Source organism: Cupressus sempervirens, chromosome 6 (genome assembly GCF_028749045.1).
Source record: "Cupressus sempervirens isolate cs-2001-9-10 chromosome 6, ASM2874904v1, whole genome shotgun sequence".
In the NCBI taxonomy this organism is placed as follows: Eukaryota; Viridiplantae; Streptophyta; class Pinopsida; order Cupressales; family Cupressaceae; genus Cupressus; species Cupressus sempervirens.
The window spans coordinates 590,710,345-590,854,523 of record NC_143123.1 but is presented as its reverse complement, the minus strand read 5'-3'; the positions used below and the strand labels follow the sequence as shown (position 1 = coordinate 590,854,523).

Here is a 144,179-nt window from a genome sequence, read left to right as displayed (position 1 = left end):
CCTTGGTTTCTTTTCTTCATATATAAAACTCAGAAAACATCTTTCATTTATACCACACTCTAAATAAATCCTTGAGTTGGCTTCACACTTCATTATTATGCATTAATTAAATGAAATACATATTTAATTATTATTTTTAGCTCACAGTTATACACAAACTTTCACATGTACAACTTCCATACATGCACACTTTCTAACATCATCAGTGGTCAGTATACTATCTCCAGTTAACTGTGCAACCCTTCATTTCAAATGCAATGAGCTATATCAATCATTCAATAGGAATTGCTTTCCTAATGCTCTATTTTCATGTAATTCTTTGTATATCAACAATATCTTTCATACACTATCGATTAAGGTTCTATGCACTTGCCCAAATAACAAATATATACTGTAGTATGTGCTGGTAACTATGCATAAGTATATAAGTAATATAATGTCCTCAATAGAGAAATCACAATCTACTACTCTATTAGTCTCATACAAACTTATTACTATATTGTCATCAATGACAAACATGATTATAAATACATCATAAAAAAGTTCTGCAGTGCTCCCCCATAGCATAAGCATTCATGCTAGCAATCTCCCCCTTTGGCATTGATGGCAACGTAGATGAAAAACATCTAGTTCAAAGAATATCAACAATTCTCTGTATCAATCAAATCTTGCTTCATGCAAATCCTTTATTGCAACACTTCTCCCCCATAGTACAATGTTTTTCATGCCATACTTCTCCCCCATTGACATCAGTGTCAAAGATACTACACAAATGGTTCAATTTTCTTAAACATTTAATCAACACAACTGCAAGTTGGTCTGTTGCTTTACAATTTTGTATATAAATCCAGAAACAACTCAAGTGTCTAAAGACATTGTTATAGACAAAATACCAATTATCAAGAGTCCTTTGCTGACTCTATTCTCTATAGACACTCCCCCATTGATGAAGCATCAACATTCAGTCTAGTCTAACAATGATGCTATGTACCCTAGACTGATGTACTTTTGCATCTTTTATTCTTAAATAGGCAAGGGCATAACCCCAAGCATACCTCTTAGGTACTCAAATGTATCCTTTGGTAAGGCTTTTGTGAAAATGTCTGCAATCTGTTCCTTAGTGTTAATGTAGTCTAGTCTGATTTCTTTCTTTACAACTTTCTCTTTCAAAACATGATACTTTATAAAGATGTGCTTAGTCTTAGAATGAAAAACAAGATTATTAGACATGTTAACTGTACTTGTATTACCACAGTAAATGATAACAAGTTCTTTGAATTTAATTCCAATAGCCTTCATCATCTACTTCATCCATATGAATTGATTATAGTTGTTTGTTGCTGCAACATATTTTGCATCTGTAGTGCTTTTTGAGGTGCAACCTTGCTTCTTGCTAAGCCAAGAGGCCAATCTTCCTCCAAGAAAGCTTGCTCCTCCACTGGTGGTTTTTTTGTCATCCCTATCTCTAGCCTAATCAACATCAGTATAAGTGCAAAGAGTAAATTCATTACTTAGGTCATACCAAATGCCATAATCAAATGTCCCTTTTAGATATTTGAATATCCTTTTTCTTGTTGCATAGTGATATTCTTTAGGATCATCCTAAAATCTTGCCACAATTTCAATCACATTTGCTATATCAGGTCTATTGTGAGTTAGATACTGCAATCCTCCAATCATAGATTTGTACTTCTTTTGTTCAACAGTAGGTGTCTCATCCTTCCTTGATAACTTATGACCAATTACCATAAGAGTTCCAACAGGTTTACAATTTTCTAGACCAAATCTTTTTAGCAAATCTTTTAAATACTTTGTCTGAGAAATGAAGATTCCTTCTTTGTTTTGAACAATTTACAATCCTAAGAAAAATTTCATTTCCCCTATCATGCTAATCTCAAACTCATTGTTCATTTCTTTTAAGAATTTGTTGCTAGCTTCATAATTTCCTCCAAAAATGATATCATCAAAAAATACAATAATTATTAGCAAACCATCTTCTATTTCTTTCAAGTATAAGTTAATATCTATTGTTCCTTTCGCAAATCCAAGCTTTGCTAAGTATTTTTCCAACCTTGCATACTAAGTTATAGGTGTTTGATTTAATCCATACAAGGCTTTCTTTAATCTACAAAACATATCCTTCTCTTTTGTCAAAGGAAAACCTTCTGGTTGCTCTATGCAAACTTCTTCTTCAAGTTCTCCATTCAAGAATGTTGATTTAACATCCATCTGATATACCTTGAAATTTTTATTTGCTCCATATACCAAGAACATTTTGAATACTTCCATTCTTGCTACAAGTGCATATGTTTCCTTATAGTCAATTCCTTCTTGCTGAGAGTAACCTTTTCATACCAATCTTGCTTTGTTTCTTATTACTTCTCCTTGTAATACCCATTCTGTGCCAATCACATTTTTATCCTTGGGTCTAGGGACCAATTCCCATGTGTCATTTCTTATTATCTATTTAATTTCTTCTTCCATTGATTTTATCCAATGATCATCCTTGATTGCTTCATCTGTGCTTTTTGGTTCTGCTTGAGATATTAGCCATAGTTCTTCATTGATTATGCTTCTTATCATTACTCCTTTTTCATTACTTCCTATTATCTGATCAATAGGATGATTTTGTATCATATTATTATTTGGGGTAGGAGTTTCTGCTTCAATTCTTATTTTAGGTATTGTGCTCTATTCCTCTCTTACTTTTTTAGTTTGCACATTAATCTGCAAGTCATTGTTAGTCTTCAGAAATAGTTCATTGCATTTGTTGGTCATCCTAGAATAATCATCTCCATCAGAGTTATAATCCATTATCTTTTCCTTCGTGCCAAAATTTTCATCTATTTTTACATTTGCGCACTCTACTATAGTTTTTGTTCTATAGTTGAAACATTTGTAAGCTTTACTTTTTAATGAATAGCCAAGAAACATACCTTCATCACTCCTTGGATCAAACTTACCAACATCATCATCTCTTTTGATGTAGCATTTGCTCCTAAATATCCTGAAGTGTTTAACTGATGGTGACTGACCAAACCATAACTCATAAGGTGTTTTCTCCATCACTTTTCTATTTTGTACTCTATTTAGTGTATATACTATTGTATTGACTACCTCTCTCTAAAATATTTTTGGTACATAATTCTCGAATAACATAACTCTTGTTGCTTCAGCAATTGATTTGTTTCTTCTTCCAACAATCCCATTTTGCTTAGGTGTATGGGGTGATGATAGCTGTCTCCTGATACCATGCTCTTCATAATAGACATTGAATTCTCTAGAAGTGAATTCTCCTCCTCTATCTGATCTTAAGCTTTTTATTTTAACTCTAGATTCATTCTCCACTTTTTTCTTGAATATCTTGAATTTCTCAAATTCTTCTAACTTTTCCTTAAGAAAAGTTGCCCACATCATTCTAGTAAAATCATCAACAAAAATCATAAAATACCTTTCTCCATAGAATCCTCTTGTTCTTGTAGGACCACTCAGATCTGTATGAGCCAATTCTACCTTTTGTGTAGTACTAAACTTCTTCATAGGAAATGAGATTTTCTTCTACTTAGCCAAGATACATTCCTTACCAATGATGTTAGTAGGCTTAGTGATCTTAGGAAAATATCTCACAGAAAGTGTATTACTGGCTTTCACAATGTTATCAAAATTAATGTGACAAAATCTTCTATGCCATAACCAATTGTTGTCAACTCTAGCTACCAAACATGTTGTTTCAATAGATTTTAACTAAAATACATTACCTCTAGTTCTTGTGCCAATACCAAGTAGTTTTCCTTCCTTGCTCTTGATAATGCATGTGTCATTGCCAAACTACAATTGGTAACCTTTGTCCATAAGCTGCCCAACACTTAACAAGTAGTGTTTCAGTCCATCAACAAAATAAACATCATTAATATTTGTTTTACCATCTAATGTGATATATCCAATTCCTATAATGTGGTAGGTTGCATAGTTCCCTACTCTAACAATTCCTCCACCATGGCTTCAAAATTTGACAAATTTTCTCATATCACCAATCATGTGATGTGAAAAACCACTATCAATGATCCAATATTTTCTTTCAACTTGTGAGATTAGTGCACTTTCTTCTCTAATTTCTCTATCAAGATCATCCTCCTTTATAGCTACAAATCCTAATTCATCTTCACTTTTGCTTTGATCAGATTCTTCTTCTTCTTCTTCATTAGCATATAAATAATTTCTAGGTCTTCTAGATTCAAATCTTTCCTTATACTTTTTTTTATCTTTTAGGAAACTTAGATTCATAGTGACCATATTCATTACATGTCCAACATTTAAAGATATTCTTACCATCTTTTTCTCTTTCCACAAGAAGAGCCACTCCTTCCTAGATCTTTTCCTCAATAGACTTGCTGCTACTAGCAATGTCTCCTTGCACCTTTGTGTTCCTTGCTAGACCAGGTTTAATGTTAAATGTACTAAATGTTGTCTCAACTTTTGCTAATTCTCCAGATTGTTTCAGATCAAATTCTTCAGCTTCCAATCTAACAAAAAATGTTTCTTTGGTGAAATTAGTGGTGCAAGGTAACATTACCTAAATCATTTGTGTTATTGTCTTAAAAGGAGGTGTTAGAATTTTTAAGATCTTCCATATTACTTCATCATTGGATTTCTTTCCACCACAACAATCTCAGACATTTTTCCAATATAGGTTCTCACAGATTCATCTTCCATCATCTTAGCATCTTGGAATGCAAAATATAGATTTTGTAATTAACCCTTTTTGCATGTGTATCACCCTCATATTTAGCTTCTAAGGTTTTCCAAATTTCATGAGAGGTTTTGAGTTGTTTTACCTAGTTGTACTCACTTTCGGGTAGAGCAGACAATATTGCTTCTCTTGCCCTTATGTTGCACATGAATACTTCTCTTTGTTCCTCAATATAGCTTTCAACATTGTCTTATTCTCCAATGCTTTTAGATGCTTTGGTTACAAGCCAATATCCTAGACCCATGCACAAGAGATGAGTCTTTATTTTATCCTTCTAGCTATCATAGTTTGTGTGATCAAATCTCAGACTTTCCTTTCTGAAAAAATTTCCCATGGATCTCCCAAAGTTGTTAAACTTTTTCTTCAAGGACCTGAAGCTTTGATACCAATTGTTAGAATTGATAGTCCACCAATATAACTAAGAGAGGTGGGGGGGAGGTGAATCAATTATTTGAAAATTAAAATAGTAACCCTTTTTAAACAATTTTGATCAAAAAACCAATGTAAATAATAACCATAAAGAGATGCTCATGCATAATTACACCATATATGTTGACTAGGGAAACCCTTGATCAAAAAGAAAACCCCGGTGGGAATGATGCCCACAAGATGATGTACTAATATGAATGCTCCTTGTTAGAGGATGGACCTTGTTAGGAGTCTATAACAACATTTAGTACAAGAGTCCCTATTAGGAGACTTTGAATCTCTATTAGGAGATTCCAACCCTATTAGGAGTTGTGGAAAGTAGTTGAACCCACTGTCCAAATGGCTTTAGGAATAGATCAACAAACCCACTATCCAATTAACCTCAGTACTATTTCTTTCAAAATAATAGATATCTAACAAGCTTTTGCTTCTTTCTTTGTCTAGTATGTTGGACTCCTTCACCTTCAGATCATGCAATCAGATCTGGAATTCTATGATCAGTAATAGTAACCCTTAAGGTCAATTGCATGCATTAGTAAATCACTCTACTATGTTGCTTAGTAATTTTCAAGTCTTCTCCTTGTTTTCTTTTCTTCATATATAAAACTTGAAAAAAATATTTCTTTTATACCACACTCAATAAATAAATCCTTGAGTCAGCTTCACACTTCATTATTATGTAGTTATTAAATGAAATACATATTTAATTAATGTTGTTGGATCACAGTTATACACAAAATTTCACACATGTGACTTCCATATATGTGCACTTTCTAATGTCATCAGTAGTTAGTATATTACCTCTAGTTAACTATGCAACCCTTCATTTCAAATGCAATGAGCTGTATCAATCATTTAATAGGAACTGCTTTCTTAATGCTCTATTTTCATGTGGTTCTTTGTATATCAACAATATCTTTTGTACACTATCAATTCAAGTTCTATACACTTGCCCAAGTAACAAATACATATTGTAGTATGCGTTGGTAACCGTACATAAGCAGATAAGTAATATAATGTCCTCAATATAGAAATCATAGTCTACTGCTCTGTGAATCTTTTACAAACTTATTACTATGTTGTCATCAATGACAAACATGATTATAAATACATCACAAGTTCTGCAATTCTCCCCCATAGCATTAGCATTCATGCTAACACTTATTTCTCATCGAAGACCGAGAATTCATGAGTGGCATCATGGAGATGTTTGGTCTAAATATTTGGATTCCTACTAGAGGAGGAGGTCCAATCTAGACATCATGTCCCTCTTTGTGGCCCTAGCACTATTAGTCGAAGAGATAAAAGAGGAAGTACATAGGGTTGTTGCTATGTGTATTGACCCATAATGGTTGCTAGGACTAGATGAGGTCATTAATAGAGCCGAGCTGGGTGTAGGGATGGAAATGGGTCAGGACAATGGAGGTTGATTAGAGGTGGTGACTCCTTGCTATAACCTTTGGTTGTGTGGTCATCTGCAACTCCCCAAGAGGAACACATGCTAAAAGTGATTGAAGGATGGAGGAAGGTGCTTAACTTTCTGTAGGCAAAGATCTGGGTGTTAGATGATGGGAAGAAGGGTTTTATGAAGACAACACCAAGGAAAAGTGTGCGACCACTTGAAGAATAGTTGAGATACCAACTAAGCAAGGAAAGATGTGATGTTGCTGGGGAGTCCACTCGAGCATGAATGTGGGTTGACATGTCTCTAGCAAGGGAGGTAGGAATGAGTGGATTTGGCAGGAATTAGCAATTAGTGGAGGATGACCTCTCCATCCCAAATTTCACTAAGCAGGAAGCTACAACCTAGTTCAAGAATTGAAGTGGGTCGGGTCTCTGGATGACTGGTTGCCTCCCCTATATTTGTGTTTACTTAATGTAATGGGATGGGATAATTTTGTAGGTATTAATGCCTTTTTTTTTTATAGTATGCATTAAGGTTTTTTTTAATGGGGGTTTTTTTGAGGACTTTTATAGTGTCCACTTAACACTATGACACATATTGTAAGAATCATCTTTATAATTAATACAAATAAATGTTACCTATAAAAAATATATATAATACAACAATATATTTTGTATATAGGCAAGAGCCTACAACACAATGGTAAATTGTGATCCTCTTACTTGGGAGGTCTTGGGTACAAATTTACTTGAACTTAATAAATAATAATAATTAATCATACTCGAATATTTAATAAGATTGAATGTAATATGTTGAAAACTAATTAGTAAGAAATATAGTAATTAAAGTGTTTGACTTTCTACTCAAAATCAATATACTATATATATGTAAATTTATGGGTAGTTTTATTAAAGATCTTTCTAGGTTATACAAACTTTTTAAACTTAAATTTGGTTTGTAGATTTTGTAATTGTCTTTTATCAATTGTCTTATGTCATTAGTATATGTAAAAAGTTGACAACAAAAACCTAAATTGTGACTATAGCAACAATCAACCAATAAAACTAGAGATAAATATTTTCTATTCGATTATGAAAAATCAATATATATTAAAACTATATAGTTACAAAAAGTTCTTGAAAAATTGAGTATTATGATTGGACAATTAAATTAAAAAGTTTCTTTCCAAGAATGCGATAGTTTCTACCTATGACAACCTCTTACCCATCACCACACACACACACACACACACACACACACACATACATACATATACATACATACATATACATACATACATATACACACACACATATATAAACACATATATAAATACACACACACACACACACACACACACACACACACACACACACACACACACACACACACACACACACACACACATGTATATATACACATATGCACATTCATATACATATACATATATGTATGTATGTATATATATACACACATAATTAAACTAAGATTAAGACATAATAGAAATAAAATTTAAAAGTAATGATTTAAATAATTATAATTTATAAATAATAATTATTTAAATAATTATAACTAAACAAATCTTTCTATTGCAATAACTATATTAAAATAGATAAATTATATACTTTATTTGTTAATTATATTATATTTAAATTATATTATTTATTCATTTTAATTTTTTTTAAATTAGAAAAGTTATTATTTTTATTGTTATTTCTATTATAACTAAAGGGAAGTACTTAGCCATATTATGTCATTTGTTAAATATTGATTCTTACTAGCATATAAGAAATTTTGAAATGTATGGAATTTCCAATTCAGTTTAGAAATTCATTTTGGTTAAGTATTTATTTTATTTTTTAAGGACTATTAGAATAATTTCAACTAGCCGAGTTTTCTTAAGAACATTAAAAAATTTAAGATTTTTTTTTCCTATTATTATTAGTTAATCTATAAATATTAGTTTAGGGAATAGAAGGAAATTATTTTTATGATATTTTTTACTACTTAGTAATGATTTAAGAGTTCATTTATACATGTTTGAAAAGTATAGTATTAAAAATTGTAAGGTTTTGTATTATGTCAAAGCTTTGACTATCTATTAGAGATAAGCTAGAAACTTGATACAAATACTATTATAAATCTATATGTATAGTTGGATTATTTGAGGATGGCTATCTAAAGGTTATATTATTGTTTTAATTTTAGAGATATAGTGAGTAATAATTATTGATTACATTAATTTCTTGTAGAGAAGCTAGAATCTAGCATTAGGGAAGAATTTCAATAGTATTCATTTACTTAGTCTATAATTTGATCATAGTATGGTAAGTAATGGAGTTGCAATTATTATTTAAGGTTGTATGTTGAGTTAGTGATCATGTAAAGATGTAATGTGATGAGATAACTTATTAAGGTTTCTGATAACAAATGTGCTCTTTAATAGTTCAATACACAAGTTAGAAAGTTGGGAATGAATAAATGATATAAATGGATTATTCATAAGTTAGTGATGCAGGAGCATCCAGAGGTATAAGGGAAATCTTGTGTCGCCCAAAAAAATGTACTTAGACTTAGTTTTTGTTTCATGTGTTTTCATTTTTGGATACCCATTTGGGCCAAATAAAGGTTCCAACTCTCACAGTTCCACTATCAGTTTGCTAGAAAATCTCGAAAAAATAGGAGCATGTAATTGGGCCATCATTTTGGTGAACTAGAAGGTGTGAATTGTCCAGATGAATGTAATTGTAATTTAGAGCATTCCATAAAAAGAATCAAGTCAAAAGGCCCCACGGTTTGAAAGTTATTGCAGTTTTTTAGGTTTTGGAGACCTCCTAAGAATGCTTCAAAGTCAAGTTAGGGGCATTAAATAACCTCGAAAAGGGCCAAAAAATGGGGGATGAGTGGAGCTGGTATATAAGGCTATAGAGCGATTTGAGAGCTTTCCAGATTTGTAAACGGTTCATTAATCAGAGCTACGGTTCAAAAGTTATGCCTCCCAGAAGTTTGGTACTGTTTCTGGATTCTTCTAGATTTGCACCGACTTCTAACACAGCTTTTGGAACCTTCTATTTGGTTGGTGGATGCCTACTAGAACTTTCTAGAATTTACTCCTAGTCCTTAACCCTTTGGGGTCTATTTAAGGAGATTTTTGGCATTGTAAAAGGCAGTTCGGAGTGGAGTTTGAGAGGAGGTACTGAAACGAGAAATTATCTCCACATTTATGCTATTGTAAGCCCTTAGGGCATGTTTTGAAGTTTATTTTCTCTATACTGAATGTACTAGCTTATTTTTAGTTAATACAATCTCCCTTTTCTATTGTGTCCATTCTATTTTTGGGTTGTGTTCCCATCAAGTGGTATCAGAGAGGGTTTTCCTGAGTGTGTAGACAGAGCGCCGATTGTGAGGCAGTTTGCACCAAGACTGTGTGGTTGTGGGTTTGAGTTAAGAAGTGCCTCCATGAAGAGAGCATGGCAGAAGGGTAAGAGCTATTAATCCTGAGGAGGTTAGAGCCCTCCAAAGGCAGGTACAAGCATTGTAGGAGGAGCTTCGTAAAGGAGCAACTGTGTCCGTAGGTGATGAAAGTGAAGATGACAACGAAGAAGATGAAATTGGACCAGAAAGGGAATTTGATGTGAAAGTTTTGAATCCTATAGAGGAAAGGCTTTTTAGGGCCATTACTAAGTTTGGGAAAAGACCCATAATTGAAGTGGGTGTATTTTCAGGAAATCTGAAACCAGATGAGTTGATTGATTGGATCAATGAACTGGAAGAATACTTTGAGTATGAGGATATCAGGGACCTAGATAGGGTTAAGTTTACAAAGGCCAAACTGAAAGGCCATGCCAAAATATGGTGGCAAGAGGTTCAATTGGAAAGAAATAGAAGAGGAAAGGAGAATATCACAAGATGGGATCGCATGGTGGACAAATTGAAGAAGCAGTTCATTCCTGTGGACTACGAGCTTGATTTGTTTAAGAAGATGCATGCATTAAAGCAAACAGGAAGATCAGTCCAAGAATATATAGAGGAGTTTTACCGACTCTTGATTAGAGTAGGGCATGCAAAAGAAAATAAGGAGAAGGTTGCTCGTTATATCAGTGGGTTGTGACCTAGCATCCAGGAGGAATTAAGTCTGGTAAGAATGACCAACATTGAAGAGGCATACTAGTTTTCCCTATGAGTTGAAGAGAAGCTGAATAAAAGGTTTGAAGGAAGACAAAGAGGGCACGGTCAAGGAGGAAGGGGAAGTGGTAGATAATCTGGAGGCCACAATGAAACCCAAAAGAAAAATGAAGATGTGGGTACTAGCAGGAACCAAAGGAATGAGGGTTTCAACCGCTCCCATGATCAAGACTTTGGAAATCAGAGAGGAAGAGGTAGAGGATGTGGACAAGGAAGAGGAGGCTTTTGTGGTACCTATTTCTATTGCAATGAAGAAGGTCATCATGCCTTTGAATGCCCTCAATGACAAGGAAGGACAGATAGGAGAGCTGAGGGCCAAGCTAGGGTTGCTCATGTGGATGAGGATGCACAATCATCACATTCAGAGGATGCAGAAAGAGGAGAGACCTTGGTAAATGAAAGAGTCCTACTAAGTGGTGAGATTGAACTAGGACAACGGAGGAGTTTGTTCTGTACTAGATGCAAGTGTGAGGATAAATGTTGTGATGTGATCATTGATGGTGGTAGCACTGATAACTTGGTATCAGAAGAGATGGTCTTTAAGCTAAAGCTCAAGAGGGAGAAAAATCCCTAGCCCCATCAGATTGCTTGGGTAAAAGATGATCATAAGGTCCTAGTAAGTGAACAATGTTTAGTGAAATTTAAAATTGGGAGTTACCATGATGAAGTTCTCTGTGATGTTATTTCGATGGATTTTTGCCATCTATTGTTGGGTAGACCATGGTAGTTTGATAGACATGCAGTACATGATGGACATGCAAACACATACTCTCTGACAAAGGATAGAATTCGCCACAAATTGAAGCCCATGAAAAAGGAAGGTGAAAAGGTATGTAGCAGTGCGAGGATTTGTCTTGTTGATGGAAGGAAGTTTTTAGATGGCATGAAACATCAGCATATGTGCTATGCTTTGATTCCTAGGAAAGATAAAGAAGGTAGTAGTGAAATACCACTTGAAGTCTCAGATTTACTAGGGGAGTTTGGAGATATTATCTCTAATAATGTTCCAGATGGATTGCCACCAGTAAGGCAAATTAGTCATCAGATAGATCTGATTCTAGGAGCTAGTTTTCCTAACAAGGCTTCTCATAGGATGAATCCTACTGAAACAGAGGAGCTAAATAGATGGGTTCAGGAGCTGTTGAGGAAGGGCTTGATTTGAAAGAGCCTAAGTCCATATGCAGTACCTACAGTACTTGCACCAAAGAAGGATGGAGAGTGGAGGATGTGTACAGATTCTTGAGCTATAAATAGGATAACCATCAAGTACCAATTTCCTTTGCCAAGGATGGATGATCTTATGGACTTCTTGAGTGGAGCTCAGTACTTCACAAAGATAGATCTCAAGAGTGGCTATCATCAGATATAGATTTGAGAAGGGGATGAGTGGAAAATAGCCTTCAAGACCAAGGAGGGTCTTTATGAGTGGTTAGTCATGCCCTTTGGATTGACGAACGCCCCAAGCACCTTCATGCAGCTCATGAATGAGGTACTTAAGAAGTTCTTGGGAAAATTTGTTATTGTTTATTTGGATGATACTTTAATTTTTAGCAAGACTTTGGAAGAACATTTACTGCATATTCGTAGTGTCCTTGAAAGGCTAAGGGAAGAGAAACTGTTAATTAATCTGAAGAAGTGTATCTTTGCAAAAAGGGAGTTAGTCTATTTGGGGTTTGTTATATCACCCAAAGGTCTCAAAATGGATCCAGAGAAGGTAAAAGCCATCTTGGAATGGCCTACTCCAAGGTTTGCTACTGAGGTAAGATCATTTCATGGTCTGGTTAGTTTTTACGGGAAGTTTATTAAGAATTTTAGTGGCATATGTGCACCCCTAACTGATACAATAAGAAGGGATGGAAAAGAGTTCAAATGGACTACAGCAGCTGCGAGAAATTTTGAATTGTTGAAGAAGAAGGTAACAGAATAGCCTATGTTGGCACTTCCAGATTTTAGAAAAGTGTTCCAAGTGGATTGTGATGATAGTGGCAGCGCTATTGGGGCTGTATTAAGCCAAGAAGGTAAGCCTATTGCATATTTTAGTGAAAAATTGAATGATGCAAAGAAGAAGTATTCTGTTTATGATCAAGAGTTCTATGCAATAGTTTAGGCCTTACAGAAATAGAGGCATTATTTATTGCCAAAGGAATTTGTTTTGTATACTGATCATCAGGCATTACAGTACCTAAATAGCCAAGGTAAATTAAATCAGAGGCATATGAAGTGGGTAGAATTCTTGCAGAGTTATACATTTGTGTTGAAGCATAGAAGTGGAAAATCTAATAGGGTTGCAGATGCACTAAGTAGGAGACAGTTGTTGCTTACAATAATGTAGGTTGAAGTAATTGGGTTTGATGAACTCAAGAATTTGTACCCTGAGGATCCTGATTTTGCTGAAGCATGGAAAGCTTGTAAAGAACCTATTGCTGTAGATAGAACCAAGTGGCTAGACTATTTGATTCAGGATGCCATGTTGTTCAAGGGTAGTCAATTGTGCATTCCAAGGAGTTCCATGAGAGAAAATTTGATTAAGGAGAAACACAGTGGAGGGATGGCAGGACATTTTGGTTGAGATAAGACCATTGTCATTCTTAGAGAACATTATTTTTGGCCTCAAATTTCACAGGATGTGAAGAAGTTTGTACAGAGTTGCCAGGTTTGTCAAGTTGCCAAGGGGTTTAGTCACAATACTGGCCTATATCAGCCATTGCCTGTTCCATCAAGGCCATGGGAGGACATAAGTATGGATTTTGTTCTTGGATTGCCAAGGAAAAAAAGGGGTAATGACTCAGTATTCGTGGTGGTTGATAGGTTCTCCAAAATGGCACATTTCATTCCATGTCACAAAACTCATGATGTTGTCCATATTACAGACTTGTTTTTCAAAGAGGTGGTAAGACTACATGGTCTTCCAAGGAGCATAGTTTCTGACAGAGATACTAAATTTGTGGGGTATTTTTGGAGGAAATTATGGAAAAAGTTAAGACCCGACTTGAAATTCAGTTCCATGCATCACACACAAACTGATGGCCAAACAGAAGTGGTAAATAGAAGTCTGGGCAATTTGCTGAGATGTTTAGTTGGGGATAAGCCCAAGGGATGGGATTTGATTCTACCACAAGCAGAGTTTTCTTACAATAACTCTATAAATACGAGTACTAGAAAATCACCATTCCAAATTGTATATGGGAATAGCCCAAGGACTGCACCAGAATTGAGGAAGATAGAGCAAGGGGAGAGGACAAGTGCTAAAGTGGAAGAATTTGCTGAACATATCAAGCATCTACATGAGGAGGTTCAGGCACACATTACCAAGATGAATCAAGAGTATAAAGCTAGGGCTGATGAAAGGCGAAGACATAAGGAATTCCAAGTAGGGGATCTAGTCATGGTGCACTTACGAAAAGAAAGATTTCTAGCCGGTACTTACAACAAGCTGAAAATGAAGAAATTTGGCCCCTGCAAAATTTTGAAGAAACATGACTCAGGAAATGCATATGAGGTGGAGCTGCTAGATGGTATTCACATTTCTCCTATTTTCAACATTGCAGATTTAACAGAGTATCATGATGATGGTGCAGATGACGAGCCAGTGTTAGAGCCATGTCCAATTCCTGCTTCTAAGAAGGAGGAGATAGAAGACATTCTAGATCATCGTGTGGGTAGGAGTACCAGAAATAGGTAGTATGAAGAGTATTTGGTCAAATGGAAAGGATGACCGATCGAGGACTCAACTTGGATTTCAGCAGCTGAGGTTTCCCATTTTGGATTTCCTCTAACATTCATAAAGTGACAAGGTCACTTTTCAATCTACCCTGGGTGTCTGATGCAGGAGCATCCAGAGGTATAAGGGCAATCCTGTGTCGCCCAAAAAAATGTACTTAGACTTAGTTTCTGTTTCATGTGTTTTCATTTTTGGATACCCATTTGGGCCAAATAAAGGTTCCAACTCTCACAATTCCACTATCAGTGTGCTAGAAAATCCCAAAAAAAATAGGAGCATGTAATTGGGCCATCATTTTGGTGAACTAGAAGGTGTGAATTGTCCAGATGAATGTAATTTTAATTTAGAGCATTCCAAAAAAAGAATCAGGTCAAAAGGCCCCACGGTTTGAAAGTTATTGTAGTTTTTCGGGTTTTGGAGACCTCCTAAGAATGCTTCAAAGTTAGGTTAGGGGCATTAAATGACCTCGAAAAGGGCCAAAAAATGGGGACAAGTGGAGCTGGTCCATAGGGCTATAGAGCACTTTGAGAGCTTTCCATAAATGTAAACAGTTCGTTAATCGGAGCTACAGTTCAAAAGTTATGCCTCCCAAAAGTTTGGTTACCATTTCTGGATTCTTCTAGATTTGCACCGACTTCTAACGCAGCTTTTGGAACCTTCTATTTGGTCGGTGGGTGCCTACTAGCACTTTCTAGAATGTACTCCTAGTCCTTAACCCTCCGGGGTCTATTTAAGGAGATTTCTGGCATTGTAAAAGGCAGTTCAGAGTGGAGTTTGAGAGGAGGTACTGAAAGGAGAAATTATCTCCACATTTATGCTATTGTAAGCCCTTAGGGCATGTTTTGAAGTTTATTTTCCCTGTACTGAATGCACTAGCTTATTTTCAGTTAATACAATCTCCCTTTTCTGTTGTGTCCATTCTGTTTTTGGGTTGTGTTCCCATCAGTTAGGTTGCTTGGTAAATAACCAAGGGAAATAGGTGACACATGTTTCATCTGGTGCAATAGTGGGAGAGATTGATGGAGCTATTGCATTATCTTATGTTTTCTGATTTAGATTATATTAAGTGATTAGATTAATGACAATAATGGTGATTATGTAACATTGTTTAATTGTGAAGTATGTACTTTTCAATTCAAATAAAAATAAATAAACTAGAGATAGATATTTTTTAAGATTAAATCTCTTTTATCAAGATGTGTTGGCATATTTTTTATTCTCTTAACCTTGGTTTCATATTTGTTTCACCTAAGTAGGTGGCAATTGATTATAAATCATTTGGGGACTCTACCCTAAAAAGGGTTCTGTTATGGTTAATGTAAATTTTATTGAACATAAATTATTAATCACGTGATGCAAGTTGGTTCCTTTTTCTTATCTTTTTACTAATTGGATATGACTCCTTATAAAATGGAACTACGAAGTTTCTAAGCCTGAATGTAGGCAAGGCCATTGATGATGAACCCTTAAGGCTTAGGTTTGATCCTTTAGATTTTTTAATATATTTTAATACACTTATTCTAATTTTTAATGCAATTTATTATTCACATAGCTAAGGATTTAATTAAACATTTATCTATGATCATGTATCTGACGAGTTGCACCTAGTTGGTTAGAATGTGTGTAGTTACCGGTATTGGACATGGTAGCTAGTATGAAATAAAGAGTTAGCAATATTCAGGTATGTAATGTTGGTTGGTTGAGCATTACACTCTTAACCCTATCAAGTTTGATTATATAAATGTGATGTGATTTTAACAAGTTAACTTATTTAGTGTTCTAAAGTTTATTTTAGATTTTATTATGAATGTGGTCTAGTCTAGTAGTGTAGTTACTATTGTATGAAATAATTGTGTCTTGGGAACCTTTGAGAAATTTAGATGAATTAATGTAATTATGTTTAATGTTTGATTATGTGTTAAAATTATTCTTTATATATAAGTTAAATCTCGCTTCCTCATTCAAGTTGCATTATGTGCATCTAATGTATGAAAATAAAATATAATGTATCAATTTAATGCTTGACCATGGTGCTTTCTCATGGGTTCTAGGTTGGAGAATTAAATGAACATGTTCCCAAAGAACATAAAGAAAGTGTTAAAGTATTAGACTGTAAGTAAATACTTTTGAATCATTTTCAATATAATATTAAATAATACTAAAATGTTATTACTAAATGCAAAGAGAATGATATAATACTGAATTCGTTGAATATCACTGAAGACATATTATTTTTGTGTTTGTTGTTTTATCCAACAAAGTTCAACATTATATAAATGTAAAGGAGGTCAAATAGTGAGTCACGACCGATAGGCGTGACTCACATTGGAGTCATGTCTATTGGGCATGACTCAAAGTCACCCCCAATATATGATTATGACTGAACATTAACATTAACTTGTCATTTTGCAAGTTCATTATGCCATCAATTAGTTAAGTTGGAAATTTTATCGATTCAATATATATTAAATATGTTTATAATTAGATCAACATATATATGTATGTATGTATGTATGATTCTATTTCATATCTAAACATATGTAACAATAATAACATAAATAATTATAGATACATTAAAATTATGTTTTTACTAATCTATACATTAACACTCCCTCTTAGATTAGTAAGAAGAAAATACACAGAAGAAGTCTTTGATTAGAAGACTTCTTAATATCAGATATGGTTGATTCATTAATAAGATGATATCATCAACTTATAGTTGACATCATATGAGAGTTGGTCTATCAGAATATCTATAATAAGATATTTGCCAAGCTCTCAAGAGTAATGGCCTATCAGAAACATTAATTTAATGATGATCACCAAGTACTCAGAAATGGTATTGGCCTATCAGAATATTAGGGAAAGATATACGCCAAGTACTGAAAATATATCTATACAAGAAACTTGTAGATAATCAAATTAATGATATCAACTGCCTAGTTGTTGATTTATAAGATAAAGCCTTTGCATGAAACAATTTCACAAAAATGAATCATGCTACAAGTTATTGTAAGGACGTCACTTTACAACAACTTCTCCTGATACAAGTGAAATCATTTTAAAGTTGTCACTTCTTAATGATTAACACAGGTTATAAATTTATAATACATGAAATGTGCAATAATCAATTTCTCTGAGACATTTCCTTAGACTTTACAATGATACCAAGTTCTTTACGAAAATGCTCCACTTTTGTTTTAGCAAGTGGTTTGGTATGAGTGTCTACAATTTGATCCTTTGTACTAATATATTCCAACTTGATTACATCCTTCTCAACCATGTCTCAAACATAGTGGTATGATATCTCAATATGTTTTGATTTGTTATGAAACACTAGATTAAGAAATAACTTAATACAACTCTGGTAATCACAATAAATAGTAGTAGGTGGAAGTGGCTTCCTAAATAATCCAAATAGAAGTTTCCTCAACCATACAACTTCTGTTACTCCCATAGATGCAACTATGTACTCGGCTTCTATAGAACTCTGTGCTACTGAAGATTGCTTTCGACTAAACTAGGGTATCATTGTTGAACCCAAGGTAAAACAACATCCTAAAGTGCTCTTACAATTCTCTGAATTTCCTACCCAATCAAAAAATATATATATATATCCTCTTAAATTTAGTTTAGTTTTAGTGTATTTGAGACCATATCCAATTGTACCACTAAGATACTTGAGAATGTGTTTTGCTGCTATGAAATGAGTTTGTTTTGGTTTGCACATAAATAGACTCAAAACATTTACAACATAATAGATGTCAAGTCTTGTGTTTACCAAATACAATAAAGAACCAATTATTTGTCGCTATAGAGTAGGATCAACACTTTTAGAATCTTCGGTTGCTTCTTTTAGTTTCTAGAGGTGTTTCCATAGGAGTTTTCATTGCCTTGTAGTCCAACATGCCAAATCTATTTAGAAGATCTAGAGTATACTTCCCTTGATTTAAGAAGATTTATTTAGAATGTTGCCATACTTCTAGTCCCAAGAAGTAGTATAGTATTCTTAGATCTTTCATTTCAAATTTAGATATAAGATCTTGTTTACATTTTTTGATTAAATGATCTTCTCCTGTAATCAAAAGATCATCAACATATAGAACCATGATTAACATATCCCCTTGTATTACCTTGTAATATAGATTTGGATCTGAAATCTTTTTAAAGAAATCAAGTTTAGTTAGATGTTGATCTATCTATTCATACCAAGCTCGGGGAGCTTGTTTCAATCCATATAATGCCTTTTTAAATTTGAATAAATGATTTTGTTTATTGTGTACTTCAAATCCTTTTGGTTGTTCAAGAAAAAATTCCTCTTCTATAACACCATTTAGAAATGCAATCTTTACATCCATTTGATGAATTTTCCATCCCTTGGATGTAGCAATGGCTAAAATAGTTCTAACTGAGGTATATCTGGCTACTGGAGCAAAAGTTTAATCATAGTCTATTCCTTCCCTTTGGGAAAATCCTCTTGCTACAAACCTTTCTTTGTACTTTTCAATACTTCCATTTACAGCATGTTTAATTTTAAATAGCCATTTTGAGGAGACAACTAATTTATTTTTGGGTCTAGGAACAATATCCCAAACATCATTTTTAAGTATGGAGTTATATTCTAGAACTTCTTTGGATTTGGTTTGACTATTTTGGAATGTAGTTTTAATATTCTTCTCTCGAGCACAACCTTTACATGTTTCTTCATGGTAAGGATTAAGTTTAGGTATACCTGTTACCATTTTTCCTATGGAAGGTAATCCTTGAAAATGAAGATGACCTAGTCTCCTATGCCAGGTTTCATTTTCTTTGAAAGAATCATGAATTAGATTTGAATGAGAGAGAGAGAGAGAGAGAGAGAGAGAGAGAGTTAATTTGATAAAGACATCCATGTCTAGAGCCAATTTTGTATGCATTTTTTATGTTAGAATTCTTAGGCCAGGCTAAGACTTTTCCTTCCATAAATGTAATTTTTAGTCCATCTTCAAGAGCAGAGATAGAAAGAAAGTTTCTTTTTATGCCAGGTACATATAGTACCTTATTAAGTTCAATTGTTTTCCCTAATTTTAGATGAATAGTACATGTTCTTATTCCCATTAAGCGGTAGCTTGTATCATCTCCAATGGTTACTTCATCAACAAAGTCTTCTTGTAGAGAGTCTAACTATACTTTAAAACCTATGATATGTCGAGAGGCTCTACTATCCATTACCCAAGTACTTGATCTAGATGATGCTTCACTGGAGAGTGTTGAATAGAAAGCATTGTGTTCAAATCTTCCATTAGAGTTTTGAGTGGTTGCAAATGAAGCTTATGGCTTAATTATATTAGGACATCTAGATGCTAGATGTCCAAATTTATCACACCTATAACATTGCATTTTGGAGAAATTAGTGTGCTTTTTCCTTCCTTTGAATTTTATTTTCTTCTTATTTACTTGAGTGGAGAGAACTTGTAACTCTTCTTTTAAGGAGGCAACATTTTGACCTCGAGCTACTTGTATACACTCTTCTTGTATACAGTCAGCTTTAAGTCTTTCAAATTTAGGTAATTTTGACTAAGAGCATACCTCTTGTCTGAAGGTATCCCATGATGATGGAAGACCTTTTAGAGCCATTGTTGTTAACTCCTTTCCATCATAGATGTTTCCTATGGAAGAAATTTATTTCAAAGATCGGTTATTCCTATAAAGTAAGAGGAAATTTTCTTTCCTTTATACATTTTAATATTTGAGATTCTATCCTTTAATGTGATGATCCAAACAATATTATTTATCTCAAACATATTTCCAAGAGCATTGTATATCTCATGTGCAATGTCCAGTTTTGAAATTACAGATAGAAGATGAGTTTAACACCATTCACAATAAGTTCATAGATTTATTGTTGTCATTCTCCCATTTCTCCAATTCATTAATTCCTTTAGGTGGTGGATCAAAATTTTCAATAAACCTATTTAGACCATGTTCTTTCAATGTAAGCTTCTATCGTAATTTCTAGCTTGCAAAATCTAAATCACCTTCTAATTTGTCTTCCAGCCTCATACCATTCACCATTTTTATTTTATGTTTAAAAAAATTTAAAATATTTAAATCTGATTTTAGTTTGATATCAGGATCACTTCTTTAAACCTGCTATGATACCATGTTAAAGTATTAGATTGTAAGTAAATACTTTTGAATTAGTTTCAATATAATACTAAATAATATTGAAATGTTATTACTGAATGCAGAGAGAATGATATAATAGTAAATTTGTTGAATATCACTAAAGACATATTATTTCTATGTTCATTGTTTTATCCAAGAAAGTTCAATGTTATATAAATATAAAGGAGGGTAGATAGTGAGTCACAACTGATAGGTGTGACTCACATTGGAGTCATGTCTATTGGGCGTGACTCAAAGTCACCCCCAATATATGATTATGGCTAAACATTAACATTAACCTGTCATTTTGAAATTTCATTATGCCATCAATTAGTTAAGTCGACAAGTGTATCGATTCAATATATATTAAATATGTTTATAATTAAATCAACATATATATATATATATATATATATATATATATATATATATATATATATATATGATTCCATTTAATATATAAACATATGTAACAGTAATAACATAAATAATTACAGATGCATTAAAATTATATTTTTACTAATCTATACATTAACAGAAAGCCAACCTTAACTTTTACTGAAGCCTTTGGTTGATAGTTTTTGGATCTAAATTCATAATTTTGATGACCTACTCAAGCACAAAATAAAATTTGATTTTTGTTGGGGGTAGGGGATTTCCTAGTTTAAGCCTCTATTTAGGAATTACCTTGGAAAGAGATTGTTGGTGCTCAAAATTGCGTTCTCATTTTGAGCATCCATTTGAAATTTTGAGAAATCAAGCCCCATAAATGCTTTTTGATGAGGTTGTACCTAGTTGTACTTTTGAGGCCTTGGAGGTGTTCAATGCTTCTAACACCTTCCTTTTAGCCTACTTAAGCATTCCATGAAGTCAAATCATCATTCTAAGTCATTCAGCAATGTCTCGTTTTGAGCAAATGTCAAATCTGCATTTTATCCCAATTGTCAAAAGGTGTCAGGAGACTATGTTTGCGATTGAATATCTCACACCCAGAAATGTTTCATGATGTGCCACTTTGAGAATATCTAGTATCCATACCTGAGAACCTATGTTTCAAATTTTGAGTCATTTTGAGTTTGTTTGACTAGGTTTTGAATCCCTCAAAGTTGGTCAGTTATTGTTTTCATGCTTTTGCAATTAATTCTAAAATCTGGGAAGCCCTATTTGATGTGCTTTAACTTTTGACCAGTTGACCAAAATGATGAAATTCCTTTTGCATTATATTGTAGGTGTCAGAGAGTTTTTATGTTTCAAGTTTCAGCTCATGACGAATCTGTTTGATGAGTTTTCAAATGTGATTCCAAACGCAATTTCTATCTTTTTACTAGTGTCAACAAATGCAGATTGATTGGAACCCCTGTTCATGATGTTATATCTCCTAATCTATGATAGGTGAGACCAAATGGTTTGTACCACTATGTTTTTCTCTAAAAATACTCCAAGTCTGTCAATTTTTAGGTCTTGATGAATCCATATGCACACTTGTCCAAGTCAATTCCATTTGCAAAAATTGTTATCCTGTCAATGTTTTCAGTTAGAAAATCCAAGTACCTCACTTTGACAGCTTTCCAAATGTGTCCTTTTATTCATCATGAGCCCAAATTATAGATCCATAATGTCCTCATGACAAAAAATCAATGCCCCAAGTTTTGTTTTCCCATGTGCTCATTTGCCCAGTTTTCAAGGTCAAATCCGAACCTAGTTTATGGTTTTCTGACATATTTCTGCAGGTGATTCTGAGAGGTCAACTTTAATAGCAAATATCTTTTGACCTCAAATTTGTCATGAGATGAGATTTGACAAGGTGCAAGAGTGCAGAAAAGAGATTCAATGTGCCCGTTTTCAGAGCCTGGTTAGAGGTTTGGATCAGTTTTTAAGGCCAATCAATGGAACCCCTGGCTCAAAATTGATAGGTTGCAAATTAATGGAAAATGAGTTTTTAAGGATCAATCAGTGCTTGAATTGCAATCCTATCAGTCTGAGATGGTCAATGGTTCAATTTTGCAATTCAATCATTCAAAAATAAACAAAAATTAGCCAGACTCACCTTGGGGCCCGACTAAATTCCATTTGATTGATAAAGCATTATGAAATTTCTGCTTGCACTCAATCAAGGATAAGGAAGCCAAGTATAAACTTTGCAAAGTTTGTGGAGTTCAGTCTAGAGATAAGGGTATCCATTATCCAAGCACTTATGATGGGCAGTCAAATGAAGAGGAAGACTACACATTAAGAATAAAAATGTCTTCAAAACAAGTGCCTATGGCATACAGGATAAAGGGAAGTGTTGAGAAGCACATTGCATATAGAGAAGTAGTCAACATCTAATAAGGGAGACACTGTAGCAAAGGAGAGATCATGGCAATATAAAGCAAAGAACTCCCAAAAAAGACAGAGGAAGCTGCTAGTTAGAAGTAGGGTAAGGCCAAGGCATATGAGTAGAGGTTCATGTCTGAAGAAAAGGGGCATAACATAATCAAAATAGTCAACATAATGTAGCATCCAAGATGAAGCTGGCATAAGTTTAAGGAGGTCACACCTTTTAAAGGCAACCACATCAGAAAAAAAAGGAGCAACCAGTGTTAAAGGTAAAAAGGTTATGTACACATGTCTACAGCAAGGAAAAAGTGGGGCAAAGCATCTCATGCCTCATATTTTTAAAAGAGCTCTCACACAGTAATAGGAGAGGGCAGACATGTTCGAAGAGAGCCACATAGGCATGTGAGAGAGGCTGTTGGCTTAAAGGAGTCCTTCCATGCATAAAGCCCATAGCATAACAAAGAGTTCCCACTCATAAGAATTAATGCCAAGAGAGCAAGATGTCGATCAACGAGGGAAAATGTGTTTGAATAGAGAACCCATGCACTGGACAAAGTAAAGACAGCCACCAAGCATAAAGGATGCACCCTGAGTTTGAATCAGACTCAAGTTGGAAAAAACAAAGGGGCAATCCGCAAGCTCAGAGCCTTAGCACATAAAAATAAGGAGCTCGTCCATCAAGCAACTTGGCTAGACAAAAGACACAAGCTGCAATCATAAAGGGAAGAATGAGCAAAGCCTTTTTTCCCACATTCACGGTGGGCAAGATTTTTAAAGTCTTTAAATACTATCTCATTAGAAAGCGTAATGTGTATTAAAACAAAGGCTTTTGAAGCCTTAGCCACAGGTGTCCCTAGTCATTCGACCAATGTGGATGTAGTCAAATACAAATTTTGAACAAACATGCATAAGAAACTGGTGACATCAGCAAATATGAGGTTGCCAGAAAATTCAAAAATCCAGTGCCTCACTACTTCGCTAGCTTGGAAATTTCAAAAATATGGCTAGCGACATAGCAAGTCTCTAGAAAAACCCAAAAATCCAGTGAAGACAAATGAGTTCAGATGGAAGGAGATGTTGACAAGTGTCCTCATTATGTGTTCATCGCTACATTGCCAAACAAAAGATGCACGAGAATTACCATAGTGACATGGCAAGGGTTGATGTGGTGATGACATGTGGCAGTAGTGCCGATGTGGCAGATGTGAGTTTCAACCAATAACAAAGTGCCATGTGGTGATGAGGTGGTAGTGACAAGGTAAGTATTGACTAGGAAGTGACTAGGTGATGACAAAGCAATCAGACAGCCAATTAAGGGTTGCCACGTGGTAGCCCGGGTGGCGCCCAGTGGGCCTAAAAGGAAGAGGAAAGAATTGAAGAGTAAAAATTAATAATTTTTAATTATTTTTTCAAAAAAATCTGCACATTCATAAATAAAAATGCAAAAGTGGGCATATTTTCTAAAGTATAAACTTTAGAGATTGTTAATTTTTTGAATTTCAAAATTGCAAGCCAGAGTTTCATACCATGGGGACATTTTTCAAATTGAGATTCTGAAGGTTTCTGGTAGGCAAAATGGGTGCTTCAATATACCACCGAAACTAGAACGAGATGAACTTTCTAAATTTGAGGTTAGCCAATTTGTGAATTTTGGGTCATTCTCAATGAAATGAGAAAATTTCAACATTGGTCATTAGAATTGGTTAGAGGGCAATTATGAAGACTATTTGAAGCCAAAATATGGAAAAAATAACTTTGAGAAGATTGTATTGCATTTTGGAGGCCTTTTAACTGATTTTTGGCTTAACCATGATTTAAAATCCCAGCATCAAAAGCGGTTATGATGATGAACCAAATATCTGAGATTCTTTATGCCTTGTAGAGCCAGAATGATGGGATTTGATTTTTAGTTACAGAGAGAAGGTAGAGAGAGGCTTTTTCTGCTTCTTGGGAAGGAATTCTGAAGGGACACTTGTCATCTCACGATCAGATCCAAGATTTTCTTCTTCCTATATCTATCTTTTTCTTTCTCTTTGTACAGGTTCAAATTTTGAGAAGAAAATCACTCACTACTGAGACACCACACCCAGCATTCTCTCTTGTATTGAACAGCAACTTGAGTTTTATGCAGATAGTTCTAGTTTGTTAGGTGATTTGTGAATTGTTTCTGTGCGTCTTTTCATGTATTTGGTTTCAAGGAAAACAAATAAAGTGTAGCAAAGGGTTTTAAATTCAGTCTGAATCTTTTCTCTTGTTCATGGATGTGTAATTTCTTCTAATTTGTGAACCAAGAGCATGAATTAGGTTGCATTTCATTTTGGAATGTATGTGGTTAAAATGTCTTGCATATGGAACAAAGAGCCATGTAATTGCTTGGTGTTTATCATAGGGTTTGCAAATTTCATGATGGGATAATTTGAGTATGAGATTCAAATCTAAAGCAGATGTATGTTCACAAGGTGAAGGATAGATCAAGGATCTTGATGTAGAGATATGTCTAAGATTTCCAGAGGATGTATGGTTGTAATTCATTTAATTGCCCAATAAATAAGGCACTGATCAGAGATAGGATCATTAGGTTTTGTTGCTCATACCTGGGTCTTGTTGATATCAACATATTAAATCAATTTTCCCTTTATGTTGAAATTTATTCAATGTTTAACCCGCACTTAGCTTGCCAGTTTCATGAGTCATGTTATTAGTTGTTTCATGCTTGTGATTTCTTGGTTAAGTATAGAAGATTTAGGGGTTTTATTAGCTATTCTGGATTTTGATTATGCTCATTGTGTAAGGAAACTCAGGTGCTGAAACAACTTCCTACACTAATATCTTAAGAGAAGTATGGTGCAAATCCTATTAAAATCTTTTCACTTATAGATTCAATATCATGTAAACAACAATATTTGAGCCAAGCAAGTATAAAGAAAATAGACAGAGAAAGACACAAATAACACAAAGATTTGCCAATGGGGAAAAACCTTTAGTTAAAACAACCCCACCCCTCCAGAACCTGCACAATGTATTATCTTCAACACAAGGTTACAATACACTTGCAATACAAGTTCAATAGCAACAACAGAAGACTCCAGTAGCAAACTCACAGTACCAACAATACACTTTCTCACATCCACCTCTTCACAACCCTAAAAATGCTTATAACATGCGCTTCACTTTTAGGGCTACTCCCAAAGGTAACCATATTAGGGTTTTACTATTGGGGTAGAGTGTACAGTACTCAAATTTATCAGTTGCCACATGTCTTCACCTGTCATTGAATCTTCCTAACATAGCTCTTACATGTCATAGGAATCTGTCATAACTGTTTTAGCTATGATCTCCTTATACACAATTCAAGATGCCAACACATCAACATTATTTGCAAGAAATACATTTTACAAAACAAATAATAAGAATAGGAATTATCCAAGGTTGAGACACCTTATGCCTAACACATTGCACTGGTCACATAATTGGATCCTAAGAGGTTCACCCACCTAGGTTTTGTAGAGCCTAAAGTGTAGAAGGAGTGTAGCCTTATAGTTGGCCCAAGTTCTTGGTGAATTGTGTCCATTATTGGAGATAGCTACCCATAGACGCATTTTTTCCTTGCATACATGGTTGTTTAAACACTATTAAATCAGGAGCCAACACAAGGGAATGGAGAGATATTTTTGTTAATAAGTATATTAGAAGACCTACTATTTATTTCTTGCTCAATAATGAAGACATCTCGAATGGGTTTGTCATTTGGAATGGAATCCTTAAGGCAAGGGATTTGGCCAAAGCTAAGACTTTGGAAAGTGGGTAATGGTGAGGATATTCTATTCTGGCATGATAATTGGTTGATTCAAGGCCCCCTTATAAATAATCCTATCTTTGAAAATTGGTCAAATATTTGTACTAGGCAATTTGGTTTGAATGTAAGTGATTATAGAACTGACCAAGGTTGGAGAGACCTATCTTTCATTTTAGATGACCTCAAGCCAGTTATGATTATGCTAAACTCTATGATGCTTAATAGAAAGAGGGATGAGTTACTATGGGGAGACAACCCAAATGGTTGTTACTCAGTTGCATTGGGTTATAACTCTCTTTGGAGCTTGAATGAGAAGCCCCCTTGGGCTAAAGCCTAGGTAACTGGTCTAACCCCAAAGATTAATATATATTTTTGGATGGCTTTACAAGACAAAATTCTAACCCAGGATAATTTAATTAAAAGAGGACATTATATGCCTAATAGGTGCATACTGTGTAAAATCAAGTAGAATCAGCTAATCATATGTTTATCCATTGTCTTTGTTCAAGGGAGGTTTGGGATAGCTTAATCAAGAATCTTGGGGTAAGTTGGTGCAAGCTAGGTAATGTACTAGATTTCTTTTGTTAATGGAATAGTATGTTTAAAGGTAAAAATTTGCAAGATTTAAGTACTTGGTCTTTGTCTCATTTCTGTTAGGGATTCTAGAAGGAAAGAAATAAAAAAATCTTTAGATATAGAGAGGAACCTACTTTTTTTTTGGCAGATAAGATGAAGCATGAAGGAAAATGACCAAGTTAGAAACAGGGGAGATATTGAAAATGGTGGTAATAAGAAGGAGAAATATAAGAACAAGAGGACTAAAAGAGAGGACGTGGAATGGTTGCTACCTCCTAAGGGATGACATAAAGAAAATTTTTATGGTGTGGCTAAAGGAAACCCAGGACCTTTGAGTTGTGGAGGTATCATTAGAAATAGCTATGGTGGAGGGGTGGTGACTTTTTCCCATCCTTTGGGTTATCTGACTAACCATTATGCAGAAGCCAGTGCTGCATACCATACGATGAAATTAGCTTTGGACATGGGTGTTAAAAAATTATGGTTGGAGGGGGATTCAAATAACATCATAAGGTGTATCAAAGGGGTCACTCAACCATCATTGTCTATAGCAAATATTATTGAAGAGACCCACTCCTTTCTTGGCAATTTTGAAAGTGTCCATGTCACCCATGAATATAGGGAGGTAAATTTTTGGCAAATAAATTTTTGGCAAACTAGTTTGCCAATGAAGCAGTTAGGCAAGAAAAAGGGATGATTTGGAATTTTGGCAGAAATATCCCAGAAGAAGTGAAAAGCCTAATTGAGCTAGACAAAATCCAGGGAGGGACGATGGATATCTAATTTTTATAATGATATTTAATGAGAACTAGGGCTTGAGTAATTATAATTATAGAATTTACAAAAAATGCAATTAGATGAGGTTATCAGTGTCAAATCGACACATTTCTTGGGTTAATTTTTTTCTCTTTCTTTACCATTTTTGGGAAAAAGAACAATATATAGATGATTATTAGAGAGGTGGCCACCAGGGTTTTCAAAGGTTTGAGAAGGGATACTAGAGGTCAGAGTTTATGAGAATAGTTAGTGTTGAGAATTCACAAATGGTGGGGGAAAGAAGTAAGAAGGAACCTATTGGTGAAGCAGAAAAATGGAAGCAAAGGTCTAAAGTTTGGGATAAGCTAGAGAAGGGTGGGATAGCCAACTTTATTACCAAACTTTATGGCTTTGACCTTGTGATCACTAACAATATGGTTGATTCATGGAGGAATATGAGGGTTAAAGTGGATGGGGTTCCATTTTAGGTCACCAAGGAAGTCATCGCTCTTGTTACAAAAATTCTAGCAAAGGGGCTAAAATTTTATAGGGATAAGAAGATGTCAGTGAACGCTGTGAAGGAATTTGCAAAGAATATAGAGGAGAGAAATGAACTAGTAGAGTGTGAAACTTACTACAAAATAGATTCTATCAAGAAGTTATGGAGGTATGTTTTACATGCCATTATAGAGTATATTTCTTTGGATACTAAATTTGATGGAGTAAGAACACACCATTTTGTTTTACTCAATCACTTTCTCTATGGTATCAAGATTTAATTCCCTTTTTATTTATATACTTCAATGTGTAAGAGTATTTCTAGGCACAAGAAGAAACCCTCTACAAATCTGGCCCTACATGAGGGGTTATTACTTCTAATTTGTGAGCATTTCAAGGCTTAGACCATAAGAAAAACCCCCTGTAGGGCATGGACGCTTCTGTGGATATGGGAAGCTCTAGCTTCTCATTTAATTCAAAGGATGTCCAAAGTATTAGTTTGAAGGGTGAAGAGAACATTATTCTTGGAAAGAAGCCAAGGATTTAGACAAGAAATTTCCCTCATTAATCAAAACCTCAAGTAGGAAGAGCCCTAGAGGACACGAGTTTAAATCATCAGGCTAGGGAGATGAAGAGTTTAATGAGGAAGGGGATGATATGAAAACTGATGAAGAGGTTAAAGAGGAGGTAGAAACTAAGACAATAGAGCCAGTGCCTAAAAAATAGTGGAGGTCTAAAGAGAAGGATGTAGAGGCAATTTTGGATTCTGGGCCAGAGCTCTCTACCATTCCTCTTTCCCCTATTCATCCTCAAGAACATGACAAGGAGAAGAAAGATGGTGAGGGAGGAGAGGTGGTATTTAAGGATAAGCACATGGCTTGGAGAAACTTTAATGTTAGAACTTCCAAAATTGGTATAGTAAGAGAGGCTATGAACCCACAAATTTTTAGAAGAAAAATAGGGTCATCTCCTATTGGAGGATCTCATTGATCCAAAAATGGTGGTCATAATGGATAATGCAAGGGAGATTGGCATGAATTTTCTTAATAATGCTAGGAAGAACATGATTGACAATTTTAGGTCAATCATATGGCTTTACCATGAGTTGGAGGAGTCCAGAGAAAAAATAGGCCAGCTAGAAAAGAAAAGGAAGATACCAGCTCAGAGTGTGGTAATTTCAACAAACAGGGGGATTGACTTAGTTTGGCTAAGAAGAGAATCTAGAATTTAGAAAAATACAATCATAATCTAGCAAATCAAATGATATCCATTCTAACTTCTATCAATGATAATATCTCATCCCTTACTAGAATGCTAAAAACCAAAGGTCTTCTAGATGAAAATGAGGAAAAGGACAGAGAAAGAGCTAGAATGGAAGAGGATGTGATGACTAACATTACCTTTAGTAGCATGGAGTGGGATGGTTAGAAGAAGTAGGAATAGATGGCTAAGGAGATTAATAAAGCCTATGAAGTAGTGAAAATGATGCAGGAGCTTGAGAGAAAGATAAAGGAATAACTTTGGTTTTTCTTTTCATGTCTTTTGGACTGTTAGCTTCCTCTAGTTTTTTGGCTAGTTGGTTTGTCAGTCTGTTGTATTGGCCTTTTGGTTGGCCTTCATTTTCTGGCTAGGCTTTAACTACTTATTATCAGCCTTTGGCTTTTTATCTGTCTATTGAATTGGTCCTTTGGTTGGCCTTCTTTTTTTGACTGGGCTTTAATTGCTTATTATTAGCCTTATGATATGTTTTAACTCTTAGGTTTTAGGATCCCTATAAAACCTATTTTTCTTATCAAAAAAACTATTTCAAATGGAATAGAAAATGATTGATACAAAAATACCATTCAATTGACTCTGAAAAATCAAGTCTTTCATACCAAAAATTTCTTGACCTTTTATTAATTTTTCATTAGCATACATATAGTATTCCAAGATGATTGTTACAAAGGAAGTTTAACCGGTTCATCTTCTCAAAACTGAAAAATGGAAAAGAGCCAGTTTGTCTATTACAATTATTACAAAATAGAAATGAAAAGGGTAGAATATGAATCACTTTGCCTTCTTCCCTTTCTCTGCTCTTGCCTTATAAGCGTTGGCGGAAACAATAATTGGAATCATCTCTTCATGTCTTTGTACATGCACATTTGTATATCTCAAGAGCCATTTGGAATGTTCCCTAGCCAAATCTTTGACTACATTCAATCTATCTTGCAATTCCTCCATGGCCACATGTATGCATCCCCCAAGTTTTTGAAGCTCAAAAACTTTATTTTGGTACACTAAAGATATGCTTTTCAGGCTATGTACAAAATTGGAGAAATTATTTTGCATGATAGTGATTCCAATGACTCCTTTTCCTTGCCCACTAGTCTATGAATCTATGTACAGTCCTTTTAGAAGTTCATAATCTCTGTCTTGATCTTTATTACCTTATCTTCAGTCTCCTTTACACCTTTCTCTACCTCCAAGATCATTTCTGACTTGAACTACATGCTTTGTAACCATTCAAACAAAGGCTCATATCCTTTGGGCAAAATCTTAGCTTTGATAGCTTCCTTTAGTTTCATTTGAATAATCATCTTCAACAGTTATACACAATCATCACTCCTAGTTCTCTCCACAGCTAGGGTATTTCTATTAGATAAAATGTTATTTTTCTCTATTTCTAGTCTTAAGATAACATTTTGGATTTTCTCTATAATGGAGAGCCCTTCTGATTTAAGCTTGTCACTCTATTCTTTAGCAGTCTGGCCAAAATACTTATCTTCTTGAAGCTAGGAGATAAGTTCTTGAACATCTGTACTAGTAGGATTACTAGTCATGGGCATTCTAAAGATAGTTGCCAAAGAAGTGACCAATTATATGATAAAATCATTCAACTCTTGTATCTCCACCTTCATTCTAACCTTTGACAATTTGAGGCTCTCCAATTGTCCTTCAATTACCTCATGTGTTGACTTCCATAAGCCAACCTTGGTATCATGTCTGGCTTCCTCAAGATCTACCAAATGCAAAGTAGAATCATTGGCAATCATATCTTCAATTCTCCCATCTTTGGTGGGTTTCACAATCTCCATTGTTAGGTGTCCTATTTCTAGGTCTTATCCAAGAATAAACAAGGTCTTCTATTTCTTGACCTTACTCAATGTAGATCTAGAGCAAACTGCAAGAGATAAGCTATCCTTACTGGGAGCCCCTTCATCCTTTCTCCTTCTCTTTCTCTCTAGAGTGTCCTCCAACCAAGAATCAGTGCCTATCACCTTAGACATCGTCCCGAGTAAATCTATGCTAAACATTTTCCTCTTGACCAGAGTAATTATTTTCACGGTCAAAGAGAAAGGATTCCTTTGGGCTTGAGAGACAAGCTTTTAAGACTCTTGGCCTTTCTCCATTTCTATAGTCTTCTTTGTTATTTTATCTAATTCAGTGGACTCACTATCACTGCTTCCCCCATCTTCTAAATCTACTACTTGCACTCTAGGGATACTTGGCAAGAGAAGTGTAGCATTCATAGTTGGTGTTGGTGTTTTAAAACTACTGAGCAACAAAATGCTCAATACCAAAATAAAAATACTCATATAACCTAAGGATGAGCCAATTCCTATTAACAATTACATGTGCAAATCATTTGGACCCAACTTCAACAAAACCAAGGATGGTTTTCTACTCTTCATGGTTTGCCAAACTAAGGTGGGTATACCTGGGGGGATGATTCAAACTGAATGTTGTTATATGAGAATCATATTAGTTTCATTCTAATTCTCATCTTCTATCTTTAGACACATACATGATTTTGACATTTTAGATAAAATACATCCCATATAGTAGATTTGGTCACAATTCTTCTACAGGTTTGCAAGTATCTCCAGTAATAGTGGCTAACTAAGGTTAAAACATTCCATGTAAACAAGTGTTGACCACCTTTGAAAATCTTCAAGAAAAGTAAAATAAAGTTTATTGTGATTTTAAATTTGATGCTTATTTATGATCTACCTATCTATAGACTAAATTAATTTGATTAGTGCCTATTCCATTCGGATTCAGAGTCTACTCCAACTTTTAGATCTGATTTATTGCCTTTACAACAAATATTAACAACAATTCTTACTGGAATTCATTCTTACAGACATCCTTTCTATTATCATAGCAATCCCATCAAGTTCATCAAAGCCTTTACTTAATTCATTGAATTAATAGCAGTAATGAATTGGCATACAACCTAAATGAATTGCATTCAATTGAACAAGCTTTACTCACACAATCTCAAAATAACTAGGTAACAGTGAAGGAGACAAAATTCAACAAGAACTGATATGGGGATAGCTCAAAATTTGTATTAATTTTCCTTGAAAATTTTATACAATTGTAGTAAACTCAGAATGACTTTAGAAAGAAACACAAAGATCACTCAATGTTAATGTATTCTCAGAAAATTTGTAAAGAAGATACATCATAAAGTTTTCTCCAAGACCGAACGGAAAACATCCTAAGTATAAAACTAAAATGCATTAGAAATTGGACCCTTCTCTAGCCCTAGAATCTCACTTATATAATGTGAGATGCAACAAGCTTCAGACATAGAGAACTGATAGGTGTCCCTTTACAAAAGATATTTATATTTTTCTCCCACAAAAAGACAAAATTGTGTGTAATAGAAAAACTTATACATCATTACATTCTTTTGGTAGGCCCTTTTTTTGTTACATCTCTTTGAACAATAAAACTCTATGATTTGATTCTCTTATTATTTTAAATCTTCAAAATAAGTGGCTATCAAGCTTGAAAGTGATGTGTCCTCTTTAGTTACCTGCAAGCTTACATCAACTTGGGGATTCTCCTTGTCTTCATCATTAACTATTAAGGTAACAATTAAATTTGCATCTTCTTTTGCCTCATCACCTTCTACCATTAGTTATGTGGACAAAAATTGTTCCTTCCATTCATTGTAAATAGTGTCATCAAGCCAATCAAAATTTAAGATCTCCCTTTTTATAGTTATTAAAGAATTTCCAATTGCTTTTATTTCAACAAAGTCTTTTCTATTGGCACTATAGAATAAATACACTTTAATAAACTCCTCATTGGTCATTACCCATAATAAATGCCCAATTTCATTTATAACATTATTCATTCTTTGACAAAATATTTCAACCAATTCCTTTTTCCACTATTCCTTTTCCTTTATTTTATCAACAGTTTTTAGAGCACTAGAAAATAGATCAAACTTTTCAAGCTATATATTTGGAGAAACAAATTGTCACTCTTTTCTAAAAATAATCCTATTTGTCATAAAAAATTTCCAACTTATCTAACAAATCAAAAATCTTCTCTATCTGATGACATGACAACTAAATGACAGATATGTACATAATAGCAATATCATTATTTCTTTCGATCCACTTCTATACAATGGGTTTTATTTTATCCTCATTTCCCTTTAATTCATCTCTAATTGTTGTAATCCTTGCCAAATAGTTAAAAAATGTTGGCCATTCAATTCTATCTATCAAATACATTATTCCCTACCTTATTTTTTCTTCATATTGATTGTTCAACTCCACATCCAGTGCATACAATTTATTATTTTCTTCTTCAAATTCCTCTATAGTGTAGAATTGAGGCCTCTCTAGGGTGTCTAGTATCTCAATAATGGAAGTTGATTTAAATGGTTCAATAGGTGGTCAGGGGTATACAATTTTGGGCCTACTAGATTCTCCCACCTTTCTCTTCCCAAGTTGCTTTTCCATTTGAGATACTTGGTTTTCCAATGATTGTATCTACTTACCCCTTTCCTCATATGCCTTCAAAACCTCTTCAAATCTAGCATTAAGTTCCAAAAACTTATCCTCTTCCTGTCTAGACACCACATTGCTAAATTTATTTATTTTTGAAGTCATTCCAAAAAATTCTTGCTACTAACCTCACCAGCCCTATATACTATAAGTGCACCAGTATGCTCTACACTAGAGATTTCTTGCATTCTGGTTTTGTTTCTCTTCTTAATTGACTAGATTACTAAGGCTTGGTGGTCATCACTGAATTTGACTCCCCTATGGGCCTACAATATTTCTTCCTCTATTTTTTATTGTATATCTTTCTCTTTTCTAATTGAATCAAAAATCATAGCATTAGCTATGTCCCATTCTGGCAAAATTAGGACCCTTGACTCCTCGACCAATTGCCTCTTGGCCTCAAGTGTGAACTAGGAAAATTCATTCAAAATTTTGGCTTTTACTTCTTCCTAAATAAGAGAGTCTGGTTTTCTAGGTTGATCTATTTTTATTTTCTCGCATGTTTTCTCAAAATTTCCTCTATTTTTTCTCCACAAAAAGTGTGCAAAAGCCCTAGATTTAACAAAATTTTCATCATTGATAAACTTCTCAAAAGCTTGAGCAATAATTGGGTCTATCTCCTTACCTTGATAATTAGCAATTGTAAGGTCCAAGGAGGGTACTAGAGGCTCTTGAGGTACTCCACTTTCCAAGTCTATAGTGTTAACAATGACATCCCCTTCTCCACCACTCTATCTCAGTTGCTCCCTTAAGGATGCTTCATCATCTATTCGGATTTGGGTTTGGCTTGGGGACTACTCTTCTACATAAGAAGAGGATCCTTGTTCCAACTTTTGCCTCTTTGGGGCATTAGTTGTAGATGGGCTCTCTGGCCTTGGTCTTTCAAGAGGGGGAGCCTATTGTATATGATGCACCATCACATATCCTACCCTCTTTTGCAATGTATATTGACCAGGAGCTACTATGTTTCTATTGTTTATTCTTCTTTGTACCTCTGCAGCCCTGTCTAGATAGGTTTTGGCATATGTAGCCTTTGTCTCATTCATTGTTTGCATTATTGCAGAAAAATTGTTCATCAACACATGCATTTTGGCTCCCCAATATTTTTTATCCTTCAAAGGATCATAGGCAAAGTCAAAAGCATTGATGAACTCCAACACTTTGCTAAACACTATCCATTTTTCTTTCCTAACTTCCTACTCTTATAAAGAGAAAATATTCCTTATAACATCCTCAAGAAAATACACCTACTGTGTCATGTGGGTAGCTTTTGTCCTTTCTCTTAAAAGATTATAAAATCCTTCTGGATCAATAAATCTTACATGGGACTCTGTCATGTTGTACCTATCCAAAAATAAACTGAGATGTTTCCATCCCTTTCTCACAAAAACAAAATCATATTCCACAATAACAACCAAGAAGAAAGTACCTTTCTTAGGAAAATCTCTTTCATCAATAGTCCCAATTTGCCATAACAATTCTGCTATCCCTATATTGAGAGGCACATGGAAAGGTAGCACATGAGGCTTCCCTAGAAAGCCATATACTCTGATCACTATAGAAACATTGTATGGGATTATATAACCCCAGTTATGACTAACCAAAAGCCCCTTTGCATGATCTTTGGGTCTAACCAATTCTAACAACGATTGTGGAATCCTAGGGCTATCTCCTTCTAAAAGTAGTCTAAGCCTAGATGCAAAATATCTGTCAAATCTCACAAAACTATCATCTTTGGCTTCTGAAGTCATCTCAACACTCCACAATTGGACTAGATTTTTTTCTCCATCCCTTGTTACTTCCAACTCCATACCCTTAGAGAAAAAAGTAACTCCCTTAAATAGACATATATGCATGAGCAATGAATACCAACAAAAGGGTATGTTTACCTTTTCTTGTGATATTCTCACCAAACCATTATGAATTTCTTGTGCAAGAAAAGTGGCAAAATCAAGAATACTACTCATTCCAAATTGTAATGTCTAAGCCATGATAAGAACAATAGAGCCTTTAATATGATCCTCCTTGTCCATCCCAAAAATTTTGCACAGGGTCAAATATAATGCTTGAGCCCTAGGATTGAAATGTTTCCTCATTAATGGTTCTAGTGTATGGGTTGTAACCAAAGGCAATGTACCAATCCTAGCAAAATGTGTTGAGATAATGGGTGTTGCACACATTGCATAATATTTTTATATTGTATTATTTTATTTTATTATGTAATGTTGCACCTAGATGGACATGCAACATGTAAAGATTCCTATGGAATATTCTTGATGAGTTGTATTGTAACATTGTGATAATATTTGATGTAATTATTTAATATTGGGGAAAAGAATTGAATGCCCAATATGAAATGTGGGGTTAGTGGGTTAGGTAGCACATGGTTTTAGCATATGGTTTATGTAATACCACTTAGTGGTTTTGTGGGACTTGCTGCTATATAAGCAGCCATAAGGGTAGTTGTTGTAGAGTGACAAGGAGAAGGGAAAAAGGAAAAAATTGAGCAAGAAAAGGCTTGAAAAGTTAGCCAAGGGAGCATTTGTGAAGGTTGGAAGCATGGCATGGGATGTGTGGATTCATGCTTGTTTACATGGATTTCTTAATGGTAGCTATGGCTTTGAAGGATTCCATGGTTGTATTACAATGGTATTTTTGCTAAATAATACATGGTGATGTATGCTTTTGGAGGCTAGGTTTTTCCCTCAATGAGGGTTTCCCAGGGTATATCTTGTGTCACAATTTTGTGGGTATGTTGTCTATTCTCTTGCATGTAGATTTTAATTTCATGTTTATTTTAGATCTATTATGGGTTATGTGGAAATGGTTATATTCTTTTTTGCAAGTTTCCTTAGGTATATTCTCTATGCATCATACCTTGCCTAAAGGTCATCCATGTCAATGGTCTTATGGATAGCACAGTTGGGGTTAAGATTGAAAACTTCCCTAATCAGTTCAGGAGAAACCTTAAAAAGATTGTCTCCAGCATAATTCTTCACAAATCCAATAATATGATCATACTTCCTAGCTAAATTAGTATGCAGATCACTATCAAAGAAAACCCCAGGTACTGCTAGTTTCCCAATGTCAAATTCCCAAACATTGCTCAAAGGGGTGTCAAGGTTTCTCTCAGCAAACCATTTTTTAAACAATTCTAGACCTACCATAGAAACCTTCACGTCTCTTACCCATTTTTCTCTATCATAGAAGCCTTTTGCTACAGCTACCCTAGGGTTCTTTGGAATAAGCTCTCTCCCCTTAGTTATTTCATTTACAGATAGTGGGAGTTGTTAAAGTAAATCATCATGCACAACCCTCTTAAGGCAATTAGTCTGTCCAAAGAATTCCTTTCATGGAGGCATTTTTTAAGATTTTAAACTTTCACAACACCAAATACTTAATTTTATGAGTTGCAGACCTCTTACCCTTTAAATTTGTACTTCTCTTCTGTGGAATTTCACTGCAATTCACTAAATCACCTAGTAAAATTTCTATGCCCTAGCTCCGAAAGTTCTTTGTGATCTGATATGATCTAGTGGTTCAATAATGGTGGCTTCATGAATTTTATTCATGCATCAAGATGACATGAATTTTATTCATGCATCAAGATGACATGAATGAGCTTTGAGCACATTAACTTTCATTAGCCATTATTTCCATGTTGTTGTCAAATTTGAATCTTATTTGTTTATTTTAGTAGATCGGACAGCTCCAATTCAAAAAGTAGAATTGCTTTCTTGCTTTAAAAAATTTGGCCACATGCCAAACAGGTGCTTCCCTGCATTACTTAAACTTCTTGTTCTTTGAAATTGCAGGCAAGCGTCGGTTGTTAATCTTCCTCCAGATCAATGGCCAATAAAAGTAAAACATTTTTACAGCAATAGGTAAAAAGTTTAATACAAGTGGCTTAATAAATATTCCAACCTGGCACACATCATCCTACTTTGGTTGCAACTGGTCCCACTTTGCCACATGTCACATTAGCACTTCCCCACATTGTTTAAATTTCTTGCACCTTGAAATTGCGAGCAAGCGCTAACCCTTAATCTTAGTTGAATCGATAATCAGGGATTATTGTACTTTAATAACACCTAGTTAGTTGCATTGACCAATAGAAAATCTCCATGTGAATTAGTGCCTTCTGAAAAGTCTGACTACTACATTAATTGTTAGAGTTTTTGCACCCATGACATCATCACTCCTAGCTAGGCACACATGTCATATTTGACTAATGAATGTGCTTGAATCATTACAGTTTTATAACATGGCATGACTCAGCAGTCTTCTCAAAACTCGATCCCACTCTGTGACATGGTGCAAGGGCACTTGCCCACATTATTTAAAATTTGAGCAGTTTCTTATTGTGAGTAAGCATTGGCCACTTATCTTTAAAAGATCTATGGTCATGAGGATTCAAACCTCTTTGATAGACAACCCTTTTGACTGGTCTAGATAGCATTACACATCAGCAACCTTTTACAGCTTGGCACAATAGAGCACATACCCTACGTAGTTGGTCCCACCTTGCCACATGTCAAATTACCACTTGCTCATGTTCTTTAAAATTCATGCAACTTCATATAGCAAGTAAACACTGACCATGGATCTTACATAGATCAACGATTATGAAATCTTTCACCCTTACAACATTGAGTCAGTAGGAATGACCAATGAGACACTTCACTTTAATCCAACTCATCTGACAATTGCCATGGAAGATATGTCATTATTACCCTTTGCAAAGTTGGGCCCATGATGTCACATTGTGCCACGTGTCTTGTTGGTACTTGCCCACATTATTTAATTCTCATGTAGTTTCTTATTGTGGGCAAGCACTAGCCTTTGATCTAAACAAGATCAATGGTGAATAAAAATTGAACATAAAAAAATACCTTCATTAAAAGACCAACCAATGACATCATAGGAATTTTAGAACGTACATTAAAGGTACTGAAATTTCTACAAAAGTTCCAGCCAAATCTGTCAAACCATAGATTTTGTGGCATACTAAAGTTCCATCATAACCAAGGGCTACATGGCACAAAAGGCACTAGCCCACTTTAGTTAAAAACCTTGCATTTCAATACTGTGGGGGTATGCCATCTGTTGATCTGATCAAGATTGATGGTTGATAAAAAGGTACTACAGCTAATATTTTCAATAAATTATTCGCAGTAACTATAATAAAACACAAGGATATAAAAGGTTTAACAAAAATTTATTAAGTCATCCTTGCATAAGTTAAACCTTAAGGTAAAAATGTCTCACCTAAAAATAGTTTGAAATAGTATTTTCAAAAGTTTTCAAAAGCTAGGGTAAAACAAGATAAAACATTAAGGTTTTTTGATGAATTTTACCCAGGGTCTTGACCTAATTTCAAAATTTTCAAGGCACATAGTCAAGTTTTTTCACTGCTAAATGCACAAAATAGGAATGGTGAAAAACTAGGCCAATGGTAAGAATAGGACTACTATGAGGTGAGGGGACTATAGTAACAACACTATCTTTTTGTTCATCCACTTTCTTCTCTATTTTTGACTGAGCACCAATCACTAGGAGGGAGTCATCTTGTTAAGTCTTAGCCATGGAGATTTTTTTGTCTGGAGTTTGATCACCTCCATCTGATGGTTGAGCTAGTCCTTGAGTTATGGCCAAGATCATGCCTAATGTACCACCTTGAGAGGAGGTGGGGGCAGATGCCAGAGAAGCTTGAGAGGGTGTGCTCTTACTTTGGCTTCTTTGTGCTATGGTCCATTCGACCCACTTCCCAATTCTTTTTTATGATTCTAGCCATCATGACATCTAGCTCTTCTCCAGTATCCTCATAAGGCTTAGAGTTGATATGAGTGCCTCTTAACTTCATCAGATATGTATTACTATACATATTCTTCTTATCATCCTCCACTCCTTCAATGTTAATGTTAATTTGGTACAATTTCACTTGATCCACTGTGAATCTAGAAAAAGCACAGTCCCAACTCAAATTCATCTTTACAATCCACCCAGTAGTCTTTGGCCATGGTGATGTGTTTGATCACACTCCCAATCTGCAACACTTCCAGTGCATACCCATTCGGGTCAAACATAGGCTTTAAGACCTCATACATTTCAAACCTATATTTCATCTTGAAGGTTTTTAGCATGTTCTTTGCATCAAAATGAGACTCATAGCTAAAAGCTCCAACCTTCATAGGGAACTCATATCTGTTCTTCTTCAAACACTCGCTCAGCACATTCACTTGGATTGCTTCCCTCACTATCTCAATCAACACAATCATCTCACTCGAATACCTTGGCAGCTTGAAGGGGAATCCATCAAAAAATTGCAAGATGCAAATATAGGAAAGATGAGAACTAGATAAAGTAGCTTCCAAACTAACTAATAGCCATCATTGCTTCTGGACTGAATCTCCTCTTTGAGCATCCTTGGAGCTCCCTGCAAATTCTCATTGTAAATGCATCATTAACTCTTATATATTCAACATAACTATTTTCCAATTACAAACATGGGTAGAATTCATAAGACTTCATGTCATCAGGGAAATTTTCTACCCTTGGGAGGCCCAGCCATAATTGTAGAGAATCTAGCACATAAATCAGAAAAGAGGACATATAGAAGGTGTTGCAGAACTTCGCAACATTGAGAGCATTGGATAGAGTCTCACTTACCTTGTAAGCCAAGTCAATATAGTGGGTATCTAAATAGATAACTTGTACCAAAAAGAAATATTGCTCAATAAAATTGAAATCTTCTACCTCACCTTTCAATATGTGTAGAAGAACTAGAAAGTCTACAATCTTAGGTTTGTGATTAGTACCAAAAAGGGTCTTAGGGGCCTTACTCTTGGTGCTTCGTAGCTTTTGAAACCATGTCTGTATAATCTCCTTTCTCTAGACCATTTTCTTTCTGGAAAACTCAGAGACAACTCCACCAATTGTCAAATCTAAAAAAAATTGTCATTTTAGAATTCGTAGACAATTCACCACTATTTGTCTATAGATGGAAATCAATATTGTATCATCTGGCAATACAATATGCTTGGTATCTAGGTTGTAGTGATTCATGCATTCATAGATTAATTCTGGGGCTTGGACTACCATTGGGAAACTAACTGCTTCGACTAGTCCATGTCCTATGAGCTTCTTAGTTATGCGATGAATAGGCTCCTATTTTACTCTCTTCTGAATGTCTTGCATATCATAGAAATAGAGAGAAGTGTCCATGAAATTTTGTAGTGCGGACTTGATTCCATTTAGCTCGTCAAAGCTCAAAAATCTAGTTGCCATTCTATCTGAGAATGAATTTAATTTTGAATATAGAAGAAGAAAAGAATAGTGAATGCACAAACATAGGCTATTTAAAAAAGTTGTGCAAATTAATAGAATAACAGTTCAAGAAAGAGTGGTAATTTGAATAACTATTTATGTTTCCATCTATATAGGAGTTTCAATTCACCTTTTGATCTTCAGGATTCATGGCACATGAATGAATTAAAGGATAAATCCATTGAAATAGTAAATATGGGGGTCTTAATAGATAACTTGGTGTCTTTTCACTATTCTGTTGGCCCAACAGTAACTTTCTATCCTTTCACACCTACTTTCCCTTTTCCCACTAAGTTTTGGGATGTTATGAATAGAGTACTCTGTAAGAAAATATTTTCCAAATCAAATTCTACTTAATAGAACTTTCCTACAATGGTTAGATTATTTCCATTATCATCTTAAGATATTTTTCACTTATAAACTTGATTTTCTCTTAAATGTGGAAAATTGTCCTCATGGGTTGGAACCCACAGAGGAGAAGACAATTTTCATTTCTTTTCCTAAGCCTTCTTTTAACTTTACCTTTTGACTTATTGCTTCCTTTGGGTTTGGAGATGTTCATAAGGAGTGCAAATCATAGTTAGGGACCCAGCTCCCATTTCATTTCTTCTATAATTGCCTTTTGAGAAAAATAGACTTCATGGGTGGAAAACCCATCGAGGAGAAGTTGATTTTCAATTTTTTGCCTAAGATGATTTTGAGAACTGTGATGAATATTTAATACCTCCTAAGGTAGGTAATCATAAAAGAAACATGAATTTATCATAAGGTACTTTATCATCTTCTAATTGTGGCTCATATGCATCGTCTGGTGCTCTTTGCAGGAAATCACCATCATGGGTTGTAAACCCACCAAGGAGAAGGCAAAGTCCAAATTTTTGCAAGCTTCTTCTTTTTGTGGAGAATATGATAGGTCACAAGTGGATGAAACTTTTGTGAATGATCTTTGCATGTTATGGGAATCTCCATCTGATTAGGTACTAAGCTACCCACAAAACTCACAACATAAAGGAAAACCACCCGGTTATGAAATGTGGGGAAGGGGGAGATGGAAAATATGATGAAGACTCCTTCCTCCTAGGGGGCTTGAACTTAGACTCTAACATACCTAGGACTTTACTAGGAAACAATATTTTCCACTTTGCAAAATGATTATGGGTGAAAAGTGGGGCAAGAACTTAGACAATTACACCAAATATGTTAACTAGAGAAACCCTTGATCAGAGGGAAAACCCTAATGGAAATGATGGCCACAAGATGATGTACTAATATAAATATTCATTTTTAAAGGATTGACCTTGTTAGGAGTGTATTAAAAAATTTAGTACATATTAGTCCCTATAAAGAGACTTTGAATCCTTGTTAGGAGATTCCAACCCTACTAGGAGTTGTAACTTACAATGTATGCAAGAAGATCCCACTTGCCAAACATGCAATTTCAATTACAAGAAGAGCTCATTGTTCAAACAAATAATTTACTACTAAGTTCCTCTTTCCTCTATTTTGTCAACCAAACCAATCACTATCAAACCTTTTAGACTAGGTCACGAACCTCAAATCCAAGCATCCAACTTCAAATCACACGATAAAACCTTGACAATGAAGTTTCCTTCACTTTAGCTTAGCTCTGCTCAACTTTGCATTTTTCTCTTTGTGCTACTTACAATAACTTCACATCCCTACTCATGATAAAGGAAAATTTCCTTCCTTTATATCAAATCCATAAAAAAATTCCCTAAGTTAGCTGTTAAACCTTCTTAATTAATTATTATAGGACCACATTAAGAACATGTTACACTTAGCGATAACATTAATCTTCCACCTTGCAACTTGAATAACTTTCTATACACATGTCATTATGATGAGGGAACTTAGCCACATCATCACCAACATGTCTTCTTCACATTTCTAACTTTAGCTTCTTAGAATAACAAATCTGCTAGGAGATACAACAAGTTTACCAAAACATGCCTCTATAAACTCTATCGCAGAACAATCATCACCAAAACTTTCATAACTTCTTCTAGACTTAATATCTTGTGATTGTGAGGTTAGCTACATATACTAGACACTTATTAGTATCTCCCTTTAACCTCACTAATGAATCTACTCAATGATCTATCCATACCAACTTGGATTTTATGTTGTTCTTCTGTCAGATAACACAAAAATTTGCTATGTTGACATCAATGACAAATACAATCATGAATGTACAATATGACTAGTTCTAGATATTATGTATAGATTAGTGTGGTTTCACCTAGGGTGGAATGTATAATGGAAAATCAAGCACATAGAGAGAGAAGTTTCATTAGGGGGCACCAAAATGTAAACCTTCCTGAACACTGGTAATGAGATTCTCTACTTGTATGTATGACCCCATCATGATAATGATCTAATCATGTTTCCACAATACTCCCCCATAGGAATATCATCAGAATTCATGCTTCCAATAAGGGTCAAGGTTGACCTTGAATCATCAGGTCATTAATGACCCTAAAAGTCAGAGTGTTCAGTTTCTTAGAGAAAGTTGTCAAAAAGAGGCTAGAAATAGGGGGAGAGAAGAAGAATAGGGGGGAAATAGCTAGATCCATGCAAAGACCTAATCAAGGCACTTGACATGACCCAAACCACTTACTCAAAGGGCTAAATTCTCTTAACATGGAAGTTCTTCCATTTTAAGATGATACACTAATGCACCAAATTTTGAGAAATTGGATTGGAATAATCAATAATCTATTGAAAATGCAATCAAATACATTGATAATTATATATGTGCATGGAACCCATGAACCTTTGAAAGTAGGAATCAATTAATTCATCCTTTACCAATAGATGATCCTTGCTTACAATAAACAAGAGAGATTTTGACAAGAAACCCTCTTAATGATTACACTAAACTAGTTAATCATGTGCAATGACATACAAAACACACATCACAACTTTGTCTTTGAAGGAAGAAAACAAGTATGGTTTGTCGATACAAAGCCCCTTGGCCAATCCAAGAAAAATATAACATCTCTTTAGTATAAAATGGTCAACCAAAATACAATGCTACCAAAAATGATGACCGTCTCAACCTACACAACTCATCAATTCTTTCCATTTGGAGAGCCAATATAGATTGTCAGCCAGTTCTATCAATAACTAAAATTCTCAAATATATAGAAAAGTATGCCTCAAGAAGAACACAAATTTGAAAGATATCATTCAATGTTATCTTGTATATCTACCAATTGTGCATCAGATAGACAAACAATAATTGCATTTAGGAAAATGCTAACTGACTCACTTGTTGAAAGAGACATTGGAGCCCAAGAAATATCCCACCTCCTACTCAAATTTCCCCTATCCATTTGTAGTAGGAAATTTGTCTCTTTTTGTACATAAAAAAATTGCAGACCATATTTCCATTTCCTCCACATCCACGACAATATCTCCAAGTCATGTTGACATACACATGTCTAGACCTCCACACCTAGAAACACTGTCACTTCTTGACACAACTTTAAAATGGTCTTATAGAGCCACTTTCCAAAATAATTACTGGAAATAATGATCTAAAAAGACAATAGTTTGAGTTTCTCCAAGATTCACCACTATTCCTGCAAGGAATGACACATCATTCAATAGATTATTTTAGATGGAAATAATGTTGTACTACCCATTCTGAAACATTCAATAAGATTTAGGAAATATATAAGAAGACATCATACAACATTGGGAAATATTCAAGACCATGTATAGTCCATCACGTGTACATAGATCAAATGAAATAACAAAAGAAGAAGATCTTCTAGAAAGCCCATATATTGAGTCACAACTTATGGAAGAAGTTACTTGTGATGAATGGTAGGTCCTTTCCGAATAACAACTAGGAGAGCCTGTTCACATTGATAAACTAAACATGTTTGGTCAATATAGCATAGATATCAACCATGATTAGGGACAATCTCATAGCAATACCTTTGAAGTTATAGAAACTTCCTTCATTGACTCAAATTGGAAATCATTTCTTGTAGCCCATGATACTTACAAAAATTTCGAAAACACTCTATCACTAGAGCAAAAAATGACTAATGATATAGTTTCTTCCCATGCACAAGCAACCATGATGCAATCTCCACTAAAAATGATTGTGCAAGGGACAATACTTTTCTTGATTAAATGCATCAAAAACATAGTAATCAAATCAACACCAAATGAGACATCGCCACTTCTTCTCCTTGCACCAACAGGGGTAGCAACATTCAATGTTCAAGCATGTATAATTCATTTAGCACTTTGGATTGCAACTAGAAAAATGGCATCTTTCCAACAAGATATGCACTTCATTCGATACATTCTAATTGATGAAATGAGTTTCATAAGGCCAAAGCTAATGGGAAAAATTGATAGACAATTGTGTGAAGCATTTCCATGCCAAAACAACATCCCATTTAAAGGGATTTCAATGATTCTACTTGGTGATTTGGACCAATTACCACCAGTGAAAGACATTCCAATGTACGCCTCAACATCTTATGGGGGAACACTATAGTGCAACTTCAGCATAGTTATTACTTTGCAAAAAAAAAAATCCAAAATGGGGAAGACAGTGCTCAAGTAAGCTTTCAATTGCTTTTGTCAAACTTACGAAACATAAAACCAATGATTGTTGACTAGAATTTTCTAATGACAAGGTCAAGCTCCTCACTACCTTCTAAACAACAATCCATTTTCCTAAAATCTACACATTTATTTGTCATAAATGAAATGGTATTGTTACATAATAAACAAATGTTAATATCTTCAACAATGCCAGTTGCCCTCTACATTGCAAATCAACTTAGAGGTTCTACAATTTTAGATGAGGCTAATAAACAACTAGAGTCAAAGATACTTCTATGTATTTGGCAAGAAGTCATGTTAGCCTCCAATTTTCGGGTAGAAACAAGCCTTGTTAATGGTGTTCTTGGACAAGTACAAAAAAATGTTGTAGCCACTAAGAAACCACCACATGTCACACTCTTTGTTGTTGTTCACTTCAAAAATTACACAAGCCCACCATGGAACTGAAAGCACCTAATGGATGTGCAAATAACACCATTGAGTTGGGGAATTCATCAACAAATTCCTCTTAAAATGGCATGGGCATTGGCCATACACAAAGCACAAGGACTTACATTGCAACATACCACAATTAACATTGGCAACATCGATCACCAAGGACTAACTTTTACAATAATTTTAAGAGTCAAAGAGCTTTCTTCCTTGTGGATACAACCAAATTTCACATTTGACAAGTATGCATATTTGCAAACAAATCCATTTGTTGCTCGTCGAATAAATGAGGAGGCACATTTACTTCAGCTCTCCACAAAGGCATCATATGAATCAGAATTATAATAAATTAGGTATTTACATTCATATTACCTTCATCCACTTCTGTATATGAACATTAGCTTCTATATTTGACAAGTTATTATGATTTTTCTTCAACATGTTTTATATTGCACACTATCACCTAATTCTATTTCCTTCTTCAAAATGTTATGTACAAGTTAAAATAAATTATTCAAATAGTTCACATTGGAACCAATATAGAAAAATTTAAGATTCACACTATATCTGTACATTTTAGTATTACATATTCCTAATTTGTCCTTTTCATTTATCAAGTAAATTAGGCTTCCTCATATTATTCTATTCATTGTATTTTCTATTCAAATTTCAACTAAAGTAATGTTTATTGATTTCGATGTTTCCTCTAATTGGGTATTGTTTGTAAATTTTGATGTTTCAAACTATTCTATTTAGTGATGATTATGGGTTTTCTTATTGATTATTTCCCCATTGAACTTTTGAATCAGGTTTATTTATTTAAATAATATATATATTTAGTGGCTTGTCCACTTTTGCTGAAAAAAATGTTTATTGATTTCTCAAAAAAAAATTCAGCATTTGAGATATCTTATTTAAGTTCATTAAATTTATTAGTGTACAACTTTTAATGGAACCATTAAAAGTTGTCTGTATGCTACATAAACTTTTGTACTTATATTTGTTTTAATATATGGAATCAATTTTTTTTAAATGTTATTTCTTACCAAAAATTAAAACATAACATATTTATCTTCTATGTCCTTAATACAACCTTAGGTGCAATCGTTAGTTTAGATTTTATATCTATTAATATTTATTTAGTCATCCTCTACCCCGCTTCTAGAGAGGAGAAGATGAGTAACACATGAGAGCCAATGTCATCCTTCCATTTGGCAGAGATGATTTCTGTCAAATTTAGGGGTTAATCATCCCTCTGGCAATAATGTTCTAGAAAATTCCAAAGCATGGAATTTCTCTAATTTTTGCACCAAAATTTTGATTTCACCCAGGGAGAAATTCTAATTGCCAATCATAAATTAATTTTTTTAATTAAAAATTAATTTAAAAATAAAATCAATTTTGAACTTTAGAAGTACTATGAGTTTAGTTGCAAAAATGAATTATATCGGCAACTCGAAACATTAGTAGGTAATATAGGCAAGATTGACTCAGTAGTTGTACCCAAAAATATATCATTTTTTAGTTGTTTTGAGAATGTTTGATAATATATAATAATTAATATATATAATAATTAATATTATCTTAGTGTTTAATTTTTTTACTATTATTATTTTCTAATATTACATATTTGATTAAACAAACATAATATTGATACTATATTACTGTGGAAAATGGCTTAGTAAATTTCTTTTAAGTAGATGTTGTTAAAAATATAGGAGTAACTAGGGGGGGTGGGGGGAGGGGGGGTGAATCAGTTACCACTAAAATATTTCCCAAATCCCTTGGATGTTAACAATAAAATTGATTGATGTTGTTACTCGGTAAACATATAGAAAATGATTTAACTCGGTAAATGCAGTGTGATTTACTTACAACTGATCTTAAAACATTAACAGTGATTAATTTGCAAGCATAAGAGAAATAACATGAAAACATGAGACACCAAGACTTAATGTGGAGACCCAATATGGGAAAAACCACCAAAGTAACTAGTTACTGTTTTCACTCTTCTGAAGTGAGCCGTGTTAGGAGCCAACCTGATTAAAGGTTACAAAACACACTGTTACGTGTGACCTTGTTAGAGGATTTAATCACCCTATAAGGAGTGGCCTTGCAAGAGGTCTTAAAAAAATTCAATAGAACTCTCACCTTGTTAGAGGATTTACAATTGGCTATTAAACCAAATCTATTAAGAGATTTTAGATCACTACTACAATGGTAAGAAACTAACAATGAAATGACCTGATTGTGATGCAACTGAATTACTGATTACATACCTCTATTCTACTTCATACTTGATCCTTCTTGATCGAATAACACTTTTTTGCTCCACAAGGATACCTGCTTATCCTTCAAGTTTGCTCTTACTCTTTCTTCTTAATTCAATCAGCATATTTTGCACACACTAAAATCTCAACTTGACCTTTCATTTATACCATCTAGATTGTCAAGTTGACTCAATGGCAAATTACAATAACCAATAATCATCACCATAGTTGGCTAGAAATAATACTTAAAATAATTAAGCTTCTCATGTCAAAACAACAAAATCCTTTGGCAACCAAGTGAACTCAGTGAACATTGACTCTGTCCTCGCTAACCATGAGAACTTGGTTAACACTAGTTCCTACTAGAATTCCTTCGACACCTGAGTGAGCTTGGTAGACACTATCTTCACAGAGTAATCTTTCAAGAATGCTCAGTGATAAGGAAAACTATTTTGTTGACCAAGTGAGATCGATAAGCACTAACTGACAACTGATATGACATTTGTGTAACATCAAAGACAATACACAATTAGACAATTGTATCCAACAATCTCCATCTTTGGCATTGATGGCAACAAAACATGTCATAGCACAATGAAATTTGAGAACAAGACTCTCTTTGATAGAAAGTTTCTCCCTCTTGGATTTTTACCAAAAACTTCTTTTGTTTCATGCAGTAATCTCCCTCTATGAAGGAATTACATAACTTCTTTGATACTATACTTCTCTCTCAAAACAAATTTCAGAAAAATATGACAATAAACTTCTCCCTCTTTGAAAACACATGCCAAAGACAACACATATCAAATTAGTATCAATGTACCTCTAGTATTGATTCATATGCAATATTCTCTTTGACTGTGTTGCATCAACTAATTGACCTTCAACATGGTTCCTGTTGATGCATCACTAAAACTTTATTTAGTGAACTTCAGATAGGGGAATGACTCCTAACTTACCTCTTAGATATAAGAATTCATCCTTAGGTAATGGCTTGGTGAATATGCCTACAATCTGTTCTTTTCTATGAACATATTCCAATCTAATTTCTTTATCCTGCACCAATTCTCTAACAAAATGATATTTTATAGCAATATGCTTAGTTTAGGAATGCATCATTGGGTTCTTTGATATGTTAATTGCGTTGGTGTTATCACAATACATGACAACTTGTTCTTTGATCTCAACTTTCATGCCTTCCAACAACTATTTAAACCAAACAATATTAGAACAGTTCACTACTGCTACAACATATTATGCTTCTGCTATAGATTGGGATGTGTCATTTTGCTTTTTGCTTGTCCAATATACCAACCTTTTACCAAGAAAGAATGCTCCACCACTTGTACTCTTTCTGTCATCAAGATTTCCTGCCCAATCAACATCAGTGAATACCTTAAGGTCTAGGTTTCCTCCAAGTTTGTACCATAAGCCATAGTCTTCAATACCTTTCAGATATCTCAAAATTCTTTTGATTGTCATCATATGATTTTCTCTGGGTTTAGCTAAGAATCTTGCCATTATCCCAACTACTAAAGCAATATCAAGCTTGTATGAACTACATATTGTAATTTTCCAATCATTGATTTGTATAAGATCTGATCTACCTCTTTTAAATCATCATCTTTGGTAAGCTTTAGTCTAGTACACATGTGGGTTCCAACTAATTTAGAATCTTCCATTCCAAATTTCTTGAGTATCTCTTTGATATACTTAGATTGAGTAATGTAGATACCTTTCTTGCTCTGTTGTATCTATATTCCAACAAGGAATATTATCTCACCAAACATGGATATTTCAAACTCTTTATTTATTTTGTCTAAAAATTCTTTGCATAGATCATCATTCCCTATAAATAGAGTGTCATCCAAAAATATCTCTACCAATACAATCTTGTTATCTGGTCCTTCCTTGATGTACACACTATTTTTATTATTAGTTCTCTAAAAACCAATCTATATAATGTAGTTGTGCAACCTCCCATACCATGCTCTAGGAGCTTGTTTCAAACCATACAATGCTTTTTGTAATTTGCAGACCATGTCCCTTTTGTTTGGATCCTCTGTTGCATCCATCTAATATACTTTGAATTCTCTATGAGAAGCATATGCAAGTAGAGTCCTAACACCTCCTAATCTTGCAATAGGAGAAAAAGTCTCAACATAATCAATTCCTTCTTCTTGAGCATATCCTTTACACACCAGTCTTATTTTATTTCTTGATACTTGTCCATCTTCATTTGGCTTATTTCTGAATACCCATTTTGTTCCAATCACATTTTTATCTTTAGGCCTAGGAACAAGGGTCCAAGTTTTGTTCTTCTCTATTTTCTTTATTTCCTCATTCATAGGCTCAATCCAAATTTCATTTTCCAATGCATATTCAACATTTCTAGGTTCAAAATTAGCAAGTAAACATGTACCTTTTAGCTTACTTCTTGTCATAGTACCTTTTGATTTATCTCCAATAATCTAATCAGGTGCATGATGCCTTCTGATATACTTAGCCAATACAAGTTCTTTTCCTTTTGAATGAATTGTACTATCTTCATTTTGAATTTTAACTTCTGGCTCTAGTTGCACAGACTCAGTAGGTATTGGTTTGATAGCATCAAAATGTGACTTGGGTCCTTGTGACTCAATTTAAACTTCTTGCAACTTGGTAACTGAGGAAGACTCAGGAGTAGAAGTCTCCTTGTTGATAGATGTGTCTACCAATGTATCAAGTTTGATGTAAACAAATCTTCTATAATCTTCTGGTTCCTTTTTGCTTTCTTCTTCAGTCCCTTCTACAGACTCATCAATTCTCACATGTGCACTTTTTATAATTTTATGAATAGAAAAATTCAAACATCTATATGCCTTACTTCTGCAAGAATATCCTAAGAATATACCTTCATCACCTTTCACATCAAACTTGCCTTTTTCTAGATTCTTTCAAGATATAACATTTACTTCCAAATACTTTTAGGTAGCTTACATTGGGTTTATAGCCATACCATAATTCATAGGGATTTTTATATGAGTCCTTCTTCAACTATACTTGGTTCAAAGTATGAACTGTAGTGTTGATGGCTTCCTTCTAGTATTTGATAGCAATGTTCTTTTCAATCATTAGAGTCCTTGCACAATCCATGATAGATGTATTTCTTCTTTTAGCTATTACATTCTGCTCAGGAGTACTAGGGGTTGATACCTATCTTTTAATTCCTCTTTCAATGCACAAGATATTGAATTCATTGAAGATGAATTCACCACCTCTATTTAATCTTAAGCATTTCAATCTTTTCCCTGTTTCTTTCTTTGTTCTTGCTAGATACCATTTCAAATTTCTCAAATGCTTCTGATTTTTCTCTAAGATACATAACAATCATCATTCTTGAATAGTCATCAACAAAAAGAATAAATAATTTTTCTCCACTATAGCTTTCTATTCCAATGGTCCACATATGTTAGTATGCACAATTTCCAAGACATCTTCAGACTGATAGTTTTTGCTCTTAAAAATAGTCTTTCCCATTTTGCCAATCTGACAATTTTTGCATAAACCAATGTCTGGTTTCTTCAAACTAGGAATACCTCTTACTTTTTTGAATTTTCTTATCTTGACCATATTATCAAAGTTTACATGACATAATCCTTTGTGCCATGACCAACTTTCTTCCATTTGAGCAATAAAACATGAACAATCACCAAGATCAAGATAAAATAGGTTACCTCTTGTTTGTTTGCATGATCCAATCAGATTCTCTTTATCATCCAATAGTCTTGCCTTGTCATGCATGAATTCTACCTTGAATCCAATGTTGATTAGCTATGCCACACTCAAAAAATTATGTTTTAGTCCTTCAACCCAATAGACATTGTCACATACAAGTTCTCTGGTTAATGAGATTTTGCCTTTCCCTTTTATGCAACAAGGTTCATTGTTTCCAAACCTTACACTACCACCATCATTGTCTTCAAAGTGTTCAAAAATTGTTTTGTCTCTAGTCATATGATGCGAACATCCACTATTTATGATCCATGTGTCATTCTTACTAACATGAGACATAAGTTCCATCTTATCTTCTTCTTCATTAGATTCATCTTTCACAGCAATGTATATTATTTCATCTTCACTATTATCAGAATCTTTAGCCTAAAACAAGTCTTCTTACCTTTTTCCTTGAACGATTTGTGATTTTAGAAATCCTTCTTGCCATTGCACTTATGACTTTTCTTCTCATCCTTACTTTCTTTGTTTGGGCACCTAGCAGCAATATGACCAATTTCTTCACATGAAAAATAGATTAGGGGAACTTTACCTTTGTATTTTCCTCTGCCTCTAGAATATTTCCTTTCAAGTAAAGCTTCAACAACTTCAAGATCACTATCAAAAATTTCTTCTGATTCTTCTTCACTTTCTGACTGAATGTCCTTTATTTTCTTGCCTTTCTCCTTAAGTGAACATTTGGCCTCAAATGCAAATTCAATATTCTTGGAAGTTGGAACATAATTGTCATAGTTGTCTAGCTCAAAAGTTGTCAATCTTCCTACTAAGGTATCCAAAGTTATCTTGTGATTTGGTTCACACCTCTTTTCTTGAATAGAAAATACTCTAATTGCATAGATAGGGAACAATGTTCTGAGAACTTTACTTACAATAGTTTCTTCCTTAATTTCTCCTCCAAAAGCTTTGATTGCACTAACACTAGCTTTGATTCTTTCCACATACTTGGCAACATTTTCATCTTCTCTCATTCTCATTTGATCAAACTGTCCTTGAAGGCTTTCTGCTTTTGCTCTCCTCACATTATCATCACCACCGTAGATGTCCTTTAGCTTGTTCCACATATCAAAAGAAGTTTTGCATTCCTTGATCTCATCAAATTCATCATAGCTAAGAGAAAATGCAATATCAATCATCATGGTGTTATGGTTCTTTTTCTCAGCAATATCTCCAACAGATAATGTACTAGTAGGAGTTGTGTATTCTTCATCAAGTTATTTCAAGCCTGGATCACTAATGGAAGCCAGATGAAGTCTCATGAGTCCCTGCCATGCTGAAAAGTTGTCTCTATTAAGCTTTGAAATCTCTCTCTTGTAAGACATCCTAATTTTTAGTTTAGGTCCTTGAAACCTTTCTTGCAAGCATCAAAAGCTCTAATACCAATTTTTGGAAATATAGGAGTAACTGGGGGGGGGTGGGGGCGGGCGCCTGAATCAATTACCACTAAAATATTTCCCAAATCCCTTGTATGTTAACAATAAAATTGATTGTTGTTGTTATTCGGTAAACACAAAAAATGTTGTAACTTGGTAAATGCAGAGTGTGATTTAGTTATAACTATTCTTAAAACATTAACAATGATTAATTTTCAAGCATAAGAGAAATAATATGAACACATGAGACACCAAGATTTAATGTGGAAACCTAATATGGGAAAAATTTCCAATGTAACTAGTTACTATTTTCACTCTTCTAAAGTGAGCCCTATTAGGAGTCAATCTAGTAAAAGGTTTCAAAACACACTATTAGGTGTGACCTTGTTAGAGGATTTAATCACCCTGTAAGGAGTGGCCTTGCAAGAGGTTTAAAAAAATTCAATAGAACTCTCATCTTGTTAGAAGATTTATAACTGGCTGTTAAGCCAACTATGATAAGAGATTTTAGATCACTGCTACAATGTTAAGAAAGTAACAATGAAATGACCTGATTGTGATGCAACTGAATTGTTGATTACATATCTCTATTCTACTTCATACTTGATCCTTCTTCATTGAATAAATTTTTTTTGCTCCACAAGGATACCTGCTTATCCTTCAAGTTCGCTCTTACTCTTTCTTCTTAATTCAATCAACATATTTTGCACACACTAAAATCTCAACTTGACCTTTCATTTATACCACCTAGATTGTCAAGTTGGCTCAATTAAAAATTACAATAACCAATAATCATCACCATAGTCGACTAGAAAGAATACTTAAAATAATTAAGCTTCTTATGTCAAAACAAAAAAATCATTTGGCAACCGAGTGAACTCAGTGAACATTGACTTTGTCCAACTTTCCTTTGCTAACCATGAGAACTTGGTTAACACTATTTCCTGCCAAAATTCCTTCAATGCCTGAGTGAGCTCAATAAACATTGTCTTCGTAGGGTAATCTTTCAAGAACACTCAGTAGACAAGGAAAACTATTTTGCTGACCAAGTGAGCTTGGTAAGCACTGATTGACAACTGATATGAAATTTGTGTAACATCAAAGACAACACACAATTAGACAATTGTATCCAATAGATGTTATAGAGAACAAGATTGCAAAGCAATTCAGTTACTACCAAAGAATTAGAAATATGAGTTTGTTGTGAATAATGAAATTAAAAATTATATAGATTTTTAAAAATAGATAAGATTTTTAAAAATAGATAATATTTTTCCTCCAAAAAAATTGAATTTTAAATTTATCAAAAATAATATTTATTTATTTTAACATCAAAAAATAGTATAATAATAGTCATATAGTAAATACCATATTTTGGTTGTCAAACGTTTAAAATTAATAAATATTAACATTTTTTTAAAAGCTAAATTTAGAACTATTTAATATACTAGTTCAATCACATAATTTTAAAAAATTATTATGAACTTTTACATTTAAAAATATTCAATCTTCAAACACAATATAATTTTTATAAAAATAAATTTAAAGAGTAATGCAAGAGAAAAATGAAATTATTGGACTACTACAATAATATTAAAAATAATAATAATAGTTAAACTTTAGTGATAGAATTTAGCAAGGCCAAAAAATTTGCCCTTATCACCTCAAAAATCACATTGATAAGAAATGTTTGTGTACATTAGTAATTTTAAATAATTTGCATCTCACTTTACTAAATATTTAAATCTAAAGTTGTAAAAAATATTAGTGAATTTGGATTGGTCAAAGTTTTAAAGTTTAATCAATCGTTAGATTTTGGTTGTTGCCTATAGTTCTCTACGACAGGAACTAATAATTGTAATTGTTTATATATTTGTCATCTTGATCAAACAAAAGAAAATACACTTACAAATCAAATCTTGAATGCAAGAGAACCTCAAATTCTAGATTTCATATTTGAATGATATACGAAGATGATATTATTGTATCTTATTATAAAATAAACTTACATTAAAAAAATTATGAATAGTTATTTTAATTGAATTAGACTATCTTATATAAGATTCTTTTGGAAAAATAAAGTTATTGTAAACATTACTTGTCTATTTTTTGGAATTGTAGATATATTGGGTTTTTCAGTGGACCATTTACGTCAGCATATTTGGGCATTCCTTTTTTTGTGGGGGTAAACAAGTTAAACTATTGGTTAGTTGTTATTAATAGAATTAAGGGTAGAATCTCAGTGTGGAAAGCTAGGTGGTTGTGTAGAATATTATTGATCAAAACAATTTTATCAGCTATTTCCAATTATAACTTTCATGTACTTATAGTGCTAACCACAATAATACATCAAATTGAAAAATTAATCAGAGAATTTCTTTGGAAAGGCAATCTTTCAAAAGAGAAAAAGATACCTCTAATATCCTTACAAGACATGGCAAGATCCAAGGTTACTGGGGGAGTAGGGTTCCATGATTTGAGCAAAAGGAATAAAGCATTTGGTGATAAACTAGTGTGATAAATGTATACAAAGCCAGACAATAAGTGTTGTCAAATAATGCAGCAGAAATATTTGGATAATGGTGATCCTACATGTGTTTTTATCACTCTTAACCATTCCAAAGGTTCCACAATATGGAATTTTATGTGTTACCTCACGATTTAGCTTAAGACTATATTACTTGGAAAATCCACAATGATTTAAAAGTATTATTTTGGGTAGACTCATGGAATGGAAAACTGCAATTGGCCCACACACCATTGTTTAAGGATATAATGAATATTTCTACAAAAATTTGGGGGAATAAGCTAATTAACTATGTTGGTGCAATTGAAATCTTTACAGGAAGATTTATATGGAAAGATCCCTCCGAGCTACCCATAGTTGAAACATAAAGGTAGTGCTTGCTGAAAATATTTTCAAAACATGAAGTTGTCTTGTCTAATATGGAGGATACACTCATATGGGCATCGATGAGAAAGGGTAAGTATACTATTAAGAAAGGTTACTCATCTCTTTAGAGTAGAGTCAATAGGAGACCAATATGTAGAGCATTTTTCCTCTATTGGAATAGTGTAATGTTATCAAAAGTGGGTTGTTTTTCTTAGTTAGCTTTAAGAAAAAAGATTCTAACATGTTAAAGATTGACTATGATTCATATTTCACAAGCTTTTAATGTGTACTATGCCATGATGAAATTGAGACAATGGATTGTCTACTCATGAGGTGTCCTTTTGCTATGAATTATTGACAATTTGTTCTATCCAAACTAAATTGTCCTATGCCTCTTCCCAATAATATATGGAATTTGTTCCACTCATGACCACTTCTATTTTGAATCTTTGTTTCATTGTCTTTCGAAATGTATCCCCGTAATTGTGATTTGTGCAATTTGGTGGGAGAGAAATAAAAAAATTAAGACAAGAAATTTCAACACTAACTCATGTGTTAGAATGTCTTGAGGTCAATATCATGGATTTGGTGAATGCAAATCTAGTTAATAACAGATGTAATTATTATTTATCACTCTAGGATGGAAAAGTAATGAGAGAATAGAAAAGTATCATTATCCTAATGAAAAAAGTTCCTCAGCTTAAGAGAAAACAACCTGTAGATAGAGATTTAGTTAAATGGGTCCCTCCTTCTCATGGATTTTATAAAATTAATTTTGATAGATCCTCATGTGGGAATTTGAGAAAATCCAAGATTGGAGCATGCATTAGGGATCACTAAGGATGAATGAAAGCTATAAATGCTAGCTCCATTCCTCCCATAACTAATAATGTAGCAAAGACTCAATCATTATTGGTTGGGTTAGTCTTGGCTAAGAAGGGTGGGTATACAAAGGTGTAAATTGAGGGTGATTTAATGATCATTATTAATGCTTGCCTCACTAAGGCTTTGCTAAATTGGAAAATATTTATGGATTGTATCTGGTAGCTCATGGATTCATTTGATGACTATACATTCTCTCATACCCTACAGGAAGGGAATAAACTCGTTGATCTACTTGCAAATTTGGGATGTGATAGAGAACAAGTATACTCTGTCAATCCAATTGAGTTGTGTTAGCAATATCCAATGGTTATGGAGTTAGAATTTTTAGAAAATCAAGGGCATGTGACATATGATACAATTTTTTCTTACATGTATATGAATGATAGCACCCCATCCCATTCTAAAATTTGTAGATTTCAGGCTTAACTTAGTTAATGCCAATCATGGAAACTCTAGTTGAATGCATAAAGTGCATTTGGAAATAATTGTATGTGGGAAGGTAATAAACTTGTTGGTCATCTTGCAGATATGGGGTGTGATGATGAACAACATCACACCACATTTAAAATTTTGAAGAATTCAAGCCTTAGAGTGGTGATTGGTTGATGCACAATCAATAAATTTCATACAAATTCTCTTGATACGCCAATAGTTGGCTACCATGCTTAGCATAGATTATGGTTTCCCAACTTCTCAACCATCTCAGATGTTCTATAAAAGGATGAATTCTATGTGGTGATGGTCACAAATTGTTACATTCTCTATCTCCCTATTGTTGGTTATGATTACTTTTGCAATATTTTTCTCCATATTGTTGTTCCCTTGCAGTCAAATATTGTTTGGATTCCCTTTTAATGTCAAGGGAAATATGGCTCTTATTTACATTCTACCAATGATTGGGGCATAACAAAATTTAAGTATTTTGAGCATAATAGAGCATCATTTGAGCCAAAGGATTCCACCGGTTATGTCACAATTGTATCTTCAATGCTCTTGATATTTTGAAATTGCATTTGAGTGAGGGATTAGGGCTTTATTACCAGTGCTTTCCCTAAGGATTTCTTGACCTAGATTTTTATTAATATATAGAAATGTGGTCTTATCCACTTTGCCAAAAAAAATAATCTATTTTTTGGATCATTTTATTGAAATTTATATTTTATTTATATATGTCAATTTTTTTGTTCTAATTTTTGAATCACATTAATATGATTTAGTAAAATTAAAAAATTATGAGTAATTAGTCCAATTATCTATTCCATCTATAATGTCCTAATGAGAATGCTAAAACTTTATAAATTGCTTTCCTTTGTTTGGTTAATTCTAGTGTTAGATAGCATATGCCACAAATCAATGTTTTATAATAGAATTTGCATAGCACACCTTTAAGAATTTACATAAATGATTCAATATGTCTTTTTTTGTGGTTTCACAATGCACACCCCATTTTGCCTAGAAATGGGGAACCCTCACTTTATTTTTTGGCTTTCTAAGTCCCTAGTCTAGGGTCTAAGTCTTTTCTAGGGTTTTGCCTAGTGTCTTTGGTCAGATCCTGGTTCTAGTTTGAAAACCTAGATTCTAAAAATCATCATCTGAGGGGATAAGTCATTTTTGAAAGGAAAATGGTACCCAGTGCATTTCCCCAGGTGTGCTAGTGTGCCAAATATTCAAGAAAGGCATCTTCCCCTTGGTGATGCGCAGTAGTGTAGCTACACAATTATGCATCACCAAGGGGTGTACTAGGTCTCGGGTCTATAAAACCTAGGACACCACTTACCCCTTCTCACCTTATTCCTTCTCTTTGAGAACCCATAGTTGCACTAGCATAGCTCCTCAGGTGTGCTGATGCACCATACCACCTATCTCTTTCCTGCATTGACACACAAAGACAAACACATTAAACACCAAAAGGTGTGTAGCTAAACACCTATCTAAGTGTGTAGCTATGCACCTTTTTCTTTGCATAAAGTTTAAAAACCTTTTAAAACTTTTTAAAAATCACTAACACCTTAGTCAAAGTGCACAATTGTGCACCTTTAAACATCCTTTAATGAAGGTAAAAGGTGTCCTAAATGCACACCCTTTTGCATTGAGCATTTTAAGGGTGCACACTTGGTGCACCTCTGAGGTGTGTCAGGTGTGCCTTCTTTTGTATTTTAGGGATAAAATTAGGTTTTCTAATGCTTTTTAGCAATTAAGGTTTTATGGAATTTTTTTCCATGTCATCATTAGGGTTGATATTAATTGATTTTTCTTCAACTCTAGACTAATAGATTTTTTTGTATAGATTCATTGGCTTCTTCTTCATCCTCCCTAGCTACAAAGATGGTCCTAAAACTAGTGGTGTTCAATTTTTAGGTTGTTTTACCAAAGTCACACTTCCAAAATGATTATTTAGAGATCTGGGATGCCAAACTTGGTCATACAGATTGGAACGTGTTCCTAGTATTGTGCAACAAGCCCACAAAAAGGTCCCCATTGGTATCTACTCTTATCCAATCAAGATTAGTCAATATTGCATCCCACCTAGTATTAGTATTATCCTTGGAGTTGATTATGACACTCACAGAGAACTATGTTTCTGAACAAAGGGTTTTGAAGAGTATAACTAGAGAGATTGTACTAGATCTTTGACCTAAGAACATAGAGAAGGTGTTCAATCTTCCAAGGGCAAACCAATTTATTAGATTAACTTATCACCAAGTGGAAATATGGTACAAGGAACATGTAGAGGAAGTGTACAAAATCATCCAGTCCTCATACCTCATTAAGAAGACTCCTGAATGGCATAAAGTAGGCAAAGTGGACATGATGAGAGGTTACATGAAAGAAGATATTGGATATTCTATAATACTCTTAAGTAAACTCATGGGTTTTCCAGCATTAGGACACCTAAATATATGGATGGTGCTCTTTATTGAGACTATCAAGATAGCAAAGATGCCAATTGATTGGGATTCTATTCTTAGTGAGAACTTGGATGAACAAATAATAATGATTAAGAATAATCGTAAGTTTTACATGACATCATATTTGGTGTACTTGTTAGCTGTAAGGGCAAAAAAATATTTGAGACTCTTCAAAAAGAGTAATATGCAAGATGCAAATGCATGGCCACATATAGTATATCCCTAGCTAGTGAAGAAAAAGCTTCCAAAGAACAACAAGGAATATAGGATAGTAAATGATCCATTTATATTCACAATTATATGGTTCAATGAGGGGGATTATGCAAAGAGGATGTCAGAGGAGGCAGTGGAAAATATTTGAGAAGTTGAAGCCTATTGTATCCAATATCCAACTTTCACTTATTTGAGGGTAGCAAGTACGACGATCAATCCCAAGAAGCTCCCTAGGTATCCAAGTGACACAATTATATTGTTGGGGATTGCTTGACAACTCTTCTCTACCTTTGATAGAGTAAGGAAGCAACATAAAGTAACATGGGTATGGCCTATTACTATAGGACCATTTAGTGTGGTCCAGAGACATGATATTCCATCTTTTGAGCCTAAATGGGATTAGTATCCCTTGGAGGAATATAACTCTCCTTGCCCTTATTTTGATAACATTGGAAGGGTATAATATTTAACTGGTAAGACATTTCATCATGAAGATGTAGTTGACGACCACTGGATGAATGTAGTAGATGACTATGATATCCATATAAGAGATTATTATAGGATGACTCTTTATCTGGCAAGCAGTGCCTTGAAGATAAAGGTTCCTTTGAAGGTAATGCAACAAGATACTAAGGATGTCCTTGATCCATTTTCCAATAGGGACAATATTGGTCATTGACCTATTATGAATGTTGATATTGATAAGGAAGAAAACTCAGATATTAATCATAGGGCTAGGCATATCATCAAAATGACCAAGGATTGGATTAAGAGACCTTTCAAATTGGATCCAATTTCTCAAGCAGTAGTCTTCCATGCTATAACCTACTCAGCAAGAGGTTGAGGAGCTAAGGTAACAGTGCCCACTTTTATAGCTCAATCCCTAGTGAGGCCAACAATAGTGCACCAACTTGATAGAGAAGTTAGGTATTATAAGGCTCAGAAAGATCAATGCAAGAGGAAGAGAACTTCTCCCCAACAAGCTAAGCCAAAAGAAGAACCAACTCAATCACCTCCATAGCCATGGGTAGAAAATGTACAAGGGTTGGAGAATATTGAAGCTACACATACCCATGATAATCCTCAGGTGCCGCCAACTAAACAAGGGCAAGGAGGAGCTAAAACAGAAGTACAAGAAGTGTCTACACCTTAACAAGAGGTACAAGCCTCCCCGTCTGCTTCTAAGAGAAGAAAAATCAAGACTCTAGTCAAGATGAGACAAAAGGTGATTAGAAGACTTATTCCTTTCCCATCAATCCTTGAAGTTGTCCTAGAAGAAGAGGAAGAAGTAGATGATGAGGACAAAGAAGATAACCTTCCTTTGAACTAGAGGACTCATCTTGCCAGAGCTACAGAGTTGGAATGGAGAAGAATCTCCAAAATTGCACCACCACCCATTCTTGAGTAGCCTATTCTTTCTACTACATTAGAAGATGAATTGTAGCAATGGATTGATGAGCAAGAGGGTGAAGGGAATGATGTATTTCAGATGTCAAATTTTGATTTTATGTCCATTAGCACTAAATTGGTGGGAGACAAAATAAGGGATACTCCAACTAATCAACCTCAATAGGAGGATTAGATTCAGTTTCCACCTAAGCCACAAGGAGTGGTAGTAGCTCCATCTTTTCCAAATTAGGTTATATTTTGCATGGATAAAGGTTTGGCTACTCCTCTCCCTCCAAGCAATGAAGAAGAATAGGTTCAAGCAGAACAAGAGGAAGAGAAAAAAAAATGTTCATTGATGAAGTGTTAGAGGAAGGGAAAATATGTTTACATCATTAGAAAACTACCCAAGACATAGAGGTGAGGACTATAGACTCCATGGATACAAAGACTCCTAATGTGGATCTCTCACAAAAGGAGAAGACTCTAGAGAGGGAAGATAAGGGGAAGAGCATAGTAGAATAGACTCCATCATCAAAAGGAAAAAAATTTTATGGAGCATATCCCAAGATGGTTGAGAAAAGAGATAATTAGAAATGAAAGGTAACACTGCACTAAGGAGGAGGATATGAGAGAATTGATTGAAGTTCTCAAAAAACCTGAGTCATTTCCAAAAGATAAATAGGCATTGGCTTTCATTATGAGTGATCAAAACCAAGATTAATTTTCTCACATTGCTATCCCTCCTCCACATATAGATGTTGAAGAATTGAATCCAAAGGATTATCAAATCAAGGAGGTTATTCTTGGGAAACCCATGTTGGGCACTGCTAAGTTGATGGTGACAACTGGAATTAAAGAAGTGTTTAGGCACTTAGAACAGGCTAATACATAATTGATAACGCTTTGGAAATAGGATGAGATCCTAAAAGGATATCTAAATTAATTTGTTGGTCCTTTAGATCCTTTATATCCTAAGGAGACTTTGAATGGAACATTGGATAAAAGGGATAGGGAGATAGTGCAACTTGTTCCATTTTTTAGAGCTTTTCAGCAATGGTGAGAAAGTTTTGAAGAGAAAGGTGTGCAGATTCTACAAGGAAATTTTAAGCTGCTACACCATATGTAGGATAATGTGGATAAACTAGTGGCCATTTTGAATTAGGATTTTGGTTTGATGGATGAAGTACATACCTAGGTCAAGGACCTACAAGCATTATAGTCAATTAAAGGCCAAAGGTATTAGATGTTAATGGAGGTAGAGAACCATTATAGTGATGCATGCTTAGATATTTTGGAGGTACAGAAACATTATAGTGATGCATGCTTACATATTTTTGAGGATGATGGTAGAGGTAGTTGTTGAAAAATTCTAGAAGACTTTTGAAGAAGCTACTAATGATGATGATATTAGACAAGCATTTAAAAATGAAGAAATATTATTAGACTTGGATGTGAAACTAGGAGATTTTGTAGAGACTCGCATCAAGGTGGGAAACTATAGGTAGAAGGTGAGGGACAAATATGAAGCTTTAGATTCACCAAGATTATTGAGAAATTCAAGAGAAAATACCTAAACATAGCTCTAGTATAAAGGGGAATAAAACCTAGAAGCTAGAATTTCAGTTTTGACACTTGATGAGATCTTGAATTTTTTGAACCTGATTCCAAGGTGCACTAGGTGCATAGGTGTGCTAGGCACACAAGTGCGCTAGGTGCATTTCTTTTGAGGTGTACTTTTTTAGAGTTACATCAGAAGTTTTTGAAGAATTCAAAGGTGTTCCAGGTGCACAGGTGTGCCAAGTGTGTTGCTTCTTAGGTGTGCTTTTTCAGAGCTGTGCTAGAAGTTTTTGAAGAATTTAGAGGTGTGCCAATAGTTAAGTGCTAGTTCTAAATATAGAGCTTTCCATGCATTAGAAATGCATTCTGACAGCAGTTTAACTCCTCTAGACACCGAGTGAACATGGAGCTTCTATTTTTGGCACCTCCAAAAACTCATACATCATCTAAAGGATTTCTTCTTTTTATTTTTTCATGCTTTCTTTGTTTTAAGACATGTAAAGGCTCATGCATCCATTTAATAATATAAATATTGATGGAGTTCTACTTAGCACCAATTAGATAGTTAGTTTGTACATAAATAGATTTGTTTTATTAGTTTAGAAGCATATGTTTGCATAAATATATCTTTCACTCTCAACATAAATTGAGGAGAAGATTTCTTATAAATTCAGGAATGTAATATATATTCTAGGCTGCCATTATTTTGATGCAATAACATATGCTATTGGTGCTCGCATTTGGAGTGTAGTGATTTTGCCTAATTGTGTTATAATTTTTGGATTTACATTCATGGAATGTAATTGACCCAATAGTTTTATTGTGTTGTTCTAGTTGTGTGATCTTTTAATTCTAGTGTTTTCTACGAATCTACAAATTTTACTAATGTACTTAGCTTGAGAATAGATCACCATATTGTTCCTACATAGCTTTTTGTCTCACATGAGTGCACTTTCCATGACATTGTGATTTGATGAAAAATGAAACATCTTATAGTTATTGAATTCCCATTGACAATTGCATCAATGGATTTAAGAAGCACTACTCCTATTTTCATTGGTTACCCATCGTTCTTTTCAAAGGCTTAAGTCATAGAAGCATTGTTTTTGTGGCTTATGTCCATTAGGATTTTACTTTTCTTGTTATTTTCTTAAACTTATTCTTACCCTATCATTATTATTTTCTTTTGCAAACACTTGGTTTATTTAGGAATTCATATAGTTGCATTGTTAGATTGCATTTGTTAGAAAAATAGAAAAATATATTTCTTTTTGTGTTTTATTCTTTTGAGATAACAAGAAGATTCTACATCTTATCCGAATTGTTTGAACTAGAAAAGGCCTCCTTGTGAACACTCACATTTATCTTCTATTGAATATATTTTAGTAGGTCATAAGATTGCTTAGAAGCTTGGAGTTGATCCCAGATTAACTTTTCAAGAGCAGGGTTCAAAAGGATTCTTGCCATTAAGAATCATGCAAAAGGATAGCTCAATAGAAGTGGCACTAGAAGGAGGGCCCCTTAACATTAAAAATAGAAGAAAGAAACTTTAAATTTCAATATTCTATAATTTTTTACAAGTTTAGAGAATTTTTTGAGCTTTCGAGCTTCTGCAGTGCTCTAGTTGTGCAAGTGCGCTAGGTGCGCTATCTTCCAACGTGCATCGTATTTTTTGAGAACGTGTGCTTTTGCAGAAGTGTTCTTTTTCTAGAATAGATGCAAAATAGAGAATCTTGATCCATCATTTTCATTTTAGTGAGCTTTAATATCTTAACCTAGTGCACACAAGTTCCTTAAACTTAGCCATTTTTTTAAGTCCTACAATGACAAAGGATTACCTCAAATTCTACCACTTCCATTCAACATTTCATCATCTTCTTCAGTCACACCTCCACAAAAACCACCTGTTATTCCACCAAATCCTATACTAGCCTATTTTGCAAATTTTTTATGATCACCAATCAACTTGACAGGTGTACTCAATGGTCTTCCTAAGAATCCTGACAAGTTTTGCCCAAGGTTCATCTATGGAGAGACATGAACTACTAAAGATCATATTAAGGTATTCAAGGATATTTGTAATCAAAAGCAGATTACCAATGAGAATGTGGTTCTTCATTTATTTCCCTATTCTGTGGGGGATGTTGCCTTTAATTGGTACGTTAATTTACCACCTGGATATATTGGAGATCGGGATACTTTCAAAAAATTGTTCTTAGAACAATTCAAAACCTTCATCAACCCCATTGTGATACATCAATAATGCATATCAATCAAAAGGAACCTTGCTAAGATAGTTTCATGCTTCAACCATTGCTTTTACATGGCATACTACAAGCTAGAAATGCCATACACTATATCAGTTGAATCTACTATTTAGATTTATCTAAATGCTATAGACCATCTTATTGCTATTTTTGTAAGAAGACTTCCTGTAACAAATATCAACACGTCAAATAAAGTCTTCATAGAAGTGGTTACCTTTACTAAGTAAGCCAATCTTAATAGAGGAGGATTGATTCTTCCAACTCAAGCTATTACAATGACGCCAACATATCCTATTCAAGCACCTATGATGCCTAGCTAATTTATACCTATGAATCTAGTTCCATTATAGTAGGTACCTACTCCACAAAACCTAGCTATAACATATCTAGGATATAAGCCTCCAAAAGATACTCTATTTGAGCAAAAGGTAGCAGCTTCCACTATGGCAGACAATAGTTTTGCCTCTAAGTTTGGTTAGATGAAGAAGACCATGTCACAAATGAACAATGAGCTGACTTGCTTAAGGTTGTCACAAGAACATAATAAAAATTTCCAAAGAAACAATGCCGGTCCTTACAACAACAAAAACAATGGTCAACACTACAATAGGAATTTTAGTGGAAACAACAATTTAAGAAATAATAATGGGGGAAACAATTTTAATCCTCTTGATTGTAACAATGACTTCTAAAGATATAATAGACAATGGAGCACTCATCTAAATAATGGAAGCATTCCTACTAATAACAATAACAATAATGTTCAATATGCAAACATCAATCAGTATGATGATGGTCAAAACACATCTAACAATGATGGTTTACATTACACTTGAAATCAAGGGATGAATCAGAATTCACAAATGAATGACAATGTGCCTCCTGTGTAATTTAATGCTATGCTACTAGAATATTATGATTCTGCATAGAACACATAGGTGGAACAACCAACCAATATAGAATTCTCTTTTCCATTTAGTTAGGAACTAGACATTTAGCCTGAAGAGATGCTTTCCTTTCACAATGACATTCAAAATACTTATAATCTATGAAGAAGAAAAGAACCTATGATAGACAAGATTCCTCTAACATTACAACCAACTCCTCCCAATCTGAGCGTGAGTAATAATTTAATACTAATTAGGCCCTCATATGGAGGACAAAAAAATCAAAATTAAGAAAATGTACTAAAAATCTTGAAAAATTCTACTTGGTCTACTGAAAAGTATAGTGCAATGGAAGATTTGAAATGAACAAAGGCTAATATGTCCATGTTTGACATGCTACCAAACTATCCTCATCAACGAGTGGCACTAATGAAGATTCTTGATCATACAAAGGCACCCTATAATATGATTACTATTCTTCAAAAGACAGTATCTCAACAAGTCAATGCTTCAAAGGCAATGCCAACTATGTTTAAAGACAAGGTTGAGGTGCCCCCCTTTTTGCTTAGCATCATGATATATGGGAAGGATATTCATAATTGCCTAATTGATTCTAGAGCCTCTTGTAATGTTATGCCACTATTGATAGCACAAATGTTGGGAGTCACTCCTCAGCCTTATAATCAGATTGTGATACAATGGGATAAAACAGAGGTGAAAGTCATTGGTGTGTTGAAAAATGTTTAGATACAATTGACAGTTGATGCCTGGATTTAAGACATGATTGATATACATGTGGTCAATATTCCTAAAATATATGAACTACTACTAAGTAGAGAATGCATGATATTCCTAAGAGGATAGTTTTCTATGGATTTTACTCAATTATGGTTACTATGGAAAGGGTTGAACAATCAAATCAAGATAGATGTAGAGCCGAAGTTAAAAATAATGATTATAGAATACAATGCTCTGAATGAAGTGGCATTCTTACAATTAGATTTGGGCTCTTACAGAGTGATAGCATTTGATACAATTTCAACCAAAATATTAGATGATCAAAATGAAATATCAAAGCTTTCAATCCCAAAGAAGGAGATCTTAACATTGTTCATAGACAACATGGTGGCTAATTTACAATGTTTAGAAGAAGAAGTTGACCCCAGTATCTTACTTCTCCCAAGATTTTTCTGATTACATAAAGTTATTCATTTAGAGTTTGAATTTTCATTGTGCCAAGAAGTAGTCACTAGGATACTAACACATATGATGGAAGTAAAGAGTGGTAACATTCCAAAAGATGAACCTATAGAAAATCAAAGTTCTATAAACATACCTAAATCTGTGGAAAAGGTTGAAGAAGAGATTGAAGATCTAAATGCATCATATAGTGATACCTCTTTAGATAGTGGAGGTTTGTCTTCTCCTCCACCAGGAATGATCAAAGTCCAAAGACAAAGATGATACGTGAAAGGTCAAGGATGGACTTTAGTAGTTATCCATCCTAAACCCAAAGTGGATGAAATTATAGAATTGATAGGCAAAATCAGGACAAATAAGAAAACATACAATTTTGGTATCAAGGAGTAATAATAGAAAATCATCAAGTCTACCTCACGAAAGACTACCATGGATCCCCAAGAAACAATTCTTTCAGGCCCAAGTGAAAGAAAAGCTAAGGATGAATAAGCATAAGGTTAGAAAACCCAAAGAAGATCCGATCTAGACACTTTACTTCAATAGTTCCAAATGCAAATTAGGATCTGGTGCAGATATTGAATTGATCAACCCAAAGATAAGTCTTTTTATGCAGCATATCAATTATAGTTTAGATGTACTAACAATGTTGTAGTGTATGAAGCATTGATCCAAGGACTTCTTTTTGCACTAGAGAAAGGAATCACAACTCTCATAGTCAAGGGAGATTCTCAATTGGTTATAAGACAAGTGAAATTAGTATACTCTTGCAATGATAAGAGGTTTCTTGCTTATAGGAAAAGAGTATGGGATTTAATGGATGATTTGTAAGCTTTGGATATAAAGTCAATTCTAAGGAGAAAAAACATGGTAGCAGATGCCCTCACTATTTTAGCTAGCACATTACAACTTATTGAGAGAATGAAATTGAAAAGATTTTTAGTTGAATTGGTTTTTGCTCCATCTATCCTAGATAACATTACAAACCTCCAAGTCTTTCAAGATGATCAACACATACTAAAATTTATCATGTGTAATGACCACTTTAAAGGGCAAGAGATTGATGACACTTCATATGAAAAACTTGAGGATGAAGATGGGATCCTGAACATAAAATCTAATACTATTCCTAAGGGAATAGTTGAGTTGAAATATATTTTTAATCATGATGAATCAACACTTAACAGAAGAATGGTCCAAGAAAAAGGAATCGAAGAATGTGATTCATACAATCTGGGTATTGATGAAGATCCTAGAATGGTAAGGATCAAAAAGGAATGCAATGTGCAAGAAAGACAAGATATGCTCAAATTACTTACTGAGTATAAGGATTTCATTTCTTAGAGTTATTATCATCGTGAGATCATTATGCATGACATTCCATAGAAACCAAATGCAAAGCACTTCTATCAAAGGACAAGGCCTATTAATCCCATTGTTAAAACCTTGATAATGAAGCAAGTTAAGTAGTTTCTTGATTCCAAGATTATATTTCCCATTCACCATTCTAGGTGGGTGGCTAACTTGGTTTCTATGTAGAAAAATACTGGAGAAATTTGTCTTTGCATAGATTTTTGTAACTTGAACCTCACATCTCAAAAGGACAATTACTCTTTTCCTTCACTAGATGAGGTTTTGCAAATTGTAAATGGTTCAAAGATGATGTCTTTCTTGGATGGATATTTGGGATATAATCAAGTAATGGTTGATCAAGAGAATAGGTTGAAGATGACTTTCATGACTAAATGGGGGACTTTTTCTTATAGAAGAATGTCTTTTGGGCTGATTCATGCAAGGGTTACATTTCAACGAGCCATGGACAAAGCTTTTAAATGATTAATAAAAAAGTGTATAGTCATCTACATTGATGGCTTAACTATCTTTTCAAAGGATCGAAGCACTCACATTGCTAATTTAAGGCAGGTATTTAATAGATGTCGTAAATATGACATATCACTCAATCCTAAGAAATGCTCATTTGGGGTTACTAAAGGAAAGCTCCTAGGTCATATCATCTCTAAAGCTAGAATCTCCATTGATTTGGATAGAATTGAAGATATTTTGAAGTTATCCCCTCCTCACAGTCAAAAATAACTTAAGTCTTTCTTTGAAAAGATAAATTTTGTGCAAAAATTCATAAGAGGTTTTGTAGAGATAGTTCGTTCCCTTAATGATTTACTCAAAAATGGGGCAAAAATAGAATGGGTCCCAAAGTTTAAGAAATCATTTGATGATATCAAAGTGGCTATCTCCACAACCCCAGTACTAGTGAGTCTGGATTATGGACCACCTTTCAAAATATACTATTTTGTTTTAGAACACTCCTGTTGGGATTCTAATACAGAAGAAGGAAAAGGAAGATGAAAGGTCCATTGCCTTCATGAGTTGCCCTTTGAAAAATACTGAGTTAAATTATTCCAACCTTGATAAATAGTTTTTTTGCTTTAATCAAAGTGATAAAGAAGTTCTTCCATTATATGCTAAGGAGCAACGTATATGTGAATGTGTCTGATTTGACTGTTAAGACTTTGTTGATGCAAAATAAACTTGGTAAAAGACATGGTAAATGGATGGCAATCCTTCAAGAATTTGATTTAGAAATTCAACCCATGAAGTTAGTAAGAGGCCAAGGATTATCAAAAATGATAGTAGATAACCAGATTGAGGATGAAAAGAAATTCAGATTTGATGATGAGACAAATATCAAAGATCAGAAGAAGATTATAGTATCTCAAGTTGATATTGACCAAGGTATACTAATAGATGTCTGGTACTAGGATATTGTTTACTATCTTTTACAAAATTAGTACCCCAAATAGATGAATAGTTCACAATGTAGGGGACTTAAAATGAAGTGTGAATCCCACATGCTACATGATATAAGATTATACAAAAGGAACTATGAAGGGATTTACCTAAAGTGCTTGGGATGTGAGGAAGTAAAAGAAGTTTTAGAACAATTTCATGATAAATATGGTATAGGGCATGGTTTGATAGAAGCAACTACTCATATGATTTTAAGATCAGGTTATTTTTGGCCTATGATATTCAAAGATACTTTTGAACATGTGCACACTTGCCACATTTTCCAGACTAGTGCTAATAGAGAAATTCATCCTACAATGCCATTACAACCAGTGTTTGAGGTACAACCCTTCGCAAAGTGTGGGCTAGCTTTTATTGGTCTAGTCAATCCACCATTGTCAACAAGACATGCTTTTATGCTCACAGATACTAATTATTGCATATGTTAGATAGAGGTAGAGAGATTTAGGAATTGTTTAATTAAGGTGGTTATGAACTTCTTGGAAGAACACATTGTTACTAGATTTGGGATGCTATTCTCCTTAGTGTATGATAATGGATCAGCTTTTGCATCGATATTTCTTACTCAATGGGCCTTGGAAAATTAAGTTATTATCAAGTTCTCTTCAAATTATTATCCACAAGGAAATGTCATAGTCGAGTCTACAAATAAGAACTTGATTACAGTAATAAGATGTTTGTTGAAGGAGAATCCCAGGGATTGGCACACTCTACTCAAATATGTGCTATGGATAGACTGAGTCAAGGTCAAGAATGCTTTAGGGATATCTCCATATTTTCTTGTCTATGGACAAGAGCCAGTATTCCCACTTAACCTCAAGATTCTTATTTCAAAATTCATGAGTGGGTATGTTGAAGATACAAAAGAGTACATATTAGATTGATGAATCTTTTAGAGATGGATAAAAAATGGACAGCTACTTTGGAACATATGGTGAAACATTAAGTTGTTATCAAAAGATGGTTTGTCAAGAGGGCATGATAAAATATTTCAAAATATTCGATCTCGTTCTACTCTAGGACAAGGCAAAAGAAAAGCTAGGTAGCTACACTAAGTTTCAATGCTTGTGGATTGGTCCTTATCAGATCGTGGAAATTATGGGAGAAAATACTTTTAAGTTGAGTTCCTTATAGGGGGAATCAGTTCTATTGCCAGTTAATGGGCAATTTTTGAAGCATTACTTTGAAGCCTAAAAGAAACAAAAAGTTAAAAATAACTAAATAAATTTGCAAGCGTGTTTATTTCTGCAAGTGTGTTTATTTTTGCAAGTGTATTTCATTTTGGTTGTGTGTTTTCTTTTAGTTGTGTGTTTATTTTCAAAGTTGCATCAATCTAGGGGTAGGTGCATTCAAGATTTTATCTTGACATATCTTACTAACCACTCTCTTGGTTTCAACTTTTGGGAAGAGGTATTTCTTTGTCACAACATTTTTTATGATTTTGTTTCTTATACCAACTGAGGAATGGATGTTACTTGTTGTAATAGGAGACTTTCAGCCTTGAATTTAGAATTGTAAATTAACAAGTTCTCAACACCTTGCAAATTTAAAGATCAATTATCTTAGGTGTTTTTGAACCAAGGTTAAAGGCAGCAAAGGATAGTCCAAACCCTATTGTTCAAATAGAAGGGTCTTCTCGAAGGAATTGCTAAGATCATTGTTTGGCATGAGTGTTTCTAAAAAGTTCTTAAAAGAGGAACACAAGGGATGTTCACAAAAGATCAAATCTAATAAATGACACCAATATCTTGGCCACACAATCTAAGAATGGTCAAGGTACAGAAATAAAATAAAAAGGAAAGAAAGGTGTTAAGAATGAAGGATTCTATAAAGTCTGAGAAATGTAATCTAAATATAGGAATATGCACTCTAAATAAGCTATCCAATATTAAAACCATTTCTTCATCAAATAATCAAATGGTGACATTATGAGAATGTGAAGCAAGTATTCAAAAGATTACCCAGGATTTCAAATGAAAAGTGACAACCCATTAAGAGTCCTCAAAACTAATTCTCTCATCTAGTCAAACAAATGATTGATAAACATCTTTAGTGAAGATTCCCAATGAATGGATCGAAAGAGGTGGAAGATTATTTCCAAGTTGTTAGAAATTTTTTATAGACTGCATTCTAAGATGTTGAAGGAAATGAATACATTGAACACACACTAAACTTGGAGATTCAAGATTTTGAGGTTTTGACTGTAAAGTGACTTGAATTATACTTGAAATATTTAGGATTTAGTTGGAGTTTGACACATATCAGAGGAATGTTCATGAAGAAATGCCTTTTTCATTTCTTCCTTTTTGGTCAGGCTATTTGTTGTGGTTTCACAACACATGCTCCATTTCACCTAGAAATGGGGACCCTCTACTTTATTTTTTGGCTTTTTGGATCCCTAGTCTGGGTTCCAAGTCTTTTCTAGGATTTTTCCTATTGTCTTTGGTCAGATCCAAGTTCTAGTTTGAAAACCTAGATTCTAAAATTCATCATTTGAGGGGATAAGCCATTTTTTTAAAGGAAAATTGCACACCTATCACACCTCCCCAAGTGTGCTAGTGTGCCAAATATTCAAGAAAAGAATCTTCCCCTTGGTGATGCACAATAGTGCAAGTACACATCACCAAGGGGTGCATTGGGTCCTAGGTCTATAAAACTTGGGACCCCCCCACCCCTTCTCACCTTATTCCTTTGCTTTGAGAACTCATAGTCACACCAATGCAGCTCCTTAGGTGATCTAATGTGCCATACTACCTATCTATTTTCTGTACTTACACACAAAGGCAAACACATTAAACACTAAAAGGTGCATAGTTGTGCACCTTTTTCTTTGCACAAACTTTAAAAACCTTTTGAAACTTTTAAAAACTTACTAACATCTTAGTCAAGGTGCATAAGGTAAAGGGTGTAGATTTAGTGCACCTCATGAGGTGCGCTAAATTTACACCCTTTTGTGCTTGAGTATTCTAAGGGTGCACACCTAGTGCACCTCTGAGGTGTGCCAGGTGTGCCTTTCTTTTGCATTTTAGGGATAAAATTAGGTTTTCTAATGTTTTTTAGCAATTAAGGTTTCTTGGGTTTTTTCACATTATCATTAGGGTGTTGGAAATATAAGAAGAGTACCTAAGAGGGGAGGGTTGAATTAGTTACTACAAAAATAAATCCCAAATTCCTTAGATGTCAATACAAAATGCAAACAAATAATTGAATACTACTGAAGCTCAGTAAACACATAGAATATTGTAACTTGATAATAACTGGATTAGCTCAATAAATGATTAACATATAAACCTTTAGATGTTATTTGTGATTACCATTATTTTAACTGAGTTGCAAACACATAAAATAAAATAGCATGAACACATTTGACACTAGGTTTTAACGTGGAAACCCAATATGGGAAAAACCACCAATTGCAACTAGTTACTATTTTTTGCTCTTCTGAAGTGAGCCCTATTAGGAGCCAACCCTATTAAAGGTTACAAAACACACTATTAGGTGTGACCTTTTTAAAGGATTTAATCACCCTATTAGGAGTGGCCTTGTTAGAGGTCTTGATTATAATTCAATGGAATTGCCACCTTGTTAGAGGATTTGCAAATAGTTGTTAAGCCAACTCTGTTAGGAGATTTAGATCACTGCTACAATGGTTAGAGAGTAATAATGAGATGACCTAATTTGAATGCAACTAAATAGCTAATTACATATATCTGTTCTAGCTTGTACTTGATCCTTCTTGATTGAATATATTTTTGCTTCTCTACAAGGATATTCTTCTTATCCTTCAAATTTGCTTCCTCTTCTCATCATTAAATCTTCAATAACATCTTTATGATTTACACACTTTGAAATCACAACTTGACCTTATACTTATATCTTTTATTCTATCAAGTCAGCTCAAATACAACTTAGAATAATCAATATTCATCACCTTAGTTGGCTAGAATCAATAGATAAATCAATTAAGATTAATACACCAAAAAAAAAAAAAAAATCCTTTGTTAGTCGACCTAGTTCAGTGTAAACTGACTCAGAAATGATTTCTTTTATTAACCAATAGAAACTTAGTTAACACTACAAACTTGCAAAAATCCTTTGGCAACCAAGTGAGCTCAGTTAGCACCGGTTCCATCCAACTTTCCTTCATTACCCATGTAAGCTCGGTTAATACTTGCTTTCTACAACTTTTCCTTTGACGCCTGAGTGAACTCGATAGGTACTACCTTCTAAACTAGGTAAACACAGGAATTCTTAGTAGACACTAAGAACTATCTTCACTGCCCCAGTGAGCTCAACATATACTGACTAATAGTGATATGACATTTGTGTAATATCAAAGATAACACACAATTAATCAATTGTATACAACATAGGGTTTATATTAATTAATTTTTCTTTGACTCTGAAATAATAGACATTATTTTTGTGTAGATTGAATGGCTTCTTCATCATCCTCCCTAGCTACAAATATGGTCCTAAAACCAATGGTTTCAAGTTTTAGGGTGTTTTGGTAAAGCCACACTTCCAAGATGATTATTTAGAGATCTAGGACATCAAACTTTGTTATACAGATTGGAATGTGTTTTTGGTATTGTGCAAAAAGCCCATAGAAAGGTCCTCATTCATATCCACTCTTATCCAATTAGGAGTAGTCAACATTGTATCACACCTAGTATAAGTACCATCATCGAAGTTGATTATGACACTCACAGAGAACTATGTTTCTAAAGAAAGGGTCATAAAGAGTATAACTAGATAGATCATACTAGATCGCTAACTTAAGAACATAGAGAAGGTGTTCCATCTTCCAAGGGCAGACTAGTTTATCAAATTAACCTATCCATAGGTGGAAAGATGGTACAAGGAACGTGTAGAGGAAGCATCCAAAATCATTTGGTCCTCATACCTCATTGACAAGGCTCCTCTAGGGTGTAAATCAAGAAAAGTGGACATGACAAGAGGTTACATGAAAGAAGATATTGGATATTATATAATAATCTTGAGTAGAGTAATGGGATTGCTAGCATTGGGACAGTTGAATATATTAATGGTGCACTTTATTGAGACTATCAATGCAACGAAGATACTAATTGATTGGGCTTCTATTCTTAGTGAGAACTTGGATGAACAACTAGTGATGGTTAAGAATAACCATAAGTTTTACATGAAATAATATTTGGTGTACTTTTTAGTTGCAAGGGTGACAAATTATCTAGGACTCTTCAAAAATGGCAGTATGCAAGATGCAAATGCATGGCCATATATAGTATATCCCCAGCTAGTGAAGAAAAAGATTCCAAAGCACAAAAAGGAGTATAGGATAGTAAATGATGCATTTATATTTATAATTATTAAATTAATTGAGGGGGATTATGTGAAGAGGATGTTAGAGGAGGCAGTGACAAAGATTTCAAAAGTTGGAACCTATTACATCCAATATTGAACTTTCACTTATTTGAGTGTAGCAGGTACAACGATACTACCTAGGATAATCCTCAAGTTCCACCAACTTAACAAGGGTAAGGAGGAGATAAAATAGAAGTACAATAAGTGTCATATTAGCATGTATTCTGATGCTATGGGGGAGTATTGCAGAACACTGATATGGTGTATAATTGTGTTTGTCATTGATGACAACATAGTAATAAGTTAGTAAAAATTGGTAGAGTACTAGACTATGATTTTTGTATTAAGGACAATACATCACGTATCTACTCATGTGTAGTTATGAACATATACTATAGCATGTATGTGACATGTGGACAAGTGCATGGAACCTGAATCAATAGTGTACGAAAGTTATTAATGATTTACAAAGAACTGCAAGGAAACAGAGCATTGAGAAAATAGTTTCTATTATATGATCGATATAGCACATTGTATTTGGAATGAAGGGTTGCACAATTAACCAGAGGTAGTACAATGACCACTGATGATTTTAGTGAGTGCATAGATACAGAAGTTTCATGTGTGGAAGATTGTGTATAACTATGAGATGACAACATTAATTAAATGTGTGTTTTATTTAATTAACTTATGATAAAGTATGGAGCCAACTCAAGGAATTAATATTGAGTGTGGTATAAAGGAAAGATGTTTTCTGAGTCTTAGACATCATCATTGGAAATCAAGTAGCAGAGAAGACTTGTGAATTGCAAAGTAGCAGAGCTGAGTAATATGATAATGCGTGACCTCAAAGGTTACTGATGGGTTTAGAGTTCCAGATCTGATTGCATGATCTGAAGGTGAAGAAGTTTGATATTGGATAGAGGAAGAAGCTAAATATTATTTCACATATATTATTCTGAAAGGAATAGTACTAAGAGCAATTGGACAGTGGGTTCATTGATCAGATCCTAAAGTTGTTTGGGCAATGGTATCAATTGCCTTATACAACTCCTAACAGGGTTGGAATCTCCTAATAGGGATTCAAAGTCTCCTAACAAGGATTATTTGTACTAAGTGTTGTAATAGACTCCCAATAGGGTTCATCCTCTAACAAGGAACATTCATATTAGTACATTATTTTGTGGGCATCATTCCCATTGGGGTTTTCCCTTTGATCAAGGGTTTCTCTAGTCAACATATTTGGTGTTATTATGTATGCACATTTCTTTATGATTGTTGTTTAGTTGGTTGAATATTTAAGAATTTCTCAACAATAATATATAATTGATTCACCCCCCCCCCCCCCCCCCCCCCAGTTATATTGGTGATCTACTATTTCTAACAATTGGTATCAGAGCTTCAAGTCCTTGAATGGAAGTTTAACAACTTTGGGAGATCCATTGCAAATTTTTTTAGAAAGGAAAGTCCTAGATTCAATGGTACAAACTATGACATCTGGAAGGATAATATGAAGACTCATCTCATGTGCATGGGTCTAAGACATTGGCTTGCAACCAAGACATCTAAAAATATTGTAGAAGAAGACAATCTTGAAACCTATATTGAGGAATAGAGAGAAGTGTTTATGTGTAACATAAGGGCAAGAGAAGCAATATTGTCAGTGTTACCTAAAAGTGAGTATAGTTAGGTAAAGCTACCTAAAACATCTCATGAAATTTGGAAAACTTTAGAGGCTAATTATGAGGGTGATACACATGCAAAAAGGGTTGGATTGCAAAATTTACATTATGTTTTCCAAGACGCTAGAATGATGGAAGATGAATCTATAAGAAGCTACATTGGGAGAATATCTAAGACTGTTTCAAGAATCACATCTCTTGATGGAAAGAAATATGATGATGAAGTAATATGGAAGATTTTGAAAAGTCTGACACTACCTTTCAAGACAATAGCACAAATGATTTAGCAGATGATACCTTGTACTACTAATTTTGCCAAGAAGACATTGCTTAGTAGATTGGAAGCTACAAAATTTGATCTAAAATAGTCTGGAGAATTGGCAAAAGTTCAGACAACATTCAATGCACTAAACATCAAACCTAGTTTTAGCAAGGAGCGCAAAAGCACAAGGAGACATTGCTAGCAGTAGCAAGACCATTGAAGAAAAGATCCAAGAGCAACTAGCTCTTCTTGTGGAAAGAGAAAAGGATAGTAAGAATATCTTCAAATGTTGGACATGTAATGAATATGGTCATTATGCATCTAAGTCTCCTAAAATAAAAAGGAAGTATAAGGGAAGATTCAAGTCTAGAAGACCTAGAAAAATTTTATATGCTAATGAAGAAGAAGAAGAAGAAGAAGAGGAATCTAGTCAAAACATGAGTGAAGATGAATTAGGATTCATAGCTATAAAGGAGGATGATCTTGATAGAGAAATCAAAGAAGAAAGTCTATTGATCTCACAAGTTGAAAAGAAAGATTGGATCATTGATAGTGGTTGTTCACATCACATGACTAGTTATATGAGCAAGTTTGTCAAATTCAAAAGCCATGATGGAGGAATTGTTAGAGTAGGGAACAATGCAGCCTATCATATTATAGGAATTGGATCTATTACATGGGAATGTAAAAAATACACTAATGGTGTCTACTTTTTTGATGGACTAAAGCATAACCTGCTTAGTGTTGGACAACTTATGGACAAAGGTCACCAACTACAATTTGGTACTAACACATGCATTAGAAAAAACAAGGAAGGAAAACTTCTTGGTACTAGCACAAGAACTAGAGGTAATGTATTTTAGTTAAATTACATTGAAATAACATGTTTGGTAGCTAAGATTGACAACAGTTGACTATGGCATAAATGATTTTGTCACATTAACTTTGACAACATTGTGAAGACCAGTAATACACTTGTTGTAAGACATTTACCTAAGATCACTAAGCTCACTAATACTATTTCTAAGGAATTCATTTTGGCTAAGCAGAAGAGAATCTCACTTCATAGCAAGTAGCTTTGTACTACATAGAAGCTGGAACAAATTCATACAAATCTGAGTGGTCGTGCAAGAACAAGAGGATACTATGGAGAAAGGTACTTTATGATTTTTGTTGATGATTTCACTAGAATGATGTGTGTAGCTTTTCTTAAAGAAAAATTAGAGAATAAATTTGGAGTCAAAATCAAGAGCTTAAGGTTAGATGGAGGAGGAGAATTCACCTCCAGAGAATTCAATATCTATTGTGAAGAGCATGGTATTAGGAGACAACTATATTCATCCCATACACCTAAGCAGAATGGGATTGCTAAAAGAAGAAACAAATTAATTGTTGAAGTAGCAAGGGCTATGTTGTTTGAGAATGATGTACCAAAGACCTTCTAGAGAGAAGTAGTCAATACAATAGTATACAAATTGAACAGAGTATAGATTAGGAAAGGAATGGACAAAACACCTTATGAGTTATGGTTTGGTCACTCACCATTAGTAAAGTACTTTAGGATATTTGGAAGTAAATGTTACATCAAAAGAGATGACAATATCGATAAGTTTGATCGTACTTCTTCAGGTTTATCAACAACTTTTCTTCCCTCAACTTATCAAACATATTGTGAATATGAATCGAATGATCCTCTAATGTCTTACTAAAAATAAAAATATCATATAGGTATACAATGACAAATTTACCCAGAAACTCCTTCAGTACCTCATTCATGAGCCTCATGAAAGTGCTTGGTGCATTGGTTAGCCCAAAAGGCATGACTAACCACTCATATAGTCCTTCCCTTGTCTTGAAAGCAGTCTTCCACTCATCACCTTCTTGAATACAAATATGATGGTACCCACTCTTTAGATCTATCTTTGTGAAATACTGAGCTCCACTCAAATAGTCCATAATATCATCCATCCTCCATAATAGAAATCTATACTTTGTTGTGACCTTGTTGATAGCACAAGAATCTATGCACATCCTCCATTCTCCATTCTTCTTTAGTGCTAATATTGCTGGTATAGCACATGGACTCAAACTCTCTTGAATTAACCCCTTCTGCAACAACTCATGAACTTGCTTGTTTAACTCTTCACTTTCTATTGGTGTCATTCTGTGAGCTTCCTTGTTTGGTAAACTGGCTCCTAGAACCAAATCCATCTGGTGATTGATCTTCTTGATTGGGGTAATCCATCATGTAAATTATCTGATACAATATCTGAAAAACTCTTCCAACATATTTGCAACTTTTGCAAGTACCTCCTCTAAGTCTTCTTTACTATCCTTGGGAATTATAGCAAAACACATAATGTTTCATACCTTTAAGGAACTCTTTTCCATCAACAAAACATATTTTGGTAGCACTACATACCTTTTTTCCTTTATCCTTCAATGGGTTCAGCTTATGTTTCACTCCATCCTTAGTTAGGGTGTAGGTATTTGCTTGCCCATCATGTACAGTATGCTTGTCAAACTACCACAACCTACCCAACAACATATGACATATGTCCATAGGTATGATATCACATAGTACCTCATCCTGGTAGCTTCCAATCTTGAACTTCACTAAACACTTCTCATTAACCATGACCTTGTGGTCATCTTGTACCCAAGCAATGTGGTATGGATGTGGGTGTTTCTACCTCTTCAACTTCAACTTGGTGACCATTGTTTCTAACACCAGATTGTTAGTACTTCCACCATCAATGATCACATCACAAAACTTATCTTCACATCTCCACCTTGTGTGAAATAAGCTCCTTCTTTGATTAGGTTCATTTTCACCACTCAACAAGACTCTCTAGTTAACTAGGACTTCTCCTCTTTCAACATCTTCAAAATGTGAGGATCTGGCATCTTCGTCAACATGTGCAACTCTAGCCTGGCCTTCTATTCTTTGATCTGACCTTCCTTGGTGTTGCATACATTCAAATGCTCTATGCCCTTCTTCTCTACGGTGAAAACATTTCCCACAGAAGCTTCCTCTTCTAGATCCTTGTCCTCTGCCTCTTTCTCTCTAATCTCTATTGTTCTGATGATGGAAATGATTGGAACTGTTTCCCCATTGGTTTTGATTGCTACTTCTAGCCTCATCCTTGTTCTTTTGATCATCATTATGACCACCATAAGATCGTCCACTAGATCTTCCACCATGTCCTCTTTTATTATTCTTATTGTCAACTTCTTGCTTAGTTTCTCCTCAACTCTTAGGGAAAACTCGTATGCCTCCTCAATACTGCTCATTCGAACCAAACTTAGCTCATGTTGAATGCTTGGCATTAACCCATTAAGCTAACAGGTGACTTTCTCCTTATTAGCTTCAACATGGCTGGTTCTAATGAGAACTCGGTAGAACTCTTCGGTATACTATTGAACAAATTTTCCTGCTTGCTTCAACCCTTGCATCTTCTTTAATAGATCAGGCTCATAATCCATAAAAATGAATTTTCACTTCAGTTTATCTTTCATCTGATCCCATCTGGTGATTTTCCCTTTCTATTTTTCTCCAACTGAACCTCTTGCCACTAGATCTTCGCATGTACTTTTAGCTTTTCCTTCACAAACTTTCATACTCAAAGTATTCCTCTAGTTCATTGATCCAATTGATTAGCTCCTCTGGATTAAGATTTCCCAAAAATGTGGGAACCTCAAACTTAGTGTCATGCCACAATTCTACAGGACAATATTTAAAAAAAAATTATTTCATTATTATTAGTAATATTTGGAGACTATCTATACCTAACTACTTCCATATACATTCTTAATTCAATAGCCAACTTCACTATCTCGTGATATGAGCTAGCATTACTTCAGGTGATAACTTTCATTTAACATTTCACTAAAACCATCTTCAATTCAATGTTAACTATGCTCCTCTTGGCAATCAATTTAAAACAATATAATTATATAGTCAATACTTTCTAGGGTATTTACAACATCCTAAATCTAATGTGTATAAACTATTTCTTTTAACTTGTCAACCAACCCTATACCCTATCTCACTTAAACTTATCATTGATATAGTTTTTATTATTTAATTATTTATTACACATATTACAACTAAATTGCTAACAATATCTTAGTTTAATAGTACAGTCAATACTGTTACAATTGAAATTATTGTGTTGAAGATCTAGGGAGGCAATGCAAGAGTCTTAACACTTAATCATTTTAGTGAGGTTACCCTTATTTTAATAGCTTCATTCTTACAATATTCAAGTGTTATCATTTTATTGTAAACACTTTACCTACTATTTTACTATGCATTTTATTATTATTGTTAAGAGGTAATATAGAGTGAATTCTAACATTGTTTCATTGCCAATAACCTCTGATTAATCATCAAATAAATCATCATTAAACTCGAAGTTTCCTATGCTATACTAATACTAATGATCTCAAGTTTTTTTTAAACATAACTATAATTATTCATTTATTTCATATAACCAAAACCTACGAGTTACTTAATAAATTATCTAATTAATACTCATATTTTAATAACATATATATTTTCCCCAATAATTTCCAATTTGGCATTTCTAAACATATACTAGTCCTTTCATTTAATGCTCACATCCTATTCTATGTGGCTGCACCAAATCTCAATGTGCACATATATATATATATATATATATATATATATATATATATATATATATATATATATATATATATATATATATATATATATATATATATATATATATATATATATATATATATATATATATATATATAAAATTTAAAATCAGCTCCAAATTTCTTGATCTTACGTATGCCTACCCTTTCCTAGACATAGTCACTTTACCCTATTTCCAAGCAAGGTGTGTAGGAACAAACGTGGGCTGGTCAAATCATAACTAATATTAAAACTTAAGTCACACTTCATTTATTAAAATCTGATCCCATCTTGCTGCTCACGTAATCAGCATTGCTGCTCTGAATTGCTGCTTATTTACTCATAAGTAAATGGCATGATGCAGCCTTAATTATGAACTTTACTTTCTTTCTTTTTTGTTTCAAAACATGTGGGCGACTTATGGATGAGATAGTGGATTAAATTTCTGACATTAAGTCAGAGTGGGGCAGTGCCTTAAGTTTTTTTTCCCAATATGAGTTGGCATGGATGGGAAGATGGGAAGGTGGGACCCTTCCCCTCCCTCTTCCCTATGTATCTTAGTCGCCTAATTCACTTGAGACAGCAGCTTTAAGGTTCATTGTTATGTTTTTTTTGTTTAATATTTACCTTTGTTTGTTTATTATATATTGATTATATGTTTTATCCATCATCTCAGTCGACCCTCTTCTTGGGGATTGCCTTATTCAACATATCTTTTTTTAAATTGACAATGTCCTTTTCTATGTCACTTCCCAAGATGACACCCATTATCATGTAGGTGATTATAGACTTTTATGTATATCTATTATTATAGGACAAATTTAAATTATTTTAGTGGAGGGGGTGAATATTTTATTTGTCTGTATTGACAAGAGACTTTATTTATCTTGCTCATACATTTCCAGAGAAGATTTGTGCATCTATAGCTTAAGTTTATTTTCTTCACACAATATGCTACCTTTTTCTCCACTTATTTATTACCTTTAAGTCCATACTATAGTTTATAGAATTTTATTATGCTAATTTAGAAATTCTCTTTATAATGTATAATCTAGGTTGATAACTTTTTCATTAAACATTAAAACTCAATGCAATGACTATACATTGCATGACAAGATCTGATATCAACTATCAAAATTGTTCCTATATATATTATGAAGTTCAGTAACCATTTTCCCAAGGCAAGGATTAACATTATGTTTTTAGGTATATTAGAGTTTGAATGTGCAATCACAACTATCATACAATGGAACTGAAGTGATAATAATACTCAACAAAGATAATTCTTTCAGTCAATACTATCTCCTGAGAGGATTAGTTTAAATGTTTATGCATATCTATCATATGATGGAGTTAAAAATAGGATAATAAAAAAGAGGTACTACCCCAGTCATTACACCACTTCTATGATATCCTCATGGTACACAATGGTGGTGGAAACAAGGTTCCACTAACATACACAATTCCACAATACATAGGTACTCTTAATACTTTCAATTGACAATTTAGCATGTAACAATGACTTTACTCTTACCTCACACTTAGATTCACATATCAAGATGTAGCTTGTGCACTATCTCAACTAAAACACCTTTGAGTCTTCTCCCTCTATGCATATGGAAAGACAATAAGAGCTCCAGGTTTACAAGACCAATCAACCAGGATCTACAAATAAGAAATAAATGATGAACCATGGAGGCTCACCTCCCAACCTAGGCCTTAAGGAGACCACCCCCACGCTAGGGGAAAACAAGGCTCAACTAGGATACATCCAAACATCATCGCAACAACATAAACTAACAAGATCACAATATTTTGCAACACATTTACACCCCAACCATGGTTTGGAAAATTATTCTCAAATGGAATCATAAACATTGTGTGAAGGTGGGCTTTCAATTAGGAGACTTGCCATCACATACCAAATTTGTAACAAAAATTTTCATACCCTTTCGGGGCTTTCACCAAACAACAAATTCTAGGCCCTTTCGGGGCTTTTGCAAAGCAAAAAATTGCATGTCCTTTTGGGGCTGTTCACAAACATTCTACCAACATACTACCATCAACTATAGCCTCCTAGAAAACCATAATTCGTAAACTTCCTTTCCACACCATCATTTTTTCTTATCACCACAAAGAAAACCATGAACGAATATGGCATACAATGGAGTCCATACTCCAATGTTCTCAACTATATTTCAAGCCCAACTAACCCCTTCACCCAAGGCTTGCTCTTCCCTCCTTAGGGTGAGTGAAGCCTTCACACCCGTGAAAAATTTTAACACTCAAAAAATGTAAGGAAATCAAAGATGGAGCCCTAAAGAAATTCATGAAACAACATACACCATCACAAGACAACACAACACAAAAACTCCAATGACAACACATGATTCCATACTACACTCATAGATCCTACGAGAAGCATTGCTTACAATATGTAACTTCAACTTCTTGAAATGAAGAACCATGGCATGAAGCACTTACCTCCTTCAAACTATGGCTTTGAAATGGTGATCAAGATCTCTTTCTATTTTCCTTCCCTTCTCAACTTCTCCTCCATAACCATATGTGTCTCTACAATTAGAGAGTGGGTAAGCAACTCCCAAGGTTGGCACAAGCTCCCTATAAAGACCTTCACTTTCATCCTCACCTACCCCTCTTACTTTCTTGTATCTTTCCACCAATAAGAACTTATCCAAGTGGTGTAATGAGGGAAGAAGTCATGTGACAGTATGATTTTCGAATTGGCTTGGAAATGACTATTTTTGAGGGTCCCCTAGGTCCCCTAGACCCACTTATGATTATATTTAAACCCTCAACCCATACTATTATCAAGTGGGTAGTTTATTTTCACAAATTTAACACTTGGGAATCACTTTGGGCTCTCTAAATTTCCTATCAACTTATTACTTGAATTCCATCAAGAAGGTGACTCTTCCTAACACTCTCCAAGGTGGGTTACTTGATTTCGTAATGAGAATTAGGCTTAGGTTAAGTGACTTCATGCCAAAGAATCTTGTTTGACATGTCATTTACACATAGAAAAGACAAGTGTCAAATGACACACACACACACAGACATAAAAACAACACTTTACACATCACGATGACATGTCCCTAATTAATCATGCTCTCTGTCTATAACACTCATGCACAATCACATTATGAAATAAACACAATACAACGAGGTTTTGAATCTTCCAAAGATTCACCTTGGCTTTACTGTGTTCACATAAGATTGAACCTTGTTTTCCCCATTTATCTCCATGGTTCAACTTTCCTGCACACTCAACTTAAACATTAGTAACCCGATACAATAATATACAAATACATGCAGATAAATGCAAAATAAATCCAATGTCTCATAATTCACGTTAACATATACATTCAACTTCATCTAATCATTTTCGTTCTAAATACTATAAAAGAAGCATTGTAATGTCATATTCCATGTAACTTCCATCTAAGTACATATTCAGAACATTGCATTATCATTCTCATAAGATATTTAAAACATTGAAATATCGAATATGTGTATCAACAATTATCTTTCTTAATATAAATTATTTTCAATCAAGGTATCATCACAACTCTTTCTCACATAACAATGAAACTCTAAGTCATCTTTAGTGAATCGTAAAAACAATATAAAATGGATCTTAACATAAATGTCCTAAGTGAAAATCACTAATATGCAAACTTGCTAACTAGTATCCTTTTAATCAAGCTAAACATATCGCCATTCCTAGCAATATCCCTTTATCACATTATGTAGGGTTTGTGAGTAAGTTTCTAGGGTTAATTCTTCAAACTATTAGAATGTTTCCATAATTGTGTCATCGTACTTTAAACCCAAGTTTCAAATGTAATCATATGTCTTGTTGTTGTTTTGACCTACATTCATTGTTATCTCCTAGAAGAGAAAATGTTAATTCATCTTCCCTAATTTGACTAGGGAACTGTTTTGTAAATCCTTTGATCGAGTCCCTAGATTGAACATATAGAGTTTCCTTTTCAAGTGAGTTTATTTATTCCATATAAAGTTATTTAATGGTTATTACACTTATCATAACCAAGGTCTACTTATTCTCTAATAGGATCTCATAAATAATCATTAGTAAAAAAAATGTCCATCATACTCTAATTAACTCCTACTCACATTCACTTTATGAAATCTAAACTAGGGTATTAGTGCAGGTCTTACACTTAGGTCTTTTTCCAATCTTAGAGATGGCCCTAAAAAGCCTCTCTTCCTCTAGATTTAGAACTACCTTTGCTTCAACATTTTGTTCTACTTCATCCTCATCCTCACTTTCATCTCTTAAAGGAAGATTTATTGCTCTTCACATTTGTTCTTCCAATGCTTACACTTTCCTTTAGAGGGCTTGAAAACCCTCAGGTGTAACACCTACAGCTCTTCCATCATGCTCTCTTCGTGGAGGCATTTTTGCACTTCCACTAAAACCCTAGTACAAATTGCCTCAAAATCAGCTATTTGCCTACACACTCAGCCCAAACCATGGTCCTGGTACAAACTATCTCACAATTGGTGATATATCCACACACTCAAGAACTCTAGCTCTGATACCACTTGCTGCAGGGGACTCCCCTTACTACCATAACTCATAAAAAAAAAAAAAAAACAAAAGCAAATGCGAGAACAAAATATGGACTTATTATTATCACCGAAAATGTGGAATTACAAAATTCTCAATTACAATATTCTAACCCAAATGGGCGACTTCATTACAGTAATCTGCAAGACAATGCTATGAACTATCACGCAGACCTGTCCTAGACAATGTTTAGGCCTTTCTTAAATAGGTAGTTTTATGCCACTTGGGAAGGTTCTAGATGCGTAAACTTAATACCTAGGGCTGAAAAACCCTAACAAAACATATAGAGTTGGCCAAATACATTTTTGACAAATTATTTTAGAAATTTTGGTAGCTCAACTTCCAAAGGCCATAACTCATGAACTATTGCTCTGATTGGCTATTATAACCACTTTTCAAAAATGCCAGCTACTAATCTACAGAATTGGAACTGTTGTAGCACTCTTTTGTAGAGTTTTCAGACCTCATCTGAGCACTCTAAGGCCTCCAACGGTCTGTAAATTGTTCCACCAAAAATCTGCAATAACTTCTCCAATACTTAAGCTAGATCAAGGAGATTTTTATGGTGGGATTATATCTCTAAAATGAACCTTCTTGTAGAAAATGAAAACATTCCAAGTTCATATAACAAACTTACTAAAAATAGCAAGTTCTCATAAATAGTAACCACCCTGTCTACTAGTCCTTATTAAAATAGAAAAGACTGAAAATAAAATATTTTTGGGTGATGCAAGATTGCCCTTACACCCAGGATGCTCCTGCATCACAAAGATATAAGGTGCCTACTTTCATAGCTTTTTGCTACTACAAGGGAAACTTTTGAAACGTTCCAATTTTTATCATTAAAGTAACTAGACAAACCTCATCACCAAGTTGCCTTGCTGAAATTAAATTCCTACTCAACCTTGGAACATGTCTTACCTCATGTAGTAGCCAATGATTCCCATTATACAACTTAATCTTAACTTTTTCCTTTCCAACAATCTAACAAGGTTCAGTATCCCCCAAATAAACAAGCCCAAAATCCCCTTGGACATAATCAATGAAATAACCTCTATGAGATATAGCATGAAATGAAGCACCACAATCTAAAACCTATGAATCATCAACATTTTCTAAAGACAAAAACAAAGCATTCTCTTTGAATTTGTCACCATATTTACCTCCTTATTCCCTTCTAGTTTATCTCCTTCATTGTTCTTCTGAGTCCAGCAATCTTTCTTCTTATGCCATGTTTTACCATAGTATCAGTAATCTCTCAATCCTCTAGATTGAGACCTCTTACCCTTTGACTTTCCTCTTGATTTCTCACAATTTCTAGAATTATTTCCTCTCAGTCTTTCTGCCTCTTCTTTGTGTGTTCAAAGAACTTTTGATATAGATCCACTTGACGATTTCCTACAAGTTTCCTCACTCAAAATAATATTGATTACATCATCATATTTTAGTGTATTAGATTCAAAAATAGAATTACTCACAGCCATTACCAAGCCATTCCAATTTTCAGGAAAAAACACAAAATCAAGAGAGCCCTAATTTCTTCATCAAAATTAATACCCACAGAAGATAACTGACTAGTAATAGTGTTAAACTCATTTAAATGATCTACAATAGATCCACCTTCTTCCATTTTCATATTAAATAAACACTTCATGAGAAATACCTTATTTGAAGCAGAGGGCTTTTCATACAATTTTGCTAGGGTTTCCATCAACTCTTCCATCGTCTTCACTTTTGTAATGTTAAATGTTATTGATGGTGCCAAGCATAATTGAATGCTTACAAGTGCCTTTCTATCTAAAATCTCTCATTCCTTATTTGTCATAGTTCCTTGGTTTTTAGTTTTTCCTTCCAATGGCTTCCATAAATCCTTCTAATAGAGATAGTCCTCCATTTGTATCTTCGGTAACTAAAATTTTTGCCCATTAAACTTGTCAACATCAACTTACCCTCATCTACCATCGCTCCCACTCAACTATGAGACCTTCATGCAGAGGATCGCTAAAAAAAATAATGATGATCCAGCTTAAAAAATGACAACCAACCTGGCTCTAATACCACTTGTTAGGATTAACCTCAGACAAAAATAACAGTTACATACAAATATAACCAATATCATAAAATAATAGATCGCACATAAGAGATCACAAGATACCAAGATTTAACATGATTCACCCAATCCCTAGAATATGTCCACCAATAGCAAGTCCAATATTATTATTATCTGGTGATTACAACCTTATTACAATATGTAATCCCTTACAGCTCAATATTACTGCAAGAACCAATTTTTTCATCACACACTATGAAAATCCCTAACCCTAAGCCTTTTTTATGTAAGTTGTTTGCTTCCTACAAAATAAGGGTTAGAATAATAGAAAAATAGTAGTCAACACCTTTTGAAAATATAAGGGAATTTTTGGCTTTAAGGGTGCTACCCCTGAAAACCCCTATGGGGGCAGTGTCCCTCAACCCCACCCTGTACTGCAATAGGGAGCACACTTGGGGTGCTACCCTATGACCCCACAAGGGTGCTGCCCTAGAGCCCCCATAGAAAAAATTTGGAGGGAAACCACACTGAACAAACCTCGTAGTCTGATTAGGCTCCACATCATAGCAAAGTCCCTTATGCTCGGCATCAACTATAACTTCAATGTTGTAACTAGGCCTTTGAATGACTTGGCATCCATTGATCACTTGACATTTGAATAGCTTGACACATACCATTCTTAGCACTTGAGTGACTCAGCACTTACTAGTTACTCGGCTCACACTAAGTATTTGTCTCTTGGCATACACTATCTGACAACTTATGCTCAACATGTATTACTTATTTGGCATGAACTAAGTAAATGACTTAAGTATATTGTCACTCATATGTCAAAACTAATCTGAGATTAAAAAATAGTGATCTTATAGAAGAAATATCATCACCTTTCATAAGTTTTCAAACAATCTAATTTTATTCATGAATATAATAATATGAAAATGCATTTACAAATTGTCATACCAAGTTTACCTTTGAAGTACACTATTTTCAACTTTGTAAGAGGTTTAGTGAAAATATTAGCATTTTTCTCATTTGTGTTGATATAAATCAGTTTGATAACATGTCTTTCAACTTTTTCTGTTATGTAATGATAAGAAGTCTCGATGTGCTGTGATCGATTGAGGAAAATAGGATTTGCAAAAATTTTGATGCATCTCTAGTTATCACAATGAATCACTGTAGGACTTAGTTGTTTTCCAAAAATTCCAAATAAAATCTCTCTAAGACATACTACTTCATGTGCTCTCATGGAGGCTACCATGTACTCAGCTTCGGTGGAACTCAAGGTGATTGTTGGTGGTTTTCTACTAAACCAGGATATCATTATTGATCCAAGACTAAAGAAACATCTTGTAGTACTTCTATAGTTTAGGGAACAACCAACCTAATCAAAATCATTATATCCTTCAAGTTTGATCTCTACATTTTGATACTTCAAACCAAGATGAAAGTGCCATGTAGATATCTCAAGATGTGTTTGGCAGCCATCAAATGAATCTTTTTTGGTTCACACATGAAATGACTTAAAATATTATTTGCATAGAATATATTAGGTTTAAAATTTACAAGATACATAAGTGATCCAATTATTTGGCTATAAAGAGTGAGATCAATAGTCTCTAAATTCATAGCTTCTTCTTTTAGTTTTTGTAGATTTCTTTCCATCAAAGTTGTTAGAGGTTTTTTCTCCATCATTCCAAATCTAGTCAAGATGTGCTGAGTGTACTTCCCTTGATTTAGAAAAATATGATATTTCTTTTGATAGAGTTCTAGGCCCAATAAATAGTGTAATAGACCAAGATCCTTCATTTCAAATTCAGCTATAAGATCTTGTTTGCATCTTTCAATTAAGTGATCATTGCCTATTATCAATAGATCATCAACATATAAAACAAGAATTAACATTTCATCATTAGAAATTTTGAAGTATATGTTTGAATCAACTTCATTGTTTGAGCATCCTAGTTTGGTGAGGTAGCTATCTATCCTTTCATACCAAGCTTGAGGTTCTTTTTTAAGGCCATAGAGGGCTTTCTTGAGTTTACATACATATTAATCCTTATCTTTTATAGAAAAACCTTTGGGTTTTTCAATATATACTTCTTCATTTATGACACAATTTAGGAATATGATCTTGACATCCATTTGATGTATCTTTCATCCTTTGGATACTATGATTACAATAATTATTCTTATGCGAGTGTAGTGAGAAACTAGAGCAAAATTTTCCTCGTAATCAATACCCACCTTCTAAGAAAAGCCCCAAGAAACAAACCTTTCTTTATGCTTTTCAATACTGCCATCATAAGCATATTTGATTTTGTATAACCATTTTTATGAAATGATTGATTTATCTTTTGGTATAGGTACAATATCCCAACCATCATTTTGTAATATGGATTGATAATCCTCAACCATAGCATCTTTCCAAGCTTGAAAAGTTAGGGCTTCTTCTATAGTTAACGGTTCATATGTGATAGTAAGCTTAGTTACTAATATAATGTAACAAGATTTGTTTCTAATTTTCTTTCTTTCCCTAGAAATTTTGTCTGGCTCAACAGTATTTTCTTCAATCATTTTTCTTTCCCATAACGGTCCTTTATTGATATTAATGATGTCTCCATTATTTGTATTTGGTAATGATTCATTCTCTTCTAATATGTTTGCCCTCTAATTTTCAATTTGTAGATTTTTATCTAAGTCTATGATGGGTTCATCTTATGTACTTGTAGATAGTTTTAAAGTATATTTTCTTCAAATATGACATCTCTTCTCACCTCAACTGATCTTTGTCTAGGTATATATACTCTATACCCTTTGGAGTTTTCACTATACCCAACAAATATTCCCTTCTTCTGGGATGGTTCTAACTTGGTTATTTTTCCTTTAGGTATGTGAATGTAAACAAGGAAATCAAATATTCTAAGATGATTTAAGTTGGGTTTAGTTCCTGTAAAAATTTCTTCAAGAGTTATGTTTTCTAGTATAGAGTGTGGACATATTTTTGAATGTATACTGTTGTATTTGTGGCCTCTACCCAAAATGAGAAATGTAAATTTTGATCATGAAGCATACTTTTGCTGCTTCAACAATGGTTCTACTTTTCCTTTCTAATACCCCATTCTATTGAGGATTATAAGGTGTTGTATACTCCCTCTTAATCCCAAGAAAGGTACAAAAAGATTTGAAATTTTTAGAGGTATATTCTCCTCCATTATCTGATCTTAATGTTTTAATTATTTTTTACTTTTGATTTTCCACTATTTCTTTGAACTCTTTAAATTTTGATAAGACCTCATTTTATTCTTTGACCTTTAAAAAATAGATTGAGATTTTCCTAGAGAAATCATTAATGAATATTATGTAATAAGATAATCCTCCTGGAGAAAGTGTTGGCATGGGTCTGCACAAATCATAGTGAACTAGTTCCAGAACTAATTTAGACTTATGTTCACTAGAAGGAAAAGGTTTTTTTATATTCTTTCCTAGAGCATGTCCTTTACATGTTCCTATATGTTTTGAATTTAAGCTAGGTTTTCCAGTGGTGATTTCTTCTAAATTTTGAAGTGAATTGAATCCAATATGTGTGAGCCTTATATGCCATACTTCATTAGAATTTGACACTTCATGGATTAGATCTTTCTTTTAAACATTGCATAGTTTATATAGGGTCCCATCTCTAGTCCATATGGTGATAGCATTCTTGAGATTAGTGTGCTTAGGCCAATACAATACTTTGTCTTCATTGAAGGTGACTTGAAACCTTTCATCAGAAAGTCTAGATATTGATACTAGTTTTCTTTTTATGCTTGGTATAAAAAGAACATTTTTAAATTTCAGTGCGAGTCCAGTTCTTAGCTATATAGAATAGGTCCCAAATCCTTTTACTAGATATGTAGAATTATCTCCAATGGTAACTCCTTTAGTGAGATAATTTTTAAACATTTCAAACTTATCTTTGAATCTTTTTATATTTCAAGAAGCACCACTAACTATCATCCACACATTTTCATTGGATTTTATCTCAATCAATAAAGCATAATAAAATAAAAAGTTTTCATCCTTTTTGTTTCCACTAAGGAAGCTAGAATTTTTTCCCTTTTTGGACAATTTCTAAAAGTATGTCTAAATTTCTCACACTTATAACATTTAACTTTAGAGAAGTCATTTCTTTTGAAATTACTATTTCCTTTCTTTTATCATAATTTTTTCCTTTAAATTTCCTCTTCTTTCCTTTGTTGTTCAAGATGGAGAAAAGAGCTTGATTTTCTCCCTCTTTATTTGAAATGACTCCTCCTAAAATTAGTCTTGATTCTTCTGATGTGCAATCATTTTTCAATTGATCAAAGGCTGGTATTGAGGGTCTACTAACAACCTGAATAAATGCTTCCCAAGATATAGGTAATCATCTAACTGTTATTATGGATAGTTCTTGGTCTTCTACTTTGCTTCCAATAGAAGATAGATGATTCTTTATTTCAGAAATTTTTCTAAAGTATGATGAAATTGACTCTCCTTTATTCATTTGTGTATTCATCAGTTAAATTTTTAATGTAATTAATCTACTAGAGTTGTTGATTTCAAATATATCCTTAATTGTCTTGAATAATTCAAATGCCTTTTTGAGATTTGAGATTGAGGGAAGAATATGATCTTTTACTAAATCAGCAATAATTTTCTTGGCTTTATTATTTTGTCTTTTCCAAGTGGCCTTTTCTACCTCATCTTCAGGTATTGAAATATTTCATTTAGTTAACAATTCTATTCTAATTCTTTAAGAATTGTTATAATTTGAATTTTCCAAGAGAGAAAGTTTGTTCCTCCTTCAAGCCTATCCTCTACTCTAACATTGTTTGACATGTTGTCACTTTGTTTCAAGATTTTAATTTTAGAAGTCTCTCTACCAACCTGGCTCTGATACCATGTAAAGTTTATAGATCATTTATTGGTGGAGACTAACTAGACTAATAATTTTTTTATGTTGTATCTTGGAAAATCTTCAATTCAAGTATTGTTATATATATATATATATATATATATATATATATATATATATATATATATATATATATATATATATATATATATATATATATATATATATATATATATATATATATATATATATATATATATATATATATATATATATATATATATATATGTAATTCTGAACTGGAATGAATATCCTTATATCATAAAATATTTTCTTTTATCTTTGTATTGAAATAGTTTTATATATATATGTGTACAAATCTGAATGTTTGAGATGCAATTACCTTTTTAATTGATTGATCTAGAAATGAAAACATGTACAATGTGTGACTGTGTGCACATTGGGATATGATTATATAGGGTTATGACCCTACATAACCATGGTTTACTTTAGTGGTGAATATTCACCAAATGGAAAATCTCACTCATTGGGGACCCTGAATTTGGTGATTTTTTTGCACTTTTGGGGTGATGACATCGCCAATACTTTATGAAAATTGGTTCCCATGCTCAGACCAATCACCAATAACAATACATAATTATTTTTATTTTGATAATAACTTTGCCAATGGAATCTTACCTCTCCACATGGTAAATTAAATGATTTCACCCACAATTTTTGAGGCTTCTCTTATTCGATGGTCACATTCACCAATATACAACAAAACTTTAAGTTAGGTTATATGATAAGTACATATACTTGACAGGTGTCTCTATTCTAGAGACTTTTCAAGTAAGTTTGTATCCTTTTAAGCTTTGGGCCAAAATGGATTTGATTGTGGATAAGTGTCATTGTAATAGAGACTTTCTCTAAAACTTATTGTCCTTGAACATTTAGGCCCAAGATTGGATTTATACTATCAATTTACAATCATCTAATGGTTATTAAAATGAGTTACTATATCTTAGCTGATATAAAATATAGTTTCTAGGGATTCATACTTTTGGTCACGATTTTCTTCAATAATTAAAGATTTGCCAAGTTTTTACAAAATTTTCATATGACAGAAAAACAATCGCCAATGAAATTAAATTTTTTCCAAGTTTGAAAAAAAAAATCGTCAATAGAAATTAAAATTTTCCTCCTAAAATAATGTTGGATTCACCAAGATTTTATACTTTTTTCCAAAGGGGGGTTTCTTAAAGTTATCCCTATACATAACCATACCCCGATGCACACTTAACAAACAACCAATTAAACACTGATCAAGGAGACTGATTCACCTTAATATAATTTCAGCCTTAACTAAGATTGGTGATGATTCAAGCATTGGTTTATACTTAGCACTTGATACATGTCTTATTCAATACATATCATTTCATATGATTTATATTGCTTGATCAACAGGTTAAAACAAGGCTTTACTATATATATGAATATGTATGTATGTATGTATGTATGTATGTATGTGAGAAAATATAAAGTCATAAGATATGATTATATAAATCTATATATGTGTGTCTGTAAATAGTCTGCGTGTGTGTGTGTGTGTGTGTGTGTGAGAGAGAGAGAGAGAGAGAATATGAAGACATAACATATGAATATATAAATTTTTATATGTGTTTTTGTGCATGAATAATCAAAATTAACATAAATAATATATTTATTGATGCAGGCGCATCCAGTGGTGTAAGGGCAATACTGTATCACCCAAAAATATGCTTAGTGTTAGTTTCTATTTAATGTGTTTTTCATTTATGGATACCCATTTGGGTCAAATAGAGATTCCAACTCTCATAGTTCCACTAATTATTTTTTGGGTTAGAGTTTTTTAGCACCTTGTGATACATGCTAATGTAGAAAATAGGTTATTTTGTAATTGAGCTATAATTATGATGCGTTAGAGGGTGTAAGTTAGAGGGATGATTATGATTGTAATTTAAAGTACTCCAGAAAAAGAATTAGGTCAAAAGGCTTTACGGTTTGAAAGTTATTGCAATTTTAAGTTACTTGGAGACCCCCTAAGAGCATTTTAAAGTCATATTTGAGGCACTAAATGGCCTCATATGGGCTCAAAAAATTGGGAATGAGCAAAGCTTGTCCATAGGGCTATAGAGAACTTAGAGACGGTTTGTCAATTGGAGTCCTGGATCAAAATTTATGCCTCCCAGAAGTTGGACTACCATTTTAGGATTCTTCTAATTTTACACCGACTTCTAACATGTTTCCTAGAACCTTTTGTTTTGGAGGTGGGTGCCAAATGGAATATTCTAAAATGTATTCCTAACCCTAAACCTAGTTTGGTTTACTCAAGGACATTTTTGAGATTGTAAAGGCAGTTTTGTGGTGGATTTTGGAAGAAAATACTAAAGGAGGGTTTTTCTCTACAATCAGACTACATTATAAGCCCATAGGGCATGTCTTTGATTTTATCCTCATTGTACTAAACGTAATAGCATACCACTTCTGATAATAATATTTCACTTTTCCTATTGTGTCCATTTTGGTCTTGGATTGTGCCCTCATCAAGTGGTATCAAAGTAGGCTTTCCTGACTGTGTAGAAAGAGCGCCTACTGTGAGGAAGTTTAGACTAGTACTGTGTGGCTATGGTTTTTGATATAAGAAGATACCTCCATGAAGGGAGCATGGTGGAAGGGCTACAATTGTTTCTCCTAAGGTTAGAGCCCTCTAGAGACAAGTCTAGGTATTGCATGAGGAGATCCGCAGAGGGATGAATGTTATTGTAGGCAACAAAAGTGAGGAAGAAAATGAAGAAGGAAATATTGAGTAGGAAGGGGAAGGGGAAGGAGATGGAGAAGTCCTAAACTAGGTAGAGGAGAAGCTTTTTAGGGCTATTTTTAAGCTTGGAAAAAAGACCTAAAGTTGACGTCGGCATGTTTTTAGGAAATCTAAACTCGGATGAGTTGATTGATTGGATCAATGAGCTAGAGGAATATTTTGAGTATGAGGATATCAAGGACCCTAATAGGGTTAAGTTTGCAAAGATAAAAATGAAAGGCCATGCAAAAATCTGGTGGTAAGAGATTTAGTTTGAAAGAAATCGAAGAGGAAAGGAGAAAATCACAAGATGGGATCGCATGGTGAACAAACTAAAGAAGTAGTTCATTCTTGTTGATTACAAGCTTGATTTTTTCAAGAAGATGCAAGGGTTAAAGCAAGCAATAAAATCTATCTAGGAATACACAAAGGAATTTTACTGAGTCCTTATTAGGGTGGGGCATGTAGAAGCAGACAAGGAGAAGGTTGTCTATTACCTTAGTAGGTTAAGACCTAGCATTCAGGAGGAGTTAAGTCTAGTTAGAATGAATAGCATTGAAGAGGCATACTAGTTTGCCTTGCTAGTTGAGGAAAAGATAAACAAAAATTTTGATGGAAGGAAAAGAGGGAATAGTTAAGGAGGAAGGAGTGGTGGTAGGTCATTTGGAGGCTAAAATGAAAACTAGAAGAAAAAAAATGAAGATGTGGGTACTAGCTGAAACTAGCGGAACAAGGCTTTCAACCACTCCCGTGATCAAAACTTTAGAGCTTAGAGAGGAAGAGGTAGAGGATATGGACAAAGTTTAGGAAGAGGAGGCTTTTTTGGTACCTATTTTCATTGCAATGAAGGTCATTGTGCCTTCAAATGCCTTCAATGCCAAGGAAGGGTAGATAGGAGAGTTGACAGTCAAGTAAGGGTTGCTCATGTTGATGATGATGCATAGTTATCACATTTAGAGGATGAAAAATGAGGAGAGGTTCTAGTTAATGAAAGGGTCTTACTAAGTGGTGAGACTAAACCTAGACAAAGGAGTTTGTTTTGTACCATGTGCGAGTGTGAGGGTAAATGTTGTGATGTGATTTTTGATGGTGGAAGCACTAACAACTTGGTGTCAGATGAGATGGTCTCAAAGCTAAAGCTCAAGAGTGAGAAACACCCCCAACCCTATTGGATTTCTTGGGTGCAAGATAATAATAAGTCATGGTTAGTGAGAAATGTTTGGTAAAGTTCAACATTGGGAGGTACCATAACAAGGCTCTCTGTGACATCATTCCAATGGATGTCTACCATTTATTGTTGGAAAGGTTGTGAAAGTTTGATAGGCATGATATACATGATGGTCATGCAAATACATACTCTCTAACAAAGGATGGAGTTCACCACAAAAAATTTAAGCCCTTGATAAAGGAGGGTGAAAAGGTATGCAGTAGTGCTAGGGTATGTCTTGTTGATGGAAGAAAATTTTTGGATGGCATGAAACATCAACATATGTATTATGCTTTGATTCCTAGAAAGGATAAGGAAGGTAGTAGTGAAATTCCAATTGAATTTTTAGGTCTATTGAGTGAGTATGAAGATGTCATCTAATAATGTTCCAGAAGGGTTGTCACTAGTAAGACAAATCAATCATCAAATAGTAGTCCCTAGAGCTAGTTTTCCTAACAAGATTGCTCATAGGATGACTCCTATTGAGATTGAGGAGCTAAATAGATAAGTTCAGGAGTTGTTGATGAAAGGTTTCATTAAAGATAGCCTAAGTCCATGTGCAGTACCTACAATGTTGGCACCAAAGAATGTGTACAAACTCTCGGGTTATTAGAATAACCATCAAGTATCAGTTTCCTTTGCAAAGAATGGATGATCTTATGGACTATTTGAGTGGAGCTCAATACTTTACAAAGAGAGATCCCAAGAGTGGTTATCACCAGATATAGATACTAGAGGGAGATGAGAGGAGGGTCTATATGATTGGTTAGTCATGCCCTTTGGACTAACCAATGCCCCAAGCACCTTCATGCAGCTTATGAATGAGTTACTAAAGAAATTTTTGAGAAATTTTCTTATTGTCTATTTGGATGATATTTTTGATTTTTAGTAAATCTTTGGATGAACATTTATTGTACATTCATAGTGTCCATGAAAGGTTGAGGGAAGAGAAATTTTTGATTAATTTGAAGAAGTGTAACTTTGTCAAAAAGGAGTTAGTCTATTTGGGGTTTGTTGTATTAGCTGAGGGTCTCAAAATGGACCCAGAGAAGGTGAAGGTCATCTTGGAATGGCCTACTTCAAGGTCTACCACTGAGGTGAGGTCATTCCATGTTCTAGCTAGTTTTTATACGAAGTTCAATAGGAATTTCAGTAGTATATGTACACCCCTAACTAAAACAATGAGGGGGGATAGGAAAGAGTTCAAGTGGACTTCAGGAGCTACAAGGAGTTTTGAATTATTGAAGAAGAATGTGATAGAGCAACCTGTGTTGGCACTTCCTGATTTTGACAAAGTGTTTCAGGTAGATTGTGATGCTAGTGGCAGTGCTATTGGGGTTGTATTGAGCCAAGAATGTAAACTTATTGCCTATTTTAGTGAAAAATTGAATGATGCAAAGAAGTATTATGTTTATGATTAGGATTTCTATGCAATAGTTCAGGCCTTAAAGAAATGGATACATTATTTTTTTCCAAAAGAATTTATGTTGTATACTGATCATTAGGCATTGCAGTACCTAAATAGCCAAGGTAAATTGAATAAGAGACATTTGAAATGGGTAGACTTTATGAAAAGCTATACATTTTTGTTAAAACATAGAAGTGGAAGGTCTAATAGGGTTGCAGATGCATTAAGTAGGAGACATTTTTTGTTGATAGTAATGCAAGTTGAAGTGGTTGGGTTTGATGAACTCAAGAATCTATATCCTAGGGATCCTAACTTTGTAGAGGCATGGAAGGCTTGTATAGAACCTGTTACTCTAGATAGGACCAGGTGGCTAGATTATTTGATTCAAGATGGTATGTTATTCAAGGGCAATCAATTGTGTATCCCAAGGAGTTATATGAGGGAGAACTTGATCAAGGAGAAACATAGTGGAGGGATGGCAGGACACTTTGGTCGAGATAAAACCATTGCCATTATTAGAGTACATTATTTTTGGCCTTAATTGTCACAAGATGTGAAGAATTTTGTGTAGAGTTTTCATGTCAAACAACCAAAGGATTTAGTCACAATACTAGACTCTATCAGCCATTGTTTGTTCAATTGAAGCCTTGTGAGGACATAAGTATGGATTTTGTGCTTGGATTGCCAAGGACACAAAGGGGCAATGACTCAATATTTCTGTTGGTTGATAGGTTCTCTAAGATGGCACATTTCATTCCATGTGACAAGACTCATGATGTAGTGCATATTGCAAATTTATTTTTCAAAGAGGTGGTGAGGCTACATGGTCTCCCAAAAAGTATTGTTTCTGATAGAGATACTAAATTTATGGGGTATTTTTGGAGGACTTTGTGTAAGAAGTTGAAGACAAAGTCTAGTTCTGCACATCATCTATAGACTGATGGACAAACAAAAGTAGTAAATAGAAGTCTAGGTAATTTTCTAAGGTGTTTAGTAAGAGATAAGCCCAAGGGATGGGATTTGATTATACCACAAGCAAAATTTTCTTACAATAATTCTATGAATAGGAGTATTGGTAGATCACCATTCCAAATTGTGTATGGGAGTAGTCCAAGGACTACACTAGAGCTGAGGAAGATGGAGTAAGGAGAGAGGACAAGTGTTGAGGTAGAAGACTTTGTTGAGCATGTCAAGAACCTACATGAGGAGGTGCGAGCACATATTACCAAGATGAACCTACAGTATAAGGCTAGGACAGATCAAAAGAGGAGACATAAGGAGTTCCAAGTTGGAGATCTGGTTATGGTATACTTGAGGAAGGAACGATTTCTAGTGGGTACCTACAACAAGCTAAAGATGAAGAAATTTGGCCCATGCAAAATTTTGAAGAAACAAGATTGAGGGAATGCATATGAGGTGGAGTTGCCAGATGGAATCACATTTCTCCTATTTTAAATATTGCAAACTTAAAAAAATATAATGATGATGATGCAAATGAAGAGTTGAAGCTGGAGCCATGTCCAATTCCTACTTCTGAGAAGGAAGAGATCGAAGAAATTTTGGATAGTCGTGTGGGCTAGAGTACTAGAAATAGGCAGTATGAAGAATACCTTGTAAAGTGGAAAGGATGACCAGTAGAAGATTTGACTTGGATATCTGCAATGTAGGTTTCCCATTTGGGTTTTCCTCCACCAGCTATAAAGTGGCAGGGTCACTTTTCAATCTACCCTAGGTGTCTGATGCAGGAGCATCCAGTGGTGTAAGGGCAATCTTGTATCACCCAAAAATATGCTTAGTGTTAGTTTCTATATAATGTGTTTTCATTTCTGGATACCCATTTGGGTCAAATAGAGATTCTAACTCTCATAATTCCACTATTGGTTTTTTGGGTTAGAGTTTTTGAGCACCTTGGGATATGTGCCAATATAAAAAATAGGTTATTTTGTAATTGAGACATAATTATGATGAGTTAGAGGGTGTAAGGTGGAGATATGATTATAATTGTAATTTAAAGAACTCAAGAAAAAGAATCAGGTCAAAAGGCTTTATGGTTTGAAAGTTATTACAGTTTTAAGTTGCCTGGAGACCCCCTAAGAGCACTTCAAAGTCATATTTGAGACACTCAACGGCCTCATATGGGCCCAAAAAATGGGGGAAAAGAAAATCTGGTCCATAGGGATATAGAGCACTAGGAGAGCTTTCTAAAACTGTAAACGGTTCATCAATTGGAGTCCTAGATCAAAAGTTATGCCTCCCAGAAGTTGGACTACCATATCTAGATTCTTCTAATTTTACACTGAATTCTGACGTGTTTTCTAGAACCTTCTATTTTGGAAGTGGATGCTAAATGACATATTCTAAAATGTATTCCTAACCCTAAACCTAATTTGGGTTAATTAAGGACATTTCTAGCATTGTAAAGGCAATTTTGTGGTGGAGTTTGGGAGAAGGTACTAAAGGAGGGTTTTTCTCCAGGATCATACTACATTGTAAGCCCATAGGGCATGTCTTTGAGTCTATCCTCATTATATTGAATGTAATAGCATATCACTTCTCATCATAATATTCCCCTTTTCTTGTTGTGTCCATTTTGGTCTTGGATTGTGCCTTTTATACATACATACATACATACATACATACATACATACATACATACATACATACATACATACATACATACATACATACATACATACATACATACATACATATATATATATATATATATATATATATATATATATATATATATATATATATATATATATATATATATATATATATATATATATATATATATATATCTTCAATTGCCATGAAGCTAATATGCTTAACACTCATTAAGTTAGATATTAGTAAGGCATATGATAGGGTAGATTGGCATTTCTTATGTAAATATCTAGAAGCATATGAATTCTCAAAATAATGGATGAAATTAGTCTTTGAATGTATCTCAACCCTGAAGATTTCTATTCTAGTAAATATCACCCTAGTAGGTTTTTTTAGTATTTCTCATGGTCTCAGAAAGGGGGACCCAATCTCTTCATTCCTCTTTATTTTAATGGTAGATGCATTAGGAAGGTCAATTTCTTGGGATAGATCCCTAGGGGAAATTAAATGGATTCTGATAACTAGTAACCCAGATCCTACTACTCATCAGTATTTTGTAGATGATACCATGTTATATGGGGAAAGCTTGGTAAAGGAGACTTTAGCTCTTAAAAGTGTCTTGAATAAATACATTGACACATTAGGGTAGGTGATTAACAAAGACAAATCATACATTTTCTTCTTTAATATTGATCATAACATGGAACAACTAATATGTGATATCCTTACTTTTAAAAAGGGCACTCTTCCCTATAAATATTTAGGCCTTCCCCTAAACTCTGGGCATAATACATCAAAGCTTTGGGACCCTCTCATACAGAAACTAAAAGATAGAATGGCTAGTTGGAAAGGCAAATGGCTATCCTGGATAGGGAGGAAAACCATGGTTTCTTCAATCTTGTCAGCGCAACCTATTCATCAACTTTCATGTATAGATCTTCCTAGTAGTAAACTAAGAGACATTAATGGTTGCCTTAGGTCCTTTTTCTAGCAAGGAAGTGCAGAGAAAAGAAAGTTTTCCCACCTACCTTGGGACCAAATTTGTAGATCAAACAAAGTAGGAGGGGTAGGCATAAAAAATATCAAACTTCAAGGGAAAGCTTTGGGATAAATGTTAGATTGGGGAATGATCAGATTCCCCAACCTAAAATTGGTCAAGATGTTGACTCAAAAATACTATTCATTCCCATATTTGATTAATTTTTTCTAAGAGACTCATCCTCCTAAAGGGTCAAGATTTTGGAATTTCCTATTGAAATGTAAACATATTATACAAGATAATTTGTTGTGGAATCTAGGAAGGAATGTTTTATTTTGGTCATACTCATGGGAAGGATATAAGGCCCTTAATCTCTATGCTTCCCTCCGTCTATCCAAATCCTATTTGGAATCAAATTGGGGATCTAAGGTTAGGAATTATGTGACTTTTGAGGACAATGGGATGAAGTGGAAATGGAAATATTTTGAGTCTGAGGATATTTCACTAGAAGATAATATTCTCCTCAAATCAATTCTTTTTTTGAGGAAAAAGTCCTTCAGAGGAGGGAAGGATTCCCTCATCTAGGCTAGAAGTAATAATGGAGAGTACTCTTCCAAACTAGGTTATAGGTATTTAAAATCTCTTGAAGGTTTTGTTGAAAGCATTCTTCCTCATGGATTGTGTTGGGATAAGTTTTGTATCCCTAAGGCAGGATTCTTTACTTGGATAATCCTTCACTAGAGGACCCTCACTGCAGAAATACTACAGAAGTTTGGATTTTAGGGTTCAACTAGATGTCCATTATGTGAAGCTAAGGAAGAAACTACATATAATCTCTTCCTTTATTTCCCTTATTCAACTATTTGTTGGCAATGGCTTTGCTCTATATTAGGCCTGTTGATGGCCTTCCCTAACTCCATACTTAGTATATGATCTGATAGTATCTTTCACAACCTTTGGATCTCTTCCCCTTCCATTGTTCTTTGGGAACTATGGAAGGAGAGGAGTACAAGATTTTTTCAAGATAGTAAGATGTCAGTTAATCAACTTATTGACAAGATAGAAATTTCATGTATTGAGTTAACAAATAATAGGCTACTTAATTCTAACATCAAACAAGCCAGGATGACTTATTGGGATGAAAAGATGCGTGGACAATGGATTAGGTTAAAAATAGCACCCTTTCTGGGAAAAGAGATAGGTGAAGGTAAATCTTCAAGAGTAGAATGTGTTTAGAAAATTCCAAAAAAAGGGATGGGTCATGCCAAATTTTGATGAAGCGTCAAGAGGCAACCCAGGTAAAGTTGGCATAGGATGTTACATTCGTAATGACAAAGGAGAGGAAATTGCCACTATAGCAAGATACATTGGAGAAGCTATTAATAATTGGGAAAAGATTTTTTGCTTTAGTAGAAGGCCTCTTGTTATGAAAATATTTGGGAATTAATAAATTAGAAATCGAAGGAGACTTGGCCATAATAATAAATGCTCTTAGGAAAGGAGCTCTTTCTAACTGGAGGCTAGATGCAAAGCTCTCGAAAGCTTTAGAACTACGCAAATCCATTAATAAAATTAAAATTTATCACATTTATTAAGAAGGTAACAAGAACATAGATGAGCTAGCTAATATGGAGATTGATGTATTGAATCCCTTCCAATTGATTAATTAAATTTCAATCTTCACTTCAGTCCCCTTTAGCAATTATTGTACAATATATATTTAACAATAATTTGTTATACTTTCAAAATCCTTAGAAGTGTTTCAATTTATTTTCCCTTTTCTCAATAAGTGTTTCCCTTTAAAATATTTTAATTCACTTTGTTATTTTAATTTTATGTTTCTTTATAATTTTTATTTAATGTGTGTTGGTTCCTTGCTATCTATCTTTTTAGGATCTCAATGTCTTTAGTAGATTTATGTCTTTTTTAGGATTCTCTAACCTCCCAAGAAGTAATATAGAGTTTTGTTGGATGTGTATTTGTGTAATTTCAGGTCACATAAATAGATGGGCTAACTAAGGAATTAAGGAATCTCTCCCAACAGTTTTAAATTATGTCATCCAATGCTTTTTAGTAAAAGGGGCAATATTGATGGACTATCACCTAACTTGTCCTCTTAGTGACCCTTGAATTTGGCTGTACAACTATTTTTCTATCCATATATGGCTTCGACCTCTTGTTTATCAAAGAAAAAAGTTATGATAGTAACATTACAATAAATTTAAAATTATTTTTAACTATAAATATTTTTTATTTTTTATTATTTATTTATTTTAATTTTTTTTAAAAAAAATTGATCAATAATGGTATTTTATATTAAATACAGATAAAAAGTTACATACAAATATTTGAATAACATCATAACATACTACCAAAAAACCCCAACACTACAAAACACCCAACCGACTGCCATTTCCTAATAGAATACTATTCGAAATTGTACATACAAAAACCACCCATCCTATATCGAGCCTAAACACCCTGCTACTTACATATCCACCAACTCAAAAAACATAGCTTTTTCTACATACTTTCACCTCCATCCACTTTAACCATTTCGGAGCCAGTATCATCATCCATTGGGAAGTCACTATCCTTGCATTTCTAAAGATGCACGCCGACCTTGAGGGCTATGCTTACGGTGAGGAAAGGTGGCCCATTCATTCACTGGTTGATCCATCCCTCCCTCCACCCTATTAAGCTCCTCCCACATCTTTCCCCATGCATTTTTGCTGCCTTGTACAGGGAAGGCTTTTCTGCCTGCGCTTTCCACTCCAAGAAAGGAATATATACATATCATCTGCTTTCATCCTCATCCTCAAAATACTCAGCAAAGTTTGAGCCGATGCCTAGTACCGACCACTCGAGAATGGAGTCTAATCCCCCCAACATATATTATGCAAATAGAGCTCTTGCAACATATCTCAACTCCTTTGTGGGATTATTTAACTCCAATCCCCATGCTACCACCATTACAATGACGTCCAAATTAGAGAGTCGCTTTATCACTCGTTCCTAAAACTATGTACCTACCATCCCCAACATCGCTTCAACCATTGCATCTATCTTAATCTTCAGAAGGTCCTTCATCCTTTCCTTGTTGACCGGCCCTTTAAAAGTTCATCCCCTTGTTTGAATCCAATGCAAATGAGGCTTCCATTTCATACAACATCTTCCTATTCTACAAAAAATTGAGAGCCCTGCTTCAACCAAACCACATTATGCATAAATCCACCTTAAAAACCACCTATAAAGGCATCCACCACACATGCCAAATCTTTCAAACAAATTCCCTAATTAATGACTACCACCATTTTAACAATACGACCCCTGACAGAAACTAAGATACCAATTTATGTATTCCAAAAACATCTCCTAGCCACATATTGCACGCGCCCATCTATCAATTTCACAAAAATCCAACCACCGACCATAAAGACTGACATTCATAATAACTCCAAACATTTTTTCCATCTCAAAAATCCCATCGCATGATATGTAAATCATCAACTTCACCTGAATTTATATGGGAGAAAGTTGTAGCCCAATTCGCCAACTTGTCTGCTTCTACGTTGCCCTCCCTGCACATGTGGCTAACCTTAAAATCCAAAAAGGTGCCCAATGTCTCTCTAATTATTTGAATCAAATTCTAATAAAACCATGTTTGCATCGAACCTCTACTAATAGCCTCAATCATCAATTTTGAATCTCCTTCCAAATGAAGATTCATAATGTCTAGTTTTTTTCCTAATAAAACTACCAGTAGTGCAGCCTCAATCTCAGTCGCATTACTGGTTCATCCGCCAACTTTTTCACTGCAAACCCAATAATTTTGCATTTATCATTTATAGCCGCAGCTTCTGCTCCAGAAACACCTTTATTCCCTTTTGACACACCATCAAAGTTTATTTTAATCCATTCCTTTTTAGGCAAGTGCCATCTAATTTCTTTCCTATCAATTTTCTTTTTTCCTTTCCAAATCACCATCATTTGCCCATTTAATTCTAATCCCTGTCCAAAATTTTTGCACTCTACTATCCCAATAATTGAAACATCTCCTTGGGTGCTGAAGTACACCATTGGCATTCATACATTCCTCAATAGAATGGTGAATTATACTCCAAACACCATCCACACTTTCTATTTTATCTTGAAAAATATGTTGATTCCTCTCCTTCCAAATTTTCCAAACAACTAAAGCAGGACTTACAAACCAAATATTTGAGTCGAAGGATTTTTTGAAATTTTCTGGCCAAAATTGAAAAATGCCTATAACCGAATCTGGTAGAGGAGCAGACCAACACAAATGCATCTTCAACTACATCCAACATTGTTGAGTGTAATCACAATGAGCTAAAAGGTGATTTGTTGATTTCCTTGCCTCCATACATAAAGCACAATGAGATGGGACAAAAAACCATACTTATACCTTCTATCATTAGTAAGAATCCTCCCTTGCAAAGCCAGCGAAGCAAAAGCTCCTACCTTTGGCATGCATAATTTATTCGAGCACAACTTATGTGGCCACCCCTTAGGATTTACCACATCTCCACTAAGCTGACAGCCCAATTTAGCAGAGTAACATCCACTCTTGGATGTACACCATACCACCCTATCCTCCTTGTTACTCAAAAAAAATTCCTTTCCTTAAAAATGCCTTCCAACCTTAATTTCAGCTCATCTAACTACTACAAATTTGAGAGGTCCCTCCATACCCAACATAGACCCAACTCCGTATGTTTTTCCTCCACATAAAAATCCACAGTTGTCCCCCAAGCAGCCTCCACAATAGGAATTAGATTCTTCATACCTTCCAACTCATCCAATTTTCCTAACCTATTCCAGGAGTCATGCCAAAATGAGGCTTTTTCCCCATTTCCAATGCGCCAAGAGATATGTTTGCTAATAATAGGCCTACACTCCAGCATGAAATTCCAAATAGCCAAACCTAACTATCAAAATGCGTAATGGATCCCTAGAATCTAAATATTTTTCCTATAAAATTTTAACCCATAATTGATCTAGGTGCTCGTACATCTCCCATATCAGTTTAGCTCCCAAAGCCTTATTAACAACTTGCCACCTTCTGAGCCCCACTCCCCCCTATTTCTTCAGCTTGCACAAAGACTCTCATGCTATCAGTGGGATTTTCTCTTCAATTTGAGTCCCATTCCACAAAAATTTCCTCATTCTCTACTCAATATACTTTAGAACCTCCATTGGTATCTTCAAACAACTCATTGAGAAGGTTGGGATAGTTGAAATAACAGTTTGAAGGAGCAAAATTATTCCCGCAAGGGATAGCCACCTCCCTTTCTAGCCATCCAAATTCTTAATACAGCTATCAATCAATTCTTTCCATAAATTAGCACTATTCCTACCTTGGAACAGAGGTATACCTAAATATTTATTAGGTAGCAAACCCTGTCTTATCCCCAAAATTCGGCATATCTTGGCCTAAATCTTACTTGCGGTATTAAAAAAGATTTTTGATTTTTGCCAATTAATACATTGCTCAGTCACTTTACTATATTCCTCAAGCACAATTTTAATACATTCAGCCTCCCTAATACTTGCTTCGCCCATCAGAAAGTTATCATCAAAAAACTGTAAATGTGTTATTGGATCAACACCCCTAGCAACCTACAGTCCCTTCCACCTTCCATCCCTTCTTGCATTTGAAATTGCTCTCCCCAATACTTCTACAAGAATAATAAAAAGAAAAGGAGATAAAGGATCACCTTGACATATACCCCTTTCCATATCAAAAAAACCTTGAGTACTTCCATTCACTAAAATAGAAATACGAGGGAAATCAATACAAGAAAAAATCCACTTGCACCAAAATCAAAATCAATACAAATAGGAAAGTGATCAAAATCTGTAAGGGGCAAGATATCAGCTTGACATAACCATTTCGTGCTGCTCCAATCACCACCTAGCACAAAACAATAAATCTTCTCTGCAATATTAGTGAAACCTTTCCTCTAATTTGTCCATGTGAAATCTCCATTCGTGAAAGGTAAATCTTGTAAATTATTCCTTAACACAAAATCAGCAAACTCCTAATGGCTTCTATGTAGCTTGACCAATCCCCCAAGTTTCTCACTTGGGGATAGAATTACATTAAAATCACCACCAAGGACCACCAACCTATGTTTCCACTGCATCAATTTCTCCGATAAAAGAGAACACAATTGTAATTTCATGGATTGTTGACATGGCCCATATATATTAAAAGCCTAAAAACTCAAATGAAGCTGAAAAGAAGATATCAGTACTAATTGCCAGCATGAGCTAGATTCAATCAAAGAGACACTAACTAAAGACTCTTTCCAAAAAAACCCTAAACCACCAGACGTACCATCAGCATCTACCATTAGACATTACCATGAATAGAGTTTCTTGGAAAGAAAAACCTTACCATCACCACTTAACTTAGTTTCTTGTAGAAAAACCACATCCACATTTTCTTGATCAACCATTTGTTTGATCAAGCACAATTTTTCAGGGGCATTGCAACCCTGACATTCCATGAAAGGAGCTTCATTGCTTCTGAGAAGAGGTATATCCTCTTCCTGATCTCAGCAATTTGACCTAGTCAGCTACATTACCAGCCATGGAAAGTTTGACTTTCACTGATTTAGGGCCCTTTTTTTCTTCTCAAAGACCTTCAATTTACAGATGATTGATGGAGTCATACTAATAGAATGCTCCTCTTCCATAACCAAAGAATCGAAAATCCCACACTCATCACCACCACAATCCTCAACCCTAGAAAACTTTGATTTAGAAGGCAATGTATCTCTACTTCATGCTTTCTCACTATCCAAAAAAGAGTCTAGAGTTCTTATCGGAGAATTTTGGATATTCTTGAAAGTCTCCTCCTCCATCCAATCCTTCACCCCCTAAAAAACAATCTCCCCCACCTCTTGATTAGTACACTTCTCCTCCTATGGCTTTAGTTCTCTCTCAACCACCTCTAGAAATTTACCTTCACCCAAATACCTATCACAAGTGTCCGGAGCAAACATATTTTGATCCTGAGGAGTAGGGCCATGCACAATCCCTTGGATATTACACAATTGAGAGAAGGGGGTTTCGATCGCCACTTTTGTAGACTGGGCACCATCCCACAACACTCACCTACTTGCAAGCTACAGCTGCCATCCCTTGGGTTATTCTCTAAATCAAAGATTGGCTTAACCACAATTTGCTCTCTACATATCATTTCTTCCTTGAAAGAAACGGACCACGGGGGAATGATCTCTCTCTATTTCTCAATAAACTTCACCAAATCTAGGCAATAGTTCTCCACCTATCCTTTCCCTTTACCAATATCCTCCTAGAGTGAAACATGGTTAGCATAATTAGCATCCACACTGACTAAAAATTCCCCTTCTAGAGTTCAAATGGAAAAACAATCCAAAACTGAGTAACAATCTTGCATTCTCACTAGGATTCAAGAATACTGATACAGGTAGTTCTTATCTAAAGATTCTTCCATTTTAATATGAACTCCTAAGCTATCCCCTATCATCTTTAGAGTTTCCTCATCCTTATACTCCCAGGGTAGATTTTTTAAATTTACCCAGATCAGAACCTCTTTCACCTTTTCAGTTTCTGGATTGAAATTCGACCTCCAATCACACACATAAAAAAATTTCCCATCTAACATATGCGGACCAGTATTTAAAATACTCCTTTTTTCCTCCAATGTAGGGAAAATGGCCAAAAAAAATTCATTAGCTAAGGATTTAAGCACAATATTCTCTCCCCAATTAGCATTTAGCCACTCCTAAATCTTCCTTACAGATGACTAGGGACCCAACCATTTTAAAAACAATGCCCTACATTGTAACTACTTCATAGATTCACTCCAGGATGGATTTTGTACCGGGAGAGTGGAAACCCTACATATATTATAGGTTTGGACATTAGAAAACATACCCATTTCTGCCATGTTCTTCTGGTGATCTTGTTTTGGTCATCAAAACTTATGCTTGATCTTCTTGAAATCAAAGGGTTTACGGGTTGAAAAATTTCCATTAGACTACCAAAAGGCCTCATTCCCCTTCCTCCCAGGCCTCTAAGAATTAGGACCATCCTTCCCCCTATGCATTCCATTCCGTCGTGAAGGCTCCCGATCACTATCATGTGTAGTCCTAGGAATATTAAAAGTTCATCTTCCTAACCCATAGCCCATGCTTCCAAACCCTTCCATATTGAAACTAAACCGCTCTTGCACTCGAGACTATGGAAAGAAATTTCTTGACCTTCTACCATCTCTGCGAAGGCAAGGCATCATGAAGCTATCATTACCAACGCCTGAGTTCTGTCTCGGTGATCGCCAATCCTTCCTACTTGACATAAATCTATTTTTAACTATAAATATTTTATATATATATATATATATATATATATATATATATTGGTAAGAGGTTGAAGCCAAGGTTCATTATTAGTATTATGTGTTTTGATTAATTAGTATTTATAAAGTTTGAGTAGACTTGAACCCAAGACCGCCCAGATAAGTGGGTCACAATTTATTGTTGTGGTGTAGGCTCTTGCCTATTATTTTTCATATATTTAGATATAAACGTACCTTTTTTTTAAAAATCTGGTCTTTCTAAATTAGAAAATATTTTTTTTTATCGATATATTATAAATTTATAAAGTTTATACATGGTTCCTCCCTTCAAGCAAGCATTGGTAGGAAAGAGGGGAGTTAAGAAAACCTCCAATCTTGTCCAAGAACTTATGTCTATTAAAGATATAGAAATTAATATAGGGACATTTCCCTATTTATAAAATTTATGAGGATTATTTCTCAACACATGTCATTTGAGTTTCAAATTTGTATGTTTCTCTGTAGTTTCTTGTCTAGTAGATGTAGTTTGTTGCTTTGACTCCATATTTGATTATTAGCTTTTTTCTTGCATATGCTTTAATTTATATATCTTAACATGACATGTGAATCTTCTGATTGATAAAATAAATTTCTTCTATTTACTTATCTATGCATTCGACGATACCTTCAAGTTCCTACTATTTGTGTGTTTATTTCAGCCCATTGATTTGTATGACTATATATAATTAGATTATTGATCTTTGAGTATTACTCTAAGGTTATAAATTTAGGATTGGATGACGTAATTATATTTTAGGAGAGAATCCTCATCATCTACTCCTTTGTTGGCTAATGTATCTTCTTCTTTATTTCCTTATTGAAATATATGTTTAATACTAATTTCTTCAAATTTATTGACTAAGTTCCACACATACTTAATTTTAGAATTTAATATAAAATTAGGAGTATTTGTTTTCCTTAAGGTATTTAAATTTATTTGTTAATCCCCTTCAATGACTAACTTTCTATTGTCCAATTCAAAGCTAAGTTTTAGACATTTGATCAAGGCCTTCAATTCTACTAGATTATTAGAGAGCACCCATAAGGGCTTGGTTCGTTTAATAATCCAAGAACCTTTGTCAAAATGTATAATGCATTCTAATCCAATAGCCATGGATTGCCTCTTGAGACCCCATCAAAATTAAGTTGTGTCCATCCTACTCCAAGGGGTTCCCATTTGTAGTCCACACTGGCTTGTTTATTTAATTTTGAGTAGATCAAAGTTTGTTTAATAATCTTAAACCATTTTTTGTGCATTTCTACCTCCCACTCAGAGAAAGAACCTTCTTCCTTATGACAGTTTGTAAGGTTATTATTTTCCACCTCTGTGATACATGCTTCCACTTTACTGAGAAATGATATTAAATCCAAAATTTTGTTAGAAAATATTCTTCTATTTCTCCTTCCCTATTTCCCATAAAATTATGGATGGAGAAATTTTTCATGAATTATTTTAGACCATAGAATACCCATATTTGGGCCAACTATTTAGAAAATTCCTTAAGTTGTTGGGAAATATTGTTAGGTCGTTAAGCTCCTAACATAATCACTGCTAACAATTTCTAGCAAAGGGTCATTGGAACAACAAGTGCTCAATCATCTTAGATTAGTTTCCACATAAAGAACACCTTGAAGACCCCCTCAAAACTCATCTTGGCAAACCAATCAGTCATTAGGATTCTCTTTTGCAAAGCTACCCAAAGAAAGATACTTGCCTTAAGAAGATACATTCTATCCTAGCTAAGGTTGAGGGGAATATCTATCTTTTCCCATTGATTAGAGTTGATTGTCATTTTATATCCTCTTTTGACAATATATTTCTCACTCTTAGAGGCACCCCAAATTAATGTATCCCTCCTATCAAAATTTTATTTTTCCTGAGTTGAAAATTTTCTCTTTAATGGATTTCCACTTCCAACCTCCATGTTGGTCATAATTTATTATATGTTTGTAGTCACTTACATATTTCCCCATATACTTGATAGAGTATTTCTTAAATTAGATGGTAGGTTAAGGCAATCAAGTGGAGGAAGCCCATCCCATGAATCTTCCAAAAATAGAGCATCTTGAGCTTGGCCAATGTCCCAAGTAAGATTATTGGATATAAGGGGACGATAGTGGATCATGAAATTTTAGGTTCTTGATCATTTAGGTGGGTTTCTAGTTTGAAACAAAGATAAAAAATCCTATTTTGCAAGAAGATCTTTTTTCTCCAATATATTTATCATTATCCATTCCATCCTTTATAACTTCTTCACTTAGCTTTTTTAGTTCCTCTTCATTATCTAGTTTTCCTTTAAATATATTGTTAAAATGTTCTTTATTCCATTTTATTAATTGTTCTTTTATCAATTTCAATTTTAGTACAAAACATAACATTTTTTGTCCTTTAAATTTACCCTCAAGGCACCATTGCTTTATGTTTTTAATGAAATTGTAGTCTAAGAACCACATCTCCTCGCATTTTAAAGGATTCCTAGATGGTTTATGGTGTTCACCTATTCCTAACAAAATCTAAAAGTGGTAAAATCCTCCATTAAGAAGTATGATAGTATTGAAAGAGAAATTGCTTAGATCTCCTTTATAAATGAATCTGCCTACTCTTTCTGCTATGTGGTAGAACTCTCTTCTTTTATTATTCCATGTGAATATCCTGTTAGTGATAGGAATATCTATTAAAATGTTCTTTGAAAACCAGCCTAAAAATGTGAACAACTAACTCAAGATTAGAAAAGAACTTAAAAAATAGTCTAAATTTACAAAATTAGATGTAATATCTTAATTTCTAGAAATATTAATTCACCACCTTGGTAAAATATAATTTTCTAAAGGCATCTCTGGTTTAATATGAAAATGATGAGAAAATCCAATTTGATTTATAATTTGAACTAATGATATAATTGAAATTGGTGTGATGTTCAAAATGAAAATTATTTAAATTGAAAAATCTTCATGTATTATATAATTTTTATGTTATCAAGAAAATAATAAAATAATATAATAAATTACTAACTAGTGTAAGACCTTCATCTTCCTTAATATAGCATGAACAATAAGTGAAAAATTGGTTAATTTGCCTCTATCATAAAGTCACAAAATCTATGTGAAAAATCACTATAGTGATAATCATATACTCTTATTTCTTTCCTCTGTTGAGGTTACTATTAGTCATTTTTAATAAAAACAAACATTGATTAATAATAAGAGTTAATCCTACCAAGAATAGCCATGTCCTCCTATATTTGATGTCGCTATGACCTCTTGGTAGATATGCACTAGGAGTCACCAACATATTCATATCGTTGGCAAATTTCAACTAAGAATTGTTAGAGTAAATAATTAATTAATTATTAATTATTTATTTTATTTACTTAAGCTTATTTAGGTTAATGCATTTATTTAATATTTAGTAGTTAATAGTTGTAGTGATGAGTTGTTGACAACACGGGACTTTGTTCCCTTCTAGCATGTTCCACCTTTTTGTGGAAGAGTGCTTAGTTGTCAACCTTATCTTCTACCTCCTTCCAGCTTGTTCTACAAGCTTCCTTGAGGCCTTTATAAGTGGTCTCTCTCTCATTGTAAATCCATCAATTCACATGGCAATTTTATTTTTTCTATTGTAAAATATTTTCTCTTACTTTGTTTCCTTCAAGCTCTTGCTCCTTAGGTTTCTCTTCGGCAAGCTATTTGCACTACACATGATCTTGGCAACTGTGGAGTTAGATTTCATTGACTCCTACATGGTATCAGAGCCTCCCTACTGCTTCTTGTTCAAAGGATTTTTTTTGAAGCTGTGATTCGAAGACACAAACCCTAGTTTGTTTGTGATTTTTTTTTCAATCGGGAGGAAGAGCATTTTTTTAATATTTGGAGAAAAAGGAGAAAGAGGATTTGACATAACAGATCTAATATTTTTTGGGCTTTTTTCTTTATTTTTTGGAGGTGCGACGGCAGCAATTCAAAAAAAAAAAACTACAGAGGTGATTTTCAAATAGCGATATCTCCCTCATACGGACTCATTTTTTCGAGCAATTTTTTTTGTTTTAGGGTAGGATTTCATGATCAACACATTGGTGTAGGTGGTTTGAGATCTCTATTCTTAAATTTTTCTGCAACTCGCAATTCTCAATTTTTACCACTTTAAATGCTTAGTATGGGCTCATCTGGACACATAATCAGGTTCTATTTTTTTGTCTACTATCCAGATCTACAATTAGATTAGAAGTTTTGTAGATAGAAATACTACTTTCAAAAATAGGCTCTAAATTGGCTATTGTAATCACACTAAGTAAAGAGTGCCCAATTTATACATTGTGGCGAGGGAGCATTTTATTTTCTATAATTTAATTCAAAATAAGACCCTTCTACTTTCATCTTCTTCTCTCTCAATGGCGGATCCATCTGTGACCCCTCTCATGCCACACAACTATCACACCTGGAAGGCACAAATGATAAGGCTTCTCATGTCAAGAGGCTTATGGTCATGTCAAGATGAGAATCAACCTGTTCTCACACACCCTTTTGAGGTTCTTCAGCACAGGAACAAAATGGATGAGGCCATGGGATTGATTGCACTGAACATTTCAGACAATGTCCTATTTCACTTGGATGATTTGACCACTCCTCGGGCTTATTGGCTCAAATTTCAAACTTTGTTTGGCACAGTGAATGAATTTTAGGCATTACAGCTTAATGCAGAGTTGACTTCTTTGACACCTGATAGCTTTCCCACCATTGAGGACTTCTTGATGAAATTCAAATCTTTGCATACACTTTTGCAGGGATGTGGGAAAACCAAGACAGATGATGAGTGTATCTTTTTGATACTCTCAAAGTTGAGGAGACAATATCAGATCTTCTCTTCCACTTTCTACTCCACTATGGATGCCTTGAGTGATAGACATAGGATGCCTTCATTTGAGATATTTTGTGATCGGTTAACTTGTGAACAGTCCAAAATTAATCAAATGGATTCACTTTCAGGTTCACAATCATAGGCATTGCTTGTCAGGGATACACAGGAGCAGAAGTCGAAGCAGATATTAGATTCCCCTTCTACTGGTTCATCATCTTCTTCTAAGAAGTAGGAGAAAAAGAAGACTCAGACTCCTACCTATTCCTATTGTCATAAAGGATCTCATGATGAGGCACATTGTTTTCAGAAGAGATTTGATGGTTATGAGAAACAAATTGCAGATTTGCAAGCTCTTCTTTAGAAGAGCACTATTTCTTCTCCATCCTCTTCTACCTCACAGGGCTCTACCTTTCAATCTTCTTCCACATCTTCGCCATCTACATCGAATCTTGGAAAGGGTCATGCATTACAGGCTACCATTACATCTCCTTCACAGGTTCCTTGGATACTGGATTCAGGTGCTTCTCACCATATGACATCTTCTCACAGTGTCTTCTTTATCTTGAGGCTTCTCCCATTTCTCATATTCACATGGGGAATAACATTGTCCTACCAGTCTACGAGAAAGGTTCAATTAGCATACAAGATGGTATATTCAATGATGCATTGTATGTTCCATCTTTGTCTTCCAATCTTCTCTCAATTTCTCAGATTACACGTAGTGGATCAGGGAAGATAGTTGAGTTCACTGTCGATTCAGTCTTCATTTGAGATCGTACAACAGGAGGTCTTATTGCTACAGGGGCCATTGATCCTTCCACTCGTCTCTACACCTTCTCACACTTTGGTCCACAATCTCCATTGTTGGAGCACACTTCTTCTCTTTTGTAGGAACATCATGTGGTGTAGTCAAGATACTTGAACCTTTGTATTGTTCCTGAGATCCCTATTTTGACTTCCACACCACATCCAGTTGAGGGCTTTTCTCTTCCATGGGATTCTTCTTTTGCTCTGCCTAATCCTCCAGCTTCATTCATTGAGACTCCAGGAGCATTTGTTGCAAATAATATAGTGGACATTCATGACAGTGTCATCGCACCTGCCTTGGGGATTCCCTTTTCGGTTCCTCATACTTTCTCCTTCGGGCATCAGCTAAGCTTTCCAGTTTTGCCTCTCTTTCAGGGATTCCCTTGTTATGTACCTTTGTTTCTTCCACATTGGAGTTGTAATTGTTAGATCCCTCCTTCAGGGGCTCCTTTATTTTGGGGAGGCTTTAGTATCTCTCATGGGGGGGTTGGTTGTACTTATGGTTTTCAGCGGGTCTCTTGACTCTTTTCCGACGGAAGTTGTCCTTGGGGGGATTGGTTGAGGCCTTCCTTCCTTCACTTCATATTTTTTTTCTGCATGTTGTTTTTACCTCTTTTTGGGGGAGGGTTTTTCCCACGTGGTTTTCTCTCTTACCCCATTACAGAGGTTGCATTTTTTTACATTGTACATGGGTACTTAACATGGCCTCGTTGTCGGGACTCATTCTGCATTTTCATCTTAGTTTTGGGAGCTTAAGGCATTCCCCTAAGTTGCACTTAAGGGGGAGTGTTAGAGTAAATAATTAATTTTTTATTTTATTTACTTAAGCTTACTTAGGTTAATGCATTTATTTAATATTTAGTAGTTAATAGTTGTAGTGATGAGTTGTTGACAACACAGGAGTTTGTTCCCTTCTAGCATGTTCCACCTTTTTGTGGAAGAGTGCTTAGTTGTCAACTTTATCTTCTACCTCCTTCAAGCTTATTCTACAAGCTTCCTTGAGGCCTTTATAAGTGGTCTCTCTCTCATTGTAAATCCATCAATTCACATAACAATTTTATTTTTCCTATTGTGAAATATTTTCTCTTGCTTTGTTTCCTTCAAGCTCTTGCTCCTTAGGTTTCTCTTCGGCAAGCTATTTGCACTGCAGGTGATCTTGGTGACTATGGAGTTGGATTTCATCAACTCCTACAAGAATCACCCTTATAAAGATCAATGGCAAACAATTATAAAGTTTTCTAAAACTATATTAGATGAATTGTCAAAGAGCAATTGAAATCAAACTGCACAAACCAAAAGAAGCTAAGCGTTTTGTCTTAACACCCAATCAAGTGAATACCACTATTATCAATCAATCTTTTCCTAGATTATTGACAAAGAAGAAAAATAGAACATGTATTACTCTATGTTGGATTTATTTTCAAGATAAGTTGATCAAGAGAAAAAGGGAAAATGGATAGACTCCAACCAAAAAAATAAAAATTATTTATTGTTAATTATTATGTATATTTGTATTATTTACTTTTAAAATATAACCATATTAAATTATTCGCATTAAAAACACCATTTAAATTTTTGTTGGTCAACCAACTAAGAGAGAATATGAAAAAATGTCAACCAAATTGGGTTTTGCTAAAACGTAGATGAGAAAAAATACACAAAAACTAAAATTGAAATTGACATGAAGTGTTATTAATAAGCAAAATGTATAATGATGGAGAATACGATAGACATGCATGGGAAGATTGTAAATAGAGTTGGATAGTGAATTGGAAATGATCCCAACTTTGCATAAGAGAGTAGCATTTGTTGATATGTAATTAGGTTAATTCATTGTATCAAAGTGAACCCAAAAAAATGAAAATTGGAGCAAGCATGCAAACCTCACCAATAAAATTGTAGCTTTTTCAAGTTCCTCATTTATTCATGTTAGATAGTCAATATTGTATTGCTAGCTCAAACTTGGCAAGATACAATTTGAATTGGAACTCAGCGTTAACGGACATACTAGAAACAAGTCAAGAGATTATAAAAATACCAAGAAAATAAGTGTTAATCATATGTAGTAAGTTTAACACATACATAATTTTAAAATATCTCACACAAATTTCCTTTTCCCACCAAATTAAAAATAATTTCAAATATCTAACAAAAGCTTTCTTTTGACACCAAACTAAATAACACAAAACACGAAGTTCAGAGGTATAAATCAAAATAATTGTCTTCATTTGACAACTAGATTTTATAGTTATTCGAAGTCCCCAAACTTAGGTTACCTTTAAATTTGTAGTAATCTCAATTGATGTGAAGGAAATTTTACAGTTAACCTAGATTCTGAAACAATTTGAGTTGTAGAGGAGGCAGGGAACATTGTCACATATATTAGAACTAGTATAAATTGAATTTTCTTTTTGATTGGTATGACACAATGCCTTTTTATTCAAAATTTGAACTCTTGTAGAAATATTCTTAAGGCGAGTCAATAAGCACCAAAACCAAAAATTATAGTTGAATGTTGTTTCATAACTTTGTTAATATTTTTTTTGGTCTTTCTACTAAATTGGGGTCGAGAAAGGGCAAGCATATGTGAAATTAATCCTAAATGATGTACCAATTAATCAAAAAGCTAGGTGCATCAGGTGAGTTTGGTATTTTAAGTCAATCTCAAGACCACTAGAGAGAAAATAAAAAGCTCTTGAACCAATTCCACCCAATGAGAGCTATAATCCTATGAATCTTGCAAGACTAAAAAAAATCAAAACAATCGTTAAAAACTTGTGGTACAAAAGTAGTTGTGATCACCCGTAAACTTACATGATTTATTTATATAAGGAAACTTGTCTTCTTGTTTCACATGTGCCTATCACACTTGATGCTACTCTAGATGATAAAGAGAAAGAATAAGATACCTATGTGGATAATTATGTGACCAATGGTGAGATTCAAGACATAATGATGGAGGCCACCATAGAAGTTGAAGAGATTCAAGAAGAAGAAGACCAAGATAAGGAGAAGAAACAAAAATAATAGGAAGATGTTATCACATAGATGAACGTAACCCTTCATTTATCATAATAGATACATATACTCAAGGCAATATTCCATACATTACACTAACTAATCAAGGCATCATTAGTCAACCAAACATCACAGCAACATCATAGGTAAAGGATGAGGTGTTGAAGGCCACACCTACTTCTTTACAATCATTGTTGGCGAGTAATCTAGGTAATGAAATTGCAAGTATGGACAAAGATAATAATTTAGATGAAGATGCTCTAACGAAGATATCATTGATGACTTTTGTTCAAGCTAACAAAAGATTGGAGAAGAAAACAAGAGAAATATGCAAGCATTTTAGGAAAGGCATTGGACATATTCCAAAAAGCACTCTCCACAAAGAGGACATTTGAAGGCAACGATGTAGTCGAAAATATAAATACTATACTTAATGATTTTGATGTACACTTCACCTCACTTGTAGAATTTTCCAAGGATAAGATAAGATAATTTTATTAATGTCCAACAAAAGACCACAACGTGGGTTTATCAGATTGGAAGCTTACACCAAGAAGAAAGCAGACAAACGGAGCACCAAATGGTGTCCACAAAAGAACAAGTACAGGAGACATCACGAAAAAGATTAGGTATTTGTCCTCACACAGAAAAAGTCCAACAACGACTAATCTATGCGGCTACCAGAGGCCCTGTGATGAAGCTAAGTGCTACGAGAGGAGTGTCGTTGGTAAAGAGATCCCTTGCAAAGTCTCATAGATCTAGAATGGCCTGTGTTAGAGAAATTGTACGGTCACTTCACACCCTGAGCCAGAGTTAAGGGCGAGAAGAAGGTCGTAATAAGTTGTGCCTAGTTTTGACTCCTAGGAAATGATAGTTGTAAAGTATGGTCATGAAGCTATAAGGACTCACAGAGATAGAGCGCAATGCCACACTGATCTGTATACTTGAAAAAATCTTAGAGGGTTATGCAATCTCTAAATAGACAACAAAATATCCCTCTAATCTCGTAGTATATGGGGCATCTGAAAAGGAAATGGATCTCAGATTCTGCCTCTGCTAAGATACAAAGTCTACACACCTAATCCTCTCTAGCAATATGGTAATTGACCTGTATCGAGATTCTGTGTGAGCCCACCCTGAAGGAGCCAAGGGAGATGCACAGGGTGTGTGTCCAGTATTTGTGTAAGTACTTAGGGTGTACAATAATCCCATCCCGAATATCTAAGAAGTGCTCGACATAGAAAGCCATCCCCAGACGTAGTCCCCGTGGAGAATCCACCCAGGTCCGTATGATAAACTGCCTATAAATGGCAATTCTGACATGCCTATTCAACTCCTGCCGAGAGGGGAGTAGATGAGCAAGAGTGTCCAATGAGAACTGGGAGGGAGGGAGACGGTCAATGTTGATCCCAAGTGAACTCAACAGGATAGTAGCCTGAGCATACCAACAATGAGCTCTAGTGGTTGGATCGGAGTCTGCAATAGCAACTGAGAAGCAATAGGCTAAGTAAGGGTATCTATGTTGGCCTTTAGCCGAGTCTGCAAAGCCACGAAGACGATGGAGAAACCAGATCAGGTCGAAAATGGTTGTAACCCTGAATAGGTGAGCTCCAAACTTAGCCAAAATGATACTGTGGGGGTAGAGCTATGACATCTAATAATCTGACGGAGGAGTAGAGTTTGGGTACGCTCGATCACAGCCCAATCCGAGTCTAAAAGGGAAGGACCCCAAACCACTGAACCATAGAGCACTGTGGGTCTTACTAAGGAATCCATGAGGGATAGCTTAGATGATGTGTCCTGAAAGTGGTGTCTGAAGCACTGTCTCTTGAGCATGGCAAGGGAACCCAACCCTTTACTTATTCGAGGCTAAATGGTTGGTCTCAAACTGAAATGAGATCTAGAAAACTTAACCCCAAGGTATATGTAAGATGATGTAATCTCAACTTCTCAACCCTGGAAGTGAAAATGGAGATGTGAGGTCTTTAGACCATTGAAGACCATAACACGAGTCTTCTCAAGGTTCACGACCAACTATCTCATGTCACAAAAAGATGCAAGTCTATCCAAAAGCCTCGTAAGACCCTCAGGAGAAGAGGCAAGAAGAACCACATCATCAACAAAGAGAAGGATGGAGATCAATACCTAATGTAGATGACAACCATCACCCAGAAGCGAGTCATTGAGAAAAGCCTCAAGCTCATCAATGTAGATCCTGAACAAGGTGGGTGAGAGGGGACAACCTTGCTTCACCCCAATGGTGCTCTGGATAGGGTCAGAGAGGCCCTCTATGGTCCCGATTCTATCAATCATTGTCTCATATAACCTCATGATAGCCATCAGTAAGATCTCATAAATACCAATATCTCTCAGTCTCTGAAAAAGGGTCACTCTAGGGATGGAATCAAAAGGCTTACGAAAATCCACAAAATAGCAGTAGACTTTCTTTGAGTGGTCTCAAGCCTCCTTGATAATAGCCTGTAGTGTAAAGATATGATCCATGGTTTGGTAGTCTGCCCTGAATCTTGCTTGACCCTTAGCCCTGCAATTCCTCCTATCAAGCTCACTGGATAAGATAGTATTCAATGTTGTAGCATAAAGTTTGGAATGTATGCCCAATCATGGTGGTCCTATAGTTTCTAGGATTGGAGGCTAGCCCATACTTATGGATTGGGTGAATAACATGTCTCGACCATGAGTGTGGAAAACCAAAACAAACCACTCTATTAAAGAGTGTAGATAGATAAGGGCCAGGATTGTGGTACTGAGCTTGAAGAGCTCAGCCTGAAAACCCTCCTCATCAGCCACACTGCTGCATCTCATAAGTCTGATGGCCTCATAAATGTTGGAGGTGGAGAATAAGTGACAATGTAGGAGTGGGCTAGGAAGGGGAGTGAGCTGACCCAGGATGGCATACAACGTGGAGACATGGGAGGCAAGGAGGCAAAGGTCAAGGGTGGACTAGGGTTGGCTACACCAGAAGAACATGATGCGCGAAAACAACTTGGGATACTTAATATGTGTGTCATAGAGGGATCTTCCCTATGAAGAAATAAATAATTGTTTCTTATGGCGAAGAAAGCATTTGTAAGACAGTCATAAATTGGTGAAAGCAGGGGAATGAGTATCAAAAGCCAAGCGGAAGGAGTGGTGGAAAGTTTTATGGGCATCATCAAACCATTGGTTCATGGGACAAGTATTCCATCGAACAGATCTGGGAGTGCTGGGAATGGAGCAGTGGGGGATAGAGAGGAGAGTTGACTCCCAAATCACGGTAGCTAGTGAGTGAAACGTGGTGGACACCTGACTGTGATCTGTGAAGCTAGCAGGGCAAAGGAATCTTCTCAAATGAAAAATGAAGAGGTCTTGATCACTGTCCTCAAAACAAAAATAGGTATGGGGGCGGATCTGGGCAGGGTGACAAGAGGTGGGTGGTAGAGGATGGGAAGAAACATGAACTAAAAGGCTAAGGAGGGCATGATCAGCCAAGGGAAAACAGGAGATAGTAAAGTTTTAGATGAAAGGGAGGAAAGAAGCAACAATGAGGATATAATCAACCATGCTGGCACCCCCACTATGAGGCCAACACATAAAAAGCTCAGAACCCAGAAAGCAAGAGAGGCCATTGAGAATCACCAATTCAGAAGACTCATAGAGCTAGAGAAGGTGGCGACCAAAGCAAGTTAGAGGTCCATTGTGATCCTCAGACAAACATTGAAGCCCCATACTAGTAGGATCCCTCTTAGTAGTACAAATCAAGTCAGACCCACAATCATACTAGAGGGTTTGGAGATCTTTAGTCCGTGCATTAAAATCTCCTAAGATGATGATGTCACCCATAGCCCCAGACTTGGAGATGCTCTCGAATAGGTTTGTAAAAGGGTTCCTGTCCTCAACAATATCAATGGCGTAAGGTAAGGAAGTCGACGAAAAGTAACATACGACAATGAAGATATCTCTCTGATGGCGACTGGTGCCTCCAACCCAAATCCACATAAATCTGGCATGAATGTCAAAAAGAACCAATGTGGTAGTATTGAACAAATCATCTATAATCAAACAAGCCACCTGAAGCGTGGACCTCCTCTTTGCAAATTGGAAGCCACTAATACCCTGTATAACCTACAAGGGGTCAAGCAGGACTCTCATGAGTCTCAATAACAACCAACAAATCAACATACCCAACTGCATCATGAAGTAAGCCTGGCAAAGGCCACAGGGAGCCATTGCCATTCCAACAGTTGACAAGTAGAGAGCCAATGGAGGGCTTAGACTTGCCCAACTGTTGGTGCTCAGACCGCCATTTGGCTTGGATATGTCTCGTACCCCAACCCTTGGGAGGTGAGTCACAAATAACTACTTTTAGATTCCTTATTATTGCACATTTTATGTTACTCCTTGCTTCTACCATGAGACTCCTAGAGTGTTTTAATTCAGCTACCTATGATTTTGTGAGGTCCTCATCAAGAAATATCTTTGTGGGAAGAAGGAAGAGCTTCTTCTTTTCCCTGAGAGCTTCTAGTTGATTAGCCAATTAGAGAAACCTAAGAAAAAGGGTGTCATCATGTCCAAACCATGCTCTGTCTAATGTAATATCGGAAATACCCAATTGTTCACTAAGAAATGAGTAGCCTGTGGGGAGAGGATCGATGGAGGACGAAGAAAGACCTCTAACCCGAAGGTTGAGCCCCCTAAAGCACCTAACCCAGTCTTCTACCAACTTCTCTTGGACAATTTTTCTAACCTCGGGCAAAGGCATAGTGTTGGAGTTTTTGCAAGTGGAGGCCCAAGATTTAATTTGCTGCAATGTTTCAGTCAAGATAGATGTTTGTTTATAAATGAGCTCAGTCTGCTCATCCTTGCGGTTTCCAATATCCTCATAGTCTTCAATAATGGAGCTGATATCTTTTGTAATGCATGTTGTTTGTGCAGTAAAAGTTTCAGAGAGGTCTTGGATGCGTGAAGAATTAGCCACAACCTATTGGTTCATGTCATTTAATGATTCAGATAAGGAGTGAATAGTGTCCTACAGAGTTTGGTTCACTGATTCAAACTTCTGCAACTATAGTAAGAGACCTTGGAAAAGTGTCGAAAGAGAGAGAGAGAGAGAGAGAGAGAGAGAGAGAGAGAGAGAGAGAGAGAGAGAGAGTTGTGACTTTCAGAGCTGCATTATCCTTCTCTAATAATGTCAAGTGGTCAACTATCTGCTGTAATGTTGTTGGATCAAGTGGGGGGTCCATGATTCAAAACAATACTAAGCAGTATATGAAGAAACAATACTAAGTTGTATTTGAAAAAACCAAAGTAGATATGATACCAAACATTTTGTCAAACAGTTCTCATTCAATCTAGTCTTGATATCAGGGTAACAGTGTTTATTTCATTCTACTTGACGCTGCATTTTGTCCAACACCTTGTCTTCAACTTGTGTATGTAGAGAAAGTGCCAGCACCACCGCAGCTCTACAACTTTGTTGCAGTTCATTGCAGTGCTATAGTTCACGGCACTTGGCGTGGGTACAGGCTCATCCAACTTCCATCAACTGCTTTGCCCGAGTTCTAAGCCGAAACCTTCCTCATGTTGGACAGTCTCCTCCACACAACACATGACAGAGCAGAAAGGTCTATACAAAATGTTCTGGTTCCTACAAAATGATAAGGCAGAACATGATTACATTCCAAAACAATTCCATAAGGTATGTGCAAAGATTGAGAAAGATGTAAAAGTTATTGATGAGAATATTATTAGAGAATGTGTGAATGAAGGAAAACTATTGTATATTGTTTGTGCTTAATTCTACAAAATATGAGGGAAGTGTTAGCAAAGGCATTTAAGGAAGAGGAAGAAAAGTTAGAAAAACTTGTAGAAGATTTCACTAAGTCAAAACAAAGTGTTGTGGATGTAGATAAATCTATAAGAAAATATTTTGATGTGATTAGAGTTATTTAGAAGGAAAGAGACAAAGTTTTACACGTATTCATCACTCAAATTGGAGTTAATGCAAGCATATGTCATGTATGGTGCAATTCAAGTAACAAAATATGAATAAGGCATGGGATTTTGATTTTGCAACCTTCAAGGAAAATTTTGCAAATATTTTAAAATTTGTATAATAAGTTTTTGGACTTGTACATAGTATATTGTGATCTTGCCTTTACCATTGATTTTAAAGGGGGAGTATATGAGTGAAAAATATAAGTATCCAAATAGAAGGAATAAGGGAAATACGACATAAACATCATAGTATGTACAAGAGAGTTCTTGGCAAGCTTTTCATTCAATTTTGAAGGATTTATTGATATTGAGACTCACAAATTTTCAACTGTTGTCATCAATGCCAAAGGAGAAGATTGTTGGAAAGTGACCAAGTATGAGGGCATGTGTTCATTGATGGCACCATTCTGGTAAAGTTGCTTGAAGTAAAAGTTGGTTTTGGTTTTGGTTCATTATGAAAAAAGACTTTAGTGTATAGTAGAAAATTTGTCAACAGCCCACTTGTTTTCTACACCGAGCTTTCCAGAGTGAATTTTATTGGCTAAATTTTTTGGATATAGTTAGTATGATGTATGGATATGATGTCAATATTTTTTTTGAGTTAGCATGGCAATTAGCACATGTTGTACACTGAGCTTAGCAAAGTAGGTTTTATTGGCTAAAATTTTGGATATAGTTAGTATGATCTATGGATATGATGTCAATATTTGTTTTTTGAGTTAGTATGGCATTTAGCACATGTTTTGGTTAAGAAATATGATAACCAAGTTCATATCGTAGTATACAAGGCAAGTGACAAAATTTAGGCATTTTGGCCTCTCTCTAATGCCTAAAGGAATTAAATTGCCTTGAATTGACAGATTTCATAGCATTCTCTCTCTCTCTCTCTCTCTCTCTCTCTCTCTCTCTCTCTCTCACACACACACACACACACACACACAATTCCTTGAGACAATTGTTTCTCAATACTTTAGTGTATGGCACGAGTTTTTTGCTCTGCTAGAGTTTCATGCGATCTTTGAGGTTCCTTGCATACGACTCTTTATCTAAGCTTTCGTTCTATGTCCTCCACTTGTCAAACTGCATTTACTACAGGAGTTTTTAGGCTATGTTATAATGGCCCCGACCAGTGGTGACCCAGTCGTTGATACTGGTGTTCACGCTGCTGCTTCGAACGGCCATGGCACCATTGAACAAACGGCTTCGAAAGTTCGTCCTGAAGGATTTTCACGAGGTAATCCTGATATTATCCTTCCTTTGCAAGAATTTGATGTTGCTTGTGATTGGTTAGAACAACATACCTTAATAGCGTATTTTGTGGATAGGACTCCTCCTGAAGCTATGCTCCAAGAATGGGTTAACAAGAGCTGGGCTCCTCATGGAATCCGCCTTGATGCTGTGCAAAACCTTACCAAAGGTTTTTTTTTTTATTTCACTTTGCCAACCCGTCACAGGCAGACACAGTTTTTAATAATGGTCTTTGGTCTGTGCATTCTTCCATGCTTGTTTTTCAAAGATGGTCAAGAGATTTCACCGACTCTTATGACAAAAGCTTAGGGTTCCTGTGTGGGTAAAGTTCCCAGGTTTACTCTTGCCATGTTGGCCTTTTATTGAGTCCATTGCCAATACTCTTGGCAAAGTTATTGCAAAGGAAAATGAAAAAAATTCAATGCTCATCCTCAGAAACACGTTTGCGTTGAAGTTGATCTTTCAAAGTATCTTAAAAATTTTGTGGAAATACAGATTGGTTCCCAAACCTTCTCTCAGAAGATGCTTTATTTGAACCTGCCTAACACCTGCTATAGGTGCCAGTTAGCGAAACACAAGATTAGGGATTCCCCTTTGGCTATGCCTAAGGTTAAACCCCTGCCAAACCAGTAGAAGGGAAAAAAAGAAGAATGGACTACTGTTGGCCACAAGGGCAAGGCTCCCTCAGCTCCTAAACAGTCATATGCAAAAGTCGTTTTAGTTCCTCCTATCTCAATAGGAGCACAAACCCCAACCAGTGTAGGGATGCAAGCGATTTTTTCGAAACCAAACCTTGGTGTTCACAGGTTTCAAACCCTGGTTCACAGGGGGTTAAGGCAACCACCAGGGCTAACACCTCGGTTGTGATTTGCACCCCTCTTGCTGCTTCTTCCATAACGACTCAAAATGTGCGGCATTCTCGCAGTCCTCCTAGACATGCTGAAAAACAAGAAGAGAAACGTCAGCCCATCAGTCTCGAGGATTTTCCTTCTGGCTTTAACCCAGTTTCAAAATTCTTGCAGAATAGCTACTCCTCTCTCGAGAACGAGGAAGATATGGAAGAACTTTCATGAATTTTTTTTATCATGGAATGTGTCAGGTCATACAAACCTCTCCAAAAAGTACTATGTCAGGGATATCCATCATAGACTTGGAAATTTAGATTTTCTCTGTATGCAAGAAGTTAAGATCTCTGGTTTCATGCTTTCTTCTGCATATCATGTCATTTGTCCAGATGGCATTATATTCTCCTCTCAACACGATTCTGGCAGGAGTGGTGTAGTTACTCTCTTGTCACCTCATCTTCATTATGTTATTATTTCGCACAGTTCTGACTCCATGCACAGAATCATTTTGCTTTTGCTTTCCATTAAAAATCATTCTTTTGGAGTCGTTAATGTTTATGCTCCCAATGATGTTGTCGAAAGATCTCAATTGTGGGGCTGGTTGGGTCACAACTTGCCTCCAACTACTTGGGTTATATGTGGTGACTTCAATATGGTGGAGTTGGCCTCTGACAAAGATGGCATTTTGCCTTTTCGCTGGACAATTAGGGAAAGGGAAGCCTGGTACTATATGCACAATAAATTGGGTCTTTTTTATCCCAATACTAACCGCCGCCAACATAGTGGAGTTTCGCACACTTGGTCCAACTTTCGAGCTAGCTCTCACCGCATATTAAAGCGTCTCGATCGTGCCATGATTACTGCACAATCTTTTTTCTCCTTTTATGAGGATCAAGATTTACCTATCATTCCCTTGCCAAATGTGACTATCCCATTTATTTTGCTATCTCATGGCACACAATTGTCCAAAGAGTTGTCAGATCTCAATTTTTCCTCAACACACCAATGTTGATGCATGCTTCCACTATTGCTCATATCCTACATGTCTGTAATTTGGAGCCATGTCCACATTCCCAGATAGGGTGGATTTAGTGGTGGAATGATGCCATTATCAGAACTGCTTGTTTTCTGCGCATCTATGAGCGGCAGTTGGCAGTTTTCAAAAGACGGTCTTAAGAATCCACTACCACTGCTCTCAAAAAATCTTCTGAGGCTCTCACCCTTAACCTTTTGATGTTGATTTGCAAATTCAACTTGCCATATTTTGCCATCACAAATAGGTTGCGGATAATTATGCTGCTCGAGGGGCCCAAATCAAAGCTCGTCTCCATGTTGGAGGTTGGCGATAAAGCTTCGAAAGAGTTCTTTCAGGCTCTTCGAGCTCATCATACTAGTTTTGGGATTAAAAAATCAAACAAGGCACTTAAGTTCTCTCTAATCTCCCTAACATCCTGCAAGAATTTGTTCATCACTATGAGAGTGTGTTTGCTTCGCTAAGAAATTCGGTTGCTCAGGAGGAAGCTCTTAGAAAGTGTATTTTTGTTACTCCAAACCACCTAGCAGTTGAGCAATGTGTTTTCTGTGAGCAACTTCTTACCCTCCGAGACCTTAAAGAGGCAATTTTCTCCATGGCAAATGATAAATCCCCCAGGTGTGATGGGATTCCTTGTGAATTTTGCAAACAACTCTGTGATTATATTGGTCCCAATTTACACAAAGTTTATCTTGAAGTCTATCATTCTAAAAGCCTAGGAGCTATTATCAACAAAAGAAACATTAAATTCATACCTAAAGCTAGAGATTCTAAAGACATTTGCAATTGGCAGCCCATTACCCTTCTTAATGTGTCATATAAGATTATTGCTAGGGCAATTTCTCTCAAAATTTGCCATCTCCTTCCTTTAATTGTGCGGCCTGAGCAAATTGGCTTTATCAAATCCAATTATATTCTTGACAACATCATTGTTGTCTGGGAAGGTATGGAGTGGACTCGCAAGTCTAAGCAACCGGCTATCTTTTTGAAAATAGATTTTGCTAAAGCTTATAACCAGATTGAATGGCCTTTCATTTTGGCTATGCTCCAGGCTCTTGGTTTTGGTCCCAATTTCCTACAATTTCCTACAATTTACCATCAATAACTCCCAATCTGACGCCTTTGGGCTTTTCTATTCCATCAGGCAAGGTTGCCCTTCAGCTCCAGCACTTTATGTTCTTGCTGCTGAAGGGTTTGGTTACTTGCTAGCCCACTCCATGTCCTCGGGTTTGGTTCGTGGCATCTCTTTACCAAAATCCTCTTTATGGTTGGTCAATGGTCATTTTGCTAATGATTCCTTTCTCACTCTTTTGGAGGATGAAGAAAATATCAATAATGTCTTGAATTGCCTTGACACTTTTTGTCAAACCTCTGGCTCTACCATTCAATGGCATAAAATGCTCTGTTATCGCCAGTCTTTTTTGCCAACTCCACATTGGCTTGACCAGTTTGAATGGAAATGGATCACTCATAGGGAGATTTTTCGCTTTTTAGGCATTCCTTTTGCCTTTCAAGCATCACCAATGGATCTGTGGAACGTTGTGCTTGCCAAGATTACTAAGAAGCTAGATTATTGGCTTACGAAACTGCTTTCTCTTGCAGGTAAATTCCAAATTTGCTCTAAAGTTCTTGCTGCTACGCATGTCTATTATTCTTCTTGTTGGGCTCCTTCAAAAGCCTCTTATTAGAAATTAGAACGATTGCTCCCTAATTTTCTTTGAGCTTCTAGTTCCAATCATCATGGCTTTCACAAAGTCACTTGGGACTTTTGTTGTCTCCCTAAAGAGTCTAGAGCCCTTGGCCTTCTCTCCACACAAAAGCAAGGCCTTGTTCTATGTGCCAAATGAATTATTTGTGCCATCAGTGGAGATGAAGCTTGGAAGATTTTGGTTTGGCATTGCATTTCCTCTAGGTTTCCTATTAACAGATCAACATGGAAGGGTATTGGCTTTCAAACCCTTCTCATCATGCGAAAGCCTGTGCTCATATAGGACTCTTTTGTTATCAAGAGCATATGGAAAGCTTGGGAAGTTGTTAAGCCTTGGCTTTGCTGGTTTGGTGATGAGTTTCGTGATGGGCTCTCTTTGAACTAGCAGAACATTTGGTGGTCTCCCCTATTTGCCATCCAAGGTATTTCCTTAGCCAAGACTCAAAGTGCTTGTGCTCTGTGTTTTTTCAAATGCGGCATCAAGACTCCTAAAGATCTTTTCTCTAGGGTCTCCATGAGTCTCAGATCTTGGGAAGATATGCAAATCCAATATCATCTTGCTCGTTCAGATCGATAGACTTTTGACTTATTGCTTACTGCAATTCCAGATCACTTAATTCATAAAGTGGGTATCCAGTCTGTTAGACCATGGTGGACTGATTGGAAGTGGCATCCTACCACTCCTTTCACCAATTACAAACCAAGTATGGGTTATAGATGGCTTTCTCCCCATATGCCGATGGTGGATACGCTCAATCAAAGATGACATTTGCAATCTTCCCTTTCTCAATGGAGAAAGCACTTTGACACTATTTGGAGTGCCACTACAAAGCCCAGGATTGCTCATTTTGCTTGGTGCCTGACTTTTCAAGGTCTTCCCCTTGGGCTCAAGCATATTGGGGTTTCGGATCCTAGATGTCCATTTTGTGGCAAACCAGAGTCTTTCCTGCATATTTTCTCATTTTGTAGACGTGCTCAAAATCAATGGCATTGGATTCATGATTTTTTAAAGTCATTTTGACCTGAACCCTTTTCTTGGCACATGGTTATTTTGGGGGATTCCCCCATAATCCCTAGAAAGTTTACCCAAATCTAGCATACCTTCAAGATGGAGATTTTGTTCACTCTGTGAAAAGATAGAAATGTTGTTCTTTTCACTCACAACTTTCTTGATATAAATATTGTTATGTACACTAAGGCGTGCATTTGTAATAATGTAATGATACAGATTCAAGTACAAGCAAACAAGGTGGCCTACCTTCAAGAGCTTCTTAATCATTGGGGCAATGCCCCTTGTATTGTTGCCACGATACCTCCAAATGCCTCGGTTGATACCACGACACCTAGAGGCAACCGCCAGAGGCGCACTTCTTCACATCACCGCTCGCACACACCGCATTCCCAAGCTTCCTGTCACCGCTCTCCTAGCGGTGGCAATGGTGGGTGGAGGCACCGCTCGATTTCCTCACCCCGTGGTGGCACTGGCTAGTCCCCGGCTCCTCCTCCTAGCCCTCAACGAGTGGTTTCTGAAAAGTGGCCTTCTCGCCTAGAATTAGCCATCTCTCCTCCGAGGCCTGATACGAAGGATGCTGAATAGGCCCTTTATGATGCTGTTAACAGCTGGACTATTCCCAACCCACCTACCAACCCCAAGGATGACTGGAGATTTCATGATCAAGATGAACCACCCCCCTCAGCTAGCACTGCTTTAGTTGCCTGAGGGGTTACTCTTATATTTTTTTTTATGAATAGTTTCTGATTCCAACTTCGGCCATGTGAACTCTCACAAGGTGATCTTGTATCCCCCAGCGTCTTTTTTGTGAATTGTAATCTTATTATATTATTTTTTTAATAGAGAAGGACTATTCATCAAGAAAAAAAATTACTTTGGCGTAGAGTAAATCCTTTGTCAATGTAATCTTGCAAATAGCTACATTTTTTTTTTTAGTTTTGTTTTTATAAAGTTGTTAAAGTGGAGCAAGTTAGCCTACAAAAAAATTCCTCATGTTGGCTTAGTTGTAATAAATTTGTAGCAACTACCAAACTGATACACTACAATTACCACTAGATGAATTTGAGATGAGACACATAAATTTGGGGTTATCTAAATAAGTAATGATGAAAGGGCAATTGCAAAAGCAAAATATTAGGTGATTTTGTCTATGATTAAATGGTCAAGTCCCCTACAAGTCCATGCCATAACCATCTTGCACAAAATAGGAAAACATGATTTTATATATAAAGTGACAAAATAATAGACCAAGGAAGTTGAAGGCTTCAAGTATTTAAATGGTGACAAGGTCATACTCAAAGAACAAGTTCTTGCATAGAAACTCCTTAGCCAAGGATGTTAAAGCATTTAGATGGTGACAAGGTCGTGTTTAAAAAACAAGTACTTCCACATAAACTCCTTAGCCAAGTTTCAAGGCATAATAACATTAGTATTGAAGAAAAGTTTAAAATGCAATTTTGAAGACACTTAAAGCTACCATTCATAAGATTTGGAAGGGACAACATTTAAATCTCATTTCTCTCTTTAATTGAGTGACTACAAAGATGTCTAATAGAGACATGTCAAACATGTGAAGTAAAAAATTCAACTATCTAATTGAAAGAACTAAGAGTCATGGCGTAAAAAGTAATGGAGCACATTGCAAAACTATCAAACCATTATGTGCATGTGTAGATTATCTCTCCAGCCCTCTAAATATATTCATTGAGACAATGATTTCTCAATATTTTGTTGTGCTGAAGTAAATCCTCCACTCTGCAATCAATGCAAATAATCACTTTTATTCATTTATTTATTTTTATAGAGTTGTTAAGGTGAGATATGATATAACATCTTGAAGCTGGTATGCTTATAAATTCATTATTAATTCATGAGGTAGGAATTTTCTGATTATATGAATTTTAGATTAATCATTTTTGAAGGGAGATACATTCCATTGCTCTATACTTTTTAGACTGCAGTAATCAACAGTGCACTAGGCAAGCATTTTAATGTGTTTGGTAATGCTGGTGCAATATGTCCTCTAGTAAAAAAACGGGCTGAGAAGGGACTGTTTAAGACTGCAGGAATCAACAATGCACTAGGTAAGCATTATAATGTGTTTGGTAATGCTGGTGCAACACGTTCTCTAATAAAAAAAGGACTGAGATGGGACTGGACCATGTGATGCCATACTACCACAAGAAGCTCTCGTGAATCGAGCAATGCCCCAACCTTTCTGTAGTACTATATAAGCAGCAGTGAACTACTATAAATTTTGTTTATGGGCATTGTCATCTAAACAATTTTTTCAATCCGTAAGGAAAGCCACCTAGAGGCTACAAGGAGTCGCATCACTAATTCAAACCACAAACACATAGACCCATGTTTCATGAGTAATGGCTCACATGAATCCATCTCTCAAAAAAATGAATTTAACACTTAGCACTTATTCCATCTAGGCGATGCTCAGAGGGGTGAAACAGTGGAACTTCCTGGGATGGGAGCTCAAACACGCTTAACTACAGAGTTTCCTCCATGATAAAGTCCAACCTGCCATTTGCAAAAACTTCAGCAAGTGTTAAACACACACTGCTTAATTTATTTTGTTCCATTTTATTTTGCATTGATATATTCATTTTCAAGTATAGCGGCTTATTTTATTGTGCATATGTGACTGTTGAGAGGTTATGTTAAACTACGCTAATTGATGATAGTAAGACAAACAACAAATCATAATTTGAATATACTATGTTTGCCAAAATTTGAAAGAAAACTATTATACAACAGAAAATGAAAATGGATTTCAATGTTGCATGCATGTGAGACTGCATTAGATACTTGTATTTAGGCTGCAGACTTGGGAAATCTCAGCATGACATATTAAAAAATTGGCAATAGATTGCACAATCAGTACAGTAATAGAGGCATTAACCATAAGAGTTGTACTGTGCTTAAATTTGTGTAATCCCAGGATTACTTCAGCTCAAACACGCTTTACTACGAAGTTTTCTGCATGGTAAAATTCACCCTGCCATTTGCAAAACCTTCAGCAAGTGTTAAACACACACTGCTTAATTTATTTTGTTCCATATTATTTTGCATTGATATATTTATTTTCAAGTATAGCAGCTTATGTTATTGTGCATGTGTGACTGTTCTGAGGTTATGTTAAACTATGCTAATTGATGATAGTAAGACAAACAACAAATCATAAATTGTAATTTGAATACACTAAGTTTGCCAAAATTTGAAAAAAAAAAACTTTTATATAATTGAAAATGGATTTCAATGTTGCACGCATGTGAGACTGCATTAGATACTTGTATTTAGGCTGCAGACTTGGCAGAATTCTGGCATAAGATATTAAAAAATTAGCAATAGATTGCACGATAAGTACAGTAATAGAGGTATTAACCATAAAAGTTGTACTGTGCTTAAAAATGTGTACAATTTGGATGCATCCGTCGGGTTTGTGGTTCACATATGGAATGCAATGATATGGATCTTGATTGATAGTACAATTTCTATTCAAGATGCTGAAAATAGAGCTTAAAGATTTGTTGCCTTCAATACAGAATGACATTATAAAGATTTGATGCCCTCAATACAGAATGACATACAGAGATTCGTTGAGTTAAATAGAAGAATGACATTATAAAGATTTGATGCCCTCAATACAAAATGACATACAGAGATTCGTTGACTTCAATAGAAAATGCCATATAACAATACTTGCAAACCCCTGAGCTGAACCAGAAGTAGAAAGTTTTGCTTCTTTAACTCAATCAACTCACAGTTTTTACAGAGACCTGCCAAGCCTTCTACATTTGTGTGTTCTTACTAAATCAATCTCAGAGCCAACTTGTTTCAAAAAGTCGAAAACTTAAAACAAGTCTTCATTTAAAGGATTCATTTGTTTAGCTTGTTTCAATTATGAATGATCTCAGATCCGATGAATCATTAGCATTTTTTGTAACACAGCAACCAAACCATTCAAATTTAAAAATTCATAGTTCCAGCATTTTGAGAAAATGTTTAGTTTTAAATCTTGATCCATGTCATTGATGTTATTGGTTATTCAGAATTCTAAATTGGGAACAATAAGCATCCATTTTATCTTCAATACAAATTTGAAAATTGTTGGTTCGAAAACCATGCTTAAAACCACTTATTAACTAACTTCAAACAAAATGTTTTCTGAATTATTAACTACCTTTCAACAAAATATTTTCTAATTTCGTCTGATTGTTGATGAATTTCAGTGTAAATTGAAAATCTTGCAGTCTAATTTACTGATTTCATGTATTTTTTAAAGGACGGACCCCAGTTTTCTGAACAGTACCACATCAAAATTGTTAAGGTGACGAAGTGCACCGCACGGTGCACATCCTCACCGTACAGTGGAGGTAAGTCACACAGACTCACCGTATGGTGGAGGTAAGCCACCGTACGGTGACAGTTATTTTGACCATAATTATTGTGCAGTGAATGTATGCAGAGTGTACGACATTTAATGCGTACGGTGACACAATATTATCTTGTACGGTGGAGTTGTGAGTGATCCGTACACCCGTACAGTGGTAAGGTGAAGTAGAACAATATGGTACGGTGAAGTCATGTGTGGTCCGTACAACCATACAGTGAAGCCTCACCGTAGTATGGTTAAGCAGTACGACAAAGTTGGTACGTATGACCGAGGCCTAGAGATTGCCTGAGGCTTTGATACCGAAGGGAGTTTTAGAGGCCATGCCGAAGGGAGTGCCAACTAGAAGAGTGACCGTCAAATGGATAAGTAACCATTGGGACTGTAACCGTTCTATTCTTGACAGTTAATGCACCAGATTTCATAACGAATTGCATAGTGTATAAATGTATGCAAGATTCGTTGATAGAGTGTGCTAAGTCTGCAGTTGACAGTGATGATTGTATTGTTGTAGAGGCTGCGAGGGCTGAGGCTGTGAGCCTAAAGAACAGTGTCATTGTGGTAGAAGTGGGGTTGATTGTAAAAGCAATCTGAGCCTGAGTCTATTATTTGTATGTAATGTATTGGTTACTGTAATACACAAGGTGACACTCTGGTTCTTGGCTGGTGGGTTTTTCCCGAAAGGGTTTCCCACATAAATCTCTATCTCATGTTTTTTATCTTGTGTGTGCCTTTATTTTCTCTGTTCTTATTTTTCCTATGCATCTCAGTAGATTTGATCTTTATATAATTTTCTCGGTAAATTGACATTTGGAAGGCGTTTCCACTAGTACCTTTCCTAACAAGTAGTATCAGAGACTAAGTTATCCTTGTCGGGTAGGGTTGTTTTCTGTGTCAATTTGGTTCTAGTGAGAGTTTGGAAAGTGTTTATCTAGTAATTGAGATGGCGGTACAGGGAGAGTAGAGATTAAAAAGTTCAATGGCACAAACTTTGAGTTGTAGAAACTTAAAGTTGAAGATATATTGGTTGATCGTGATCTATGGGTTGTTGTGTTTGGTAACAAGCCTTCAGGCATGAAGCAAGAAGATTGGGTTTTAACAAATCGAAAGGCCAAAGGACTGATAAGGCTATGTCTTGCGGATTCTATTCTATTGAATATTCATGAGCAGAAAATTGCACATTCTTTGTGGAAGAAGTTGGGAGATATTTATCAAGGAAAATCCTTGGTAAACAAGTTTTTCTTGAGAAAAAAGTTGTACTCCTTGAAGATGGACGAAGGAATGGTTGTGGCGGATTATTTAAACGCGTTCAATATGGTGATTGCACAACTGACATCTGTTGGTGTGTCTGTTAGTGAAGAAGAGCGTTGCATGCTACTACTGTGCTCGTTGCCCAATTCATGGGATCATCTTGTGATGGCCATTGGAAGTACTACCACCCAATTAAAAATGGATCAAGTGGTTGCTGCACTTCTCTCAAAGGAGATGTGGAGAAAATCTTCTGAGGTGGCTAAGGAGGCTCTCATTGCTTAAGGCAAAGCGAAGGACAAAAGCAAGAAGGACATGAAGCCTGAATCTTCTGGGAAAAAGTCCAAAGCGAAGTGTTGGAACTGTGGGCAAACTGGTCATATCCGAAAGGATTGCAAAGAGAGGAAGAAGAAGAAGAAAATGGAGAGTTCTTTCGATTCCAAGTCTTCTCAAAGTGATGATGAAGATGCAAGCAGTGTTGCTTTGGCTAATCGGTCATTTGATGATGACTGGTTAGAGTGATTCAATCTTCGTGTGGAAGATGTTTGTCACGATGCCATGTGTGACTCAGCACCACCGTACAATGGGAGTTGTTGGCAGTGACACAAATGTCATGTGTAACTCGACACTACAGTTTAGTGGGAGTTGTTGACAACGACCTAGTAACTGATCTTCATTAGTATTGTAGATGTTGAAGGCGCAAGATTTTGATATTGTAGAAGGATCTTTTCACATTTGCTGAAGTACTATATGGAGATGTTAATCTTCAAGTGACTAAAGATGTTGAAATCTTGAGGGTTCAACAGAGTCTTTGATAAGGGTGTGGTTTATGTTTTCATTTAATAAATGGAGCATGTAATCTCTCTGGTTGAGATTGTTTAGATCATGTTGTCATGTTTATGTTCCTTAGGCCATGATTGGAATTGATCTTGGTTTAGTTTCTTTGTTTCAAGTACATTAATCATTTGTTAAATACTTCGTGTTGCATCCGAAGTTGGCATGGATTGTCAATTGCAGGTGCTCATGGAAACTTAGAGATAAATGATGGTGTTATCTCTTGCGATTAGAGATGTGTTTGTTGGAATGGTCGGTTCAACTTCGTCAAGTGGGAGATTGTTAAGGTGACAAAGTGCACCGTACGGTGCACATCCTCACCGTACGATGGAGGTAAGTCACATAGCCTCACCATACGGTGGCAGTAAGTCACCATACGGTGACAGTTATTTTGACCATAATTAATGTGTAGAGAATGTATGCAGAGTGCACAACATTGAATGCGTACAATGACACAATATTATTTTGTATGGTGGAGTTGTGAATGATCCATACACCCGTATGGAGGTAAGGTGAAGTAGAACGATATGGTACGATGAAGTCATGTGTGGTCCGTACAACCATACAATGAAGCCTCATGGTAGTATGGTGAAGCAGTACGACAAAGTTGGTACGTATGACCGAGGCCTAAAGGAAGTGCCTGAGGCTTTGATATCGAATGGAGTTTCAAAGGCCGAAGGGAGTGACCCAATGCCGAAGGGATTGCCAATTGGAAGAGTTACCGTTAGATGGATGAGTAACCGTTGGGATTGTAACTGTTCTGTTCTTGACAGTTAATGCACCAGATTCCATAACGAATTGCATAGTGTATAAATGTATGCGAGATTTGTTGATAAAGTGTGCTAAGTTTGCAGTTGACAATGATGATTGTATTTTTGTAGAGGCTGCGAGGGCTGAGGCTGTGAGCCTAAAGAACAGTGTCATAGTGGTGTGGTAGAAGTGGGGTTGATTGTAAAGGCAATCTGAGCTTGAGTCTATTATTTATATGCAATGTATTAATTATTGTAATACACAGGATGACACTCTAGTTCTTGGCTGGTGGGTTTTTCCCAAAAGGGATTCCCACGTAAATCTCTATCTCATGTGTTTTATCTTGTGTGCTTTTATTTTCTATGTTCTTATTTTTCCTATGCATCTCAATAGATTTGATCTTTATATAATTTTCTCGGTAAATTGACATCTGTAAGGCGTTTCCGCTAGTAGCTTTCCTAACAAAAATTACGATACAACTTCTGCAAACATTTGTGAGATGGAAAACTTGTTTACTGAACATTTTGTATCGTTAGTGGTTCACTCCTTGCTCTAGCGTGATTTGCTTTCAGAAGTAACAAAAATTACATCTATTAATATTCAGTTTCACCTATTACATCACACTTAATGGCTACAGCTACTATAACAATCAGCTCCCCTAAAAATTTCTAAAATCTTGCTTTCAAATCTTACCTCTGACATCCACAATACTGTCAAAAGGGAGAGGTTGAGGTCATTGATAGATTTGATTTCCTGCCAAACTAGAAACTTGGGCCTCAGACTTTTCCAAACTGATTCGAAACAAGATAGGGTGCTTCCCAACATAATTAGCAGGGAGCTCCGTGTTATTAACTAAAAAGCTCATCTTTTCCCTAAAATTTTCCTTGGACATACCAAAGTTTAGAGGGTAAGCTCCTAGCGGCTGCCAGATTTCTTCAGCTGGGATCCCGCAGAGTTTGAGATTCTCCATCTTGTCCACCACGTTTTTGTGCACCTTATAGCCACTATACCTACAATATATTTGTACATGTTGCTCTTTTTGTCTGCAACAATATATTTGTACTTTTCAAGGAAAATATACTCCATAGCTTTATATTTCTTTTAGGCTACGAGAATTGGCAGTGCACCAGGTAAACATTCAATGTAACTGACAATACTGCCACAACACATCCTTTGGTACCAGGTGGGCTGGAAGGAAACTAGATCATGTGACCTCATGCTTTATGCTTTACTACAAGAAGCCCTCGCTGATTGAGTCATGCCCTGGCCCTTCCATAGCTCTATATAAGCAGCAATGAACTAATTCAATTTTTGTTTCTGGATGCTGTCGTCTAAACATTTAATTTCATGTATTTTTGCATTAACATATTCATTTTCAAATAGAGCAGCTTATTTTATAGTGCATGTGTATCTGTTGAGAGATTGTGTTCAACTATACTACTTGATGATGGTAGAGCAAAAACAACAAATCATAAAATCTAATTTGAATACACACCGTGTTTTCCAAAATTTGAAAAAACTATTAGATAATATAAAATGAGAATGGATTTCACTGTTGCATGTGAGACAGCATTACATAATTGCATATAGCTAGAGAATTAGCAGAATTTTGCCATGGAACATTAAAAAAGTGAAAATAGATTGTGTGATCAGTATGGCAATAGAGGTGTTAATTGGACACATCCCTATGGTTTGTGGTTCACATATGTAATGTGGTGATATGGATCTTGAGTAATAGTGTAATTTCAAGTCAAGATGCCAAAGATAGAGGTCTAAGATATGTTGCCTTCGATACAAAATGACATTATAAACATTTGTTGCCTTCAATATAAAAAGATATATTTTGATTTTTTGCCTTACAATACAAAATGGAAAAATACCATAAATCAATACTTGCAAAAGCCTGAGCTGAGCCAGAAGTTGCAAGTTTTGCTGCCTATGTCTTATTCAACTCACATTATTTTACAGAGACCTGCAGATCCTTCTACATTTGTGTGCTCTTAACCAATCAGAACCAACTTGTTTCAGAAGTGATAACATTATTAAAAATCTTAAGGACTAAAACTATAAACGCTCATCTTCATTTTTAACATTCCTTTCTTTAGCAGCGGCTAATCTCAACTATTTGTTTGACTTATGAATGATCTCAGATCCGGTTGGGCTAGGTGTAACACAGCAACCAGTCCATTATAAAATTTAAAAGTTTGCAGCTTGATCAAGAATTTTGAGAATAAGGGCAGTTTTGGATCTTTGATTCATTAGCCATTGATGTTATTGGTTAGTCTGAATTGGGAACAATAAAAATTCATATGGTCTTCAAATGCAAGTTGTAAATTTGTCAAGCTAGAGCCAGAAATAGACCCGTCGAGTGTCGGCTCCAAAACTATGTTAAGAATCAATAATTAACCAACTCCCAACAAAATGTTTTCTGAATTATTAACTGGCTTTCACAACAATGTTTTCTAATTTTGTCCGATTGCTGATGAGCTTCCAGTGTAAACTGAAAATCCTGCTGCTCTAGTTTACCAATTTCATGCATTTTTAAAGGACTTATATGGCACCATATTAAAGACTGATCCCAGTGTTTAAATCGTGCCACAACAAAATTATCATACAACCTCTGCAAACATTTGTGAGCTGGAAAATTTGTTTACCGAGCATTCTATAGTTGATCACTCCTTGCTCTAGCCTGATTTCCATTTTTTGCAAATAATACGATTTCAGAGATGAATTTCAGAAGTAATAAAATTTCCATCTATTAATATTCACCTATTACATCACACTTACTGCTACAGCTATAACAATTAGCTCCCGTGAAAAAACAACAATAAATACAATGCCTACCTTGCTTGAACTCTTCTGCGACTGAAGGCATTGGAGAGGGAGCTTTCACAAATCGCAAAGAGTTTTTTGGGTTCTGATCCTCACTTTGTCATCCAAAACATTACTTTTTGCTGAACTCTTTGTGCGGTTGGAGGCTTGAGAGAGGGCGCTTTCATAAATTCTCCAGAGAGTTTCAGATTCAGGATGCCCTTTTAAAATCTTGCTAACAAACGATGCCTCTGACATCCGCAATACCTTCAAAGAGGAGAGGTTGTGATCATCGATGGATTTGATTTTCTGCCAAACGAGAAACCTGGGCCTCATAGTCTTTTCCAAACCGATTCGAAACAAGATAGGGTGATTCACTACACAATTAGCAGGGAGCTCCAAGTTATTAACAATAAAGTTCATCTTTTCCGTAACATTTTCCTTGGACAAACCAAAGAATAGAGGGAAAGCTCTCAACAGCTGCCAGATTTCTTCAGCCGAGAGCCCACAGAGCTTGAGATTCTCTATTTTGGCCTCTAACGTCTCTGTGCGACTCGTAGCCACTATAGCTACAATATATTTGTACATGTTGCTCTTTTTGTCGGGGACAATCTTGTTGATGAAACCCACTTGTGCAGGGGTTAGAGATGTTCGTGTAAGAATGATAGGATATATTAGTAAGAATCTTACAAGCTCTGTCCCAGGAAAACCCCATCCTTCCCAGTAAGCATGCGAGGGCTTCAGTGTCTTCTCCAAGCTATAAGTAAGAAGTCTCGGTGCTCTTACCAGGGCTTTAACAAGCGAATCCTGTGACTGAAATACATTCTTCAGAAACTCCATCGTGGGAAGAATGTTTTTGTCGAAACTACTGCACAAAAAGAATGGACTTCTTGTGATAAGTTTGGCAATTTGGACTTCGGTGCAGCCGTGCTGCTTCAACAAATGAATGATCTTCTCTGCATTGTCGAGGGTTTGAAGGTTTTGCAATCTGGGAAACTTGAGAATCCGAGTGATGGCGGCCTCAGAGAGGTGCAGTTTGGTGGAGGCAAATTGTGAAAAGAGGGTCTGCGAATGAGCTTCAGTTGAGAAAACATTGCAAAAATGAAAAGGGAACGGATGAATACGAAACAGTTTGCAGGATAAAATGGAGTTCATGGGAGCTACTGCGACAAGAAGCAGTTTGCAGCATGACAGAGAGTTCATCATGGAACAGGCAACAACAAGGTTAGGGTTTCCCCGATAGCAACAAGGTGGACTTCAAGGGCCCAGTTTGGTTGCTGGAATTAACTTGGAATAAGGAAAGGAATAGGAAAATTGGAATAAATCTATTTCAATTTTGATCCAATGCAGATAAATCTAATTTCTAAAAAAATTATTCCAGGTCAAATTTATTAGCCAAATGGAATAGGCAGCAACAAGGTTAGGGTTTTCCCGATAACGGTGTTTTTTGGAGATGTCCAAATGCTGAGATTAAACTT

General features: G+C 35.0%; 1 protein-coding gene across 2 annotated transcripts; it reads right to left on the bottom strand.

Moving 5' to 3' along the window:
* Nucleotides 1–140,451: 140,451 nt before the first annotated feature.
* LOC149553633 (uncharacterized) lies at nucleotides 140,452–144,036 on the bottom strand. 2 transcript variants are annotated; one of them, XM_089789038.1, is made up of 2 exons: nucleotides 142,735–144,036; nucleotides 140,452–141,170 (listed from the first exon to the last, which is right to left on the bottom strand). In XM_089789038.1, exon 1 carries the CDS (start codon nucleotides 143,905–143,907, stop codon nucleotides 142,780–142,782), a length of 1,128 nt encoding a protein of 375 aa, XP_089645164.1. In that variant the 5' UTR covers nucleotides 143,908–144,036; the 3' UTR covers nucleotides 140,452–141,170; nucleotides 142,735–142,779. The 2 variants fall into 2 exon arrangements, with proteins under 2 accessions (XP_089645164.1, XP_089645163.1); XM_089789037.1 differs by lacking the exon at nucleotides 140,452–141,170 and adding an exon at nucleotides 141,704–142,579 and having other exon boundaries at nucleotides 142,735–144,035.
* Nucleotides 144,037–144,179: the final 143 nt, after the last annotated feature.

Excerpts from the sequence above, each read along its gene's own strand:
- LOC149553633 (XM_089789038.1), bottom strand. The coding sequence starts at position 143,907 with ATGATGAACTCTCTGTCATGCTGCAAACTGCTTCTTGTCGCAGTAGCT.